We start from the raw sequence: 121,896 nt of genomic DNA, 5'->3' as shown, positions 1-121,896 counted from the left end.
GGTTGGCATCTAAGTGTGATCTTTGTTCCCTGAATCCTCCCTTAGAGCCAAAGACAGGTACCTCTGCCGGGCAGGATTCCCGGGCCCTCACACAGGGTTTTATGGTGTCAATGAAAAAAATGCGAATGGCAATCAAGAAGAACTTGAGCTATGAGACAGAGAAGAGAAGGTTAGAACTGGGGGGAGAACGGTGTTGAAAATGGTACTGGGGTCAAGATGAAAAGCGCTCTGGAGTTTGGTTGCACGAGAAGCTAATGTCCTTAGCGCTCCTGGACGGTACAACTTAAACCATGTAAACTTTATTTATTTATTTATTTATTTTTCCGGTACGCGGGACTCTCACTCTTGTGGCCTCTCCTGTTGCGGAGCACAGGCTCCGGACGCGCAGGCTCAGCGGCCATGGCTCACGGGCCCAGCCGCTCCGCGGCACGTGGGATCTTCCCGGACCGGGGCACGAACCCGTGTCCCCTGCATCGGCAGGCGGACTCTCAACCACTGCGCCACCAGGGAAGCCCAAACCATGTAAATTTTATACGGTATAGCACAGGGAACTCTTCTCAATACTCTGTAATGACCTATAGGGGAAAATAAAAACAAGTGGATAAATGTATATGTATAACTGATTCACTTTCCTGTACAGCAGAAGCTAACACAACATTGTAAATCAACTACAACAAAAATTTTTTTAAAACATGTAAATTTTATACTATGTGACTTTTACCACTACCGAAAAAGAAGTTACTGGGCAACAACACATCATCCATGAGAACTTTTAGGGGGTCTACCCTATCAGACCCCGAGCCGCTAACCTCCCCTTCCTACCAGGAAGTGCAGAAGCTCAATGACGGAATTTGGGTTTAGGACCTGTCTTATCAATGGTATGTTGGTGTCCGAGGGATTGTCGATGTGGTGTTGGGGATGGAATTAGCATAAAGCTATGGGAAATTGGAGGGTTTTGGTGGAGGGGAGGTTGGAGTGGGGTAGGCCGGGAGGAGAGGGTGTAAAGCTGGCCTGTGGGATGTCCTTCTCTGCCTCTGCTTTTTCCCGAGGGTCTCAGGGGCGCACTGGGAGGGAAACTCATTCTACTCTATCAACGGCACGTTGCAAGGCTCACCCACTACCGCTCTTTCCCGTTTCCTGACGTCTGAGACAGTAGGTGGTGCTGTTTAGCAAACTTGGGAGCAGGGAAGAAGAACCCTGAATTTTAAACTTGAGAAGTTGGGCAGCTCTAGCCTGGTAACTCTCTCCTTCCATCTGCCAGTACAGAGGAGGGTGGGGGAGATGGGAATCTTCTTCCTCTTTGACCTCTAAAGAACTCCTCACCCGGCCCCAGGGAGAAGGAGGCCCGAGATCTGCTCTCAGGTGTACTTCCCACGTGTGTAGGCATCGCAGATGTCTTTGGAATGCGGTTCAGGTGAAGTCCTGGATGGTGGCCATCTGCAGCTTGTCTGGGAGGGGCAAGGAAATTTAGAGGTGTTCTCACACCCCCCTCCACCAGCCAGGCTGACTCACCCTCTACCCAGCTTAGGGGTGACCTCGATGGTCCTGCCTGCTCCCCCTGGTCCTAGGAGCCCCCCTTTTCGTAGGAAGTTCAAACTGCTCTGAGGATTCTGCAACGCTGAAGTAAAACAGAGCAAACGCTTGAAAGCCATCTCCTTAAATGTATTTTTAAATGTCGGGCTTTGGTCCAGCGAGTGCAGGTTCCAGAAAGCATGCACAGGGACTGGTCGGTGAATTGCAGTGCTTTCCACGTGGGTTAGGGCATCGGATTAGGTAAGAGGTCTCCTTCTGTCCTGGGAATCCGGATTTGATTGTTTCACTGGGCTTTGTCCCCAACAATGACAGGATTCTGGGGAATGAAAACAACACTGGTTTGACAGCTTCAGCAAGTTTTAAAAAGCCCAACAGGACAGAGCCCAGTGTGCCTTTGGGGCTCCATGGGCTGCCGCTCACTCTTAGCACACTTTCATGCCCTCACCCTTGTTTTTCCTCTGCCTCGCCTTTCCCCTGCTATTCTAATTTATGCTCTTTAACTCCATTATGTGGTTTTGTAAGCAGCCTTAAATCCTTTTGGAAACAGGGCAGGGTACAAATAAATAGAAAAACACGGCTCTAAAAGGTTAGATGTTCTGATATTGGCTGAACCTTGAGCTAATATAAGAAAATGACTCCAGGGCTTCCCTGGTGGCGCAGTGGTTAAGAATCCGCCTACCAATGCAAGGGACACGGGTTCAAGCCCTGGTCCGGGAAGATCCCACATGCCGTGGAGCGACTAAGCCCGTGCGCCACAACTACTGAGACTGCGCTCTAGAGCCCGCGAGCCACAACTACTGAAGCCCGCGCACCTAGAGCCCGTGTTCCACAACAAGAGAAGCCACCGCAGTGAGAAGCCCACACATCACAACGAAGAGTAGCCCCTGCTCGCTGCAACTAGAGAAAGCCTGCGTGCAGCAACGAAGACCCAAGGCAGCCAAAAATAAATACATAAATAAATTTAAAAAAAGATTCTTATAAAAAGAAAATGACTCCATCCCTTAATCACCATAACATCCAGAATCTTCTACGACTGACAGCAGAGAGAGGATCTCCTTATGAAAAAAGGCAATAGAAATGCACAGCCTTGACTATGACCCCTGGCGTTCCTGAGGCCTCTCCCTGGCATCTTTCTAGGGCTGCTGCTGTTACCGTCAAGCGTTAGGGTAGGGTGGAGCCTGGGGATGCTGCGTCCTGTAACCATTTTGCTGCTGTGGACTCATGACCTTTCCCTTAGAGCTCCCTGCAGAGCTTCTAAAGCTCTAAACCCAGAAGGTCGGAACATTTGAAATGACTTCTGAAAAGACTATGGGATAAGCAAAACGGAAGCAGAAAATTACAGGAAACTAGTGACGGCTACGAATTTTTATTTCATTTTCCATTAGTGGGGTCCCTCTTCCCTACTCTCTAGTCTGCCTCAGGACAGTGCTACCATCTTAGGATATATGCACACACCTCTTCTGAGTCTAAAGCTAAGAGAGCAAGGTCTAGACAGAAAGAGGGAATTTCCTTGTCCCAATGCTCTCCTGGTTCTATTTTCTATCTGAGCATCTGCTTCCCTTGACACTTGGAATGACCCCCTTTCGGGGCTGTTCCTGTCAAAGCGAGGCACCGCACGATGGCCTCAACTTTCATACAAGGGCGATCAGGACAGCAGTTGTTTTCTTATACTAGTGACAAACCTAAGCAATTCTCAAACTGCAGGGCCTACCATCTCCTTCCTCAACAGGTGGTCCTTACCTTCCTAGGATCACTTTCAAACCGACTGATGTTTTGTAACCTCCAGCACCAACCCTGGCTTTCAGTTTTAACCCACACTTTTCCCTCCAGTCTTAAAAGATGAATGTAGCCATACCAGATACTTAGATGTAGTTCCCTGCTTTCTCTGAGGTGTTTCGCCCAAAGGCCTGTGGTCAGGGGCCTCTCAGTGTTGAAAAGTCATTTTTACCATCCAACTGGATTTCAAAGAATTTTAGAGATGTAAGATCACAGAGATCCTTTAACACCATCCTTGCAGAGTACTGAGGCTGGAATTAATTAGATGACTTGCTGAAGGTCCCAGAGCTAAAGTGTCTACACTAAGATTGATGCCTGTTGATTCCCAGACCACCCCTTTTCTCACCTCACCACCCATATTGACCTCTTTCACGTCTAACAGAACTGTAACTGTACCTGGAATTTTCTTTACAGAAGTAGATGATGTATATATACGTACAGACACATGATACATATATACACATACAAGATAATAGAATTAGGAATTAAAGTAATAGAGGAATGATTCTTTGTGTTATGTATACAATTTTAGCTGTTCGTCATGGGTGTCTTAAGGTACGTATGGAAGCAAATCTGACCGCTAGTAGATGGAATGAATGAATGTGTCTTAAGGGAGAAGAAATGTAAGTCCATCCATCCATTGAATGCAGAATTAGGGGAAACAGTGAAATTTAGATGTGGTCCTACCCTTTATTTATCTATTTCTTTTTCCGGCTGCACCGTGCAGCTTGTGGAATCTTACTTCCCCAACCAGGGATTGAACCCAGGCCACGGCAGTGAAAGCACCGAATCCTAACCGGATACTATGGAATTCCTGGTCCTACCCTTTAGAAGTTCATGAAGGATAGACATGGTTAAATAATTCTAATATAAAGCAGACTTTGATCAACATTGTTACAATTTAAAAAGGAGTTCAGGATCACTATGTGTGAAAAAATAATAGTAACACAAATAAGGAAAGTTATCAGTAAATACAAGCAAATTACATGTATACAGGTATATAGTGGGTATGTATATACATGTGTGTAGATATGTAGCAGCTGCCCATTCACATACATGCCATTTTTTCCACTGTATTCCAAGTATCCAGTAGACAAGGATGATGTTATTTGGGATGAATTCTTGTACTACGTCCAGCTTTTTTTCCAGCAATATATATATTTTAAAGTATACACTACAAATAAATGGAGTTTATTCCAGTGGTGTGAGGCTTGTTCGATATTTGAAAATCCATGAAGACAATCCATCATATTAACAGAGTAAAAATAATCACATTGTATTCATTATAGCAATTGGTATATATTTTGGGTAGAATTTCAAGGAAGTATAGAGCGTTCATGACAGTGTTTAGAGGTAGCTAAGTGTTCTCAGATTTATAAAGGGCCTGGGGACGGGGAATTAAATATATGGTGCTGTCATGAAAATGCAGCCTCAGGGTAAAGATGAAGCCAACTTTCATCCTTTCTGTGAAAGAGCAGGGCTTTTAAGAACTTTAAAGCCATTTTTTTCCACAATAGCCTCATAGGGAACCCTTGGCTTGATTCTACGTCTGATGAAGGAAATACATTTCCAGTCCAGACCTCTCCTCTGAGCTCCAGACCCATATATCCACCAGTCTGTTTACCATCCTCTTGGGTGTCTCAAATGTACCGAGAGCTCAACATGTCCAAAATGGAACCCAGTCCTTCTTCCAGTGTTCCCTAGCTCAGTTAATGGCATCATTGTTCGCACAGTTATGCAAGCCAGGAACCTAGAGCCAGGTTATAATCTCCCTGAGGGCGGGCACCTGGCCTGTCTTGTTTTCTGCTGTATCTTCGAGCCCTAGAACAGTGCACGGCACAGAGTAGGTATTTAATTACCGTCTGCAGTCTCTAGACTGCATTCACTTCCCTCCTTCTCCACCATTACTACTCAGTCCACCTGCCATAACTTCTCACTGGCACTAATGAAATAGCCTTCTAACTAGCCTCCCTTGACCCATGCTCAGCCCTACCTTTATCTTCCACTCTAGCCAGTGATCTTTTCAAAACACAAATCTGACCCTAAGAAAAGTGTTCTTGCCATGGCCTCTGAGGCTGTGTATGGTGTGTATCCTAGCACTCTTCCGGCCTCCTCTCACACCATGATTGGCCTTGCTCTTTAGAGCCAGTCAAGTTAGCCTTTTTTACAATGCCTCCCATCACTTGCTCTCTCCTGCCACAGGGCCTTTGCACGTATTGCTTTCTCTGCTCGGACCATTCTTCACCCACTTAACTTCTACTCATCCTCCAGATGTTACTCTCAGAGAAATTTAGAGTATTAGGTCCTGTAGGTCCTGAGGAGACTGACTGTATTTGATGGAGAAGTGATAGTCAAAACCACTTGAAAAATGCTGACAAGAGGTATCTCCACAGCACCGATGGTGGTTTCATTTTTACATTTGTTTGTAAATTATTTTCTACACAAAGTTTTTCACAACTTGTAAGAAGTTTTTGTTTGTCTTCCTATATGAGAAGAAAGATCTAGTCAAGGACCATTGACACATATAACCATTTCTCCCTTTCTTTATGAATTTTTGGAAAGTATCATCAAATATGTTTACCTGTATTCATTTATTTTCTCTTGGATGTAAATTCTCAGAAGAATATCTTACTCTGTTTTTGGATTAACCGTTATAAAGATCATTCCCAGTACAATATGAATGTTTAATTATGCTTAATAAAAATATCTCATGATGATAGACCTCGAGGTCCTCCTTACCTTATAAATGCTCTATAGGATGGTTTAAGTGCAGTTCAGCCTGCTCATTGTTTGGAAGATTCAATATTGTAAAGATGTCAAATTTCCCCAAAATTAATCTACAAACTCAATGCAATCTCAATCAAAATTTGAGGTTGTTTGTTTTTTTAAGAAATGAACCATGGGGGCTCCCCTGGTGGCACAGTGGTTGGGAGTCCGCCTGCCGATGCAGGGGACACGGGTTCATGCCCCGGTCCGGGAAGATCCCACATGCCGTGGAGTGGCTGGGCCCTTGAGCCATGGCCGCCGAGCCTGCGTGTCCGGAGCCTGTGCTCCGCAATGGTAGGGGCCACAGCAGTGAGAGGCCCGCGTACCGCAAAAAAAAAAAAAAAAAAAAAGAAATGAACCATGGATTCTAAAATGTTGTGAAAATGCAAAGGCTCAAGAATAACCAAGAAATCTAACCAAAGGGAGGACAAAGCTGAAGGCTTTACATTACTAGATACCTAGATGTATTATAAAGCTATGATAATTAAGATGGTGTGGCATTAATTCAAGAATAGACTAATAATGCCCTCTAAGTCCATCCATGTTGCTGCAAATAGCATTATGCTAAGTGAAATAAGAGACAAATACTGTATGATATCACTTATATGTGGAATCAAAAAAATACAACAAACTAGTGAATAAAACAAAAATAAGCAGACTTACAGATATAGAGCAAAGTAGTTACCAGTGGGGAGAGGGAATCAGGGAGGGGCAACGTAAGGGTAGGGGATTTAAAAAAGGGTTATTATGAGATTGTATGAAAGCACGTGTGTGAAACTTTTGAAAATTGTAAAGCACTGTAGAATTTAAAGAATCTTTCATTCAATAAAAAAGTAAAATAAATAAATAAAAATATTAAAAAAAAAAGAATAGACTAATAAACCAATGGAACAGAACAGAGTTCAGAAGCAAATCTACACATCACAGGGACACTGTAGAGCCGGTGGGGGAAAGCTGAGTTTTTTAATAAATGGCACTGGATCTATGGGATATACTTATGGAAAAATAAAAGAATCTTGACCTCTATCTGCTACTATATGGTAGGGAAATTTTTCTGCTTCGGGGAAAACTGCATTTTCTGTAGCATCTCCTCTGATTTTGAGTTTATGGCAGCTATTTTATAACTCTGCAACTTGTAGGGAGTTCCTTGGAGGCCCAGTTTTTAGGACTCAGTATTTTCACTGCTGTGGCCCAGGTTCAATCCCGCATGCCATGCTGCGGAGCCAAAGAACCCCCCCCCCAAAAAAAACCACAAAAAACCTCTTAACTTGTAGATAACTGATAACAGTGCCAAGCTCATAAAAATAAATTCTGTCTGGTGGAGGAACACACCCCCAACCATGGAAAAACCAGTTTTGCCTCAGTTTGCACATTTATTTCAATATTCCTTTTTTTAAAAAATTTATTTATTTAGTTGCACCGGGTCTTAGTTGCAGCAGGCAGACTCCTTAGTTGTGGCACCTGAACTCTTAGTTGTGGCATCCGAACTCTTAGTTGTGGCATGCACATGAGATCTAGTTCCCTGACCAGGGCTGGAGCCTGGGCCCCCAGCATTAGGAGCAGGTAGTCTTCTCCACTGCACCACCAGGGAAGTCCCTATTTCAATATTCCTGATCTATACATGTGTCTATTCTTCGGATTCACCTTGGAACAGGCTGAAACACCTTGCCACCTTTCCTTCTTAATAAGTTAAATAAAAATTTAACATGTGTTGATTTTTATATCTGTATGAGTCATGGTTTTTTCATATTTTGGAGAATTATCTTTTCACAATAAAGTTAATCCCAGATGGATTGCTAACCTAAATGTGAAAGTAAAGCAGTACAGCTGCTAGAGGATTATAAAGGAGACTATATTTATGACTTTGAGGCAGGAATGTTTTCTTAAACAGGACACAAAAGCACTAACCATAAAAAATTGATAACTCAGATTTCATTAAATGTAAGAATTTCTTTTCACCCCAAAACACCACTAAGAGAGTGAAGAGGCAAGCCACAGAGTGGGAGAGGATATTTGCCTGAGTTTTTTTGGACAAAGGTATAATATATGCAATATATTATATGTATGCTATGAATCAATAAGACAGACAACAGAAAATAAAAACGGACAAAAGAAATGAATAGGCATATCACAAAAGACCACATCCAAATGGTCAATGAACAAGCACACAAGCCCCTTAGTTATCAGGGAAATACAAATGAAAACCACTTCACAGCCACCAGAAGAACAAAATAGGAAAGACTGACAATACCACGGTTGACAAAGATGTGGAGAAACAGGATCTCTCAGACATTGTGGATGGAAGTATAAATTGGTATCACTACTTCAGAAAATGACCTGGTGCTCTCTCAGTGCTAAACATATAATCACCCTGTGACCCAGCAATTCCATTCTTAGGTGTGTGTGTATGTTTATGCACATGTGCCCAAAGACATATGAGAATGTACAGCAAATTTATTCCTAATAGGCCTGTTCCCAGTGGCTGCCGTACTTGGTGGTTTAAAGCAACAGGAATTTATTCTCTCGTTGTCAGTTCTGGAGGCCAGGAGTTCAATTGTAGAATGAAAAATAGGTTGTGGTAGAGTCACACTGTGGAATACTACAAAACAATAAAGATGAATACATTACTGCTGCACGAACACCACTGGTGAATTTCCTAAACATAATACTGAGTGAAAGAAGCCAGACCCTGGGGAATTTCCTGGCGGTCCAGTGGTTAGGACTCTGCACTTCCTTTGCAGGGGACACAGGTTTGATCCCTGATCAGGGAACTAAGATCCTGCATGCTGCGCAGCGCAGCTGAGAAAAAAAAAAAAAAAAAAAGTAAAGATGCCAGACCCCAAACAAATACTTAATATATGATTCATTTACATAATGTTCAAAAATAGCAAGACTAATCTTTGGGGATAAAAGTCAAGGTAGTGGTTACCTTTCGAAAGGAGGGGAGCCTAGTGACTGGCGGTGAACCAAGGGGAAATTTCCGCAGGTGCTGGTCCTGTTCTATTTCTTGATCTGGGTGGTGAAAGTTCCCCAGGCTGGAAACTTTTGTGCACTTTTCTGCATATAATGTTTACAGTACATTTTCCTTTCCTTGATTATGGCCATGCTGTAATGCTATAATAAAGTTTGTTTTAAAAAATCTGTTCCTGGGCTTCCCTGGTGGTGCAATGGTTAAGAATCCGCCTGCCAATGCAGGGGACACGGGTTCGAGCCCTGGTCCGGGAAGATCCCACATGCTGCAGAGCAACTAAGCCCGTGCGCCACAACTACTGAGCCTGCGCTCTAGAGCTCGTGAGCCACAACTACTGAAGGCCGCATGCGTAGAGCTCGTGCTCTGCAACAAGAGAAGCCACTGCAATGAGAAGCCTGCGCACCACAACGAAGAGTAGCCCCTGCTCACCGCAACTAGAGAAAGCCCGCAAGCAGCGACAAAGACCTAACACAGCCAAAAAAAAAAAAAAAAAATCTGTTCCTATGTTATATAAACACTTTTCTTCCTTTTTTTTGTTTTGGCTGTGACGCTCGGCATGTGGGATCTTAGTTCCCCAACCAGGGATCAAACCCATTCTCCCTGCAGTGGAAGGGCTTTATTCTGGTGCTCTCCCTTGGACCTTGCCAAGCATCAAGCGCTGGGCTTGGCTTGAAGCTTCCAGGTCTACATCACGATTCCTTAGGGTGGCAAAAGTCCACATAGCCATCAGCCCTGTGCCATGTGTCGTGGCTTCAAAAGGGAAGCGGAGCAAAAGGTTGATGGGGTTGTTTACATCCTCCTCTTGGCTGGCTCTGCTGTGGTGGGGTCCCCAGTGGTCCAGGGGGGGGCGGCGGTTGAGAAAGTGGAGGCTCATGGCTTTTCTGAGAGATGCCAGGAAGAGAACAACATCTTGAGGGGCAGCTTCCAATGCAAGAATTCAAGGAGGAGTAAACACTCAAAACTTCTACTTTGCCCCTATGTGCCATGAAGTTGATTCTGGAAAGGTGGAAAATGGCTCTTATGATGAACATGTATTTTTTTATACTCAGAAAGTATAAACCTTATAATTTATTTAATTAATTTATTTATTTATTTTTGGCTGCGTTGGGTCTTTGTTGCTGCGCGCGGGCTTTTCTCTCTAGTTGCGGTGAGCGGGAGCTACTCTTCGTTGTGATGTGTGGGCTTCTCGTTGCGGTGGCTTCTCTTGTTGCGGAGCACGGGCTCTAGGGACCCGGGCTTCAGAGTTGTGACACACGGGCTCAGTAGTTGTGGGTCGCGGGCTCTAGAGTGCAGCAGGCTCAGTAGTTGTGGCAGACGGGCTTAGTTGCTCTGCGGCATGTGGGATCTTCCCGGACTAGGGCTCGAACCCATGTCTCCTGAATTGGCAGGCAGATTCTTAACCAATCCACCACCAGGGAAGTCCTAAACCTTATATTTTAAAAAGACAGTAATACAGGGCACTGCTGGAGGTGGCGGTAGCAGGGATTAAATGGACTAATGTTGAAGGTCCAAGAGTCCTTTATGTTTCTTCTACCTAACTTGAGCTGCCTTCCATTGGCAAGGAATTGGGAGATGGTTAAGGCAAAGGTGAGGACCACATTTTTCCTGCCTTCGAGCTGCTGGCAAGTGAGTAAAGCCAGTGCTGACTCCGAGTACAAGAAATAAGCTAGGGGGACTTCCCTGGCGGTCCAGTGCTTAAGACTCTGCGCTTCCACTACAGGGGGCACGGGTTCGATCCCTGGTGGAGGAACTAAGATCCTGCATGTGACCTGGCCACCCCCCTCCGTGTCTGCCCCCCGAAAAAAAAAAGCTAGGAAAAGGCAGCAGTTCTGAATGGGAGCGGCGGGAGGGAAAGCTTTGGGCAGAAAGTGGGAAGGTGAGGGCTGCACATTCCCTAGAGCTTTTCAGCTGTGGGATTCAGGAGCCTTCTCTGAAGGGACCTGACAAGTTGGAAAGGCAATACCTTTGCGTAATCCGTGAGGCAAGCTTCATTAAACAAAGTAGTACTGTCACCAAGATTGTAGGGAGATGGCTGAGCCATCCTCTTGTTGAGACCCTCCTCTGTCCGCTGGGCCATGCTTTCAACCTCTTCACTGCCACAGCCCCTGGGGCACAGGAAAGAGCCTGGTGCTCACTGACTCCATGAAGAAGCAGGAAGTCCTTGCTCCTTGGAGGGAATCTTGGTCAACCGAGTGGGCCAGAGGAGGCAGAGGCAGCTGGACCGGAGCAGCCAGAGGGCTGTTCAGGCAGAGCCCCAGTGAATGAGTCATGTGTGAAGAAGGCTGTCCCTACCCCCCAGAGACTGGGGCGAAGGAGAACAGGCTGACAGGCAGCCCTACCACGCCCTTTCTCTTCCTCCCTCGGGGGAGCATGTGGGCCCCTTCAGAGTCGCCAGGATGACCTCTGAGGTCGTGTGCCTGCAGCTGGGGGATGTCGAGGGGCCGTAGGGAGGTCGGCCGCTGGCGGGGCATTGACGCCTCCCCCTCCACAGGCCCTGTCTCCTGTCTAGTCTGGCTCTGCACCATGTCTTAGAGGGGAAACCTTCCCGGATGAGCCTAAGAGCATATCTGTGCTAGAGACCCCACAGCGAGGCCCAGCGCCGCCTGGCGAGAGGCCCGGGCCCAGGTGCTCTCCGCCCTGCTGCTTTGGGAGGAGGACAGGCGGCTGACCCTTCCAGTCGAACCTGTCAGGTGCCTTGTCTGCTGAAACTCCTTCCTCTGCCAGTCAGAGCCCCAGGCGGGGCGGGGTAAGAGGGGAGAGCTGTCATCCCTCCGCACCCTGGCCATGGGAGGTGTTTACAAACACTCCCGGAATTCAGGGAGCCGGCCAGGGGTCAGCGGGCCCAGTGCCAGCCTTGCCCTCGTCATTGGGCCTGCTCCACCCGTCCACCCCCTGCCCCACGTGGCCTGAGGGTCTGTCTACAAAGCTGGAAGAAGACAGCCTCTTGGACTCTGAGCGGTCAGTAGGTAGGCCTTCAGGGACAGTGTGCTCCAGCTGGGGAGGGGGAAAAGCCACCCCGAGGCGTGTGGAGGGCGATCAGCCAGCTCCCAAGCACGCCCTGTGCTGGACCTCCTGGCATCTCTCCATCGGCAAGTTTCTCATTCCCGCCTCCGGTGAGCCCCACTCCTCTGAGTTAACCCCTGCCCGTGTCCAGTGTCTAGAGAGAAGGATATGGACCGGGATTTCTCTGAGGTGGCGAGGCTGCCCTGTCCTCCCCCAACCTCTCACTTCCTCTTTAACCACAGAGCCTATCTGTGTCTGACAGAGACCCAAACACATGAGGTCACCAGGGGATCCTATTTTCTCCTCCCCTCTCGCACCCCGCCTGTCCTCATATCCTTCCCATGAGTGGAGGGGATGCTCCGTGTCATACTCAGCCTGTGGGGCTGTCCTTCTGGGTTTCACTCCTGGCTCTGTCTCCCCCGGGGAACCGTGTGTGTGTGGGAGAGGAGGTGAGGCTGGAGATGAAAAACTTTACTCCTAGGATCAGTTTGGATGGCAGATCTCTGACTTTGTCTGGCTGGGAGGCAGTGGAGCAGTGGACAGGCAGGGCAGCCAAGAGGGGAGTATGGTACAGCCTTATTTATTGTAGCATCAACTTAGAATAGTCACCAAGGATGGGTCAGGGGTGGGGCAGAATGGGGCTGGAGGCAGACAGTCTCCAGGTGAAAACAAAGGCCGGTGTCTGGCTGTGACCTACCGCGCTATTGGCTGCTGGGCTGCTTCTGGTCATACCTTGCCTTACGACCTGATCACACCACTGTTCAAAGTCCTCTGGAGGCGGGCTCACCTGGTCCAGAACTCTGTATACACACCATGGCCTGGTGTCCATGGTCTGCGTGATCTGGCCCGGCCTACCTGGGCTGCCTTATCTCCACCACCTACCCCCAACGCCCTCCTGAAGTATCCCACAGTCTAGCCCCACTGGGGTACTCTGACCTCCACACTCCTGCTTTAGCTGTTCTGTTCTCTCCTGAAAGGCTCTTCCTCCATGCTCCCTTCTCTGCCTTTCAAATCTGGCATATCCTTTAGGGCCCAGCTCAATGCCATGTCCTTCATAAAAATCCACCTGCTTAAGATGTTAACTATTTTATAGAGAATGGATAAACAACAAGGTCCTACTGTGTAGCACAGGGAACTATACTCAGTATCCTATGGTAAACCACAATGGAAAAGAATATAAAAAAAGAATGTATATATATATATGTATAACTGAGTCACTTTGCTGTACTGCAGAAATTAACATTGTAAAACAACTATTCTTCAATTTTTAAAAAATTAAAAAAAATCCACTAGCTTAGAGAAATTGCTCTATCCTCAAAACACCCAAAGCATTTTATTGGTACAGGACTTCCTTTACAGCATTTGTCAGGGCGTGCCTTGGGACTGGGTCTCATTCAAAGGGTTTTGTGCCCTCCGTCTGTAGCACCTAGCACATGCTGGGCACCAGGTCAGTTCTCAATATATCTTTATAGTAGCGAATGGAGCCATAAGGTTGAATGAGGTTAACAGATCGTCAAGCAGGGAAATGGCACCAAATCAACAGAGTTCTGCTAGGCTTTCCTGCCGCTTACAGGTCTGGTACCTCCTTTCCTTTCCCCTTCCGATCACTGTTAAACATTTCAAGGCCTAGTAAATAGGCCTTTTCCACACTGCAGCCACCCTCAGTTGCAAACCTGAGGCATAATGTCTGTCTTGTAATTTCTTACGTGGTAAAAGGAAACACTATGTACTCATGGTTGGCTGGGATAACCTGCCAACTCTTCAGTTCCGTAGCACTTCCTGAGTACCCACTGGCTGCCCAGGTTTCTGCTGGGGGTTCTGGAGGAGACAAGTCACCACCCGGTCCTGCCCTGAAGAGGGCTATCAGAAGCCAGACCCTGGAGAAATCTGAGTGAAGCCTTGCGGTGGATAGGACATGGGTTGGCAGAGAGGTGGGCAGGACCGCCATGGGCCAGCCAAGTGAGTACATGCCTGAGGTGGGAAGATTATCTGGGCTACAGTTTGTTCAGGAGATAGAGGAGAGTGAATCAGGGTGGGGTCCAGATAGGAATGCCTTGAGCCATCCAAGACTGGGGTTCTGAGGATCTGGAAGAAGCAAAGGATGCAGCAAAAACACTAGATGGGAGTCAGGACACCTGGGTTCTAGTCCTGGCTCTGTTGCAGGATCTTGAACGAGTCACTTCTCTGCTTCTCTGGGCCTTTCCTTAATTCTAAAACCTAAAAACCTTCAAAGTGACCTTTGCAATCTGATGGTCAATAGATATTTCTTTGAAGTAGCATATTGGGAATGAAGGGAATCAGCCACTCTAATGGAAACTGGGAACGAGAAAGTGCCTGACTGGGAGCTCAGAGATAAAGAGCGAGGAGAGACTGCAGAGGGTCCAGCCAGGGAGAAAAGGGGAACTGCGGGGAAGGGCCCCGTTGGGCAATCCCATTTTCAGTTCCTCCTTTCGTCCCCTTCCCCGACTTAGCCTCTTGGCCTCACCTTATTTGGTCAGGGCGGGGCAAAACAGAACACTCCCACGCCGTCTCAGGCGCCCCCTGCCTTTCCCTTCCCCTTTTCGGGCCCTCAAAAGATCCTCCTCGCTCTTCCCTCACCTGGCACCTTCCCCGAACCCACTTTCCTCCATAGCAACGCCCCCCGCGGCCAAAGTAGGAAAAGCAACGAATTTGGGAACGCATTCATAATTACCCTTGTAGCTACCGTTTATTGGGAACTCACCCTGTGCCAGGTAACATTTTTTTATAGCAATTCTACGAGGTGATTGTTATCTCATTTTACAGATAAAGAAACTGAGACCCAAAGATATTAAGTAATCTGTGCAAGGTCACACACCTGCCGGTTGGCAAGGCCAGATTGGAAATGAGGTGTGGCTCCCCAGTAGCTGCTCTGGCCACTTCCGGTTGGGCCGGGAGACCTTTGGCAGTCGGAGACCCCTGCCCTCACCTAGCACCTCTCAGACCCGAATTCTTCAAGCCCCGCCCCCGTCCGCGCCGAGCCCGCCCAGTCCTCGGCGCCCTGGAGCCTCGCCCGGCCTGCGAGGAGGAGGCGGGCCCAGCACCCGCAGGTGGGGCGGGTGGCGGGGCGGGGCCGGGAGGGGCAAGGCACGGAGGGGGCGTGGCCGGAAGCCTTAAAGAGGCCGGCGCGGCGGGGCGGGCCGTAGGGGCTGCGGGTCGCGGCGATCTTCTCAGTTTCGGTTGGACCGCAGCGCAGCCACCATGTCCCTGGCGGCCTCGGCGGGCAGGGGCCCGGGGGCCGTGTGGTCCCCAACGCACGTGCAGGTGACGGTGCTCCAGGCTCGGGGCCTGCGGGCCAAGGGCCCCGGGGGCACGAGCGACGCGTACGCAGTGATCCAGGTGGGCAAGGAGAAGTACGCCACCTCCGTGTCGGAGCGCAGCCTGGGCGCGCCCGTGTGGCGGGAGGAGGCCACCTTTGAGCTACCGCCGCTGCTGTCGGCTGAGGCAGCGCCCGCCGCCGCCGCCACCCTGCAGCTCACCGTGCTGCACCGCGCGCTGCTCGGCCTCGACAAGTTCCTGGGCCGCGCCGAGGTGGACCTGCGGGAGCTGCACCGGGACCACGGCCACAGGAAGACCCAGTGAGTGCGGGCCGGGGGCGAGGACGCGTGGTCTGGGCGCCGAGACCCTTTTGAGTGTGTCCCCACCAAGGGGACGAACGGAGCGAGGCCTTTCTAGAGGGATCCCCTCGGCCCGTACTAGTATTCTCACCTAGCTTCACCTTCTTGGGCTCTCCCAAGTGTGTGGCTTCGGGTACCTGGAGCGTTTTTGAATCTGCAGGACGGCGCTCGGCGTCTGGAACTTAGTAATCACTTAATGAATTTTTGATGAATCGAAACTACCTGTGGGCTGACGAATTACTCTTATTTAGTTGAGTAGCGTGTATATTTGATGTACGCATTAGCCTCCGTGGAAAGCCTCCTGGGTATTTGATTGTACTGGACACTGAGCTGAGAATGGCTGGGCCAGGGCGCAGGGAGGACCCACTGGAGCAGTGAAAGCCACTGACACTAGGGCCCTAGAGGCTCGCCCAGGGGCTGAGCTGGGGCGTTACAGTGCGGTGGGGACTGGGGAACGGGGAATGCGGGCTGCCTGGGGAGGGCTATCCCCCAACCCGACCTCACAGCCGCCGAAGGGGTTGGTCAAGAGAATTTGCCCCGCCCTCCTCTCCGCCCCTCCCTCAAGAATGCTAGAACAGTTTGGTCTTCACTTTCAGACCGAAAAATACTAACTGTGTTTGCCCCGGGCCCCGAAGGAGTAAGGATTTCCCATTGATGGCTGGAGCCAGGCCCTGCCCTTGGCCGAGCTGAACTGAAAAGTAAGCATTGTTTCTGTCCGGAGTTTGTCAAGTTCTCTGGTCCTACTGGGTAGTGGGGAGGGGATGGCTGCTCACCTGTAGCCACCGCAACCCCCCCCCCGCCCCCAAGACTTCTCTTTTAGGGTATGAGAGTCCCGCAGGGAAAGCAGGGCGAAACCCTGTGCACTCCAAAGTGTTACCGATTTATTTGTTCTCTTTCGCAGGTGTTTGGAAGGGAACATTTGATTATGCTCATCTAGTGTACCAACAACTAGCCTCGCTTAGCTTAATTGGTTACTTTGCTGGACCTTAAATATGCAAGGCAGTCATGCTATCACCTAACTCCTGTGGTTTACGAAGCACTCTGCTTCATATTGTGTGTTTTAGATATAAACGGTATTTCAGCTTTCCCTTGTGAAGGAGACAGGAAGAGCCAGAGGATTTGAAGTTACCAGACTCCCCTTTCTGTAGGGTGCTTGCAACTGTAATACCTGCTCCTCTTATCTGGCCAAAGATGAACAGGCATTTCTGAACTCAAATCAGATAAAAAGAGAGAGCCTTGAGGTGAGGATGGATGGGGTATCTTTGTGGCATCAACTTACAAGCCATAAGGTGAGCAGCAGCGTCTTTGCTGAGCTGGGGCTGAAGCAATGCTAATTTTCCATTTGACTAAATGACATTTGGGGCCTGGGGTTGGCTTCCTTTCCAGCTTCAACTAGGCACCATTGGCCGTCCTTTGTCTTGTCCCATCACGAGATGTGTGGATATTATCGTCTGTCTCTGCCATCTGTTTCTTCTGTGAACCTTTTATTCCCTTGAAAGATAGATAGCATCTTCCTGCCAGAGATGGGGATTCCAGATTCCTGGGTCTGGTGCCCACTCTCACCCTCATTGCTGGGCTCTAGGCTGCTCGGTCTCTAAACATCCAAGTTGCCCTATGTATAAATGGAGCTTGTGGCCAGACTTAATTGATGTTTATAAGATGTTTCCAGGTTGCTGGATTAATGGAGCCCCGTGTATAGATTCAAAAGGTTCTGTTACTGCTTTGGGAGGAATGAAAACCTCCTCAAGTTCCCTGTTTCAGGAAGGGTACAGTCTCCGCATCTCCATTTTTCTCATCCTCTCTGATGTAATTCTAAACTTAGATGATTACTCCTGTCTCTATCATATGAGCTTGTGACCACTTAGAGTATCAGCTTATAGGAAAATGGTACTTAGTTGATAGATTTTTTTTTTTTTTAGTTGATAGATTTTTAATAACTGCAAAGGAAGCCTTCTTTGTTCTGCTAGCAGTAGGTGAAATTGCAAGCTTTCCACCTGTCACTTGCTGGGACTTTCCAAGGTGCTGGGGAAACCCAGTTAAACTAAGCCTGTCTGATGTCCTGGTACATCACTTGGGTGCCCAAGGTAGCTGTGATTTGGAGCATGAGATATACACTGAGAGGTGGGAATTCAACGGAAAGAAACTGGTTGGGCTAGGAAGATCATTTGAACTAGCTATTAATGGTTTGACTCCACCTTAGACATTAAAACCAAAACCAAAACAAAAGCTCAAATCTTGGTCTGCAGTTTTGTATGTGTGTGTTAATGTGTGCATGTGTGTTCATCTCTACAGAGAACAGTTGCTCCTCTAGAGTATGATTTTTTTCCCCCATGGGTCCAGAAGCTAAAACTCAAGGCATTAAGAGCTAACTGTGCTGATATTTTCATTTGTTCTCTTAATAAGCCCCCATGTATCATATATCTGGAGTCAAGAGAATATGCTTTTTGTAATGACTCAGATTTTGCAGACCTCAAATTTAGTGTGATGATACATATCTTTAAAGCACTAAACAGAGGCTGACATATAGATAGGATCCGTTTAACAGGGAAGAGTGTTTGGCCCCTTTAGTTAAGAAAAAATGGAAATGAATTGATTTTGCACTTATACAACTGTCCCTCATATCCGAGGGTGATTGGTTCCAGGACCTCCACCCCCCCCCACCCCCGGGATAACAAAATCTGCGAATGCTGAAGTCCCTTATATAAAACGGCTTAATATTTGCATATAACCTCTGCACATCCTCCTGTATACTTTAAATAATCTCTAGCTTAGTTATAATACCTAATGCGATATAAATGCCATGTAAATAGTTGTAAATACAATGTAAATGCTATATAAATAGTTGCCAGTGCATGAATCCAAGTTTTGCTTTTGGGAACTTTCTGGAATGTTTTTTTTTCGAATATTTTTGATCTGAGGTTGGTTGAATCCAACATGTGGAACCTGTGGATACAGAGGGCCGACTCGTGCATACTTATCTGGGGTCTCAGCTGGGCCCCGGTTAAATGGGAATCAGTTAAGTCCCGTGATCATAAAACAGACGTGAATCTGAGAGGAGGCAGAATCAGGTGACTAGCATGTGGATTTCTCTGCTGTCCGGTCTCATGTAGTTTGGGGTCCTAGACTGAAAACAAAACAAAACAAAACAAAACAAAACAAAACTTTTTTTTTTTTTTTTTTGCGGTACGCGGGCCTCTCACTGTTGTGGCCTCTCCCGTTGCGGAGCACAGGCTCCGGACGCGCAGGCTCAGCGGCCATGGCTCACGGGCCCAGCTGCTCCGTGGCATGTGGGACCTTCCCGGACCGGGGCACGAACCCGTGTCCCCTGCATCGGCAGGCGGACTCTCAACCACTGCGCCACCAGGGAAGCCCCAAAACATCTTTTTAGGATACTAAGAGCAATAAAAGTGGGGGAAATAATCTCTTAAAGACAGATTAAAATAAATATTCAGGCTGGTGCCTGGAAGGCCATTGTGTAAGTAAACAGGATGAAACTTGATACTGTGATAGCCTTCCAGATATGAAGAGAGACTGATGGAGGGTCATTTTCTCATATTTCTTGAAGATTCAAGAGGAAATTTGGTTGCATGTGAAAAGATCTGGATACTGATAAAGGTTAGACATTTTGAAGAACTGTAAGTATAGTAAGAAAGAGTGACAAGCTGTCAAAGGAAATTCAGGTGATTAAGGAGGGCTAGACAGTTGTTTTTCTGGGAGAGGTGGAGGCATAGAGGTGACAGATGAGCACAGAGGTCTCGAATTCACAAATCTGAGCCATCAGTGTTTGCACTTATACCTCTGGGTTTCCTAAGCACATTTCGGCTTTTTGTAACAGACTAGAAAATTCGAGCAATGCTGTTACTGCTTAAGTTTTTCTTTTCTTGGGATTCCCCCTAAAGATGACATTGGGCGTTACTGGAAACCCTCCCACCCAGTGTAGGAACCTGATAGCTCACGTCCAGGACGGGGATCTGTGGGTTCTGGGATAAATAACCCCAACCTGTTCACAGCAGGGGAACGGAGTGACTAAGAAGGGGGAGGGTGGCTCAAGGTCACAGTTCCATCGATGTGAAAGATGTTCCCTCCTGTTTTTCGTGATATGATTTGATGACGATTTCATTTAGAAGACAGTTAGCATGGGGAAAGTTCTAACTGCCTTTTTCCCCCTTGTTTTTAACGTTCATCCATACTTTTAGTAATTATTTTTTGATGCCTACTATGTGTGAGGCACTTGGTATACATTGTAAACAGTGATGAACAAAACACACATGATCCCCGCTTTCAGAGAGCTGAGAGCCTTGTGGGGGAGATAGCCAGTAAACAAATGAACACATAAATGAACAATCCTGTATTGGGGTGAGTGCAGTGGAGGAAGAGAACAGGGTGTCATAAGAGAAAAGAACAGGAGATTGCAGGTAGCCTCTCTGAGGCAGAGACCTGAAGGATAAAGAGGAATTTTCCCAGGGAAAGGTAGAGGAAGGGGGAGCAGCCTGTGCAAAGGCCCTGAGGCAGGAATGCCTGGGAAGCTGGAGAGGTTGCATCCATTGAGGCTGAAGAGGAAGGCAGGGCTTCGTTGAAGAGCAGTGGAAGCCACTGAGTGTTGAAAGCAGAGGGGTGATGTGATGCAGTTCGTGAAAGATCACTGTGGCTGTTGGGTGGAGAGCAGATTTGGAGCAGGCCTAGCCTGGAATCAGACAGGTGAAGTGGGAGGCTCTGGCAGGAATCTAGGCAACCAATTATGGTGCTTGGACTTGGGTGACAGGCATGGTCACGGACAGAGGTAGGTGGATTTCAGAAGTATTCCGGAGGTTCAGTTGGCCTGACTGGTGATGGATTGGGTATGGGTGGGTGAGTGAGAGGAAGTGATAAGAATGAACAAACAGAATAAGGAGAACCTGCTGTTGAAAATGAACCAGGAAACGGTGGCAGATTTCTTTCCCTGGCAGTCACCATGACACAAGAGTGAGGTCACCATTACAAAGACAACACCAGCAGTGATACCTGTGTGCTGAGTGAATGAGCAGGAAACACCATTGAAACCAGGGTGTGTATATGTATGTCTTCAAGTGTTTACAGTTTCAACACAGGCCAAGCCTTTGTTTTGTAATAACCCGATGTGACCTCTCTGGTTGCCCCAACACGCTGGTAGAGTCACTTCTGCGAGGACTACAGGACTAAGAAAAGGAAAAATAATAAATAACACGAGGGAAAATAAACCTGCAAATGAAAACTACGCCTCTGGAGGCAAGTCAGTCAACCATGTAAAGGTTTCTCACATCAGGGAAGGTGAGCGCACAAAAGAGCCTTGTTTTGCTTAACTTCCTTTCGGTTACAAAGACTTCTGTTGTATTTCCACAACTACCATCAGAGGAAGGCTTTTCTAAATAGTATCTCTGTCATTTTAATTGTAGTTATTAACTAAAAAATGTTATGATTACATTAACAGTACACGTGCTTATTAAACGGTCATCAACTCCAACATGCACTTGCTGACATCAGTCTCCCTCTCCCTGGACGATAATCTTAGGTATCCATTTGGCCGCTCCAATTTTAATTGCCATACGTCCGAGAAAGCTGTGCTTCTCACCCTATACTTTTGGAGGGACGCTCACTCTGGCCTAGCTCCAGAGGATTAAGATGCCCTTGCCCAAACGTGGGAGCAATAGAAGGGCATTTAAGACCTTCTCTTCATCTCAGAGCCATGCCCTGGCTGGCCTTTGGTCCTGGGCCTGGTGCGGATCTCTAAGCCTCAGGGTCTTTGGGGTTTTTTTTTTTTGTTTCTTTGGGTGTTTTTGGCCGCGCTGTGCAGGATCTTAGTTCCTTGACCAGGGATCAAACCCTCACCCCCCTGCATTGGAGGCATGCACTCTTAACCACACGACCATCAGGGAAGTCCCCCTCCGGCCCTTTGAATTCCAACACAATTAACACCCAGACACGTGTATGGCCTTTGAAGAAAGCCAACATCCACTGTGTGGAAAAAGCTTGGTGAGCGGGTTGTGCTCCCCTTAAGGGGTCCTGGGCCAGATCTCATGCCGCAGCTGGCTCAGCAGGAGACCAGGCCAGTTCCTCTGCTTTCCCCTTGGCCGGGGACCACTTCCATCTCGTTGTTTGCTGTGTGACCCAGCCTAGTTGCGCAGATGTCTCTGAGTGCGGTCCCTGTAGACACAGGGCAGGCGGTCGTTTGCCCGTGTGGACGTGGAGAAGTGTTTAATCTTACATTTAGCCCAGTGGATTAAAGACTAGGGGTGGCCTCGGTATGAGGTCAAAGCCCCGCTTCTCTCCGTTTCCCAGTGTGCTGTCTGGCTTGCTCGTCAGCACCCCTGCTCAACACTGGAGAAGCAGGTCACCTGCAGCTTGGGGCTTACGGTGCCCTTGGTAAAGGAGCCGCTTTTAGCCACTAATGAGACGAGAAATTCCTTTCCTGCTGGGACAGGTCTGGGGATGATCTGTTAGAGAAAAATCAATGGCTTTCGTCTCCAGGGTGTCCCTGAGGGACACATTTAGGAATGTGCCTGTAGGGAGAAAAAAGGCAGCTGTAATTAAGTGTCTTTTCCTGAATGCTGGCCTCTGAGTGGAGCAGAGGGAAGGCATTTATAGGAAATCCCAGAAAAACCCTTTCTAGAGGTGTGACCGCTGCACACTTCACTTTTAAAATTCTTGTTTATTAAAAAGGACATGGCTAACTGAGGGAGAACAGCCAAGGCTTCCAGAAAGCCTGGTCTGAAAAGGCCTCTTGTGATCCTGAATAACAGCTGTCCTGTGTGAGGGGCACCAGTGGCAGGCGGGCCCCGAGTTATTTCTTCAAGAGTGTCACCACCTACAGCACCAGTCCTGTGGGGTTTCCATTTACGCTAATGGAACTTTTCATTTTTACTGATCATTTGTCATGAGAACAGGATTTTGAAATGCTTTTGGTATGGGGTTTTTTCCTTCTCCTTGGGACTTACCTGATTACCAGATAAACCAGATGCTGTGCTTCCCTGCTGGGAGCTCCCACAGAAGGGAGTGTGAGTCTGCCTGTGGGGTAGAGTGGACTGAATGTTCTTTGATGTCTGTCATGCTGAAGTTGTTTTTTTTTTGTCCTGGCCGAGAGGTGGTGAACCAAACCATCACATTTTCTTTCCTCATCCTTAAAGAGACCCCACAGAGGCTGTTCTTTGGCAGATCACGTAGACTACATCAGTGGCATTTACTTTTGGGCAAGAGGCGAGATACCTGATCTGATGTTAGAATATTAACATTTGTGGCTTTTTGAGATATGGTCAAGTAAAAACTTGGTAACTAGATGATGGCAGGAGTGGTAGACTTACATGTTTATAAATGTGTTAATTTTTCTAATTCTTAGAGAATCTTAAAACACTGGTGCTTGGTTTTTCCTTTAGTCTTTACCTACAAGGAGTTTGGTATTGCTTTCAACTTAGAAAATATGTCTTGATCCTTATACTGCAGTCAGTTATGCCATCTTGGCATATGTCTGAAATAGTTTGGGGGCCTCTGTTTCTTGTCTCTCCCACCTACTTAGAAATCCTGCAGAGTTCTGAGGATCATTAAATCTCAGGATAAGTTATAGAAATTATTCACCAATCGTGGTATTTAAAAAAATTGTATGTACTTTTTAATTTTGGAAATTGTGTCATACAAACAATTTTTAAAAATTATTTATTTTTGGCTGTGTTGGGTCTTCGTCGCTGCATGCGGGCTTTTTCTCTAGTTGCGGTGAGCGGGGGCTACTCTTCGATGTGGTGCGTGGGCCTCTCATTGCAGTGGCTTCTCTTGTTGCAGAGCACGGGCTCTAGCCGTGCAGGCTCAGTAGTTGTGGCTCACGGGCGCTAGAGTGCAGGCTCAGTAGTTGTGGCACACGGGCTTAGTTGCTCCGCGGCATGTGGAATCTTCCCGGACCAGGGCTCAAACCTGTGTCCCCTGCATTGGCAGGCGGATTCTTAACCACTGTGCCACCAGGGAAGTTCCACAAACTAATTTTATAATTGAGTCTTTTCCTGTTCCCTTCAAATGCAAATCATTGTTATCTGTGTTTGATGGCTTAAGATTGGATCCTTAGGAATACAGTCAGTCAGAACTGTTGATGTCTTAAATTCCCATTTGAGAACCATGGGTGAACGATGGTATAAATGCACTTCACAGAACATCATACAACCGTTAAAAATGGTGGGTATGGAGACTGTAAGACAATTATCTTTAAAAACACGCTGCAAATAGAATTGCACGTGTACTCTGGTTACTACCAAGTCATAATCATAGCGAACACTTACTGAGTGTAAGTGCCAGGCACTGTTCTAAGCTCTTTACGTATATTAAGCCATTTAATCTTCATTACATCCTTATGAGGTAGGTGCTTTTAACCCTGTTCCACAGACAAGTTAAGTAACTTGTCTGAAGCCTCTCAGCTAGTAATCATTGAACTATGCGGGGAAAAAGACTTCAAGAAAATACAGCAAAAGGGAATGTTTGAATTAGCATGAGAGAAAGTCAATTTTAAAAAAATATTAAAAAAATTTTTCTATAACCTGTTTTAGTTACTTTCTAAGGGAATTTCTGTAGAGCAAATAGTATAGGAAGATCAAAAGCGTTTTCAACCTGCTTTTTCTGTGATCTCTCCTTTGCCATGTCATTTACTGGCTTTTTAGGATTGAATTTGGTGACTACAGATAGCTTTTCAGTGCTGCCAGAATGGCTGTTTTAGGGATTAGGGTAAAAAAGGAGCCATTTGCAACCCTCATGATTTACCACCAGGAAGTTGATGATGGGCAGAGGGGAAGGTCCACCTTGGGGGGCAAGGCTGGCTGGTCGGTGATTCTGTATTCATAGTTAGGTAGTTAGGACTAGCTATCTTGGTCAATGACAAAACCTGTTAAACTACTTAGCTTCTGGAGGATATACATACAAACCTTTTATAGGTCATAAACATCTCTGTCCCTGTTTGCTGTGCATTGCCTCTAGGCTACCAAGAGAAAAGTCTGGACACTTTACCCATGTGGAATCAGTCCTTTTCAGAACCCCTTTTAGATGTCCTCCTCTGCTACCCTCACGTGATTTTTATTATTTATTTTTATTCCCTGGGAAAGACGGTGAATAAACTGCTTCTTAAAATTTCTCCGTCTAAGAAAGATCAAGTGCGTCCTCCATCTCAAATGTTAGACTCAGGTGCTATTCTGTTCTTCCTGCTTCTTTCCTCCCTTGAGGCCAAACTCCCCTGTGTCATGAAGTTTAGTTACCATGGGGGATGATTCATGCTATAACTCATGGTTGAGTTTTTGTGCAGGAAGGGAAGTAGGCGGTCCACCATTGACCCTGGAGTCCACATCAGACCCATAGACAAGGACCCCTTGAAATTAACGCTCACCCATTAAAATGAAGTGACTTGTGGAGCTGGTGGTCTTCCTTTGCCTTGCCTTTCCTGGAGCCTCCTGTGTCTAATGGGAGGGTGCAGTCTTAATTCATTTTGCCGAGTCCCTAAGTAGGTGGCTCTTATAGCCCCTTGGGATTTCAGTTAGCTGAGGACCTCCTTTGTGTGTGAGTCCTTGTTTTAGCAGGAATTTCTTTTCACGTCTAATTATTTTCTCACACTTCATAGTCAGAAAGAAAAGGCAGCAGTTGTTTCAGTGTAACAAACGCCTTGTGATGTTTGGTGAGCCAGCTCTCTACTGGTGGCTAAGCTTTTCAGCGAGGAATCTGGCCTCTTCGTTTTGTATTTCCAGCGCCTGCTGTGCAAAAACATGAACCGAACCGAATCTTTGAAGCCATCGTTTCTCTGTGTCTTGAATCTTTGAAGCCATCATTTTTTCTGTCTGTATCTACCCCTCTGGAATGTTTTAAAGGAAAAACATGTTTGCTTCAGCTGCAGACAGGTTATTTTTGAGGCGTACCAGTCAGTCCTTTACAAGTGTAATCCCGCATGTCTGCAGGGATGCACTGTGAGACCTTTCATTTCCCAAGAGCAGGAACCACACCGCCCCCGCTCTCCCACATTCCGATAGAAGGCCCCCTGGGACCAGCTTTCCTTGTATTGAGAAACCTATGTTCTGAGGCAAACCAGCCCTGAGAATTGGACATGGTTGGGTGGTTTTAGCTGTTCTCAAAATGAGTGTTTAAAAAGCCCAGGAGGACTTCCCTGGTGGCGCAGTGGTTAAGAATCTGCCTGCTGATGCAGGGGACACAGGTTTGAGCCCCGGTCTGGGAAGATCTCACATGCCACGGAGCAATTAAGCCTGTGCGCCTCAATTACTGAGCCCACATGCCATAACTACTGAAGCCTGTGCGCCTAGAGCCCGTGCTCCGCAACAAGAGAAGCCACCGCAATAAGAAGCCTGTGCACCGCAACGAAGAGAAGCCCCCGCTCGCCGCAACTAGAGAAAGCCCGTGCACAGCAACGAAGACCCAACACAGCCAGAAATAAATAAATAAATAAAATAAATGTATTAAAAAGAAATAAATAAAAAGCCCAGGAGATTTGACAATGCGGGTCCAGACACTAGGTCCCCAGCCCGGCGACTCGGGAAGCAGACCCTGTGTCCTGCATACTGTATATTTTCCTTCCTGTACCCAGTTCATGCTTTTTTACTTTTATTCATTCTTTCCCTTGCTGCTCTTAATAAGGCATCTTTCTGAAAGTGTAGAAGACTTAAATGAATTTTTCTATATTTTTAGCTGTTGCCTTGTCTTGTGTTTGACCAAGAAAACCCCAAACCAAAAAACTCCCAAACAGTAGGGCAGCCTGTCTGGATAATATGATTTTTGCTTGTATGTTCATTTCCAAGATCCTCACTTGACTGAGGGGCATGGAGATTAAAGTTTTCATTCTGTACCATTTTGTATGATTTGAATTGTTATCCTATGCGTGTTTTTACTTTAAAATACAGTTTATATACATTTCTTGTCACTTTCTGTGTTTTCAGAGATCCTTTTAATTTTGGAAGAACTAACTTTTAATTATAAGTAAAAATGACTATTTGCTTATAGAAGGGATCCTTTTATTTTTCATTTTTTTGATAGGTTGCAGGATTTTTTAGAATATGGGCCTAAAAATAAACTTTCTGCACTGGGATTATGGCTTTCTCTCTGTACCCTGCCCTTTGTACTGGGAAAACCCAGCCCTGATTTCTGAGATAATTCAAGCTTTCTGGGCCTTCGTGAATGGTTGTGCTGGGACACAGCCACCCTGCTGTCGCATGCTGTGTGGCCCTGCTGGGACCTGATTATATACGAACTACTTCTGTGAGGTGCTGGAATTAAGTGCACTGAAAATCAAACGGACAGAAACACTGATAAATTGAACCAATGCTTAAATGTTGGAACCCACAAATATGTCCTGCTTTGGAATTTCTTAGGGTGAGACATTTATGGATCGTTGCTTTCATGAACTATCAGATTATACTTGTGTCAAAGATCCCTTGCTTAGGGATTCCCTGTTGGCGCAGTGGTTGAGAGTCCACCTGCTGATGCAGGGGACACGGGTTCATGCCCCGGTCCAGGAAGATCCCACATGCCGCGGAGCGGCTGGGCCCGTGAGCCATGGCCGCTGAGCCTGCGCGTCCGGAGCCTGTGCTCCGCAACGGGAGAGGCCACAACGGTGAGAGGCCCGCGTACCGAAAAAAAAAAAAAGATCCCTTGCTTAAGCTGTGTGAATTTAATGATCAGGATAATATTGCTAGAAGAATTCCTGTCTCCCTTTCCAGCTTTAATAGATCCAGCAGACTCACAGGGGTTACTTACCTGCCTACGATTCAGTCTGCTTTTCATGTCCTTAAATAGCCCTGTGGCTGTTCTTGGCTACCTGGTGTTTGGTTTTAGGCTTGCGTGTGAAAATAAGTGACAGGAACAGTTGAAGTGCCTGTTCATACCTCCTAGTGGTGTTAGAAGTTTCCAAAACAAATCCCACTCTAGTGCCCATGGACTGAACCTGAGCATCAGGTGATAATAGGCCCTCAGGGAGGATCCTAGAGTTGGTTGCAGCTTTGCTCAAAATAAACAGACTTCGGCACTGATACTTTGGGGAAGGCGGCCCCGTTCAGGGAGCTGGCAAGTGGTATTCTTTGGAGGTCGGGAGCCCTTGCGTCCCCTGGGAGGGTGAATAGAGAGGTGGAAGAGCTGGGAGAAGGCCCTGGGTGGAGAGATGAGGCTCTCTGCTTGTGTCTGGTGTGGTCATCTGTGCCTCCACACTCAGCTCTCAGCAACTTCCCCAGGTGCCTACCCTTGGTATTTACAAAAGCTAACCACCCCTCATCACCAAGGCTACCATTTAGCACATGACTGTCAGAAGAGAAAGATACTAATAATCCTCTCAACATCTAAATGACAGATATGCAAACTGTTCCCAGCCTGCCATGGAAAATGTGTTGGGAAGACACTCAGCTGGCAGGGTGAGGCTGTCTGTAAAGACCTTGCGTCTTCCTCCTGCTCCAGCTGTGGACTGTAGTTTTAAAAATCATAAAAGATTTCTCCTAAAGGTCCAAAATCGTAGCTCATGTCATTTTCCCAGATCTTGGCTGTATTTTGTTAATCCAGTGTAAGTCCTTCTCGATGACGTTGTATCTGAACTTTACGTGCAGCCCTATGATTTATGGTTGATGCCAGCTATGGGAGCTTTCCCCTTTCTCTTCTTTCATCTCAGGACATTTAAATTGGAAGCTTAAGCCTTCCTCAAAAAGAATTTAAATTTCAGCCCTCTTTTCTATGTGTTGTAAAAGACGGCTCAGCAAAGATGAGTTCAGAGGGAGTGCCAACCTGGAATCTTGGTGTAAGGGAAAGCTTTGGGGAAATTGTAGAGCTGGTTCAGAGTCCTGACTGTGCGTTTTAGCAGTTGCAAGGCCTTGTACCAGTTACCTAACTTGTGAGCCTCAATTTCCTTATCTGTAAAGTGGGTATGCTGTCCACTTCATGTCATTCTTGTGAGACCTAGAGGAGGACGTTTCTAAGTGTGTTTCTGCATCCCTCTGCCCCTTTAAGTGTAGAATGAGCTAAAGTAGCGGGGGGCACGATCTGCCCTGGGAGCAGGACAGGCTGAAGGTGAAAGAGGAAATTGTGTTTATTTGGGCAAAACCATCATTTCCTTAAAGTCCACAGCCCTCAGCTCTTAAATAGGTCACCGAAAAGAACATCAGAGTGTGGTTCTCGGCATGTGAGGGTGACCCCGGGGGCAGCTGTGGGTCAGCCCTGTATTTGGAGTTGTTTGTTCTGCGGAGCCCGCACCACTCACCGGGCTCACATTCTTGCGGTTCACCCGATGGAAAATGCCGAGGGGAGGTTTACTTTCTCTGAAGTTCGTCTTTCAACGGAGTTGGGCTGATATAATATCATTTGCCATATCGTGAAGTAGTTTGCAAATGACCAAGTGAAATTCTTGAATCATGCTTGAAATATTCCCTTTTCTGATTATTAAGCTGGGGATGAATGCCTCCTCTCAGTTTCTCTTTCTTTCTCATCGTGGTAAAATACATATAAGAACGGTGACCATTTTAACCATTTTTAAGCGCACAGTTCTGTGGCATTAAGTGCTTTCACATTTTTATGCAACCATCATCACCGCCCAACTCCAAAACTTTTATTCTCCCAACTGACACTCCCAGGTCCCCCCCCACCCCCCAGCCCCTGGCGACCACCATTCTCCTTTCTGTCTCTGAACTTGGCTGTTCTAAGGGCCTCACGTCAGTGGAATCATACAATATTTGTCACTTTGTGACTGCCTTATTTCGCTCTTTTTTTTTTTTCTTTAACAAATCTCTTTTACTCTGTCTTATAGTTTCCATTACTCCCTGCCAGGGACTATTCTACAAACCCTTGCTTTTCTCTTGAAAATTTGCACTCTACCTACGTAACTGTTTGTATATGATCTTTGCATTTTTACCCCGTTGAAGGAAAAAACCAGTCACAGGAAGTGATTTGATGGAATGTTTATTTTATTCTTAGAAATAGCTCTTTACCGAATCAAGATTTTAGGTGACCTTACACTAAGTACAGGATCAGATCCTATCTTTGCCTAGAGGGTGTCTCCTCAGAAATAAAACTTCAAGTTCTGCCCTCCCCCACTGCACCCCTCACTCCCCAAAGAAGAGAACACAGGGTTTGTGTACAAGGCTGGTAATAGCAGAGAGGAGAGGCCAGGTAACGCGGACTGTGAACATCGTTTGAGGTGCTTCCATTCAAAGGTAACCTCTCAGCCTTTCTCCTCGTAGGTGGTGTACCTTGAAATCCAAACCGGGGAAGAAGAATAAAGAACGAGGAGAAATTGAGGTTGACATCCAGTTTATGAGAAACAACATGACCGCTAGCATGTTTGACCTTTCCGTGAAAGACAAGTCTCGGAATCCCTTCGGGAAACTGAAGGACAAGATCAAGGGGAAGAATAAGGACAGCGCGTCAGATACCGTGTCAGCCATCATCCCCAGCGTGACGCCCTCGGCTGACAGCGATGATGAGTCTCCTTCGAAAGACAAGAAGAAGAAGTCAAAGCTGAGGACCTTGTTTTCCAGGTCCAACCTGCAGAGAGCACCGCTTTCCCAGTCCACGTCCGTCCTGCCGACTGCAAAGTCAGGCAAAGTGCTGCTTCGTCCTGGAGACTTTCAGTCCCAGTGGGAGGATGAGGACAATGGCGAGGACAAGTCCTCCTCTGCCTCGGACGGTGAGTTTCCTTCTCCTCCTCCTTACTTGGCCCTTCTCCCCCAGCTGAGCCTACTTTGCTTTGGGAGAGAAGAAACAAACAAATCTTAGGAGAAAGATTTTAATTCAGCTCCTCAGTTCTTGCAGTGATGGTGATGCTGGCGGAGGGGATGGCGGGGGTGGTGGTGATGCTGCTTTTACTGGTGGTGCTGGCGCTGTAGCTGCTCATGGTGGTCACGGTAGTGGTGGTGATGATGAGGGGTAACCTTGGTTAGGAAGCCTTCTCTATTTCTAAGCCCTCTGGTTTCTAGGAATGTGCGAATGCCTTTTCCATAACACCTGACTCTGTAACTGATGTGCATTAGTACAAGCTTTTGGGGCTAACAGAATGAATGCATGCACAGTTTATTTTTTATTTTTATTTTTGTGGTATGTGGGCCTCTCACTGCTGTGGCCTCTCCCGTTGCGGAGCACAGGCTCCGGACGCGCAGCCTCAGCGGCCATGGCTCACGGGCCCAGCCGCTCCGCGGCATGTGGGATCTTCCCGGACCGGGGCACGAACCCGTGTCCCCTGCTTCGGCAGGCGGACTCTCAACCACCGCGCCACCAGGGAAGCCCCGAGTTTCTTTTTTTAATTAAGGATAAAACCATGGAAACTTACAGCAATTCTGATATTTCATTAATTCGTTGGGTACTTATACTGAGCTCTCATGGAATACATTCCTAATGAAAGCCAAGGAATCCAGTTCCATTAACTCTGAATTAACTGGATATTTTGAAATTCAGTCTCAGTGACCAGATCCCTATTATTGGCCAGATTCTGCACCTCTACCAAGAGCACTGCCCTTTTCCTTGCTTCCATGCATGGCTTCTCAACCTCAGCACCATTGACAGTTTGGGAGGATAATGGTTTGTTGTGGGAGCCTCCCTGTACTTGTAGGAGCTTTAGCAGCATCCTGGCCTCCACCTGCTAGATGCGGGTAGCACACCCCACCCAGCTGTGACAACCAAAAATGCACTCAGATGCGTGAGGACAAAAGCCATGCCCCGCCCCCCCCTCGTGTTGCGAACCATTCCCTTAGCTTCTCACTCCCTTGGTTCTTGGTTCTTCTCCCACAGTCTTGTCTCACAAGGGAACGGCAAGTGTGGATCCTAAGCAGCTGAACCAGATCCACTTCAACCCCCCCAAGAAGGAAGGACTCTCCTTCCTGGGAGGCCTTCGGTCTAAGAATGACATCCTTTCCCGCTCGAATGTTTGTATCAACGGGAACCACGTCTATGTGGAGCAGCCCGAAGCCAAGAGCGAGACCAAGGGCAGCTCCCCGGCCTCCTCGCCATCCCCCCAGGGCCTCAGGAAGAAGCATTTGTTCTCATCTACAGAAAACCTGGCCTCTCGACCTTTGAAGGAGCCTGGGGACGGAGGTGCAGTGCCTTCCGAGTCTTCCACAAAGGACTCTCTCAAGTCCATGTCCCTGCCATCCTACCAGCTGCTGGTCAGCGGGGACCTTCGGGAGAACGCGGCTCTGGCGACCTTGGAGGCTGCAAAGGAAACCAAAGAGAGCAAGAAACAGGAGAACAAGAAGTCCTCCCTGCTCTCCCTGGTGACCGGGAAGAAGGACACGGCCAAGGGCAGTGAAGGCGAAAGCCCGCCGGCCGCCCCCGGGAAGGAGAGGGAAGGCACGCCCGTGGCGGTCAGAGCCAGTGAGGACCAGCCGGGGCCTGTCGACGACCCTGTGAAGAGATCGGACGAGGAGACTGCGGCCATTGTCTCCGGACGGGGCAGAGCCCCGAACCCCTTTGAAGACGTGCAGATCCCAGAACCAGAAGCTGACCCAGAGCCCAAGGCTGCACCAGCGCCACCTGTTCCCTCACCCAGGGCTCCCCAGACCAGAGCCGTGAAACCCCGGTGAGTCTCGGCCCCTCCCCGGGGTCCAGCGGCCATGCCTATGTTAGAGCAGACCTTGCTTGTTGGTCCGTAGTGGTCCCTGCAGAAATTGTTTTTAGCCAGTCCCTACCACTGGCCTGGCCCACCTGCAGAGACTGCAGTGATGTGCCCCAGCCCGGGGCCACTGCCAGCAGGCGTGGTCTGCCCCTTGCCCGACATTTTCCCGGCAGGCATCTTTGCCGCAAGCATTTTCTCTGCACACATTTTTGCTTCTGGCGAAAGTACCTAGAACTGGTCTGTCCATCTCAGTGAGATAAGCAGAGCACAGCGGAATGCCCTGGTTTTGTATCAGATTCCGAGTGTCGTGGTCTGGGAGCAATACCAGGTTTCGGTGGTGGTACGTGCAGACCGGGGTTTAGTAGGTTCTTCCTGTGAGTTCCCTTTGAGGCAGGTGTAATCTCTCCTCCTTGCACTTTGGTGTGGGTTTGCTGGCACAAGAGACCCTTGGTCCACTGTCAAGTGTGACTGGGAGGGTTCTCTGTGTGTTTCCTCTGCACGTTGTCTCACTAGCCGGGTGTCCTGCTTCTCAGCATGACTCACATTCACAGTGACGATATTCCTGTGCGCTGGGGGTGGGAGAGACTTTTTTTTGAGATTCTGCCTATTTTGATTTCACAGGCACACACACACACACACACACACACACACAGTATTCCTCTTCAAAATCTGCCTCTTGCTTTGTGGTGCACCTTTTATGGCTTTGCACTTTTTAGGTGCTTTTTCTTTATCACCAAAAGAGACTGCAGACTGTTGCTCTACCTGAATCTTTCTGTTTCTATTGCAACAGTCCTTTCTGTGGCAGATGTACTTGGTGATAAAATTGTGCCTTTTGTGGATTAAGTATTGGTGTTCCTTCTTTAACTTCTCAAGGTACTGCCCCCAATATAAAAAAGAGTTCTCGCCTTTGGAAAGACTGTATTTTTACATGTCTTTTGCCTCTCATGCTGCATCTGCAACTGACCTGCAGATTTTATTTTGTCCTTTTTGCAGACTGGAAGTGTCTCCAGAGGCTCAGCCCGCACCCAGGCTCCCTCCTTCCACTCGCTCTCCTCTCGGGTTCTCTGCTCTCCCTTCCAGTTCTGGTCAGACATCCGTCGCTTCTAAACTGGGGCATGATTCAGAGCCACAGCCCTTTGAATCTCCTCCTGGCTCCTCTTTCTCCTCTCCTGTAGCGGCCCCCATTTCCACATCCACTCCCATTGAACACTGGCCTCCCGCAGATGTGGGTGAGGCCGGTCCTGAAGAACCGCCTTCGCTCCTTGAACCAGAGCTAGAAAAGGAGAGTTTGACACAAGTTCCAAGTACTGTTCCTTGTGCTGTGGGCTCGCTTTCCAAACAGACACCCATTCCAGTGGGGAAAGGGATGGAAGACTCTCCAGTGGGGAAGACCAGCGCTGATGACCCAGGACAGTCTCTCCGGACGCAGCCTGAAGTGGGGCGAGAAGAAGAAGAGCTTCTGGGGTCTCCCCCCAGAAAGCAACAAGGTGCCATCCCTTCATCTGTCGAGGCCCGAGAAGTAACATCCGCCACTGCGCTCAGAGGAGGCGGGATGGGCAGCCCTGCCGGGAAGCCCCTGAGGCGGGGAGCCTCAGGCTCTGCGGGTCAATCTAGGTCTCCCGTGGGGGATGCAGATGGGGGTGGCGGGATGAGTCCTGCAGTTAAGGAAGCGGTGCCCCCCGTTCCCGTGGGCGAGTCGGTGCCTCCACTTGACTCTGCGGTGCAGAGACACGAAGAGATGGGTCCAGATGCCTGTGAGGGCAGAAAGGAAATCGAGGGGCAGGTGTTGTTTTCCGAGCAGCTCTCTAGGGAAGAGGCGGGGGAGGAGGCCCCTGTGCTGGTCCGCGGGGACAGAGGTGACCCCCAGGAGGTGACACCACAAGGGGCTGCCCCTGGAAATGCGTGGGACATGGGACACTCCCAGGAGGGCGCGGCTGTGGCTGGACCCTGGCCCGCTGCCCTGGCAGCTCGCCCTCCCAGCCCGTCCTCCAAGGGGAGCTCCTTGGGGGGCCCCGCGCATGCCGCCAGCTCGGGGAGAGATGGTCCCCGTCTCAGGAGTCAGGGAGATGACACCCGGATGGCGCAGAACCAGAGCAAAGCCAGTGACCACGAGGGTCTGCTGTCTGACCCCCTGCATGGCCTTCAGTCCTCCTGCGAGGCAAAGCCCCCAGCCCTGGCCCATCTGGACTTGACCCTGCCTTCCATCCCCGAAGTCGCTTCGGAAGACGAGAGGGGAGATCAGCTTGAAGATGACAGAGGGGTGGCCCCGGTGGCAGCTCTGGGAGGAGGGGCTTCTTCCCCGAGCACGTGGCCTGCCCGTGCTGAGCGGGAGAGGGCGCCCAGCAGGGAGGCCGGCGGGTCAGCAGGGGGCCTGCGCGAGCCCAGGCCGGCAGCACCCAGAGCACCCGCGCCCGCTTCTGCAGAGCAGATCACAGCTTTGGCGGTTCAGGAACCACAGTCGCCGGGCCCCGGTGACAGCGGGGAGGCAGAACCAGTGGGAGATGGGAGGCCGGGCCAGCCTCCAGCCACAGCCCTGGGTTCCCTTGTGTCCGGCCCCCCCTTTTCTGAGCCCTTTCCTGCCACACGCTCTTTTCCTACCTGTGCACACTCTGACACCCACCACACCAGTACAGCAGAATCTCAAAAAAAAGCAGCAGTCGAGGGCTCCGCGGGTAAAGTGGAAAATTCTGGCAAGAGGAAGCCGCTTCTTCAGGCCTGGGTCTCACCCTCAGACACACAGCCAGTCTCGGCTCAGCCAAGCGCTGGAAGCAGGTCGGCCAAGCACAGGTGAGAGCCGGGGGACGACTGTCCTCGTGAGTGTAAGCCGTGCCCCCTTTGCTTCTTGTCTCCAGACGCCAGGGCTTGCTCACCGCACAGCTGTTCTGACGGTGCGTCCACCTGTGTTGCCGGAAGGGCTGTGTCCTGGGCCGGGAGCAGCGTTTGTAGCTGCGTTTATAGCAAGAACAGAGTAGCAGCTGTCCTCAGAGATAGATTCGGAATTGTTCTGCATGGTCTGAGTTGGAGCTCTCCTTGCAGAGAAACCCCGGGAACCGTATCTTATTTCCTAGTCTCGGAAACCAGCTGAGATTGACCAGGAGAACCCAGCAGTGCAGACAGCTTACTTTAAGCAGCGCCCAATGGGAAGCTGGCCTGTTTGTTCTGAGCTCTTTCCTCCCTCTCGAGGCGCGCGCAGAGGGCTCTGCGGGGACTCCCACAGTGGAGTCCTAGGCTGCAGCTGCCTCTGAGAATAGGAAACCGTCTTTAACGTTCTCCTGACGTTGATAACGAGGCCAAGGGTCCTGTGAGAAGCTCAGGACACGTGGCCAGAAGTGGTGCCTTGTTGGCTTGCGCGTGGCTGCCTCGCGCTGACTGCTTTCCTTTCTGAAGGAACGTTGGCACGTGTGGGACTGCAGGTGTGAGCGCGCGTGTCCCCCCCATTCCCCCGTCACCTCTCTCGTTGGCGGCCACGTCTGAGAGAGGCAGTCCCTCAGTTCCTCCGGTTCTGCCGTGACGTACACGTCTAAGGAAACAGCTAAGTGTCCTTTCCCCCTTCTCTTTAGACTTCATCCCGTGAAGCCGATGAACACGGCAGCCACCAAGGTCGCTCTCTCCAGCTCAGGAACTGCCACCATCATCAGTGAGAACTTGGTCAACGAAGCCATGATGAAGGTATGTCTTCTCCAGAAGGAGGCAGGTTAGTTAGGGATCTAGAAAACCCGCTGTGAGAGTCACCATGACATACATCTCCCGGGGCAGCAGGTAACGCCAGGGGTGACTTAACCACACGTCTCGGTCTCTGGATGATCTTTGGAAGCCCCTACACTTTCCATGGGATACTTACTTTTCCCCTCATAGTTCTTTGGCTGTCGTTGAATTTTGTTGTGTGTCAAGCAACATGATTGACACCAGTACTCTTTTTTAATGAGAAGAAACTGTCACCCACCTTCCAGCCCATGCAGATCAGACATTCTCATTTTCCCCACATGTCCTTATCTTTTGGCAAGAATATACAATTCTCGCAGTCGTCATCATTGCACAGATAGACTTTTTTGTAACTTTATTCTGAAGTAATTTCAAACTTTACAAAAGCTGCAAGAATAGCACAAAGAGCTCCTGTCTACCTCCATCCCAATTCACCAACTGTTGACATTTCATCAGATTTGCTTTATCATCCTCACCCTCTCCTACTCCGTTCTCTCTTTGTAGCTGTGTATATATTTTTTTCTGAATTATTTGAGAGTAAGATGCACACATCATGCTCCTTTTACCCCTAAATGCTTAAGTGTGTAATTCCTAAGAGTGAAGGCGTTTATCAAAATGAAGAAATTTAACATGGATGCCTCTCTGCTTTCTCATCTGCGGTCCGTATTTCACCTTCACCAGTTTTCCCAGTAGTGCCCTTTCTTGTCTGTCTGTTCTCCGGTCCAGGGTCACTCAGTTATCTCGTCTCGGGAGTCTCCCTTATTCTGGGATAGTTCCTTGGCCTCTTTTGTCTTTCAAGACATTGACCTTTTTCAGAGTTGCAGTCAGTCGTTTGGTAGAACTTTCCTCAGTTTGGATTTGTCTGATGTCTCCCTGCGGTTTGGTCGAGGCTGGGCATTCTCGGCAGGAATTAACTAGAGAAATAACGTGCCCTTTCCAGTGCGTTGTGTAAAGAGCCCGTGACACCAGCCTGTCCTGTTAGTGGGGTGTTAACTGTGATGACTTAGGTTAGGTGGTGTCCACTAGGCTCTCCAGTGCGAAGTTGCTAGTTTTCCCCTTTACAGTTAGTAAGAAATGTGTGGGGAATTCATTTCAGACCATGTAAGCCTCCTGTTCCTATCAGCCTTCTGCTGGCAGGCCTTCTGTCCGCTAACGCATGCGGTGGTAGCAAAATGATGGTTCTCCAGCTCCATCACCTGCGTGGAAACGCTCTGAAATCCTCTTTTTCCCTTAGTATCATATCGTAAACACTTTTGCATGTTGCTACTTAATTATTCTTTGAGCCGGTTATGCCAGTCTTTACTTACTCACTCCCTGGTTAGTGGATATGTAGCTTGTTTTCTATTTTTCAATATGAACAACACTGTCGTCAATAATTTCTCGCATAGAACTTTTCCCTTCTTGTAGGTGATTTCCGTAAGCTAAATTTCCAGGAAGACTATTGCTGGATGAGAAGATCTCTGCTCTTTAAAAAGCTTGAGTGGCAAAAAAAAAAAAAAAAAAAGCTTGAGTGGCTAACACGAAAAAACCCAGCTCCTCCCCTTAAAACCAAAACCAATGCCCCCCAGATCATCTCTGCTGGAGAGTATCTTCATCCTGCCCTTTCTGATCCTAAAATCAGAGGGATTCAGATGTGTTGTGTTTCAGACACGTGGACAGGAATTTCCTAACCCACCGCTGGAGATCGCAGTTGGGAGACATAAACTTTATTTCTATTTTACTGCAAGCATCTAGAAGTTTCATTCAGTCATAGATATTTACGGTCCCAGGGACTCCAGGACATCAAATAGTTTTTGTGTTTTTAAATAAAACTTTTGCTCACGTCTTCTTCACTCCTGCAAGCGTTTTGTAAGTGCCAGGCGGTGGCTGATACCTCTGGCTCTGTTGCACCTTTGCCTCCAGGCGCTGGGCTGAAGGTACACTGAAAGCTGGAGATTTTGGGGTCGAGAGGCTGAGTAGTAATAACGAACTGCTGCTGAAAACAAGTTAGCACCTTCTGGCCATCTTGCCTTCTCTTCCCTGTCGTCCATGCTGACAGGGCATCACTGTTAAGCATCATTCTCAAAATGATCAGCTGTAGCCAGAACTGTGAACCTACGGTGTTTTAGCCCAAAGCCTAAAGGTGGACCCTAACTTCGCCAGCTCAGCCTGGCTGGCTTCTGTAGTTGTGTAGAAGGGGCAGCACTTGTCCTCTTGGAGTTAATGATATTTACCGGGAAACTGGGCAAAAGAACAGCATGAAAGGGACCATCACGAAAACTAGAGTCACTTAGCACCCCCCTCGCCCCGTCCCCTCTTCCGTTTACTGTGGCATGCAGCTTGGCTCCGAAGAGAAGCAAGACCCCTGGTTCCCATTCTGCTTCCTCTGCAAAGCTCATTTAACCAGGGCCTTGTCTCCGGGCCCTGACTGAGAGTAACTTGCCTTAGAACAAAGGCAACGGCTGCTTATTCTACTCATGATTTGTAAGTTCCGCTGCTGCCCCCCTGCCTGGATGCAACAAAGCTGTTGGTCCTGGACCATACCTGGTAACTACTCTGAGTAAACATGGAAAGGTTCCTGGAGACGGCTATTGGCCGACCGTAGAATAGACGCTTTGTACTAAGGCATAAACAGTGCTTATAAAAATAACTACTCTTTGGAATGTTGCAAAGTGAGAGAGAGGTTCGGAAAAGAAATTGCATCCCTAAAGTTACGAAAAGCCAGCTGAATCATTACTACAATGGCTTTTTTTGTTGTTGTTGTTATTGTTTTAGGGCCGCCATCTTTTATAGATGATTAAAACTAGGAATGTATTATTTATTCAGGTGGCTTCCACACTTCCATTTAAAAATAATTCAGCCAACTAGATCCAAAAATCATCTGTCATATTGTATGGGAACAGTTGGATACAAATTTGAATGTACGTCATTATTGGTACAGCTATGAGGGAAAAATCCAATGTAAAAATCCTGGAAGGAAATGTGTGACACTGGGCACTATTGTTTCTTGAATTAATGGATATTTTCTTTGCACCTCTTCCTCTCCATGGCCATTACTCACTTTCTGTAATTGCTGGATTGCTTTTTAATTTTTTTAGTCATCACATGAATAGGAACTTCTAATGATTTCAAAGTCCTGCATAGTTTCCTCTTTAGATTACAGAATCCAAATCGAAGAGCTGTTTGACAGTTTGTAGGAAGTACCTTAAGTGTGCATGCCTTTTCAGTTCTATGCATTTGTCTTAAGGAAACATTTAGGGATATGACCAAAGATTTATGGTCACACATTTAAATAAATGTTATTATATAACTGTGAAAATCAAAACCAACCTAAATATCCAGCAACAGAGAGATGGTTAAAATATAATGAAATTTAAAACATCCATTTAGGACTTCCCTGGTGGCGCAGTGGTTAAGAATCCGCCTGCCAATGCAGGGGACACGGGTTCGAGCCCTGGTCCAGGAAGATTGGTCCACAGAGCACCTAAGCCCATGCGCCACAATTACTGAGCCTGCGTGCTACAACTGCTGAGGCTGCGTGCCTAGAGCCCGTGCCCCACAGCAAGAGAAGCCACCACAATGAGAAGCCCGCGCACCACAACAAAAAGTAGCCCCCGCTCGCCGCAACTAGAGAAAGCCCGTGTGCAGCGACGAAGACCCAACACAGCCGAAAATAAAATAAATAAATGAATAAAATTAAACAAACAAAATCCATTTAAAAAGCAATTTTTCTAAAGTTTAATGATGGGAAAATGCTCACAAAATAATAATTTTCAAAAGCTATAAAACTCGATTTTGTATGATGCTAAAGTTGTAAAACATATCATAAAGAAAACCCAGGAAGGGAATTCCCTGGCGGTCCAGTGGTTAGGACTTGACAGTTTCATTGCCAGGGCCCCGGGTTCAATCCCTGGTCAGGGAACTAAGATCCCACAAGCCGTGCAGTGTGACAAATAAACAAAAACAAATAAACCAAACCAAATAAAAAACAACAACAAAAAAACCCCACAAACAAAACAAAACAAAAAAACAGGAAGAATAAGAAAGAAAGAGACCCCAATGTTAGGTGTTGGAGTAATGGGTAATAATTTTTTTCCCTCTTCTGGATTTGAGATTTTCTATGATAAGTAAATATTCCTTTTATGATTCAAAATAAAATCCTGTTATTTGGGGGGGAAATTAATTTTTTTTTTTTGTGCTACAGGGCCTGCTGCTTCTTTCTCTCTCCCAAACTCTCTTGCAGAGCATCTTATGTAATCAATATTTTTGAATAAATATAATCCTTCTGTGACAGAGGTGTAATCTAAAACCCCTTGAGGGTATATTCTTGGCTATTGTTTACAAAGACTACTTTTTTCCTTGATAGGATATGTAAACAGACACACCCTGTTTGAAAGTGTCAGGCATGTTTCTAAGCTAGTGTTGCCATCACCGTGCTGTTCTTTGTAGCCAGGACAAGAGGGACGGGATTTCTTTCGGGATTCTGGCCGGTGTGCAGGCAGCTTGCGTCACTGGACTGAACAGGGTCTTATCTTGTGTCGTGTCAGGGTTGACCCTGCTCTTGACGTAGCTGCTTCTTGAAGCAGGTGGTTCTGAGCCTTTCTCGGTTAAACTGTTAGACCCTCACGACAGTGAAACCGTGATTACCTCAGAGTTCCGACAGTGAAACCGTGATTACCTCAGAGTTCCGCCGGCAAAACTGTCTTGAGGTTGCCCCATGACCTCGTCTCTTTAAACTTATGAATCTGAGCCACAGATTTCAGGAAAAGTTAGCTTTGGGGGTTTTTCCCCTCTCACTAGAGACTTGGTACAGCGTGTTACTTTATATAATCCTTATCTTGCGTTTCCTCGTGGCTGGGGCCTGGGCAGTTTCCAGTCAGCCACCAGTCATCCCAGATTGTAAATGTAACTCCGTGGGGCTCCCACTCTGGTCAGGACGGGGCTGCTCAGCCACTGTACCCAGAGGGAGCGCCATCGATGGCTGTGATGGTGGCCCTTGGCTTTGACTCTGCATAGTTTTGGGGAATGACTTACAGTGGGGTCTCCCAGTGCACCCTCCTAATCACCAGATATCCTGAGCACAGCCGAGGCAGTAGCAGACCTTCTGGGATGAGCGGCCACGTGTTGTCTTGGGAGGACAGTGTCGCCTCCTGCACCGTCTGCCACTAGGGTTTCTTCACAGGTCACCTTAGATTGGGGCTCAGCTCCACTTGGATATCTGGTTGTGCCAGCTCCAGGGTTCACAGGCCACCAGTCATTACATCTCTAAACCCCAAGGCCAGAGTCTAGCCTGGGGGTCTGCAGCCTGTGAGCTGGGTACGGTTTGTACATTTTTAATAGGCCATAAAACAAAACACCAAACCAAACCGCAAAGACGAACATGCAGCCAAGGCCACCTGTGGCCTGCACAGTCTGAAATACTAACTTTTTGGCCCTTTCACAGAAAAGTTCATCCGTCATCAGTTTTCCACCGAAATCAAAGACGAATTCCCAGGAGACTCAGATCACAGACTCGGTCACTAAAAGCTACCTCTTTTGTGTTTCTTTAAGATGTTTGACTCCTTGACTGACTTTATCACTTTTCTCCCCTCCCCCTCCAAAGAAATACAAGCCCTCGGAACCCGCGTTTGCTTATGCACAGCTGACCCACGATGAGCTGATCCAGCTTGTCCTCAAACAGAAGGAAACGATAAGCAAGAAGGAGTGTCAGGTGCGCCAGCTGGAAGACTACATCGACAACCTGCTGGTCAGGGTCATGGAAGAGACCCCCAGCATCCTCCGGGTTCCCTCTCAGGTTGGCAAAAAAGCAGGAAAAATGTGAATCACTTGCCTCCGGCACTGAGACTTGTGTGTGAGTTTGTTTCCGCCTGCTCCCAAGGCCGAGGACTCGGTGTGCCTGAGAGCCCCAGGGTCCAGGCTCCAGACCGCTCTCTCCCTCACGCCTTATCTGGCAAGAGTCAGTCCCACCCACAGAAGCCAGGTTAATTATTACAATGAATCTTTTATTGGACATTCCCAGGGTTTTATTTTTAAATGCCACTGTGCCTTTAACCAAGTTGTAAATATTTTATGCCTGACCGGAGACATGGTCATTAGATCTGATCCTGGCCCAGAGGTTCAGATGGCGCTGGGGGTATTAATGTATTTTTAACATTGGGGTTTTCTTTCTTTAATATTGAGATTTTAAAGTACGTCTCCCGGGCTTCCCTGGTGGCGCAGGGGTTGAGAATCCTCCTGCTAATGCAGGGGTTGAGAATCCTCCTGCTAATGCGGGGGACACGGGTTCGAGCCCTGGTCTGGGAAGGTCTCACATGCCACAGAGCAACTAGGCCCGTGAGCCACAACTACTGGGCCTGCGCGTCTGGAGGCTGTGCTCGGCAATTAGAGAGGCCGCGACAGTGAGAGGCCCGCGCACCACGATGAAGAGTTGCCCCCACTTGCCACAACTAGAGAAAGCCCTTGCACAGGAACGAAGACCCAACACAGCCAAAAATAAATAAATAAAATTAAAAAAAAAAAAAAAAAGCCAATAGGACTAGGAGGGAGAAACCATACCTTGGAAAAAATCTTTAAAAAATAAAAATATATATAAAGTGCGTCTCCCCCAGCCATTAAAGCTTAGGGTGAGATGGCAAGGACCAGGCAGCTGGTGCGGTGTTGCACGTACTTTCTTGGCTCTTGAGCAGCCCAGCTGTGGCGTTGTGGCTGCAGATGCTAAGTTTCGATACTATGTAAACCTAGCCAGCTCCTCGGACTTGGTCTTTCGTTTTCGACTGGAGCAGAGGGGCTTAGGGTACACCTCCGAGTGTGCCTCTGAGATTTGGAGCAAGCTGCCTTTTTCAGACATCAGCCTCCGCTACTCTGTAGCCTTAAAGTGTGCGCTTTATCATCCAAGAGGGGCTGTCTGTGGAGGTACGGAAAGTAGACCAGGGGAATTAGAATCACTTTGCACTGGGGCAGTTGGTCAAAATCCCTCCTCTTGTGATCGCAGGGTCCCTGCTGGCTGGAGTGAGCGAGTCAGTGCCTTGATTAGGGATCGGGTGACCCAAGCACTTGCTAAAACAGTCCCACCAGGTACGGAACAACTGCAGCGGCATCCACTGGCCCTCTCCCACGTGCCGTCGCTTGGCTCCCTGGTTCCCTTGGCAGCTCTTCTTGGCATTTCCCTCCCCCACCCCTTGTTATAAAATTGTAAAGAGCAAGATGATACCTATTTTTAGATGGCTGTATTTTTAAAACTAGATTAACATACTTTTTTTTTTTTTAAACTAGGACACTTGCCCCCTTCTCAACTAATAGCACCAGTTCAGAGTCTTCAGGTAATTTCGTTGCTAGTAACCTGATACTGGAATTGGAATGTTTTCTGTATTACTCATTTTTTTCTCCCAGTTGTGACAGAATCTCATCAAATCCCAACATCTCTCCTGGGAGGAGAATGTCACAGGTCAAGTGGGTGGGCAGGGGTTGAGATGAGAGCGGTTATTAAATGGAACGCTCTTCTATGTTCATTCTTGTTATATTGAAGTTAAGAGGCAAGGTGATTGGCAGCGGAATCCCTTTTCAGGATCACATTTGCTGCCACGTTAGTTAATATCAGAGCACTTTAATCTGAAGGATGATACTGTAACTTGATTTAGCTAATTTGCTTTGAATTATCGATAGCTCTTTTATTTAATACCCTCCTACAGTACTGGGGACCACTGTAAACTTCTCAGATGACTTGCATTTTTGTAGCGCTATGAGATTTACGTGCATCCCTGTAAAGAGAACTGGATATTTGCTGGAACTCTGCAAATGCACGTGTATATATTTGTTCTGCAATGTTTTTTACTTGATGTCAATGTACTTTGATGGTGATGCCCACGTGCACTGGGTGGCGGGAGCGCTGAGTGGTTTCACCTCGGAAGAGCCGCTGCGGAGACCTGCATGCTTCCCGAGAGCTGGTTGTTGTGGAAAGATCTGCTGCTAGGACCTCGGGGATGGGAGCCGGTCTCTGTTTGAGAGGAACGTCTGGGTGGAAGAGCAAATTCCTCTGCTCTGTATGCCACTCGAGAACTCTGGAGAATGAAGGACAATCTACTTCAAGGGTGTCTGGTTTCTACCACTGCTGGGAAAAAAATTCCACAGGTAGCATTCCTGCACCTCTCAAGGTCACCGGTTAACACCTGTCCTTGAGGACTCTGCTGTGAGGGAGAGCTCAGCTAGGAAAGCTGGAGCCTGCTCTGAGCTGTTGGCAGGGGCAGGTGGACTGGAGGGCTGGAGCTCCTGCAGCCGGCGTGGGTCTGAGGGCTTATACCCAGCCGTCTGTACCAGGAGAGCCTGAATTAGCCTCTAGCTGCTGAAAGTGCTCACCAAACTGACGGGCCCTAGGAGGAGGCCGTGCTCTGCAGAAGCAGGAGCAGCTCTTTCTTGGCCTTGCCTGGCTGACCCCCCAGAAGACCAGTCAGTACTTCAGGGAAGCATCCGATGAAATACCAAACACCTTGCGATGAACTTCAGTGGGAGGTCAGCGTCCGGAAAAAAATGTCAACCCTTTGCCCGGGTGTTTCATATCATCTCAGTCCTTGGACTTTGACAGATGTCCTGCCCACCCCTTTTATTTCCTGTGTGTCGGCCTACCCGGGTAACAGAATGGAGGGGCAGGAAGGTCTGTCCTTTGCCACACGAACAGCGTTGACCCTGAGTGGAGGGTGCGTGCGTGGGTGAGTGGAATACGTGTGTGGTTTCCAGCTCTGTTAACAGTGGGGGCTCGGAAGGGCACAGAGGGAGGAGAGTCCACGACACTCAGCCACCTGCCGGATTGAAGGCCAGAGGCAACCTGATGTTAAATTAGGCACGATCTTCCCTCCCTGTGCCCCTTCTTTTTTAGAACTGCTAACTAATGGTCCCTCAAGGCTGAAGGATCTGTTGCCTTAGGTGAGTGGAGAGCTTAACCTCCAGTTAAGCTTAACCTCCACACCAGCCTCAACCCTGTGGTTTCTCAGTATCTATCATGTGAGCTGCTAACTTGACCTCTTCCTCCCTCTGACTTGAAAGTTCACCCAGCATCTCTGGATTACAGAATTCTTATTTCCTGCTTTGTTACTTCGGGAATTTTGAACTTCTTTGCTTTTATTTTTAAGAAGTAACCTAAAATTTCCTACAACACTAAATAAAATGGCACTACCTTTCAAAGATTTGTGTCTGTGGTGTCGTACGGGTGCAATAAGAATTTCTTCTGTCTTCTTGGAAAACCTTTCTTGGGGGCGTGACCGGCGTTTCTCACCCCATGAGGGTCTCTTGCCTGGGTTCCTGCTGCTGCCACGCTGTCTGATGCCCAGGGATCCCAATGCCTTTTCTCCTCCAGAGGTTGGGACATCTCTGACCCTTCCCTATGACATACCCCATATTTTGGCCTGGAAGGGACTATGGTGTTTACCAGATGAAGATCATTTGAATTTCCTGTCCCTAGTGCTACAGGCTGCCACCTTTTCCTTGGCAGTGGTCGCCTTCAGCTAATCACATGAACAAGGACACTTCCTTGATTCCCTCCCCCATGCCACCCCCTGCCTCCTCACCCCTGCCCCACTGATTTCCCAGAGAGTGACATCTTGACCTTTGGAGCATGAGTTGAATTCACACTGGGTTCAGGAATGCCCAGATCAGTACCAGATCTAGGTTCCTGGTTCCATCAACTGAGTTCATTCCTTTCTGAGTAGAGGGAATTCTGGCTGTAAAGGACTCTCCTCCTGAGCTCATTCTACCAATCTCCCACTCTTTCCTGATGAGGTGAGAGGTCGGCCTGCCTCAACCAAGGGTCCCAACCTCTCAAAAGGGAGGAGATGCTCTTTCTTAGAGATGAAAGTCACACTGTAGAGGCACAGAGGCAGGCAGCACCCGTGAAGCCCCTGCGTGGGCTGGGGGGAGCTACCTGAAGGCCTCCCTGGTTTGGGTGAGGGGCCTGGTTACCCAGCCAGATGTGGACGGCGGGGCCACCACGTACAGTGATACAAAAGCGGCTTCTCTTGACACAACAGCCTCCCAGGTTTGCTTCAAACAAATAGAAAGCCCTCCAAGGAGAGTCTCTAAGGAAGGAATGTTTACACAAATGACCCCCAACTCTCCCCCAAGATTCATTTCCCTTGCTTTTGGAGGGGGCACCCTGCCCACCTCCCCATGGAAAGTGTCATTTACAGGGTACATTTACCACCGTGACCATGGCCAAAGCGCAGGCAGCACGCGCTCCCCTAGCCCTTGGACCCCATCTCGAAGCCGATGGAGCCCGTGCCCTGGCCTTCTCTTTGGGGGTGTCATCTTTTGGCTTCTGCAGGCTTCCCCTCCTGGGGAGGCAGGTGCGATCACTTCCCATTTAAGTTCAAAGCTGGCTTAGCTGAACTCTGTGGGACCAGCGGATCCCAAAGCCACAGAATCTCCTGAGGGAGGATGTCCTCATTTAGCCTTTCGACGTTTGACTCTTACACACCTGTATCCCAAGCCCTGGAAATAGTCACCCTGGTGACACTGACAAGCCCTCAGAGCTGTGAGAAAGCTGCTTCATTCTTGCATTATCAACTGCTCACTTCAGGCTGAAACTTGGTGGCAAAAGGAAGGCCTGTTTATTGAGTTCCTGCTTATTCACTAAGCGCTGCTGCGTACTATTTCCAGTTCTCAAGGCAGATAACATCTCCATTACGCAGATGAGGAAATGGAGACTTTCAGAGGCATCAGAACTTAAGTTTGCCTGGGGTCCCACAGCAGGTAAAGAAAGGATTTGAACTCCTCACCTGTGCGACCTGGGGCTCTAGAACAAGCGTCAACAAACTATGGCTTCCCTTTTGTTCATGTAACCCTCAAGCCAAGGAATTTTTCCTGGGAGTTCCCTGGCGGTCCAGGAGTTAGGACTCTGCGCTTTCACTGCTGCGGCACCGGGTTCAATCCCTGGTCAGGGAACTAAGACCTCACAAGCCTCCCACAAGCCATGTGCGGTACGGCCAAAACAAACAAAAAAAAACCACGATGATTTTTCCTTTTTTTTTTAAAATGTGGGATGAACAAGTGGCCGGAATGATGACCACAGTCAACAACACCTCACTGAACACTGGAGATTTTTACAGTTAAAGAATCAAAATAATATTTCATGACACATGGAAATTACATGAGATTCAAATTTCATTGTCTACACAACTTGATTGGAATACAGCAGTGCTTATTTAGGTAATTGTCTACGGCTGTTTCCACGTTGCAACGGCAGACCTGAGTGCTTAAAACAAAGACCTTCTCGCCCACCAAATCTAAATATTTGCTGTCTGGCCCTTCACAGGAAAAGTTTGCCGACCCCCAGTCTAGGCCCCCAGACTAGGAGGCCCCAGTCTCGTCTAGCCTTGGGGGCGGAGGAGATAATATTCTGAGTGACCTGACATCCTGGAGGATGGGCAGGGAAAACGGAGGGCCTCAAGACGAGGCCTGATGAGCCATGGCTCCGAGGAGGGAAGGTCCCTCTGAGGCGACTGTGTCTGTGTTCTAGGCCTGTGACCTCCTTCTCCGAGTTACCATGTGCCTTCGTTCCCGGGAGATCAGGAAACCCAACACAGCGGTCCTCAGCCCAGGGGAGGGGACGTGTATTGGGGTCACACAGTAAACAACAGGAAAGGGGAAAGTGAATATGAATGAGGGCAGGGACTTGGCACAAGGGTTTAGGAAGTACTGGCCGTGCCCTGTACTGAGGCTGTGTCACCCTTGTGTGTCAGAGAAGAATCATTGTCTACTGAAGAGCTGAGGTGATGGGGACCCAGTCAGAAAGGCTCCAAGACTCATTGTGACGAGGAGAAGGGGGTCCTCTGGGCTCAGAGTGAAACTGGGTTAGAGTCATCTGAGCTGGAAGGAGCCCAGGGGGAGGCCCTGAGGGCAGCCCAACTCCCACTGGTTGCTCGCTCCAGATTAGAAATGATCCCATCTCTGAGGAATCCCGTCTGTGTTGCTTCTGACCGGCCCTCCCAGGACAGGTGTCCACCAGAGCTGGACAGCCTTTCCGGAGCGTAGCAGGCACTCCCAGGACGCGGGGATGAGAAAGCCAGGTCATTCCCAGGGAGACTTGTAACAAAGACAGGTAGATCCCTAACACATTCACACATGTCACCAAGGGACGGCTGGCCTGGGGCTTCCTTCAGGCCCTCAGTGCCCTCCTCTCTGGCCTCTTCTCTAGAAAGAACTCTGGCCTTAAGGTCAGTATTTCACATCTGGACCACGTCTGAGGCATCCTTTCCAATGGCCGTCCCTCCCCAGTAGCTTTCTGCTCTAATCCAGCCCATCCTGGGCACTCAGCATTCCAAAAGCCTACGTGCCAGGAACCATGTGGGCTCCAGCCTTACAGACAAGAAGCATGGCTCCAGCTTCACAGGCTCAGGGAGGAGTAGGGGAGAGAGGTTGGAGGAATAGCTGTTAAACAGATCATCATGGGCTTCCCTGGTGGTGCAGTGGTTAAGAATCCGCCTGCCAATGCAGGGGACACGGGTTCGAGCCCTGGTCTGGGAAGATCCCACATGCCGCGGAGCAACTAAGCCTGTGCGCCACAACTACTGAGCCTGCGCTCTAGAGCCAGCGAGCCACAACTACTGAGCCCACATGCCACAACTACTGAAGCCCGTGCGCCTAGAGCCTGTGCTCCGCAACAAGAGAAGCCACCGCAGTGAGAAGCCTGCGCACCACAACGAAGAGTAGCCCCCTCTCACCGCAAATAGAGAAAGCCCACGCGCAGCACCGAAGATCCAATGCAGCCAAAAATAAATAAATAAATATCCCTTAAAAAAAAAAAACAAAAAGAACAGATCATCACTATCACTGAATGATGGTAACTCTTGGTAGAGTCTGTAGCAGCAGGAAAGGCACCAAGGCTGATGTATCTGTCCTGATTTCCCAGAGGAAGGCAAATAAATTTCCTAAATAAACAGATTTCTTCCTGAGAACGTGAACCCCAGACTTGCATGTCTTAGTGGAGCGCGCCATCTTCTGGCCTGGGTCCTGCCCACCTCCTAGCCTGTCTGTGTCTGAGGGCGAGGCTCTCTTACACTGTCACATACCTGTGGCTGGAAGAGAATCGCCCCTCCACCCCTAGAGTTGCTGGTAGGAGAATCATAAAGCTGCTCTTCCACTTTACTGTGAGTAGTGTTGGGGAAAGCAGAATTCCAGGGGTTCTGTCATAGGTAGATGACTCTGTAGTAAAATCCCACTTTAAAAAAGTGCAGTTCAGTTCAAGATCTGCGCAAAATTGGGGATGAGAGGAGTGTGATGCTGTTCTGTATGGTAATGTAAAGAACTACTCCCAAAGAGACACATGTATATGTATAACTGAATCACTTTGCTGTACACCTGAAACTAACACAACATTGTTAATCACCTATACTCCAATATAAAATAAAAACTTAAAAAAAAAAAAAGAAACCTACTCCTGGCCTTCCCTGGTGGCGCAGTGGTTAAGAATCCACCTGACAATGCAGGGGACACGGGTTCGAGCCCTGGTCCGGGAAGATCCCACATGCCGTGGAGCAACTAAGCCCACGCGCCACAACTACTGAGCCTGCGCTCTACAGCCCACGAGCCACAACTACTGAGCCCGTGAGCCACAACTACTGAAGCCTGCGCGCCTAGAACCCGTGCTTTGCAACAAGAGAAGCCACCGCAGTGAGAAGCCCACGCACCGCAACGAAGAGTAGCCCCCGCTCGCCACAACTAGAGAAAGCCCGTGCGCAGCAACGAAGACCCAACGCAGCCAAAAAATAAATTAATTAAAAACAAAAAACACCTACTCCCAGTGCCAGTTATGTTGCTTTTAGGGACCTGTTTCCCGTCCCCAGTAAGGATGTCGACTGCACTGTCTGAAACTAACAGAGCTGTGTGTGCACACATGAGCACACAAGTGTGTCCCCAGTATTGATCTGCTGGACAACCAGAAATAAATCCTGTCATACCTTACAGTAGTGGGGAAGTCTAGGAAAGAGGGAACTTGGGGCACCAAAGCCCACTCAAGCCCTCGCATGGCGTGGGGCTAAAGTGAGTAATTCACACCTCGGGGAATGGACTGTTAGAGATTATTGCATCCTTTGGTTGGGGGAGGGGGTGGATCCCTCCAGTGGGACCAAGCCCTGTGGTAGCGGTTGAGATTTCTCTAGGAGAGCGGTTCTCTTGCTCTGAGAAAGCAGTCTCTGGGGGACCGGATGGGACCCTTAGATGTGGCTACTGAGGAGAGAGGCTTGAGGAGAGTGTGGGAAAGAAGGCGCTGACACCTTTTGAAGGTGTTTTTGTTTGATTGGTTTTTAATGCTTTCCTCTTGACTGTGAGGGGAATCTTATGAAAGTTCCCATCTCACTAATATGTTTTCATTTATATTATAATCACATTCAGTTCTTCAACCCTTCAGTATAGCCCATTAACCATCTCATGTGATGCTGATGTGGAAAATGAAAAAATGGAAGTCTAGCTGCTCTGTGTTCACTGGTCAGCTAATACCTGGAATCCTGACAGTTCACTGAGGTCCAGGGTGCCAGAAGTTCTGTTGTGCAGTAGGAAGGGAGGGGAGGCTTTGGAGTATCCGTGAGCAGAGCGGAGGGACTTGTGAGCCAGAGGGGCTGAACGGACAATTCTTGAAAGGTGCAGCATCTCTCCCCCAATTTATATTAGAGGGAAGTGGCATTTGAAGCAGAGAAGGCTGCTGCGTGTATTACAGACAAGAGGCAATCTTATTTTGGTCAGAGATGCTCTTGTTCTGCACTGTGGTCCAGAGAACTCACAGTCTCTTAAGGCACAGAGTCCTCTGTACCTGACCACTGGTTCAAAAGAACCTATAGCTCTGCCTGATCAGAGCCCTTTATTTTTGAGGCTCAGATCCTCTGTTTGAGGACTCACTGGGTACATGGTCATTATGTTGCCTCATCTCTTCATACTAATAAGTACCGTTTTTCTGTTGAAAACTTTTCAGCTCTAGGATGCATACTTTATTGGTCTTCTAAAGAAGACAGCTGTGACCTGTGTCTTAATCCTCAAGGGAGCATCCCTATCTGTTAAGGGGCTGACAAGACACCCTTTTTCCTCAATTCAGTCTGGGCAGGAGCTGTCCAGTCATTTTCTGTTCTCAGTGGGAAGCGCTCACCGTTCACCCCCAAGTCCCTGTGCACAGTTGAAATTGAGCCCACAACAGCTCCCAAGATCTGCTAATGCCAGACCTGCCTGAAATTCTCCACCACCAGACTGAGAAGCAGAAATTCCCCACCTAATTTCAGTACTGGCTATGATGACTTCCATCTGTTGTCTTGGAGTCAGAAGGGACTGGCCTTTGTTTCTTTGTCATTTAACTCAATTTTCTTATTTTTCAGACACAACTGATTCTAAAACTTTCAAGTGTTAAAACCTTTTGTTTTGTTTTGTTTTGCCACACCATGCAGCTTGTGGAATCTTACTTCCCCAACCAGGGATTGAACCCAGGCCCTCGGCAGTGAAAGCATGGAGTCCTAACCACTGGACCACCGGGGAATTCCCAAAACCTGTATTCTTGATGAGTGCAATTAGGATTTACTTATGAGAAAGCACACTCTCTTTGGTCATGTTTAATTTATATTCAAACATGACATACAAAATCTCTCATGTGTAAGCTTGCTAGAGGCACTCTTTTGCTCAAGATTCTTTTATCTATACTATCCCATGCTAGGAACTTTGGAGCTAGAATCTTGGAGCATCTTAAAGGTCAGGTTTAAAAACATCCGAATCTGCTTGAACCCTTCAGATTGCCAAGAGTCTCACCACCGCATATTCTTTCTCTCCAACTCCCTTAGACATTCCTTGCCTAGCCTCTGAAAGCATCCGAGGTTGCCACTCTGGATTTTAATTCAACTCCTTCATTCTACAGTGGAGGAAAATAGACTGCAAAGAGAGGAAACAACTTTCTTGAGGGGAAGCCACTCTGGAAAGAGCACGATTTCCTGCTCTCTTGATACACTACTCTCCTTTTTAGACACAGATTTTGTACTATGGCCAAAATCAACATCCGTCACCAAAGAGAAATGGAGAATCTGCGATTCCCCTAGCGCTTTAGAAAGAAGAGTTGTTTGCGGATGGCAACAATATCTTGTCTGTTATCCGTGTCCATGCAGGTAGAACGCTCACTCAAATGCAATCCTCAGTCGGGCCCACCTCAAAGTAACTACAGATTGCGGGGAAGTCGAAGACACAGTCCAGAACAGGAACCTCCTCTCATAGATCACGTTTCTACCCGAGCCAAAGAGGAACGGACCGGAAGTGCCGCGCAGCCGCGGAGGAAATACCTATAGTACAGCTGTTACGCTGGCCGGAAGAGAAAGGTGCAGACCTTACAAGGCTCCGCTCCTACTTCCTGTTTCCGCACAGTTGCTGCTGTCGACGTTAGGGGTGGGTGTCGGAAAGCTTCCTCGGCTTTGGACGGGTTGTGAGATGCCGAGCGGAGGCCGGTGTCCCGATTGCGGCTCCACTGAGCTCGTGGAAGACTCGCACTATTCGCAGAACCAGCTGGTGTGCTCCGACTGCGGCTGTGTGGTCACCGAGGGAGTCCTTACTACCACCTTCACTGACGAGGGCAACCTCCGAGGTACCTCTGCGGGCTTTTCCGGGGCCGTGGGTACAGCCTGGGGCTGTGGAGGGATTGACGTCAGAGTCTTCTTATCTCCTGCCCTCTCCCTGTCACGTGCACCCTTAAATATGAGAGAAAACAGCCTAAAGTGGACGAGCGAGCTGCAGAAGGTCAGGGACTGCCATTTATCTGTGTTTTTCTAGCACCATATCTGGTATATGTAGTAGGTATTAACAGATGTTGAATAAATGAAACAGAAACAAAGTTCCACTCAGTTTACCTAGTCTGGGCATGGTCGAAGAATTGTATTGATAGATCAGTTCTTTACGAATACAGAAAATACTGTTATCCCGAAGTAGTTTTGAGCACTAATTGGCAAAAGCATCTTTTTTTTTTTTTCTTTACTTTGCTTTCCAAGTCCCTACGCAATGCAGCTCTCAGAATCTGCAGGCAGGAGAATTGCCTGAACTGGATGTACAGGAGGGACAGCTGGAAATTTGGAACACTTGGAGCTGCTTTAGGGCAGTCCTAGTCCTCTTTAGTCTCTGTGTATTTGGTATTGCTTGTGGTCATGGAAAACCAGGTGGACCTTTAACTTGCACAGATGGGCACCTTCTGTGAGACGAGGAGCGGGTGCATGATGATTGGGATTCTGCTCCCCGGTTTTGTGTGGTGGGAGGGCAGGGATTTGGTGAATAGAGGCTAAACAAGCTATTTGTTCATTATCTTACAGAAGTAACATATTCCCGAAGCACAGGGGAAAACGAACAAGTTAGTCGCAGCCAGCAACGAGGTGAGTATCAACCTTTTATGACACAGTGGCTTTAAAGAAAGTTCTCCTGATGGTCTAGCCCAGTGGTCCCCAACCTTTTTGGCACCAGGGACCGGTTTCGTGGAAGACAGTTTTTCCACGGACTGGGTTGGGGGGGGATGGTTTAGGTAGTAAGGCGAGCGATTGGGAGTGGCAGATGGAGCTTCGCTGGCTCGCCTGCCGCTCACTTCCTGCTGTGCCACCCGGTTCCTAACAGGCCGAGGACCAGTAGTGGTTGGTCCGGGGGTTGGGGACCCCTGTCTAGCCCATCTGCTTGTCTTTCCTGTTTTCAGCATTATTGGATAAGGTAGAGAAGAAGAGAATGGTGATTAGAAATAAAGGATGGAGATGGTTCTAAGACAGGTGGCAGTTAGGTGGAAGGTTTAGGTTTGCTTGGGGGGTATGTCTGAGGTAGACTCAAGGAACCCACCTCAAACTTCGGCTTGGCCACAAATCAAACCAGCCTCCAGAAGATGGGGCACTGAAGTGTGACTTCCTTTCATAAATGTCTTTGTGCCTTTTGAATGACCTCACCAAGTGTCACTCTTGTCATTGTAGAAAGGTCCATTATTTGTGCCTCTGGTATCTGAGGCGAGTTGAACAGAAATTGCTAGGAGCTGCATGGTGGCTTCTTTGACCCCTCTATGTACAGTATCGTGTCATCTGCAGTGACAGTTTTACTTCTTCCTTTCCAGTTTAGATTCCTTTTATTTCTTTTTTGTCTCTGATTGCTATGGCTAGGACTTCCAAAACTATGTTGAGTAAAAATGGCGAGAGTGGGCATCCTTGTCTTGTTCCTGATCTTAGAGGAAATGCTTTCAGCTTTTCACCATTGAGTATGATGTTAGCTGTGGGTTTGTCATATATGGCCTTTATTATATTGAGGTATGTTCTCTCTATGCCCACTTTCTGGAGAGTTTTTCTCATAAATGGGTGTTGAATTTTGTCAAAAGCTTTTTCTGCATCTATTGAGATGATCATATGGCTTTTATTCCTTAATTTGTTGATGTGGTGTATCACAATATTTGATTTGTAGATATTGAAAAATCCTTGCATCCCTGGGGTAAATCCCACTTGATCGTGGTGTATGATCCTTTTAAGGTGCTGTTGGGGCCCCTCTAACTCCTGCTGTGGGTTTCTTAGGCCTCTGCCGAGTGAGAGACCTCTGTCGAGTTCTGCAGCTGCCACCAACATTTGAGGACACGGCAGTTGCCTACTACCAACAGGCATACCAGCACTCTGGCATCCGTGCTGCCAGGCTGCAGAAGAAGGAGGTGTTGGTCGGGTGCTGTGTCTTAATCACCTGCCGGCAGCGCAACTGGCCCCTGACCATGGGAACCATCTGCACCCTGCTGTATGCAGATTTGGATGTGTTTTCTGGCACCTACCTGCAGATGGTGAAGCTCCTGGGGCTGGATGTGCCATCTCTGTGCTTGGTGGACCTGGTGAAGACCTACTGTAGCAGGTACCTGCCTAGTGGGAGACACGGGGATGGGATGGGTTTAGACCTGAATCCTTTTACCTCTGGCTGGCTGTTTTTGACCAAAGCCCATCTACAAGGATGTGGGAGAAAAAAGTCTTCTCCCTTTCCTGTGCCTAGCACTCACTAATCAGGTTAATCCTGTTTTACATTTCTGGAATGTTACAGTTTTCAAATCCCTTTGCCCTTACAGCAACCTAATGATGTAGGACGGAAGGTGTTAGCCTTGGCACGGGGCTCCTGGGTTCCACCACTCATGTTGTGTGTGGCCTACTTAGCTAGATGGAACGGCCCTGCCTCGACAGGATCATGTGTGATTAGAGCTGAAAGCATATTAGTAACTGAGGGAGCTGGAGTTAGAAGCCAGTTTTTTTGTTTTTTTTAAAATGAGTAGCTGTGTTCTTTTTTTCTGACAAATATGGTAGAAAGCAAAGACTACCGGTGTGAAACAGTCTTGGGTGTGAAGCTTGGTGACGTCCAAGCTGGATGACTGTGGGCAAGTTTTGTGACTCTGAATGCACGTGACAGGCTGTGGAGTAGTAGATTAAAGGAGAACTTTCGTGAAGCCCTCAGAATGATGGCTGATGGAGTGGGGGGAGGGGCATTGTCAAGAAATGTTAGCTCCCTTCTGCATTCTCCTGCCCTTTACCTCTTCAGCAGGAGACTCACCCTGTCTTCTCTCGGTACCTGGATAAACTTGCTGCCCAGCAGGCTTGCGTGTTCCCGGGAGGATAGCATAGCTTGCCCATCTTCCGTGCTTTGAAAGAGTGGTCCCCCAGAGGTATTGAGATCAGACCCTCATTTTGGTTATTTCAGCTTCAAACTGTTTGAAGCCTCCCCGTCTGTGCCAGCCAAGTACGTGGAAGACAAGGAGAAGATGCTATCGCGAACGCTGCAGTTGGTGGAGCTGGCAGATGAGACATGGCTGGTGACCGGGCGGCATCCCTTGCCTGTCATCACCGCTGCCACTTTCCTGGCTTGGCAGTCGCTGCGGCCTTCAGATCGGCTGACGTGTTCCCTTGCCCGATTTTGTAAATTGGCGAGCGTGGACCTGCCCTACCCCGCTTCCTCCCGCCTGCAGGAGCTGCTGGCTGTGCTGCTGCGGCTGGCCGAGCAGCTGGCCTGGTTGCAGGTCCTGAAGCTTGACAAGCGGTCTGTGGTTGCGCACGTCGGCGACCTTCTCCAGCACCGCCACATGTTGGTCCGCAAGGCCTTTCGAGACGGAACAGCAGAGCCAGACGCACTGGACGCCCGGGAGAAGGAGCTGCAGGGGCCGGGCCAGGGGCAAGGATGGGGAAAAGAGGACCGGGGCGATGGCTCCGTAGATTTGCCCGCAGGGAAGCGGCCAGCGAGCCCCACCCTCCTCCTCCCACCCTGCATGTTGAAGCCCCCAAAGCGGATCTGTCCCACACCCCCTGTCTGCACGGTCACTGGAGATGAGAACATTTCTGATAGTGAGATCGAGCAGTATTTGCGTTCCCCTCAGGAAATTAGGGACTTCCAGAGAGCCCAGGCCGTTAGACAGGCTGCCACGAGTGTCCCTAACCCTCCCTGATGCACAGCCGGGGTCTGCGGGGTGGGGGGGCGCGGGCGCTTAACCCCACCTGACGGCGGCTTGCTAACAGGCCTGATGTAGCCAGAGAAATCAGTGTATACAAGTCTTTAGGTATCTCCCTTCTCATTTAAGGGACCCAAGAGGGGCTCTGCAGTTATTGGACCCCAGGTCCCAGAGTCGAAGTCAGAAGGAACACGGGGACGCCTGGGTTGGAGAGTCCCATCCCTTGGTCCCAGACAGTGGTCGCACATACTTCTGCTCTGTGGGCTGGCTTTCTCTTGGACTGTTGGGAAAGTGCCAGGTGCTCTCCTGCTCTCGCTTCAGATTGGATACACCGCAGCTGCAGGGCTGGTGGGGCCTCCCTGCTGGTGTGGAGCAGTGCGCATTCCGGATGGTATCAGCCCTCAGAGGATGGAACTGGGCAGCCCTTGGCCCTGCGTCCATTCACAGGCCTTAGTGGGTTCGTGTGTACAGTGTCAGAGATCCTCTCCCTCCTAACAAAAGGACCGGGGCTGGAGTAAGCTCATAGCTCAAAGGGCTTTGCAAAATTTTAATATATTAAAACAAGAGGCATCTGCTAGAAAACATTCTATTGTATAAAACCCGAGCTTTTAAAAACATGTTTTCTTTGGCACTTTTCATCCCCTCCCTCCCCTTTCCCCAGCGTATTGCAAAAAGCTCTCCAGTGCTAAGGCATTGGCGGGGTATGTAAACAGCAGCCAGCATAAGTGGAAGAATAATACGAAGCTTTTTTTTTTTTTGCCTTTTTTTTTTTCTGTCTAATATTGTCTGTGCAGCAAGCATAAATAACAGGATGCATCCCAAGGCGTGTGGGTTTTCTCCCTTCCCCTCTGTCTTCTCTTGCCTTGGTGATCAGGCTGGGGTGATATGGAGACGGGGCCGGGTTTCCCTGTGGCTTTTCATGAGGCCCAGGGTTCCCTCCACCCGCACTGCATCCTGTAACCAAAGGCTGGTGGTTGCTTTTTAGGTTGGGAGAAATATGCGTGCTGGTGTTTAAAAGCAGTGAAGGTGCGGACCCCAGGTGAGCTGCAGGCCTCCCCCCACCCCACTACCCTGGGGACTTGGCTTGGGCTTACGGGAGGCAGGAACCTGGTTTGATGTTTTGGAGGTTTCTCCCTAATATGCAGCTGGAGATCAGATCATTGGAACGGTTCTCCTCTATGGCCTCACGTGGCAGGGAGTGCGCTTTGTCAGTCCCTCGGTGTGGAGGGCTGAGACTGGGGATATGGGCCTGTGATTGGACAGTAAGTGCTTCTCCAGCACCACCTGCAGCCTGGCGGTGGCGCCCCTCTTCAGAGCGTTTTGTTGTTTTTGTTTTTTTATAGGATTAGGTTTAAGGCAGGACTAGCTTCAGCTCCAGATCTTAGCACTAACTCTGCTTCCCTCACATCATCTCCAGGCATCTGTCAGGCAGCTTCTTAGGTGTAGGGCCTGGGCTTTGTCCTGAAGTGCCACCTCTGAGCCCTGCCGTGTGGTGTGTGTCCCAGTCCTGTGGTAATGGCCTCCAGCCCTGATGGTGCACCTTTCCACCTGCCCCCTTCCCAGAGGGCTGGTTGATCCCTGCAGCTGCCTTTCACCCTGCCCCACCTTCTCCTTTTGCATAGTTGATCTGAAAAGCAGCACCTTGTTTCCTCCCACTGGTCCTGGTCACCTGGCTCATCTGCTAGGCTGGCTCCCTAGTTAGCCAGAACTGGGTGGGGGAGAGGCCCTAGGATCTGGGCACAGGTGGGTGACTGATTCAGAGGAGGGCAGTGAGGAGAGAACACCTTACTCAGGCCCCCATCGCCCGTGTGTTCCGGGTAAGGCTGATGGCCGCCCGTGAGTGGGGCGGGGGGTGCGGGGAGTACCTTAGGAGAAGCCCGCCTGAGCTGTGCTGTCCCTGCCGCCCTTGCTCACTCCGCAGACCCACAGGACCTTTCCCCCGAGCCTGGACGGCAGGAGCTGCCGAAACCAGCCTGCGCTGGGACGGAAACGTATCCCGTCTGCGGTTCGGGGATTGTCTGTCGCTACCCCAGAGGGATGGCCCTCTTCTCGTTGGCGGGCCTGTGCCTGTCCTTTCCCCAGCCTCCAGGACTAAAGCTGGCGAGCCCGGGCGCAGCGAGGCACCTCTATCTCAATCCTGGGGACGTACCGAACGACGTCTCTGAGGGCCCCCGAGAAGCGGGGTCTCCTGCGCGCGCGGCCCTCCCGTCCTGAAGCGGCGCCCGCCCCCAGGCTAGACGGTGGTCTCGCTCTTCCAGAGCCCCGTCTTCATGCAGCCGCCGCCGGCCGCCTCGGCGCCGCTCAAGGTGACGTCGTCGTACTTGCCGCCCTTGGGGGCGCCGTTCAGGCTGGCAGCGTTGAGCGGGTACGAGCGGCGCTGGCTCTCCTTTTCCAGCGCGCCGCCCCCGCCGCTCTTGAGGTGGTCGCGGCCAGCGCTGCGGCGCTGGCCCGGCCGGCCGGCCTCGGGGAGCGGCGCGGCGCTCGTGTCGCTGCCCTCCGACGGCGTGAGCGTGCTCTCGCCCTCGAGCCGGGGGCCGGCGCCCGGGCTGTTGCGGCTGCTGCCCGGGTAGCTGTCGGACGGGCTGTTGTGCGGGCTGCCGCTCTCGCCCGACGGCAACTCGGCCGCCCCGGCCGCGCCCCCGCGCGGCGCCCTGAGCCGGTTCCTGCCGCCGGCCTCGCCCGCGCGATGCCCCTTGGCCCGGCTCTTGTGGCCCCGGCGGCCGTGGTGCGAGTTGTTCGGGTGGCGCGGGCCGAGGCTCCCCCGGGGGCCCGGCGTCTCGGGCTCCGCCTCCCCGCGGGCCGCCACCCCCGCCTCGCACGCCTGGCTCTGCGCCAGCTGCAGGTTGGTGAGCTTGCAGGGGCCCGGGGGCGGGGCGGGGCCGCTGCTGCCGCTCGGGGACGACTTGAGGGACGCGGGCCCCTCTCCGAACGCCGGGGACCCGTCCTCGGGGGCGGCGGGCGCGGCCCGCGGGGAGGCTCGGGAGGCCGAGGCGGGGGGACAGCACGCGCGCCAGGAGGCCCTGACGTCCCTGCGCCTGGCACAGTGATGGGTGAAGACGAAGAGGCCCAGGGCGGAGGCCGCCACTCCGTACAGACAGCTGCACACCACCCGGGGCAGCCAGCGCTGGGACACACTCAGAGCCCCGCAGGCCCACATGGCCAGGTAGAGGAAATGCGTGGTCACCAGCGCCCCCAGCTGGGCTCCTGGAGAATAGAGACCGTCACCCTCCTCCGGGGGCCCAGGCGTCACCACCCCTGCGCTCCCAGCGGCCAGAAGGGAACCCGAGTCACTCAGGAGGGGGCCGCTGCTCCTGAGCCTGGTGGAACCCCTCAGCTCCTCCCCTGGCTCCAGGGAGACCCTGCTGGTGCCCCCCTTTGGGCTCTGTGCCAGAGGACCCCGTAAGCGCAGCGCCGCGCACAGGAAATAGATCCAGGTGATGAGCAGAATCAAAGCCACGGGGATGTAGAAGGCTCCTAGGCTTGGGCGCCACACTAGCCAGCAGCTGAGGGGAGACACAGGCGGCACGCGTGAGGTGGGGCGCGGAGGCTGAGTGGGCGGGAAGGGAGGGTATGGTGAGTGGAGAGGCGGAAGCGGCTCAGTCAGCATGCAGGGCTTGGGGCTGGGTGACGGGCTGGGCGCGTGTTTGGTGCCGCCGCTTTGGAGTAGGAGGCATGGGGCAGGGCGAGGCATCCGGGGCAGGGCGGGGAGGTTTGGGGCAGGCGGGCCGTGCACTCACTAGGGGCTGTGGTCCCGGTAGTTGTGGATGTTGACAGCGGCTGTGATGCCACAGATAATGAGTGGGATCCCTCCCGCGATCAAATAGAACCTGGAGAGGAATGGGTTTGGGGGTCAGAGAGTTGGGGAACAAGGAGGGGGCCAGGTGCTCAGAACCTTCACCTTGGGGTCTCTGTCCTATCCTCTTTCCCCTAGAAATTACGTCAGAGTTTGTTTGCCAGGGATGCAATGCCTCTCCAGGGCAGGTCAGTAGGTTCCTAAGGGATTTGGCCAAGACTGTTCTAAGGGACAGTGGCCAGAATTGCTTTCTGTCACCCTAAACAGTGCAGAAGCCAGGGGTGCCACTTGGGTTCCCAGGATCCCTGCCCAATGCCCTTTGAGGTCGCTCCCTTCCTGGCCTTGTCATGCCTGAAAACCCCAAGGATGCACCCCCTCCATGGCACTGGGCAACCTAGTGCCACCCAGGACCTTGCCTCTTCTGCCTTTTATTTTTTTTTGGCTGAGGGATCTTAGTTCCCTGACCAGGGATTGAACCCTGGGCCCACTGCAGTGGAAGCACTGAGTCCTCACCACTGGGCCCCCGGGGAACTCCCCACCTCTTCTGTCTTGGGAGTGTGATCTCCCAGGACCTTGGACCCCTGGGACAGCATCCACCCTGGGAGAACAGCTTTTGGTGTCCTCCCCCGACACCTGAGCCCTTCCCCCCTGCAGAGCTGACATACCGGAGCATGGGTCGGGGGGCAGGCAGGGCAGCATCCCCTTCTTGTGGAGGTGGTGCCCTCCAGGTAAGCTCCTTGTGGAGGACACGGGCCTTCACCCCCATCCAGAGCAGTGTGGACAGTGAAGAGTAGTGCAGGGTGATGCCCACCTATAGGGTCAAGGCACTGAGGCTGGGGGACTGGCCGTCCCAGAGCCTCAGCCCCGCAGTGCTCTCCCGTGCCTCCCTTGTGCCCAGCCTCCAGCTCCACCCAGAACCTCCCCAGGGTTCTGTCCCTGCCAGTACCCTCTCTACTTCCAGCCCAGGGTTCTCCCCCGTGCCAGGGACTCTCCATGACCCTGTCATTGCTGCCTGTCTCGTCCCCGACCTCTCTTCCATCGCAGGATCCCACTCTCCACTTTGTCCTGTCTCCTAGTTGCTCTGCTTCTTACCTCCCCTACTCTCATGCCCACCTCGCCCACGAGGCTGGACACGAAGAGCGGAGCCCCCTTCCTCCCGTGCGCCTCCCTCCTGTACCCCAGGCTGCCGTCTCCGATCCTGGAGACCCCCCACCCCAGCCCTTCTCCTGCTTACCGCCTGGCAGACCATCTGGTAGTTGGTGAGTGTGATGCCTCCCGCAAAGACGGCGGAGGTCATGGCCATGTGGAAGCACAGGTTCAGCAGCATGTGCCAGCCCTTTCGGGACACATGGATGGAGCTGCCACAGAAACAGTCTTTAACAAATGGGCCACCCAACCCAAGTCAGGCCTATGGGGGTCTCAAGGTCACTGGGAGAGTCAACGAGGAGAAGGCAGACATCTGTATGCACGCGTGGGCGTGAATGGGATGGACACCTTAACCCCCAAACGCATTTTCCAGCTGCAGAACCTTTGAAGGAAAGGCTAGGCAAGAGCCTGGGAAAGGAACACCCACTGTCGCCTTGCCAGTACTTAGTAACACCCAGCATGCCCTCCCTTCCCGCAGGAGCTCTCACCTGTGGTGGAGGATGTAGGTGATGATGGTGGAGAAGAGGCAGAGCAGCAGCAAGGCCGTGCAGGGGTACACGACAGGGTGCAGGCCTGCCCCTGAGCCCTCCACCTCCCTGGGGAAGGCGCGCAGCTCCTGGAAAGAGCAGAGAAGAAGAAGTGAGTAAGGGGAAGCCGGGAGCTGAGAGGCCGCCCTGTGGAGTCCTGGCCGGTCCCCCAGGCCAATTTTCCTCTTCCCAAGCCCAGTCAGCTTTGGGCCCCAGCTTTGGCCTTTGGTCTATCTGGGTAGCAAAGATGTAGGCACCGTGACACCCTCTCTTAGAAAGTCGGTCTAGGTGGCGTTAATGATCTGCCTTTCTGGGAACTTTTCAGGTTCCCAGCCCGAGAATCAGAGAGGAGGGAAGAGGGGCAGGTTCTGTCTATCATACAGCTGCACGCCTGCTCAGGATCTGGAAAAGCAGTCTGTGAAGTGTGGTGCGGGCACGGGCACTGGGCAGGGGTGAGTGAGGAGGGTGACTGGGAAGGAGAAGCGTTCCCAGATTTTTTTTCACTTTAACGATCTGGGTGTCAGAAAGTGCAGGATGTGGAGACCAGGCTGGGTGGTCTCTGATCCATCTCTCTCAGTATGGGCGTAGAGGCAGGACCTCTCTTTTTTTTTTTTGCTCTGGGGCTGCTATTATGGGGATGACCTGATAGAGGGCCTGAGGACCTGCCTGTCTTCTGAAAGATGAAGAGGTATGGGGGAGACCAGAGGGCCATTTATTTCCCTGCGAGTCCTGACCGTCACGAGGCCCGATAAGGCCTCTGTTTTTTCAGGATTTCTGTGGCCCCAGGCGCTCAGAGTGCCCCTGGTCCCCCCCACCGGCGCCCCTTCTGCGTTCCCCTGCCCTCCACCCCCGTGCCCGCTACCCTCACCATGAGCACGGCCACGTTGCCCAGGTGCTGGCACTGCAGGGAGCTGACGTGGGGCTGGCTGGAGCGGAGCTGGCAGCCCTCAGAGCTCCAGCCCCCGGGCCCCCCCGGCCCCTCCTGGCTCCACCAAGCGGCCACGGGCTCGGCCCCCTCAGCCCAATGCCGCAGCGAAACGGCCACCGGCTCAGTCAGGTTTCCCACGCTGCAGCCACCTACAGGGGAGGGGGACCACTCAGGCTCGGTCAGGGCGTGCGCTGGGCTTGGGGAATAGAGTTAGATGCCAAGTGCGGGCCTGCCCCCCAGGGCCTCAGCCTAACTGGGAGACACAAGGATGAATCAAAGACACCTGGAGGTGGTGGCCCACCTAAGTGCCAAATGAGTCGTGGCGACATGCCCAGGAAGGGAGGACTCTGGGGTCCGGGACGAGAAGGTGGAAGGTGACGCGGAGGGAGTGGAAGCCCGGATGAAGGGAGGATTCAGGAGGGCACCCTGAGAGGGAAGTTGGCACCAGGTGACGAAGGGGGACGGAAGGAGGCCCAGGTGGGTGGAGGGTTCATGTTATAGACCTTTGGAAATCTGACGAATCTGGGCTGTGAAACCCAGGGTCTCTTGAGCCTTTTCTCCACCAGTCCATTCCTTCATGGGACATCCCTGCCCCACACCGCCCGAGGAAATGGTGCAGGGCCACCGCCCCCGGCCACCTCCAGCAGGGCGCGGGGGGCGCAGGGGAGGGCTCCCGGGCGGCATGGTAGGGCGGGCGGGGTGCAGGCCCTTACTGGTTCCCGCAGAGATGACGGGGGTGGCCACGCCGCGCCTCTTGCCAAGCCCAGCAGCTCCAGGGCGGGAGGTGTTGCCGTGGCTGCGGAAGAGACGGCCGTTTCGGAAGACAAGCAGCTGCAGGGTGCAGTCTGGGGGGGCCGGGGGGGCCAGGGCAGCCGGGAGGGACGAGAATAGACTGGGCGGCAGCTGGATGGAGGCCAGGGCCACGCTGTTCTGGGGGGAAACAGGAGTTCCTCAGAGACACCCGGGGTCCCTGGGGCTCCGCTGTCCTCCAGCCCCTCCTCCTCCATCCCCTCACCCCCTGTCTGAGTCCTGCATCCCCTCACACCATCCACCTGACCAGGCGCCTGCACCCCGTACCTGCCCTCTCAGCATCCTCCCTCCCCCGGCGCCCACCTTGATGTGGAAGGACGACAGAGAAACGTTGGGCCTCCCCGTGGTACAGCGGAAGCGGAGCTGCTGGTCGGCCAGGGGCTCCGGCTCCAGGGAGGGGTTCTGGCCGGGACCCAAGGGACGGGTGCCCGGCGCACCGGCCTCCCTCCTCTGGAAGGCCGTGCAGGTCAGGCCCACGTAGCTGTGCGGCTTGATGAGGTAGGCCTCCAAGGCCACGTTCCTCGAGTTCTAGGGACAGGGACCTTGTCACCCCTCTCCTGGCCTTCTCCTGCTGGAGACGGCAGACCTGCTCAGGCCAACCCGCCGTCCTTGCTCATCACTCAGGGCCTGGCAGCCTCGTGTCTGCCGTGGAGTCCCCCGAACCCCTGCTCTTCGGCCCCTCGTCCTGCTCACTCACACCCCGTCCTGGAGCTGGCCCAGCTCTTGCCATGTCCCAGTCCTGCTGCCCCAGCTATGCCGGGGAGCAGGGTCCTCGCCCACCTCGGATCTCCCCCCGCACCCAGCACAGTCTCACGCAGAGGAGATGCTGTGCGCTGCTTGTTAGCTGGTTCGCCACCCACTGCTGGAAACTCCCCCTCTTCTCAGGGAACAGAAGTCTCCGTCACCCCTTCCCCACCCCACCCCCCACGTGCTTCCATCCGGCTAGCCCTTCAACTCGGTCCACGCACGAAGCCCTGTGTAACTTCTCCGATGTCGCCGGCCTCCCTCTCCTCTGCCCTGTTCCCGACAAGTTGGAATTTGATGCCACACAAACGGAACCCTAGTCACGTTCGGTGTTCTCGCTAACTGGGCGCACGGCTGGTGCACACTCGGAGGACTTGCTCCTGGCTGACAAGGGCTGGCCCCCGTCACCTCTGAGTCCCTCCCTGTCCCTCCCTGGGCAGGGCACCCTCCCAGCCGGCCCACCGTACCACAGAGATGTGCTGGGCGTGGGCGCTCAGGGCGGCCCCCCCAATGCGCTCCAGGGCGCCCACGATGCCGCTGCAGGCCTTGTCCTCGCGCTGGGCCAGCCACAGCAGGTGCTCGTCCACCAGCATCAGGTTGCTGGCCATATCCACCATCACCTCCACCAGCTGGAGGCGGGGGCGGAGTCACTGAGGGCAGGAGGGGCGCTGGGGACCCACAGGCTGGGGCGAGACCGGCTTCAGCAGGTGGGGGGCAGGTGATTTCCAGGGGCCCCAGGGGCCCGATCGAATCTCACCTCTTTGATCTGGTCGACGTAACCCAGAAACTTCTGGATCATCTGAGCCACGTAGACAACGTCCATCATGTCGGAGAAGCTGGCGGCCTCGGCCGTGTATACTCGAAGCTGGTGGGCCAGGGTCAGTGCGTTGGAGGCATTGATGGGCATCTGGGGGTGTGGGGAGGAAAGGGCACCGTCTAATCTGGCTCCTTCTCCCCCAAAACAGCGCGGGGGCCCCCTCCCCTGTGCTGATGCTCAGAGCAACGGGGCTTAGGGAACAGGGTCTAGCCCACAGCTGGGTCTGATCCAGACAGGAGGCGAAGGTAAGGAGTGAGCCCTTCCCAACTCGGGGCCGTCCACTGGTTATGCCGCTGCTTGAGGACAATGGGCTGACCTCACGCTGTCCCTGCTTTCTGCTTAAGGCTGTCCTTGCTGTACTGGGGACCTTGGGGGTGGCCCACATGTCCCAAGTGTGGCCCTGGGGTTCTGAGTCCCCTGGGAAAGGGAAAGCTAGAGGAGAAGAGCATGAGACGCGGTGACCACGGCCCCTCACCATGCATCCCAAGAGGCAGCACAGCCCATAAGGCCAGAAGGCTTCTCCCCTACCCCTTTCCCGCACCCCTCCCCTCTCCTGGCCTCACCAGCACGAAGGTGTAGAGCACCCGGGTGATGTCGTTGGTGTACAGACAGTGGGAGTAGTCCCCCGGCTCCCAGCGGCCAGCTCGGTCACACCGGCGGGAGGCTCGGGTGCCAGGGGCACCCCCGCTCAGGGGCACCGAGGTGAAGGGGTACTGCAGGCAGGACTGGTAGGCTGTGATGCCAGCCAGAGTTCGAGGCCACCTGGGGGCAGAGGCGGGAAGTTGCCGATGACCTAGGCTTCTCAGGCCAAGAGTCCTTCCCCTGCCCTGAGAACTGTGAGGCCAGACTCCTTGGGAGCTGCAGGACGGGCCCAGAAGAGGGTGTGTGTTTGGACGGGACTTCAAGGGCTTCCCAAGCTCCACCTCCTTTCTAAAGCTGTGTTTGTTGGGACAGTGCTGTCACTGGTGCTGCGAGGCTGGACTTGAAGTCCTGAGTTCAAGTCACTTATGCTTTCTGGGCCTTAGTCTTCTCGGCTGTACGATGGGGAGAATAATTTCTCCCCTGCCTAAGTGAGAGGCCACTGGGATATGAAAGGGTGGCATCCGTAGTGGGAGAGCTTTGTCAGCTACGCATGTAAGGAAGAAAAAGGAAAAAAAACCCTTTTTGTTCTGCACAGCACATTCGGAGGGTGATTTTATACAAAAGGATACAGTCTCTGTAAATATGCCAGCGGGACCTGGAGCTGAATGACAAAAGGCAGTGTCTTCTCCAGCTTGGAGTGGGTGGGGGACCGGTCACCGGTGGTCCCAGGGGCAGGAGCGGGGTGTGGGCCGGGGCCTGGGTCTCGAACCTGAAGTCCCCGCGGTTGTTGGCGACTCGCTCTGCGGGGCAGTAGGAGGCCGAGGTCTCCAGCACCACGATCTCCACCTTCTTGCTGGCGTTTCCCTGGACCGTAGACACGGAGCACTCCCATTCGCCTGAGGCCCACACGCCGATGTGAGACAGGGTCAGCTCACTGTGGGCGGGCGGGCAGGCGAGGGCTGGCTGGAGGCGCTCCCAGCGGCCAGCCACCCTCCCCAAGCGCCCGGGGGCCACCCTGGGGCACGCAGGGCATCAGCTTCAGGCTCATTTCTTTAACTGAGCCAGGGAAACACGTACACACTTCTTTAACTCTGATTGGCCTTCGGTTAGTGTCTTTCTTTTATTTGGCTGTGCCGTGCGGCTTGCAGGATCTTAGTTCCTCGACCAGCATGAACCCCGGCCCTGGTAGTGAAAGCGCTGAGTCCTAACCCCCGGACCGCCAGGGAATTCCCCAATTTCCCCATCTTTTATCACAGAGATAATATTACCTCTCTTGCAAATCTACTGGAGAGATCAAGTCCAATAATACAGGTGAGAGCCGCTATATCATTGTAAAAGCACTGAAGAAACGTCAGAAATAATCGTTTTCTTCTATCAGGCGTTCAATCTGTCCCTCATCCAGACCATTTCTGACTTAGTCCTGGATGTGCGTCAACACACCCACACGTATCCCCAGATCAGGCCATCTCCTTTGCGGGGTGCATGAGGGTACTGTGGCCACCCCCGCCCGCGCCACGGGCCCAGAAGGGGCCGCAGGGCCTGTACCTGGTGATGAAGGTGCAGTCGTGGATGAGGCTGTCGCCCAGGAGGATGCCTGCCTGCTCGTCGCCCTCCACGGGGGCCCGGTTGTGGTACCAGCGGACGTGGGTGTCATTGCCCAGGTAGCTGGCCGAGCACTGGAAGGGCAGCCGGTCGCCCTGGAAGACCACTTGGCGGAGGGATGGGATGAGGTGATGTGTGTGCAGCTCCAGGGCCCCCTCTGTGGGAGGGGACACTGGCAGTGAGGCTGAGTGACGGGTGAGGGTCCAGTGGGGGCAGAGCCAGGCCCCTCTGTCTGGTCTGGAGCCCGCCCCAGCTCGGAAGGAGAAGGGGGGCTGGAGAGTCTCTGGAGATAAGAGCGCAGGAGAGGAGCAGGCGGGTTTCGAACAAATAAAGATGCTTCTTTCCACTGCACACTTGTCACCCCAAGAGGTGGGACCAGATGGAAAACATAAACAAAGCAGCGGCCCCAAAGGAAGTTTACAAAAGCAGATGGAGGACCAGCCCCCAGTGGGATCTGAGGGAGAGGACGCCCTGGAGACCAAGCCCAGTGCACAGGGAGCCTTGAGCCAGCAGGGGCCCCTCAGGAGGGAGCCTGAGAGTGCGGGTTTGCTCACCGCAGCGCAGCTGGGCCTCCTGGAGGCCGCCCAGGGTCTGGGCGTGCAGGGTGCTGGGGTAGGCACAGAGCGTGCGCTCCGACAGCTGCACGGAGCGATTCCGGGCCCAGGACAGCAGCCAGCGCAGGCGGCAGTCACACGTCAGGAACTCGGTGCCCAAGTCCCTGCAGGGGGGTGGAGGGGCCACAGGGTAGAGCAGAGGGAACGTGGGCTCCCCGGGGTGGGGATGGAGCCCCAGGGAGAGACTGAGGCTGGAGAGGGCCGGGAGGGCAAAATTGTGCACGTGTGCCCTGCTGCCACCATGGCAGCCATGGCAAGCACGGGGAGGCGCGTATGGTGGAGCTTCAGCCATCGTCTGTCCCACCTCCTCAGAAGGCTGGCCACGTGGGCACAGTGCTTATGCGTCTCCCTCCTGGGAAGTGGAAGGAAGCAGGGCCTGACTGCTGGGGCTGGGGAAGGATACTCACACAACCTTAAGGGCTGGCAGCTCATCAAAGACCCCCGGTGGCACACTGGAGAAGATGTTTCCAGATATGTTTCTGCAGGGAACAGGGAGAGGGGATCTTAGGCTCCCCCTGGGCCACAGGGGGTGGGTGGTGAGTGACGAGAATGTGGGGACCCGTGAGGCTTTGGGGAGCCTTCCCTCTGCCCCCCTCCCCGCCCCTCACTCACAGCCGGAGAAGCCTGGGGAGGCCTTGGAAGGTCTCAGAGGTGAGACAGCCAATCCGGTTGTTGGAGAGATCTCTGGAGAGACACACACGACCTCAGCAAGTCGGCCACGTGGTAGCGCACGGATGCGCTTGTGAGGGACACACGCGTGTGGGCGGGGCTTGTGGGCGGGAGCGGAGAAAGACACGGTGCTGGGGCATGAAATGTCTGCCCCCAGCCTGTTGCGTGCGGGGAGGAGAGGCAGTGAGGGAGGGTGAGTGGGAGGGTGGCAGCACCCACGGGACCGCCTCCAGGGACGAGGGGGCTGGGGCGTGGGGTCAGGACAGGCCACTCACAGGCGCTTCAGCTCCCCCAGACCCAGGAAGGCGCCCGCCTGCACTGTGCTGATGACGTTGTTCCTCAGGTCCCTGTGGGAAGCAAGCGCGGGCTTCACACCTCGCCCGCTCCGGGGCCACGCGGCTCCCCGGGGCGGGCGGCCTCACCGCCGCCAGTGCCGGGCTCTCGGTTTCCCTCTAAGTCCCTGCTCGCCTCAGCGCGGCTGGGAGGCCGGATGAAGGACCTGGCCTCTCAGACGGGTCCCCCTCCGCCTCCCTGGGTCAGGGAGGATGCAGACACCGAGAGATCCGGGGGGAGGGCCTTGGATGAGGAGGCCGGCGCGGCGGAAACGGGAGAGGAGGTGGCCCTGAACCGGGAGTCAGGAGGCCTCGGCTCCCGGTTCCCACGAGCTGCCCTGAGTTTCTCAGTCTCTCAGGGCTGCTGTAGAATCGTTTGAAAATGGGTGTAACGGCCCTTTGTCAACTGCTACACAAAGGTAAGGTCATCTTGAGCCTGGCCGCGGGGAGGTACTTTAGAGCCATCGGGCGGACGCTCCACCTGGCAGGTGAGGAAAGGTCCCGGGCTGGCTGGTGACCCTGTGGATGCTGCCCCGGGGGGGTTGTCCATCACCTGGCCCCGCCCCTCAGCCCTCAGATGAGGAAGCTGAGGCCGAGGGGGTCACCTGCCGCCCTCCCCCCAGGCCTCCTCGAGCCCCTAGTGCAGAGAGAGGGTGGCAGGGGAAGTGCCACCTCGGGTCACAGACTGGGCAGAAGATGGCAGTTGGCCCCCAGGCACCACAGGGCCAAGGGTCACCCACCAGGAGGGACGAACTGCAGGGAAGTTTTCAGAGTAGCTTCTGTCCCAGGCTCTGGTGGCTCAAACTCCATCACACGGTCAGAGTGCCACCCTCCCTCCACTTTGTCACATCCTCCCGGGGCAGCAGCGGCGGGCCGAAGGGACAGTCCCGGCCCACTGGGGACCGGCCGGTGCCCACATGGCCCCAGCCCCCCACCAGACCCGGCAGCCCTCTGGGACCACTGAGGCCCAAGGCGATGGCTGGCCCCCTGGCCTGCCCCAGCACCCTGTCCTCTCAGGCACAGCCATGGGGAGAGGCGCCAGGCTGACCCAACACTTGCCCACCTACCCAAGGCCTACCTGGGTCTTTCCCGAGCCAAACCAGAACAGGCTCGCGGCCCACAGAGACCTTACCAGGAGGCCTCACTGCCCACCTGGGGGCGGGGAGGGCTGCAGCCTCCTGGCTAGCTCCCTACGTTCCAACATCCTCTCGGGCACACCCAAGCACCCAGGAGATCATGAGGCAGAGGGCAAGGGTGGGGGGTTCCTGGAATAATCAACTTAGGTTGGCCTGTGGGGTCAGCCTGCTCTCCAAGGCCCTGCCACCCCCTACCCCCCACCCCCCGGCCCAGACCCGCCTTCTTGGCTCTGCAGGCCAGAGTCTCAGGGGCAGCTCCGGATTATGGGCAGCAGGGGGTTAACTGAGCCAGCTCCCTTCTGGGGGGAGAGGAAATGGGTGTCCAGGATGGGGAGGTGCCATCCCAGCAGGGGGCCTGTTTTCACACAGACAGTCCCCGCTGGGGACAAAAACACCCAGAGAGAGACAGAGACAGAGAGACAGAGACAGAGAGACAGAGAGAAATGCAACAAATCCCCTGCCCAGCCCTGCCCCTGGCCAGGGCTCCTCACACCTCAGCACCCTCTCATACCAAGGACTTGGGCTGCATAACCCTGCGCCCCGCTGAGAAAGAAGAGGAAGCCCCCGGAAGGGCCACTTGGTGCAGGCAGGGAATGTGCGAGAAGGCAGCCCCTAGAAGGCTCCTGCAGAGAGGAGGCTGGAGATGGCGGGGAGAGCGCCCGCCTGCCCAGGGTTGCCCCCCCACCCCACAGCCCGGTCCTCCGATGCTGCGGCAGCCCGTGCCCCTGGCCCCTCTTGGGTTCTGGCCATTCTCAGGGCTCCGCCTCCCACCCGTGTGGGGGACGAGCAGAGGGAAACACATTCCTCATTGTGTCACTTCCCTTCATGGGCTGCCAAGGGGCCCAGGCTGCAGCCCCCCGCCCCTTCCCTCTCCGCTCACTATGTTTATTCTCATTTCCTCCCTGGCCCCCCTCGAGAACCCCCCGCCCGGCTGCCCCACTGATGCTCTACAGATGGGAGCACGGCAGCCCGCTCGGGCCCAGCCCCTTCCTGCCCTGGGTTTCCTGCAGCCCGGGCCAGCCAGGGCCTTCTGTAAGGGGAGCTTCCAGCAAGTGTCGGCGGTCCTGACCTCTTGTCTCACACCCGCAGAGAGGCTTCCGGGGTGACCAAGGCAGCCCTCAGAAGGAGTGCCCTCAGAGATGGCCTGCTGGCCTGGAACCAACCAGTCTTGGGTCCTCTCCGGAGGGGCACAGGCCAGGGGCGGCTCCTGGCTGAGCTGGTAGCCCGATGGGGGCTGGCCCCTGGGCAGCTGAGGCCTCCTGGTCCCTAAGGTGGGGGACGCAGCTCTGGGGCTGTACCCTCCCTAGTGGTAGGAGGAAATGCTACCATAGAACTTGGATATTTTTGTGGACCCGCGAGGCCCCTATAGGTTGGTGGTTCTGCACCTTTCTTGCTTAGCACATCCTTTTGAATATCTGATGAGGGCTATGGAGTCCTGCCCTAGAAGAATGCACTACCCCCAATATTGTGCATCTGATTCCAGGGGCTCGTGGAACCCAGGTTACAAACTCCTGCTCTGGACTTGCTCATTGGATTCCTTCATTCCTTAGGTGAGGTCGCAAGGACACACAGATGCTTCTATGATGTGGAATCTCCTGCCCTCTGTCTGCTTCCACAGACCTCTGGTCTTGGAACCTGGAGAAAATGCAGCTTATGGGTGGAGCCTCCCTCCCTACACCCCCTTGCCTAATCCAGACCAGGCTCCTGGATCAAGATAGACCCCTCTCCCTGTACCTATGTCCACATGGAGGGGAAGGACACCCTACGGCAGAAGTTGGGGGGCGGGGGATACCTGGGAGCAAATCTTGCCCTATGTCCTTCTTGGGCAAAAAGCAGCTCAGGAAGCTGAATGTGTAAGACTGAGTGTATAAGCACAAGCAATAAAAGAGCAGATTGAAGACTTCCCTGGCGGCGCAGTGGTTAAGAATCTGCCTGCCAATGCAGGGGACGCAGGTTCGATCCCTGGTCCGGGAAGATCCCACATGCTGCAGAGCAACTAAGCCCACAAACCACAACTACTGAGCCCGCATGCCGCAACTACTGAAGCCCGCGTGCCTAGAGCCCGTGCTCCGCAACAAGAGAAGCCACCGCAATGAGAAGCCTGCACACCGCAACGAAGAGTAGCCCCTGCTCGCCGCAACTAGAAAAAGCCCGGGTGCAGCAACGAAGACACAACGCAGCCAAAAAAAAGAGCAGATTGATACGTTACACTTGAAAATGTTAAAGTTTTGCTCTTGAAAGGATACCACCAAGAAAGTTGAAAGACAACCCCTGGGATGAGAGAAAATATTTGCAAATCATATACCTGATAAGGGACTTCTATCCAGAATACATAAAGAACTCTTACAACTCAATAATAAAAAGACAAATAGCCCAGCTGAAAAAAAATGGGCAAGGGATTTGAATAGACGTTTTCTTCAAAGAGGATATACATATGACCAATTAATGCATGAAGAGGTGCTCAACACCATTAGGGAAATGCAAATCAAACCCACAATGAGAGACCACTTCACGTCCACTAAGATGGCTATGATTTAAAAAACAGAGATTGGAATCCTTATATATTATAGATGGGTGTGTAAAATAGTGCAGCCACTTTGGAAAACAGCTTGGCAGTTAAAGTTACCATATGACCCAGCAATTCCACTCCTTGGTACAAATCCAAGAGAAGTGAACATACATGAACACAAGAACACATATAGGAATACTCATAGCAGCATTATTCATAAGCCCCAAAGTGGAACACCCCAAATGTCCATCAACTAATGAATGAGTGAACAAAATATGGTATCTTCATACAATGGAACATTATTTGGCCATAAAAAAGAATGACTTGCCGATACATGCTATAATATGGATGAGCTTTGAAAACACTACGCTTGCTGAAAGAATCCAGTTACAAAAGATTACATACTGTGTGCTTCCTATTTATATGAAATGTCCAGAATAGGCAAGTCTATAGAGACATAAAGTAGATGAGTGGTTTGCTTAGGGCTGGGAAATGGGCGGGGGGCGGGGGGGGAGGGGAGGAACGGGGAGTGATGGCTAATGATTCAGGATTTCTTTGGGGGATGATGAAAATGTTCTAAAATTAGATGATGATTGCACAACTGTAAATACACTCAAGACCACGGGATCCTACGTTTTAAACGGGTGAACTTACGGTATGTAAATTATGTCTCATTAAAGCTGTTAAGAGTGAGTGTGTGAGTCTGTATGACAGCGTGTGTGTATGTGAGCGTGTGTGTGTGTGTGTACCCACGCTTGGACAGGGTGGGGTGGCACGAAGTTGGCTCCCTCTGACCCCCAAAGACCTCCCTGCTTGTGGGTTTGAAAACCGAATTATAGGTTTGGAGGCCGCACAGCAGCTCCCCTGGGCCCTCTAGGACTTTCAGGGTTCCTTAGAAAGTGGGGGGGGCTGGCTGAGGAGTGGGCAGAACCCCCCGCCGCAGGTCCAGGGGTTGCCTGGGGGGAGGGGAAACGGAGAGGCTGTGGCGACCAGGAGGAGACCCCAGGCGGTCCTAGGCTCCCTCGCAGCGCCACGCCCCGGGCCCCTCTTGTCTCTGATCTCATCCAGTAGGTATTTATGGAGCACATACCCGGTGCCAGGCATTGGGCCTACAACAGCGAGCCGTAGAGCTGTCCCCGGACCCACCGGCCTCCCTTCCCGCGCCCTCTGCCTCGGCGCGGCATTCCTCTCCAGCGCCGAGGGGCGGGGGAGTGGGGGGCAGAACCCGGCCGTCTTACCCTCGGCCCCGCCCCCAGATTAATGAAAACCACCTGGCGGGTGAGCCGCACGCACCGCCCCCGCCCCCAGGCCCCCGCATCGTTCCCGTGAGCATCTGCGTCTAATGAGTGCCGCAGCACCGCGGCATACCAGCCCCCAGGGCTCATTAATCTCATTAGGCAATGACAAATCATCCTGGGGCTGCCCAGGCTCCCGCCCCGGGCCCTCTCCTCCAGGCGTGCACAGGCCTCTGGAGGCGTGTGTCCACACAGATCCACACGCAGGCCTGCACGCCCAGTCCCGGGCTCCCTTGACCTCTCCTGGGGGCTGTCTGCCCTGTGGCCGGCTCGGTCCACGGTCTGGGGGCTTCTCACTGTGACTGGGTCACCCTGGAGTCCAGGAAAGTCTTCAGGTGGCCAGCCCTCTGCTGAATGCGCGGGGAGGATCCGGGCAGAGATGCAAGGGACCCGAGGAATGATCCATCCGCGAGTCCTTTCCGCCCGTAGACTTCATCTACACGACCGCCTGCCTAGGGCTGGGGGCTCTGGACGAATCTAAGCGGTCTGGGGCGGCCGGTGTGACATCTTGCCACTTGCAACTCTTCCGACGAGAAGGGGACGGCCATTTACTGAGAGGCCGAGGTGGCCCCTGCTCTCTTCCTGGGTGAACTCATCTACCTCCGTGGCCACCTGTCAGGGAGCCGTGCCTTGCCCCTTGGTCCAGGTGAGAGCCTGAACAGGCACCCAGAAGGTATATGGAGGTGGAATTCAATCCCAGTCTCTTTTCACTCCAGGCTGAAGTCCTGTGCCCTTTCATCGCCTGCCCCTTCACTCCCAAAGCCTTTCCTCTGGCTAGTCTGCTGAGGGAGGCGGGACACAAAGGAGGGCTCAGAGACAGGGCCTCACGCACCTCTGGGTCCTTCTGCACAGTCCTGGGCTGGCCTTGAACTCTGCTGGACTGTTTGAGATTCCCCAGTTCAGCCTGCCTGCCTAAGGTGTGTCTCCCCCATCCCACCTCACCCCTCAGTTCTCTGGAGCGCGGGTCCTCCCGTGGGATCATCTCAGGCACATTCCCTCTCAGGGCCCTCTCTGTGTCCCCTTCCTGGCCTCGGGGCCCTGCACTGCACAACAGGGGAGCCCCCCACTTACACCCCACCTGTTTGCAGAGGCCAGAGGGGCGCTCAGCAGGGCGGGCAATGCCGGCACTTTCTGGAGCAGCCCACATCTACTCAGTTATCAGACAGGCCGCTAACTCCCATGGGACTTGCTGCATGGACTGTGGGATGTGAAGCTGCCACAGGCTCAGCTGCCCCAGCCTGGACGGCTGAGTCCAAGAGGACAGAGAGATCAGTGTTTCCTGGCACCAACTGCACGCCAAGCCACGGCGTCTTGTTTGCAATGAATAGGCCCACAGTGCAGGGGTCATCTGGTCCACTGGTTCCCAACCCCAATGAGCCTGAGAATTGCCCGCATACCTTGTAAACAATTCCCAGGCCCCTGCTGACCTGATGAATTAGCATCTTCAGGACCGGGGCCCAGGACCTCTCCCTACCTCTGGGGTAGTGGGTAGTGACTGTGATGATTAGTTTTATGTGTCAGAGTATAGCCCTCGGTGACTTAATCAATCACTAATCTAGGTGCTGCTGTGGAGGTATCTTGTAGATGTGGTTACCGTCTACAGTCAGTTGACTTTAAATAAAGGAGACAACCTCTGCTGACATGGGTGGGCCTCACCCAATCAGTTGAAGGCCCGGAGAGCAAAACCCGAGGTTTCCCAGAGAAGTTCTGCCTTAAGACTGCAGCATCAGTTCCTGCCTGACTCTCCAGCCTGCTGGCTGGTCCTACAGATTTTGGATTTGCCAGTCCCCACAATCACATGAGCCATTTCCTTAAAATACATTTCGTTATAAAGAAATAATTTCTTGGAACTCCCTGGTGGTCCAGTGGTTAGGATTCAGCACTTTCACTGCCATGGCCCGGGTTTGATCCCTGGCCGGGGAACTAAGATCCCGCAAGCCGCGTGATGAGGCCAAAAATAATAATAATAAAGAAAGAATTTCTTTGTATATTTATATAAGGACACAGCCACATACATCTCCTATTGGTTCTGTCTCTCTGGAGAAGCTTGACTGATACACTGGTGACCAGCCAGGCTGGAGACCCTGGGCTCCTCCAGCCCCTGCACTGCCTCTCCATCCCAGGGAAGCGAGGCCAGGATGCTGAACCCAGCACCCCTCTGCCCAGAAGCCTCCCCTCCTCTGAAAGCCCGGCCGTGTCACTGGGCTTTTTGATCTTTTCCTTCTCCTGCAGCTCTGTGGGTATTACACACACCCAAGGATCATAGAGTTTTAAATCCAGAGTGCACTTTACAAACTGCCCTGTCCCCCCACTATTTTTTGGTCTTAGTTCCCCGGCCAGGGGTCGAACCCGTGCCCCCTGCAAGGGAAGCGTGGAGTCCTAAACATTGGACCGCCAGGGACTCCCCCCCCCACTTTTAACAGATGAGGAAACTGAGGCCCCAAAGTGAGGCATCCCTCTGACCCCACCTCCCACCACTCCCCAGTCACGCTGCCCTTCTTCTGCACCTCAAGCTCACCAGACAGGCTGGACCCCAGGGCCTCCCCCGCTGCTACTGCCTCTGCCTCTAGACAACTACCTGCCCGCCAGGTCCCTCCCTCCATCACCTCCAGCGAGGACTTAACCTCATTACATAAAATAGCGGCCCCCATTCCAGTGCTTTCTGCCCCCCTTCCCCTGCTGCTTTGTTTTCCTCTGCAGTGTTTATGGGCTCCTGACCTACTATACATTTCTTTGCTACGTTCTGGGTCCCATCAGCGGCAGGTAAGTTCCCCAGGGCGGGCACCTGGCCTACCGCGTTCACTCTGGATGCCCAGCACGCAGCCTGGCGCACGGAGGGGGCTCAAGAAACATCTCGAGAGTGAACGACTAGATGATTCCTAACGGGGCAGGGGCTCCAACTCAGGACCTAGAATTCTCACTCTAGTGCCCTTTCTCCTCCCTCAGCATAGGTCGTTGTTCCCGTCTCCTCTCCCACTTTGCTCTGCTTGCCTCCTGTGGTTTGAGTGCACCTGCAGGGTGCTGATCTGGCTCCCGGTGCCGTGGGGAGGGGTCCAGTTGGGTAGGCTTGCGTGGGGGGAAGGAGAAGCCCATCGTCTCATCTTCACCAGAAAATCTACCCTCATGAGATTGAAGGACCACCCAGCAGACCCAGCGAGGGGTCAGACCCAGCAGATTTTTGGCGGATGAGGCGAGAGGGTAAAGATGGGAAGATGTCCCAGAGGCCTCAGGAGGCTCTGGGCAGCTCTCGCTTGCGCTAAGGAGAACAGAGACGGACGCTGGGCGGTGACTGGCCCTGGTTTGGCCGGGCCAAAGGACTGCGGGCAGCTGCGGTTAGTTTTTCTCCAAAAGATCCCAGGAGGGAGCGTCTGCTTTCTGGCAATTCAGTCTAAGACCAAGCCTGGGCTGAGACAGCTCCTGAGTGCTTAGCTGCTCGAGGAGGAGAATGTTGGTACCTAATGAGTCTTCTAAATAGCAGCTCGGGGGCAGCCCTTCCTCCCTTTTGGAGCAGGGTCAGCGGGACCTGGTCACGGCTGTCTGCGCGCACCGTGGCTAACATCCCGGGAGCCCTCCCACCCCCAACATGCCCTGATCCCACAGAACGTGCTCCACCTTTCCACGCCAAACGTGGCTGTGTCCCTTTCCACCCGCCCCCAACCCAGCCAGGCCACCAAGCTTTCCCCACAGGCGGCTTGGGGGAGAGCCTTGCCCTTCCCTTGTGAAGTGGGTGTAATAGAGACAACCTCGTAAGTTGTTGTCCTGGTTAAAGATCTACACTCCATCATGTCGGTACTGCATCTCTATTACCCTTGAACTTTCTAGCCTTTGCTGATCCCTCCTTTGGCCTTTACAGAAACCCCGACCTACTTCATTCCTATATATATGGCAAGGTCTCTGGTCTCACTAGACGGTGATCCCTTTGGCTGTTTGAGAGCAGGCGTCTGCCTTATTCGTTCGTATCCCCCATCGCTCTGATCCAAGCCTTTCAGGCAGAACGGTACTAGAGGGGGCAGGACCCTGTTGGAGGCCTTGGGAATGCCCAGCAGGTGGGAGCAGAGCTAGGAGACAGGGGCTTGGATGTGAGGGAGATGGCAAGGATCCGGCTCCAGGAGGGACCGGAGGCCCAGGGGTCCCGTGGAGGAGACAGGACCCAAAGCTGTGGTACAGGCTGTAGATCGAGAGTTGCCAGCTGAACGGGGACTCGAGAGAGGGGTTGACTCAACCCCCTCCTTTGGCACGGACTTGCCCGTGACCGAGGCAGGTCCCCGATTCTGGGAAGGAGCTTCTCTCGGGCTAGCGGGGCCCTTGCCATCCGTCCACAGGGCGGCCGAGGATGCTGTTGCTGGTGCAGCTGTAATCCAGGGCAGTGGGGGTGGAGGCGGGGGAGAAGTGGATGTGACCCACTGTCCCCACCCTCAGCCCAGGGCTCTGGCCCCTTGGAGCTTTGTTTGTCGACTGTGTTTAGGGAAGGAGGAAAGAGGCCTCAGTCACACTAAATGCTCCCTCTGCCCTTTATGCTGGGCCCCCAGCTGGGACGGGGAGGCAGCTTCTGGACAGTTAAGGGGCTCAGCCCTCATAGCTAATTGCTCATTAAAGAGTGTTAATGAGCTTCCCACAGCCCCATCCCTGCCTGGACCAGCGCCGTGTCCCCACTTCTCTGTGCTGTGGCTGGTTAGGGAACTGGTCTCTCTCTCCCGGACCAGTCCCTCCGCCCTCCACTTGGTGGTCGAGTCCGACTGTGGGCCCTGCTGGGCCAGCAGGTCCCGGGCCCCTCAGCAGCCGGGATTCCTCACCCTCCCTGGCCCGACCTCTTGCCCAAACACTTACAGTTTCTCCAGCAGCGGCAGTCCCAGGAAGGAGCCGTTCCGGAGCCCCGTGATCTTGTTGTTGCTCAAGAGCCTGGAGGACAGGGGAGAACACAGAGGGGAGAGTGTTGCCTTCTGTGTAAGCGGCGCCCCCTGAAGCTGGGCAAGGAGCCGCCCCACCCTGGGCTCCGGGAGACCACGGGGAGGGGCCAGCGAATGGTTCGGGCAGACTGGTCAGCCCACTGAATACCAGGTCGGACGTTTCACCTGCCCTGGGTCTCCCCACAGCCTGGATCTGACCTAGGCTCTGTACGCAGGTGAGCTGAGCAGGTGTGAAGTTGTGATGACCCGTTTGAACCTTGGAACCACAGGGCCGAGCCCACGGCACCCCCTTTCTGCCCGCCACAGCTCTGTCTCGCTCAAGCCATTGGCCCAGTTATCTGAGGACAGTGCTGGGGAGAATGGTCTGGCAGGTAGAAGAGGAAGTCAGGCAGGTGCGAGGACCTGCCCTTCCTCGGGGTCTCCATCACTCCGGGAGCTAAGGACCACCAGAAGGGGAGCCCTCCCTCCCTTCAAAGGCCCCCAACTCAGAGGGACGGAGTGCCCACGCGTCCCCAAGCCTGTCTATAGCCTTGACAGGAAACTGATGGATTCCTTGGCCATGGGGGAGCCCAGGCCTCGGCCTCTGCCTCTGCCCACTCGGAGTCTTGTTTATTTACTCGTTTGTATTTGTGGAAGCAGAAAGGGGCCCCAAGCTCCTGACCCAACCCACTCTGCCCACCCACTCAGCCTTTCTCTGTCAGGCTCCCTGCTGGGAGGAGAGAGTTCCAGGCCAGCCAGAGGGCTCATCCCTTGAGTTAATTGCTTATTAAAAAGCTTTAATGAGCCTCTCAGCTCCAGCTCTCGCCTGCCCTGCGCTGAGGCAAAGGTTTTCCCATCTTTGCTCTGAATGGTGGAGAACGGACCTGGGAAGGCCAGAGGTGCAGGCCTTGGGCCTCCCCTCCAGTGAGCAGCCTCTGGGCTGGATAGTAAGGGAGAGGGCAGGGGGCAGGGGCAGGGCCCGGGAGGGGCTGTCAGAGCTCTGCCCCAAAGCTTAATGGAAGTGGGTGGGTGCACATACCAGACTGGCAGTGAGAGGACCCCAGGCGTCCATGCTACACCACGTTCAAGGGCACATGGAAAACAGACCATGGCCGGGACGGAGTCAAGGGTGGAAGGGGGCTTTGTGGGTCAATGGGAAGACGTGGACCCCTCATCTCCTTCCTCCCTTCTCCCCTCTCCAGAGAGGCCCCTCCTCCCCTTCGGGTCCCCCTCTCACTGTCCTTCCAATGGTGACATTTCCCAGCAAGGTCTCAAGGGTGACTGTGTGGAGGGTTTCGAGGGAGTGCTGGGTTTCCAAAGTGCTACACACACACACACGCACACACACGTGCACACACGCGCACGCACACACACGCACATGCACACACACACACATTGTCTTGATATTTCAAAAAGCACATCACAGTAGTCATCATATGAATAATTAGAACTTTCTCAAACCCCTTTATTCTAATTTTATGGGTTAGGATAGTTTTATTTCACGTTACCTGTGGTGGCCAATTATAAATAATCTTGTCAGTTCTTAGGGCCTCGAATGGTCTCATTCAGGTCCTGGTGGGGCTGCGGTGGCCCCCTGGGTGGGGACAGGCTCTTGATGGTGTGAGTTTTAAATCGAAGCCCATCCCACCTCATCTGTTGCTGATTCCCTCATACACCCTCAGAGCCTGAGGTTCAGGGGTTGCATTAAATGTTGGAGAAGGCGAGAGGACCCCTCAGTATCCTTAGTAATGTTGGGAGGGGCCTGAAATGTCAGGAAGAGGGGTGAGAAAGGGCATCTGTTTTAGCCTCCCCAAACCCCAAGGGTCTCTCGCAGGGACTGCCCCTCCCTGGGTCTTGGGGAGGGAGAAGGAAAGGGATGTTGATGGGGGCAGGCACAGCGGAGAGGTAGGGGGTATGGAAGGTTAGAGGAACAGGGGGAGCCAGGTTATCACAGCCCCGTGCACGAAGGGGGAAGCCTGAGAACATTCCCAAACTTGAGTGGAGTATGGACCTGTTAAAGGGAGGGGAAATGTATCTTATTTCCTGCAAATATGTCTGAGGATCCCAGTTTGAGAAACACTGACTTTAGAAATGAAAATCTTACACTATGAAAATACCTTCTAGTAAAACATTATCTCAAAATTATAGGCAAAGGGGCTTCCCTGGTGGTGCAGTGCTTAAGAATCCGCCTGCCAATACAGGGGACATGGGTTTAAGCCCTGGTCTGGGAAGATCTCACATGCCGCGGAGCAACTAAGCCCGTGCGCCACAACTACTGAGCCTGCGCTCCAGAACCCGCGAGCCACAACTACTGAGCCCGTGCGCCACAACTACTGAAGCCCACGCGCCTAGAGCCCGTGCTCCGCAACAAGAGAAGCCACCGCAATGAGAAGCCCGTGCACTGCAACGAAGAGTATCTCCCGTTCACCACAACTAGAGAAAGCCCGTGCGCAGCAACGAAGACCCAACGCAGCCAAAAATAAATAAATAAAATGAAATTAAAAAAAAGAATTATGGGCAAAAAATGTTTTGCTCAAAGATCATTGAATTGAAAACAGCAAATTAAACAAATTCTCCAACTCCCAAATCCCCAACATTAAAACCCGGGATCCTAATTGGAGAACCCTATCCAGACAAGTCTAGTGGTTGTGTTGGGGGTATAGGTACCCCAGATTCTCCAGACTCTTTGTCCTTTAACCCTTGAACACCTTTCACATACCCCAGATTTAACCCAGAACTGGCCAACAGAAGTACAATGCCAGCTGCCTACGTAATTTAGAATGTTCTAGCAGCCACATTGTTTAAAAGTTAAAAATTAAATTAATCTTAATAATATACTTTATTTACCCCAATGCACCCAAAATGTTATCATTTCAACACATAATAAATATATTATTATATATTATAAATATGCATATATTATAAATGATATAAATAACAAAAATTATTAATGAGATATTTTCCCTCTTTTGGTACTAAGTCCCGGAATCTGGTGTGGATTCTCCTCTTCCAGCACAACTTATTTGACTCAGACCAGCGACATCGCAAGAACTCAGGGCCACATGGGGCTGGGGGCTTTAAGTCTTATCCCTGATTTAGTCTCCTTGTAGCCAGCACCTTCCCAGGAAGAAGTCTGGGCTGCTGGGGGGATACTCAGGTGGCCCGGGGTGGGGTGTGTGTGTGTGTGTGTGTGTGTGTGTGTGTGGCCTGGGAACAGAGCAAAGGATGGGGACCAGCCCCCAAGGCAGGTGAGGACAAGCCTCTGGTCCAGAGCAGCTCATCTCCTGGCTGCCACCCCCCAAGGCCCGCCTTCTCTGAGGCAGCCTCTGTTGGGCTGGGGAGGAGAGGGTACAGTAGGGTGACGCTGGGGTCAGCTGCTGCCCATGCTGCAGGCTTGGCCAGCCCAGTGTAAACTCCATCCTGGAGAGTCTTGAAATGAGATTTTTTTCTCACTGCGAGAACACATTCCTGATCGCCCACCCTCTAAGCCACTCACTAAAGCGGGGGCACCAGGCAAACAGTGCTGCTTCCTTCTCCTCCAATGGGCCCCTTCTTGCCATGTCTCCAGCTCTTGGACAGACTTCAGCAGGTATTGGTATGGTTTAGTCCCCAGATACCCAGAAATGGATCTTTTGGTCTTAACAATCTAGATCGGGCTGAGGGAATTTTACTTCAGACCTAGATTAGGCGGAGAATGGCCTCAATTATGCTGGTAGGTTCAGTCCTCTGGAGGTGAAGACAGGGATTTGGGAGAGTGTTTGGGGCAGGTAGGAAGTTGGCAGTTACGGGGCTGCTAATGGGGTAGCTGAAACACACACACACACACACACACACACAAACACACACACACATATACACACACACTCATCCAACAGGAAGAAAAATGTTCCCGCCATGCTAGGCTCTCATGGGAGGAAAACAGGCAGGGCAGCCCCATGCTTCTGTCCAGAGTCACAGACACAACGCCAGTCTCTGCCCCCTCCTAATCGCCTCCCAACCCCGCCCAGAGAGCCTCAGCCCCACCGGCCTCCCCCCAGCACCAGCACAGGGCGTCTGCCAGGTGGGTTTGCTTCCCAGCCATGCCTCCCATCCCTCAGACCCCAGGCCCGCCCAAACCAGCATCCTCAGATTCTCCCTCCCTCCCGCGTCTACCACCCAACATCACATTTTCACAGGAAGGGGGGGCCAGTCCCTGGGGGCCCCTGTTCTCTACCCCAGAATCTGAAATCTGGCCAAGGAGAGGGGGCACACTGAGTCCATTCCAGAACTCTCTCCCGGCTCGGGTCCTATTTTAGGGAAGAGCAGCAAGCAGTTACCACTAATGAGGCTGGAGGCCACGGGAGCGAGTGGCTGGCGTCTGCAGAGGCCCTGTGGCCTCTGGGCAGCCACAAACGCTCGCCAGATCCCAGTCCGACATCAAAGATGACCCTATAGGGGTCACGTGGGCACCGCCCCATTGGGCACGGGGCCAGCACCTGCCCGAACAAAAGGGTTCTCACATGTGCGGGGAGAGTCATGCATGTCAGCCCCTCACCGACCCCCCAGCCCACCCCAGCACAGAGATGCAAGGACCACAGGCCTGGACACTATGGCCCCGTGCTCTCCAGGAATTCTGAGCCCGGAATTTAGGCCGCTGCCAAGGCCCTCTGGGCTGTGAGGGACCCGTCTCCAGCACCTGCTGCTGGCACCTCGGCAGTGTCTTCGGGAGACCATCAGTGAGGGGAGGAGGGTGGTCTGCTTGCTAACACCAAAATGGCCTCAGGCCCATTACCAGCTGCACCATCAAGGTGAAACTGTACTCCCAGCCCCGCCCGCAGGCACAGTACCCAGGGCCTTGGAGCATTCCAAGGGCCCACAAGGGCATCTGAAACCTAAAAAAAAAAAAAAAAAAAATCACCACTGAAATATAAATGCTACAAACATAAATTAATGAAGACTTAGCTATAGAACTACCAAATGTCATGTTATGCCAATTAGCATTAACTGTTCTGCTTCATAAAGCTTGTGGATGCCGTTTAGCCTGACTGATAGGACAGTGGGGCCTCCAAACAGAAGACTACCTCTGGTCCACAGGCCCTGCTTTGACACACACCTCAGGCTAAAGGTTGCCCTTCATGTGTACCGAGCCTGACTGCAGGGGACATAGATGCTGGAGAGGACACACAGCACCTCCACACCTCCTGCCATCCCTCCCTTGGCTGGAAGCCTGTCTGTCAGCCTCCCTCTGGTTAGGAGGGCACCCATGTGGGACATCTTTTCCCCAGACTTTAGAGAGCCATATCCTGAGACAGCCTCTGACCTCAGCCTTGAAGATGGGCTGTCCAGGCAGGGCCTGAGGTCAAGGCCAAGAGGGAAAACTATTTTGCAACGGCTCCTACACATGGGCCTTCCTTCGGTCCTTTTCTCTACCCTCTCTGCAAGGTCACAGCATCCTGATGGTCACTAGGCAGAAACCAAGAAATTGGGGCGGGGATGGGAAGGAGTAACCTACTGGTGTTCATGGTGGGTGGTCGGTGTGGCTTGGTGGGGATTTGGGGGCCCCCAGCACTGGAATTGATTCTGCTTTAATCGTTCACCCTGGGCATCCATTCATTTGGTCTTCAATCCTACATGAACACCTACTGTGTGCTCGGCCTTACGGAACACATCAGTACTACAAACACAAATGAGACCTGGTGTTTACCATCTCCCACTCGTGGAAGGTGAAGGGAGATGTGTCACACTGGGTGGACTGTTTGCGTGCGTGTGTCCCCGGGGCTTGAGGAACCTGGGAAATTACTTGCAATCCACCTTAAGCACTTCGTGCGCTCACAGCCTAAAATCTCACCACGGGGGAGCCAAGCTTTCAGGTGAAGAAAGCAGGTTTCTTTAAACACACACATAAACCCGAAAGGATCTGTCTGTCATCAGTCATTTACACCTAAGTATAAATTAGTCCTTTAATCCTTCCAGCCCAGACGTTTTCCTTGGGAGCTTGGAGGCTCCTGTCCTGCTTGGCGAGCCTGTATCCAGTCTCCATGGTGAGACTGCAAGCCCCCTGAGGTCCAAGGCCAGCTCTCTCACCTCACAACAGGCACTGGCGGAATGGGCAGGTGGCTGTCTGAAGGGGCAGAGCTCCAGGGAAGGTGGGGTTGGTCCAGGACCCACGCTTTTCCCAAGTCGGGAGGCATTTTTTCCTGCCTCCACTTCCCACCAAATCCTCTGTGAAGTGATTTTGTACTTAGTGGTCCCCTAAGTACACACGTATCGTCGCGGGTGGCGCCCCTTTCCCCGGCTCACTATCCACGTGGGGGAAGCGGATTGGTTATGTCCCTGCCCTGTCCCCAGGGAGGACGGCTCTGATTGGTCAGTGTGGGACCGGGCTGACCCGGAGCAGGAGCCCTCGGGTCTGGCTAGGAGCTGTGTGACCTTGAGCAAGTCAGCCCCTCTCTGGGGGTTTTCTTCTCTGTAAAAGAAGGGTCTGGACCGAAGATTCCCACTCCGTACGTTTGATGGCTTTTCCCATCCTGGATGCCGAGTCTCCTGAAGTCTAGAGTTTCTGCTCCAACACACAGTTCCCAGCATGCAAAGCGCCCTGGGGGAGGGGGGGCCGGGAGAGGACACAGGGAGGAGGGAGCTTCGACCTCCCCTTTGCTTTCCAGCTGGGAGACGTCTGGCCCCTCAAGCTCAGGCTGGAACTCCCTCCTGGGCCGCTCTCTGAGGCCGGTTCCCTGCTACTCCGTGACAGATTGGTCCCCTGCCCCTCACCTGGTCCCATCCATTTTACACACCCTTTGCTCCCCCAGCCCGGCTCCCCAAGCCCACCTCTCCCCACTCCCAGGGCTGGGAAAGCTAGGTCCTGGGAGGCTGCCTCGTTAGCTACACTCCACAGTGTCTCAGCTCTCCCACCCCCATCACCCAGTTCTAAAAGCAAAGGAATGTTCTGGAGTTTGGGAAGGATGGGGGCCCCCCGGAGGAGGGAGGAAGGGGAGGAGGCAGCTTTGTCCTGTCAGTGTCTGAGCTCTAAATAGAACGGAGCGGCTGGGCTGGGGGAATGAAAATAAACAGCCCCTCTGAACAGCCCCTTCCTAGCAGTTAACCGGATTTTCCTTCTGGTTCCTCAGCCCAGGGCCATTTCCCTCCTCTCCCCTCCCCTCTTCTCTGTCTGGTCCCACGGGGGTGAAGGCTCTACCTCAGGGTGATGGGGGAGTGAGGGGTCCTGGTCCAGGGTGCGTGGCACGGGGGAACTCACCTCCCCTCTCTGGGCTTTGGCAAGGAAAGCTCACTGAATGGAAGGGCAGAGATCAACTCAGAGGTGGCTGGAACTCTTTCTCCTTCAGGAAAGAGTTCTTATCCCAATGACTCCCATGTGACATAAACTTAGGAACCCTCGCTCCCTTTAAAAACATGACCCCAAATTTAAGGGTCAATTTACGGTGAGGTTCAAATTACACCGGTTTGCCCGTGCCTTTGGGGGAAATTCGCAGACTCACCAGGACTAGGGATTGCATCCCTCCCAACCCTAACCCAGAGGGGTGATCACAGTAGGCGGCAGGAAGGGACTTCCTTAGGGGTTAGGAGTGGCTGGGTTCTTGCATGGGTTCTGAAAAATTCAGGCCAAATAACCCATTCTGGGTCCTGGTCCCACTGGGGGCCTGAATTATAGGTCCAGTCTCTCTGGTGCAAGAAGGACTCAACCAGTGAAGCACGGAGGGCTCTGCTCTCCGCCTGGTGCTCTCCTGAACTGGGACCCTGGGCCCCGACGTCCTGCACAAGGGGCAGCCCTCAGGGCAGGGTTCCTAACACCTCCAGGAAGGGGCTGATGAATCCTGGGACCTGGGCTGGTGGCCTCCAACTCCTCCAGTAGGTAGTCGGGGAGATTCCTTCTGAGTCCCTCCCTTCAGACCAGCGGGGGGCCGGGAGCCCACATGGGGGCGCTGCAGCTGAGACCCTCCCCTCCGCCCCTCCCCCGGCACCGTGGGGAGGGTAAGGGAGAGTGTGTTGGAGTCTCCAGCCTCTTCCCTCCTTTCCTTCTTTCTCCTCGCTCCCTCCCCCTCCCCCTCCGCTCAGGCACAAAAGCTCTCTGTACACTGCCACTTCCTCTGGCTGCTGTCTCTGAGCCCAGACCTTATGAGAACCATATGGGGGAAAGAGGGTGGAAGGGAAGGGGGTGGGGAGGCCGCGCGGCCCGCCCCTCCAGCCACCATCTCCCTCCGCTCACGCTCTGTGCAGGCGGTTGGCACACTTTGCCCCAAACTCCCCCTAAGTGGACCCCGGGGGCTGGGATGTGGGGCACTGAGGGGTGGGCCCAGTCCAGAGCTGGAGGTCCAGAGGGACGTCTGTGCTCAAGAACTGCTGGGCCAAGCACGGGGGATGGGGCTGTGAAGGGGCCTCCCCTCCCTCCCCTCCCCTCCCCCTCCCCCAGGGCTCCCAAAGACCACCAAACTCCGAGCAAAGGGCCCCGGCCTCCACTAGGCACATCTGTGTGGAAACTGCCCCTTCTCCCCTATGCGGGCAGCCTACGTGGTAGGCAGCTCCCCCAGATGGGAGGCTGAGGGGATGAGGGTTTGCGGGCCCTGGGAGAATCTGGACCGAGGGACCGTCCCTTGCCTGCCCCTCTCTCCACCCAGCCTTGGAATGTTCCCAGGTCAAAAGGGCCTGGGTCCTGCTGGGAAGGAACCGGGTTTTTTTAAAGCAGGCTTTGTGTCCATTGGGTCCCAAGTCCAGCTAGGTGAACAGTGAGTCTCTCACCTGAGAGGAAAACTAAGCGAATCCAACCAGCTAATCCTGACGCTGGCGTCAGCTAAGCTGTGTGACTCTTGGCAAGACGTGGCCCTCTCCCCATCTGGCCTCAGTTTGCTCAGCTGTCAGGCGCTGATTTAGGGGCATCTCTAAGGCCCCTTTCAGCCCAGGGGCCCAGGAATTTATGACACTGCCTGGTATCCTCCGAGAGCCTGCTCAGATGTCCTGGGAGGTCCTCATAGGAGGTTTCCTTCTAGAGTTATCCATTATCAGCCCTTTCCTGGAATTCCTTAGTATCCCCCTCACTTGAACTCCCAGAGCCCAGAACCAGAGGGCAGGCCCATCAGCTGCTGCCAGGGCGGGCAGGGGGGTGGGGGCTGGGGTGGGGCCGTTGACAGTGGTCTGCGTCTCCCTCCTCCAGCCGGGTTCTCCCTGTGCTAAGCCACCTCCACCCCGCTGCCCATGAGACCCTGTCCTTCAAGGAAGGCCCATAAAGGCTCCTGCTCTGGACAGGACATGCCCACAGCTGCCCTGTGCACTAGGCCTTGAGAATGGGGGCTGGGGTGGGGCAGGCGGATCAGGAAGGAAGTCAAGAGTTCAGCTTTCCTGGAAAACCGCGAACGAAAATCCATTAGAGGAAAGAAAGAGAGAAAAAAAAAAGCCAAGCGTGGGGAAAGGGGGCCTGCAGTCTACAAAACCAGAGGGCAGAAGCCGAGATAACCGAGTGGAGGTGGAAGGGTTTTCCGTGAGGTGCACAGGGCTGTCCACAGGATTGCCCTCAACGGCTTGGAGGCTTTCTGAGCAGAGACGGAGGCTCTCTGCAGACAGGCACCTTATCTAGCACTTTCCCTGCCTGAACAGTCAGCCGGGCTTTCCAAAGCAGAGGCCTGACTCTCCCCCTACTCCCCCAGGACCCACGTGGGCAGGGTGGTGTGTGGAGGGGACTGGGAGATGGTGGTCCATTCTGGAGGAAAACAGGGGAGGCGGAGGGAGGGGAAAGCAATAACGCAAAGACTATTGGCTCAAGTCCTGTTGTTTGCACCAGGTGATGGGCAGAAAGGGGAAAGGGGACATTTGGAAAAAGAATAAATAAATAAACGAGGAAGGAGGAGGAGTTTGGGAGAGTGTGAAGGTTTTTGTGCTCATAGCCTCTCTTTGCTGCCAGGCTGGAGTGGCAGAAGCCCCTTCCCAGCCCGTCTTTTCCTTCTTCCCTCGAGATGCTTGCTGGGTAGGGGTGGGTTTGCTGGGGGAACTGAGCCCCCAGAAGGGAATCCCTGCCAAACTTCTGCTGAAGAAGAACTTGCGCTCTTTTTCCTTCAGAAGCCAGCTTGGGGGAGGGGTTGTAGTCAGGATGGGGATTAGGTGGAGCCTGTGGGGGGTGCCTAAGGCATATGTCTGTGGCTGCTTTTAGTCACACCCCCGGCTGATGGGCCAGCGGGCTCTCGGGGGTTGCTCCGGCCTGACCTGCCCTGTCTGTTGTTCCTGCGGAGATGTCCAGCCATGCTGCGGGGCGGGGGGGGGGGGCTGTTCTTTTGGAAGGTATCTTAAGCCAGGTAGGTCAGTGGCCTGGGACAAAAGAAGGGCCCTTCCTCTGGGGATGGTTTGGGATGGGAAGGTGAGCTAGCAGTCCTGCTGGCTGCCACCCTGTCCTGATATATTCTCGCCAAGAGTTGGCCCCGCTCTCTCCCCGGAGTGGCGTCGATGGGAATTAGCCGTGGCTGGAAAGCATTAGTTACCAAATCATTCTAAAATGTACTGCAAAACCACCTTTAATGTTTTCCCTTCTTTCTGCCGTCAGTATGTTAGGATTCCCTAACCCCAGCACAGAAGTGTGAGCTCTGCTGCAGGGTCCACGGCACACACGCTCCTCTCAGAACTGAATGACTGTGGCCCAGCGGGGACTCACACAGACACCAGCCCAGCCATCCCACACAGCAGGCATTTTTCTCCTCCAGAACTGAGTGGGCTGGGGAATGCCCAGGCCTGTCTGGACGCTTCAACCCCAGTGGACACTCAGAGGGACCTGAAGCAGCTGGCACAGCTGCCTTCCCAGGCCATGGCTGTATCCCTGAGCTGCTGGGACGTGGGAGAGAGCAGAGACAACGCTTCCACCCCCCTAATGCACACATGCACACACCCACCCCAGCTGGGGAAAATGCAGGCCAGGCGGACAACGTCAGAGGCTGACCAGTCGTGTCCTGTCAGGAAGCGGGCAGCCTCTGAACTCACCCAACCAGAGGCGTTACTGTATTGTTCTGGACACAATCGGATAGACTGTGAGCCAGCTCCAACTCTGGGCAAGGGGCCGTGGGGAAACGTTCGCCGCTGGGGTCAGGAGGACAGGGAAGGGGAAGCGGCTTGGAGGCTGGATCCAGGACAGGAAAGGAAGGGACTGTCGCCAGGGCCCGACCCTGCAGTCCACGGCGTGCGTGGAGCTCCAAGCACGTGGTCTGCGCAGGAAATCTCTGCGGTGGGGAGGGGTCGCTAATTCTCCTACAGTTGCGGGGACTTCGGACCCCCATCGAGGAGGCTTGGGGTCGGGTTGCGGGCGCAACGGGCCGCGCTGGTTGCCAGCGAAGTGAGGGCTTAATAAGGCCCGGGCGTGAGGAAGGAAAGGGTATGACGGAAGGAGGCTGGGAGGCAGCCTCCTTCCCCTCAGCCAGGTTTCTTTCTCCGCACTCTTTTCGCGAAGAAGTCAATCGAGAAACAGCCAAAGTTCGTCTTTATATCCGAGGAGGGGAGGAAGAGGGAGGGATGCAGGATCCAGAGCAGAGCTCAATTCACAGATGCGCACAGCGGGGAGAGGGGTCCTAGTGGGAATCGGGACGCCGGGGTCTCATTCACACCAGAAGTGCCTGCACCCCAAGGACAGACTTTTTCGAGCCCACCCTCCCGCCAGCGCTAGAGAGACGGGCTGCAAGCGGGGCTGGCAGGCTCCCGTCCCCGATGGGGCGCCCCCAACTGGAGGAGCCAGGCCGGCGGGATGAAGCCGGGAGACTCCTCCAGTGCGGCCAGGGACGCGTCCGCGGTGGTAACGACCACAGCCATCTACTGGGCCGCAGGCGTCGGTCTTCCCTGAGCCTTCCCCCCATCCCAACCCCGCAGGTCCGCAACACCAGCCCTGGCTAGAAACTCAAGGGGCGCGGGCGTCCCGCCAGCGCGCATTCCCTGTCACCTGTGCAGGTGAGTGGGCGCCCGCGGTGCCTCACTTTGGGGCGCCCCCGCCCCCCAATGCTCCTTCCTCCCTCCACACCCCTGGAGCCCTAATCTTTCCCTTACTTCTCTTCAAGCCTCCCTTTTCGGCTTCTGGACTCGGGCCTGTCCTAGAGTCTGAAGTGGCACATCGACTCTGTCCCCCATTTCCCAGCCCTCCCGTCTGGTCTCCTTTCGTCCCCTCGTCGGGGCTCGAGCCGGGCCGGCCAAGTAGGATACTTACAGGGTAACGGTGCTGTTAGGCAGAAGGCCGGGCTCGGGAGGCTCCGGGAGGTCCCCGCCGCCGCACACCACCCTCCTGCGCGCCGGGCTGGGGGCGCCGCCGCTTAGCCCCTTGGGCCGCTCCCCTGAGCACTTGCAGCTGCGGATAGGGACCGGGCAGCCGGGCGCGCCGCGGATCTCGGGCGCCAAAAGCAGCAGCCACTGCAGCAGCGGCAGCAGCAGGCGCGCGGGCGTCCACCGCATCCTGTGTCCCGCGGCGCCCATCAGCCCATCGCCCCGCGGGGACCGACAGCGCTGGGGCCCGTCTGCGCGCCGGCCGGAGGGATCCGGGCGTGCGAGAGGCGTGCTCAGCGGGGGCCCGGGGCGCTCGAGGGCGGAGCGGGGGGCCCTGGGCGGAGGCAAGCCCCGGGGTCCCCGCCGCCGCGCCCCGGGGGCATGTCCGGAGAGCGCCCCGGCGGGGAGGACGCGGGCGCGGCTGTCAGCGCAGCGCGGGCGGGCCCCGGCGGCGCGGCCCGACTGTCTGCGTGGTGCTCCCGGGCCGGTTGAGGCCGGGCCGCTCCTCGTCGTCTGCTCGCTCTGCGCGGGGCTGTGACCTAGCGGATCGAGCCGGGCTCCTGCCGCCGCCGCCGCTCCGTGCCATGGATGGAGGCAACTCTGCTCGGCGCCGCTCCCGCCGCCGCCAGCCCCCGCCCGCCCTCCCGAGAGGGCGCCCTCCCCTCTCCAGCTCGTCCGTCCGCGAGGCCCTAGCGCCTCCCGATGCGCAGCCAGGCCGCTGCCCTCCTCGGAGTAAGAGCGGGCCAGCCGGCTGGAGGCCCCGCGTGTCCCCTGCACCCGCCCTGAGCCTAGACTTCTCCCTCGCGCCTCTCTCCCCCCACCCAGGAATCTTCCTCTCCATAACCCACCTCAGACCTCAAGGCCAACCGCCATCACTTTCCACAAAACCCTCCCTCACTCGTGCCGTCCAGCCTGCACCTCCCGATGCTTCTGGGGCTTTCATTGACCCGCGGGCTTGGCCAGAGATGCCCATGTTTTGTATTGAACTTCGTTCACCGCTCTGAGGCTGCTGAGACTCGGCTTCCCTTGACCCCCTGACCTGATGGGCCAGTCTGGAAGCCGGGGCTCACTCTCACAGCCCTGCTCCAGCCACTGCAGGAGACAAGGCGGAGGCTAAGGAGGCTCAGACCCTCTGGGTGACCTCGCCCAGCGGGGGGAGCATGTCATTCGGCCAAGGAGGGGTCAAAGGCCGAGGCAGGCCTTCCAGATCTGGCTGCCTACCTTTTCCACATCCGTGTGTGTTTGTGTGTGTGTGTGTGTGTGTGTGTGTGTGTGTGTTTGATGGTAGGTGGGAATGGGGGGAACACAGCGGGAAAAGCAGGGATTCCCGCTGGGTGTGGAAGGAGCACAGCGCTGAGTCAGGAGGGCCCGTTCTCGGCAGCGCTGACAAAGGACACAGCCCCTAACATCCTGGGGTATCTAATCTCGGGGGTCAAAATGAGGCCGTGCCTGCCTGCAAGTTGTGGCCTGAGAATGAGTGAGTGATGGGGGGCACTTGGATGGGGATGAAAACTGCCTTGGGTCTTAGATGGGCTGCAGTGCAAGTTGGGAACCGGGCTGGGGACAGAGGGAACAGTGAAGTGTGGCCCAGTGTATCTGCTTCCCCAGTTTGCCCATGAAGGCGGCCTTCTCTGCCGCTTAATGCCACAGCACGTTTGCTGTGGAGACGCAGGCTGCTCGGGTTGAGGAATCCCTGGGCAGGGCTCTTGTTCCCCATCCTTCACTGGGCCACCAAAGTCGTCCCTCCGGTGACTGCCACCTTCTTTCTGTGCCTTTGGCCCTGCTGGGGTGTGTGGCACCTTTTCCAGCACGGTGGCCTTTCAGCCAGGTCCCCACCCCCCTTTTCTGGGAATGCTTCTTTCCCTTGCGTGGGTGGCAGACACTGAGCCCAGACGCTGGCTTCTCCTGGCTCCACAAGTCTCTCCCAGTTGCAGGCTCTGGTTCCTTCAATTTTCAAAGATAAATAAATAGTGATTGCAAATGGAAGAAGGGGACCGGCCTCCCCCAGCAGCAGCCCTCCCCAGGGCGGGCACAGGGGCTGGGCCTGCATTCCTAGGAAGGGTCCTCACAGAGCTGCGGCCCACAGGCCAGTCTGCCACCCAACCATCCTGTTCACAGGCCAGGGAAGTTCTCAAAGACAAGAGAAGAGGAGGCCTCTGGCCTGGGTCACACAGCTTCCCCGTCATTTCTTTTTTGCTAAACGAAGACACTCTAAGTACGGAAAGGAATTCCACTGAAACACCGGCTCTCTGAGGCTGAATCAAGGCCAAATGACATTTAATGAGGTGATGCTTCCCCACAGGTGGGAATGAGGTGCGTGGTGGAGACACGTACAAAACACTGTCCTGTCCTGCTGGTCGTCACTTTTGGTCTCTATACCCATCCAGGAAGGTGAGTGGAGCAGGGGTTACTTCTGCATTTTACAAACATGGATGAGGAAACCAAATCGCTGAGAGATAAAAAGACAGGGCTGGGAACTTTTCCTCCGACTCCTTTTAAAATGCTCTTTTGTCTGAGCCACTCAAAACTTTTCGCATAAAAATCCTTCCTGGTTATCTGTTCTCAGAGGTGCAGGGTGGAATGAATAAGTGGCTACACGTTTTGAAGTTTGTTTGCAATAGAAGGATGACTCAGGCTTAATTCCCACCCTCATGACCCTGGCCCTGATCGCCTGTGATAAACTCTTCGTTGAATTATGGATAAGGTACCACGATATAGGGATGGGCTGAATTAATCCTGCCTGAAGCAAGGGAGGGGGGCTTCCCAAAAGCTTTAGTCCAATCTCTCACAGAAGTGTAACCGACCTGACTCTACTAGACCATAATTGTCCCCTTAAGGGCCTGGGGGGACTCACATCCATTATGCTGTCTCTAAAGAAGTTGGCCTTTGCTGGGTGTTAGCTGCCAACGTCTGTCTCGCCTCCAACTTCAAAGCTGATCCATTCCCCTTTGTCAAGGAGTGGCTGCGGCCTCTTACCCCACGATTGACCAGACCCTCCACTGGGGACAGCTGAGAGTGGAAAATGGGGCCACGGTTGGTGTCCCCTCCCTCTGATCCCAGAGCAGAGCAGAGTTAGCACAGGACAGCCTGCTCGACAGGACAGCTAGCATCTCCTGAGCGCTTGTTGCCTGCTGGGCACTTGTGACTATGTTTTACAAGAACTAGCTCATTTTGTCCTCACAACAGGGTGAGGATGGCTGTTTTAACAGACAAGAGGGGAAGAGGCACCTTAAGAGTAATTTGCCCAAGGATATACAGCTCAGAAGTGATGGAACCAGGATTTGAACCAGGAACTCTGGATTCCAGAGTCCGGTTTTATCTGCTGTGCTCTATAATTTCTAGGGGAGGAAGGGACTCTCAATAATCAGCCCAAGAAATTCCCTCACTTCCCCTTAAGGTTTTCTCATTTTGATTCCCTGGCCCTCTCTGAGCTGAACCTTTACAGACGTCCACCCCCAAACCATAGCTGGTGGTAGAAACAGGACCCCCAGCCCTAATTCTTCTAGCAGAGTCAAGGAAGGCAAAAGCTTTCCAAGGAGCTCCATTCCTCGGCTATAGAAGAAAATAGTCTCTCTCGAGAGACTATGAGAGACTATAAACACTTATAGAATCAGAGCCGGCAGTAGCTAACACCGCCCAGCTCCAGGCCCTGGTCTCTTCTCCTGGCTCTCAGGGTGCCCCCCATCCCGGGGATGTTCACATTTAATTATCAGGTTTCCAGGCTCCCTCTGTGCCTTCTCATCTTCCAGAGGCAGGATCCTAACACAGACCCAGGGTAACAGTGGATGAGCTCATGGCCCATAATTGGATCAATCATGCAAACGTGACAGCCCTCCAGAGCTCTTTTACATTAGAAGGACACGGAGGCACAGAACCTGTGAACCCCACCCCTTTCTCCCACCTCCCCCCACCCCCATGGCTCTCCCGGGCGGTCCTCTGAGCTCTCTGTCCTCTCCTCCCTGTGGGTACTATGCTAAGCTGCCTGTCCTGTTGGAACAGTCACACTGGGCGTTCAGGGCAGAGAAATGCTCATGCCTCAACCGGAAGGAATGAATAGGAATTGTGGGAAGCTACCGAGAAAATATTTGGGCCTGCAAGGGCTTCCCTTTGGAGATCAGACTCCACCCCATACAGGGTACCTGTGTATACTTTAGACGCTCTCATAGGAGGGCGTCATAATCTCTGTCTCCATGAAAATATGACTTCCCCTTTAAGTGACATCTGCTCACATTCGCCCAGATGATGGATAACCTCCTGCACTAGGAATGCCGTGCCTAAGAGCATGAGACTCTGAAGTTTCAAATCCTGGGCTCTCCCTTTTATGGATCACGTAACTCTGGGCAACTCACTTAATTTACCCAGGTCTCAGTTTTCTCATCTGTGAAATGGGGATAAAAAAAGAATATTTACTTCAGAGGACTGTGATGATGATGTCAGTTATATGTCAACGGTGCCTGTGTGGTATACTATAAAAATATATTTGGTCTTTGTTCCTGACCCCCAGCTCCTAAAACCCTTTGCAATTCCTGAATGACAGGAGTATCTTCTGTTCTTCATCTGGAGCCTCTCTGGGACACACCGGAGTTTCTGCTCATGAGGGTGGTACTCTTAGCCTCAGGATGGGGGCTGGTCACCAGAAAGACCTAGTGATTCCAGGGTTGGCAGTCTCAGCCCCACCCACTGGCCTCTGGGAACAGGATGGGGGAACTGGAGATTCAACTTTATAAAAACTCTTGAACACTGAGACTCAGAGAGCTTCTGGGGTGCTGAACAGTCACGGTGCTGGAACGGTGGCACGCCCAGGATGGGCACGGACGCTCCACGCCCCTTCTCCCCATAGCCTGTCCTATGCATCACTTCCATTTGGCTGTTCCTTAGTTGTATCATTTATAATGAACCAGCAAATGTGAATAAAGTGTTTTCCTGAGTTCTGTGAACCGTTCTAGCAAATTATCGAACTTGAAGAGGGGGTCATGGAAATCTCATTTAAAGCCAGGACAGTGACCCCGGGCTCGTAAATGGCATCTGAAGTGGAGGCAGCCTTGTGGGGCTGAGCCCTTAGCTTGCGTGGTCTGTGCCGAGCAGTCGGTGTCAAAATCAAATTAAATTATAGGACACCCAGTAGGTGCTGGAGAATTGGAGAGTTGATTGGAGTCAGAAAACACTCCAGCCTGACACAGTCACATACTCAGTAAACGTTAGTAGGGCCTGCTGCTGTTTGTTATTGATACCTGCTTAGTTTTGTCCTGTGTTATAGTTCACTGTTTACATGAGTCTTCCACTAGGATGGAAGATCCCAGAAGAGGCTATTATTTTCCTTATTTCTATGATTCCCAGCCAGTTTTAGTGCCCAACAAATAGAAGAGACATTTAATTAATTTGTTCAGCAAAGTGTTCCTGAGATCTTACTTATTTAAACAACATTTATTGGGCATCTACTATGTGCCCGATACCGTTTCGGGCACTGAAGATACAGCAGTCAGTGCATAGAAGGTAAAGTTTGTGGTCTCATGGAGCTAACGTTATAGCAGAGGGAACCAGATAATATGTAAATAAATCAATAAATATGTATAATCTAGTGGGTGGGGATAAGACCAATGAAGCAAAATTAAACAGGGTAAGGGAACAAAGAATGATGGGAGGATGGAAGCAACCTAAGTGTCCATCAACAGATGAATGGATAAAGAAGCTGTTGTGTACACACACAGACACACACAGACACACACACACACACACACACACACACAATGGAATACTACTCAGCCATAAAAAAGAATAAAGTTTTGCCATTTGCAACAGCATAGATGGGCTTGGAGGGTAGTACACTAAGTGAAATAAGTCAGAGAAAGACAAATACTGTGTGATATCACTTATATGTGGAACCCACAAAATTAAACAAACTAGTGAATATAACAAAAAAGACGCAGACTCACAGATATAAAGAACAAACTAGTGGTTACCAGTGGGGAGAGGGAATGGGGGAGGGACAATACAGGGGTAGGGGAGTAAGAGGTACAATTATGTATAAAATAACCTACAAGGATATATTGTACAACATAGGGAATATAGCCACTATTTTATAATAACTCTAAATGGAGTATAATCTTTAAAAATTGTGACTCACTATATTGTACACCTGTAACTTATATAATATTGTACATCAATTATACTTCAATAAAAAACAAAAGAATGATGGGAAGACCTCTCTGAGCATGGGCTCTTGGAGAAGAATTCTGAAGGAATGAGGGAACAGGCCCATGGATTTTGGGGGAGAGAGCACTCCATGCCGAGGCCATGGCAAGTGGCAGCACCGTGGGAGAGCGCCATCTGTGGTCAGTCAAGGAAGAGTTAGGGACCACGTGGCTGCAGCACAGGGAGCGAGAGGGAGAGAAAGAGGGCGGTGTCCTCACAGTACCCCTGACCTCGTGTCCAGATCATGTTGGGTATTGAAGACCACAGGAAGGATGTGGATTTTATTCTGAATGAGAAGAGAAGCCTAGAGGGTTTGAAAAGAGAAGTGGTCCGATCTGAATTGGACTTCTACATCTCCTCTCTGCCTCCTGGGCGGATGATTCTGGCGGGAGGAGCACGGCGATTGGGAGACCATGTCCGAGGCCAGTGCGACAGTGCAGTGGACGAGGAGGTGAAAGAGGAGGGCGGGGAGGCTGGGTCCTGGATGTGGGTGGAAAGCGAGTCCAGCGGGATCCCTGACACAGAGAGCGGGGTGAGAAAAATTTGTCCAGAATGACCCCTAGGTGTCTGGCTTAGGCTGTGGGAATGGAATCCCCACTTAGGAAGCTGGAGGAGACTCAGGAAGGATCAGATCTGGGGAACGAATCAAGAGTTTGGCCCATCACTGTGCTCGGTGCTGGGGGTCCAGCTTGCTGCGTCATGGAGTTGACAGTCCAGCAGGAGAGGCCGGGATGGAACAAAGTAGGACACAGATGAGTCTATAATGACACACCGTGATGAGAGCCGTGAAGGGAAGGGGGCCGTTAGGGGGAATAATGGGGGTGGAAGGCCCTTAGGGTCCACTGGCGATCAGGACAGGCCTCTGAGGAGGTAATGGCTAAGCTGCCCAGAGGATAATCAGGCCTCGGCCAGGCCAGGAGGGAGGCTGGGAGACGACAGGCCTCTGTCACTGGAGGGAGTCGGGGGGAGGCTGGGAGGGGTGAGGGCGCGCCTTCTGCCGCTGCCTCTCCCTGGCCAGCCCCTGAAGCCCCGCGGTGAGCTGCCTGGCTGCTCAGAGCTCAGGACGGTTGCGTCTCTCTTGCTCAGGGTCTCCCAGGTGGATCAGGACCTAGGAGGCCTCTCATCAGGGCACGGAGGGAGGGGCTTTTCTGCTGGGCTGGGGCGGCCGTGCGCATCATGGCCTGGCTTCCCATCTGGTTCTGGGGCTCCTTGGGGTCTGTGATCTGTTCTCCCAGGACCTCCCCCCGCGACCCAGGGGCTGCTCCATCCTTTTTTCTTTTTTTGTCCCTGCCATCAGGAAACTTATATTCTTTTAAAAACAGAAGTTACACATATGCATGGCTTAAAGAAATAACAAGTATTATAAGGTTTTCTATGAAAACAGAAGGCAGCCCACTACCTTTTCCCCCATTTCCGCTTTCTCAGAGGCATCTATTTTCAACTCTTTTAGCTGACTGTATTTTAGGTTTATCTCCATTATCTCTAAGTAATCTTATTTTTTTTGCTTTGAATTTTATTTAATTTATTTTTTTATATAGCAGGTTCTTACTAGTTATCTATTATATACATATAAGTGTATACATGTCAATCCCAATCTCCCAATTCATCCCAGCACCACCAACCCCCTCTCCACTTTCCCCCCTTGGTGTCCATGTGTTTGTTCTCTACATCTGTGTCTCTATTTCTGCCCTGCAAACCGATTCATCTGTACCATTTTTCTAGGCACCACATATATGCGTTAATATACGATGTTTCTTTTTCTGTTTCTGACTTAGTTCAGTCTGTATGACAGTCTCTAGATCCATCCACGTCTCTACAAATGCCCCAATTTCATTCCTTTTTATGGCTAAGTAATATTCCTTTGTATATATGTGCCACATCTTCTTTATCCGTTCACCTGTCAATGGACACTTAGGTTGCTTCCATGTCCTGGCTATTGTAAATAGAGCGTCAATGAATATTGTAGTACGTGATTCTATTTGAGTTATGGTTTTCTCAGGGTATGTGCCCAGTAGTGGGATTGCTGGGTCTTATGGTAATTCTATTTTTAGTTTTTTAAGGAACCTCCATACTGTTCTCCATAGTGGCTGTATCAATTCACATTCCCACCAACAGTGCAAGAGGGTTCCCTTTTCTCCACACCCTCTCCAGCATTTGTTGTTTATAGATTTTCTGATGATGTCCATTCTAACTGGTGTGAGGTGATATCTCATTGTAGTTTTGATTTGCATTTCTCTAATAATTAGTGATGTTGAGCAGCTTTTCATGTGCTTCTTGGCCATCTGTATGTCTTCTTTGGAGAAATGCCTATTTAGGTCTTCTGCCCATTTTTGGATTGGGTTGTTTTTTTAAATATTGAGCTGCATGAGCTGTTTATATATTTTGGAGATTAATCTTTTGTCTGTTGATTCGTTTGCAAATATTTTCTCCCATTCTGAGGGTTGTCTTTTCGTCTTGTTTGTAGTTTCCTTTGCTTTGCAAAAACTTCTAAGTTTCATTAGGTCCCATTTTTAAATTTTTGTTTTTATTTCCATTACTCTAGGAGGTGGATCAAAAAAGATCTTGCTGTGATTTATGTCAAAGAGTGTTCTTCCTATATTTTCCTCTAAGAGTTTTATAGTGTCCAATCTTACATTTAGGTCTCTAATCCATTTTGAGTTTATTTTTGTGTATGGTGTTAGGGAATTTTTTTTTGGGGGGGGGAATTTATTTTAAATTTAATTTTATTAACGTTTTTATACAGCATGTTCTTATTAGTCATCAATTTTATACACATCAGTGTATACATGTCAATCCCAATCGCCCAATTTAGGGAGTGTTCTAATTTCATTCTTTTACATGTAGCTGTCCAGTTTTCCCAGCACCACTTATTGAAGAGGCTGTCTTTTCTCCATTGTACATCCTTGCCTCCTTTGTCATAGTTTAGTTGGCCATAGGTGAATGGGTTTATCTCTGGGGTTTCTATCCTGCTCCACTGATCTATATTTCTGTTTTTGTGCCAGTATCATATTGTCTTGATTACTGTAGCTTTGTGGTATAGTCTGAAGTTAGTGGGTCTGATTCTTCCAGCTCCGTTTTTTTCCCTCAAGACTGCTTTGGCTATTCGGGGTCTTTTGTGTCTCCATACAAATTTTAAGATTTTTTGTTCTAGTTCTGTAAAAGATGCCACTGGTAATTTGATAGGGATTGCACTGAATCTGTAGATTGCTTTGGGTAGTATAGTTATTTTCACAATATTGATTCTTCCAATCAAAGAACATGGTATATCTCTCCATCTGTTTGTGTCATCTTTGATTTCTTTCATCAGTGTCTTATAGTTTTCTGAGTACAGGTCTTTTGTCTCCCTAGGTAGGTTTATTCCTAGGTATTTTATTCTTTTTGTTGCAATGGTGAATGGGATTGTTTCCTTAATTTCTCTTTCTGATTTTTGGTGTTAGTTTATAGGAATGCAAGAGATTTTTGTTCATTAATTTTGTATCCTGCAACATTACCAAATTCATTGATTAGCTCTAGTAGTTTTCTGGTGGCATCTTTAGGATTCTCTATGTATAGTATAATGTTATCTGCAAACAGTGACAGTTTTACTTCTTCTTTTCCAATTTGTATTTCTTTTATTTCTTTTTCTTCTCTGATTGCCGTGGCTAGGACTTCCAAAACTATGTTGAATAAGAGTGGCAAGAGTGGACACCCTTGTCTTGTTCCTGATCTTAGAGGAAATGCTTTCAGTTTTTCACCATTGAGAATGATGTTTGCTGTGGGTTTGTCATATGTGGCCTTTATTATGTTGAGGTAGGTTCCCTTTATGCCCACTTTCTATAGAGTTTTTATCATAAATGGGTGTTGAATTTTGTCAAAAGCTTTTTCTGTATCTATTGAGATGATCATATGGTTTTTATTCTTCAATTTGTTAATATGGTGTATCACATTGATTGATTTGTGTATATTGAAGAATACTTGCATCCCTGGGATAAATCTCACTTGATCACGGTGTATGATCCTTTTAATGTGTTGTTGGATTCTGTTTTTTAGTATTTTGTTGAGGATTTTTGCATCTATATTCATCAGTGATATTGGTCTGTCATCTTATTTTGTAGTATCTTTCTCTGGTTTTGGTATCAGGGTGATGGTGGTCTCATAGAATGAGTTTGGGAGTGTTCCTTCCTCTGCAATTTTTTGGAAGAGTTTGGGAAGGATGGGTGTTAGCTCTTCTCTAAATGTTTGATAGAATTCACCTGTGAAGCCATCTGGTCCTGGACTTTTGTTTGTTGGAAGATTTTTTTTAAAATTAATTATTTATTTATTTTTGGGTGCGTTGGGTCTTCGCTGCTGCTTGCGAGCAGCAGGGTCTGATGTGGTGGGCAGGGTCTACTCTTCATTGCAGTGCACGGGCTTCTCATTGCGGTGGCTTCCCTTGTTTTGGAGCACGGGCTCTAGGCATGCAGGCTTCAGTAGTTGCAGCACACGGGCTCAGTAGTTGTGGCTCAAGGGCTCTAGAGCACAGGCTCGGTAGTTGTGGCACACAGGCTTAGTTGCTCTGCGGCATGTGGGATCTTCCAGGACCAGGGCTTGAACCTGTGTCCCCTGCATTGGCAGGCGGATATTTAACCACTGCGCCACCAGGAAGCCCTGGAAGATTTTTAATTAGTTTCAATTTCATTACTTGTGATTGGTCAGTTCATATTTTCTGTTTCTTCCTGGTTCAGTCTTGGAAGGTTATGCCTTTTTTAGCATTTGTCCATTTCTTCCAGGTTGTCCATTTTATTGGCATAGAGTTGCTTGTAGTAGTCTCTTAGGATGCTTTGTATTTTTGCGGTGTCTGTTGTAACTTCTCCTTTCTCATTTCTAATTTTATTGATTTGAGTCCTCTCCCTCTTTTTCTTGATGAGCCTGGCTAAAGTTTTATCAATTTTGTTTATCTTCTCAGAGAAGCAGCTTTTAGTTTTATTGATCTTTGCTATTGTTTTCTTTGTTTCTATTTCATTTATTTTTGCTCTGATCTTTATGATTTCTTTCCTTCTACTAACTTTGGGTTTTGTTTCTTCTTCTTTCTCTAGTTCCTTTAGGTGTAAGGTTAGATTGTTTACTTGAGATTTTTCTTGTTTCTTGAGGTAGGCTTGTATTGATATAAACTTCCCTCTTAGAACTGCTTCTGCTGCATCCCATAGGTTTTGGATCGTCGTGTTTTTGTTATCTATTTGTCTCTAGGTATTTTTTGATTTCCTCTTTGATTTCTTCAGTTATCTCTTGGTTATTTAGTAATGTATCGTCTAGCCTCCATGTGTTTGTATTTTTTACATTTTTTTCCTTGTAATTGATTTCTTATCTCATAGCGTCATGGTTGGAAAAGATGCTTGATATGATTTCAATTTTCTTAAATTTACTGAGGCTTGATTTGTGACCCAAGATGTGATCTATCCTGGAGAATGTTCCATGTGCACTTGAGAAGAAAGTGTAATCTGTTGTTTTTGGATGGAATGTCCTATAAATATCAATTAAATCTATCTGGTCTATTGTGTCATTTAAAGCTTGTGTTTCCTATTAATTTTCTGTTTGGATGATCTGTTCATTGGTGTAAGTGAGGTGTTAAAGTCCTCCACTATTATTGTGTTACTGTGGATTTCCTCTTTTATAGCTGTTAGCAGTTGCCTTATGTACTCGGGTGCTCCTATGTTGGGTGCATATGTATTTATAATTGTTTTATCTTCTTCTTGGATTGATCCCTTGATCATTATGTAGTGTCCTTCCTTGTCTCTTGTAGCATTCTTTAGTTTAAAGTCTATTTTACCTGATATGAGTATTGCTACTCCAGCTTTCTTTTGATTTCCATTTGCATGGGATATCTTTTTCCATCCCCTCATTTTCAGTCTGCATGTGTCCGTAGGTCTGAAGTGGGTCTCTTGTAGACAGCATATATATGGGTCTTGTTTTTGTATCCATTCAGCAAGCCTGTGTCTTTTGGTTGGAGCATTTAATCCATTCATGTTTAAGGTAATTATCGATATGTATGTTCCTATTACCATTTTCTTAATTGTTATGGGTTTGTTTTTGTATGTTCTTTTCTTCTCTTGTGTTTCCCACTTAGAGAAGTTCCTTTAGCATTTGTTGTAGAGCTGGTTTGGTGGTGCTGAATTCTCTTAGCTTTTGCTTGTCTGTAAAGCTTTTGATTTGTCCGTCAAATCTGAATGAGATCCTTGTCGGGTAATCTTGGTTGTAGGTTCTTCCCTTTCATCACTTTAAGTATATCATGCCACTCCCTTCTGGCTTGTAGAGTTTCTGCTGAGAAATCAGCTGTTAACCTTATGGGAGTTCTCTTTTATGTTATTTGTTGTTTTTCTCTTGTGGCTTTCAATAATTTTTCTTTGTCTTTAATTGTTGTCAGTTTGATTACTATGTGTCTCAGTGTGTTTCTCCTTGGGTTTATCCTGCCTGGGGCTCTGCACTTCCTGGATTTGGGTGGCTATTTCCTTTCCCATGTTAGGGAAGTTTTCAACTATAATCTCTTCAAATATTTTCTCGGGTCCTTTCTCTCTCTCTTCTCCTTCTGGGACCCCTATAATGCAAATGTTGTTGCGTTTAATGTTGTCCCAGAGGTCTCTTAGGCTGTCTTCATTTCTTTTCATTCTTTTTTTCTTTATTCTGTTCTGCAGCAGTAAATTCCACCATTCTGTCTTCCAGGTCACTTATCCGTTCTTCTGCCTCAGTTATTCTGCTATTGGTTCCTTCTAGTGTATTTTTCATTTCAGTTACTGTATTGCTCACCTGTTTGTTTGTTCTTTAATTCTTCTAGGTGTTTGTTCTTTAATTCTTCTAGGTGTTTGTTCTTTAATTCTTCTAGGTGTTTGTTAAACATTTCTTGCATCTTCTCAATCTTTGCCTCCATTCTTTTTCTGAGGTCCTGGATCATCTTCACCATCATTATTCTGAATTCTTTTTCTGGAAAGTTTCCTATCTCCACTTCATTTAGTTGTTTTTCTGGGGTTTTATCTTGTTCCTTCATCTGGTACATAGTCCTCTGCCTTTTCATTTTGTCTCTCTTTCTGTGAATGTGGTTGTCCTTTCATGGGCTGCAGAATTGTCTTGCTTCTGCTTTGCTCCATCCATAGCCTTTTGTTTCCAGAGGCAGCCGAGAGGATGGGGCCCAGTTTCAGGCCAGCTCCCCTCTCCCTGAGCCCCACTGGGGTCAGAGTATTCAGGCCCTGGAGGGAGGAGAAGCAGCTCTGGCCAAAAGAAGAGTTTGTGTGTGTGTGTGTGTGTGTGTGTGTGTGTGTGGCGGGAGGGCTCGCTGGTCTTCTTCCTTTCTGTGCTGTAACAGGGGTGCTCACTGGAGCAGCCTGGCTGGGCCCCAGCTCTCTGGACGCCCCTCTCACTGCACCTGCCGCACCTGCCCCCGTTTGCTGTGGTGGATGAGTTGCATGGATGTCAGTCTCTGGTCTCCCTGTCTCAGTACCGAGGCTCACACATCTGTGCCCATCACACCCCAGGGAGGCCTGAAGCGGCGCTGAAGAAAATAGAAGAGGAGCCAAAAGCTGCTGGAGGAGGTCGCGGGCATTATTCTGGGTGGCTGGAGAGGTGGAGGACGACCCAGACTAGCCTGGAGTGTTTGGGGTCACCCTGGGGCACTAGGCCAGGTGGAGGCTCTCCCTCTGCAAAGCATGAGGCAGGGAGCCTGAGGTCAAGGCAAACCTCAAGCATTTGTCTAGAGCTGAGCCTGCTTCCAGCCCTCACCACTATTTACAAAAATTATTTTTATCAAAGGGATACACGCATATGGTGAAAAAATGAAATAGCACGGAAGAGCTTGTAATGAAAAGCAAGGGCCTCTTTCCAGTCCTGCTGCCAGAGGCAGCTGTTACCCAGTCCTGCTTCTAGTTCTCTGCTCTTTGTAGGAGCAGCTGGGGCAGGAGGCCTCAGACCTGGGAGAGCATCCTTGCGTGACCGTGGGTTTGCAAATCCAGCTTTCAGGAGCTTCCCCACCCAGTGTCTGTCCTTAGATTCCCACGTCTGATGCTCTGGGCCACTGTTGCCCTCTCCCAAAACTACTGCTCCCTTCCCATGGGTCACTCCCCACCGCTTGCAGCACGTGGGAAGCCCCTCCAGTCACAGGGGAGCCTCAGAGAAACGTTACTCACACACAGCCTGGCAGAGTGGATTTCCAGTTTGCTGGAAAAGTCAGTCTTTGCGTGGAACCCCAATTTCCTGCGGCAGCTGTCCTCTTGGCGCCTGGCTGGCCCGTGGTGGGGCAGGGGCTGGGGGTTCTGGAGCTGGCCCTTTGCCGTTTGTCTTGTCACCTCCCTCTGCTTCTTTCCCCCTCTCTGTGCTTTTCTTTCTCCTTTCCTCTGCTGTCCTCTTGTACATCAAATCTCTCGTTCTCTCTGGAAGGCCAAGGTCAGGCTTCTTTGCGGGAGGTGGGCTTTATTCCCTAAGACCTGTCAGGCTGCCTTGGGGCCCTGCAAGGCCCATGGGAGGGGTGGAGGGGAGAAAAGCAGTAGCAGGACCCTCGCTCTGGGCCTCCTGTCCAGGGGCTGCACTCAGAGAGCAAGGGTGTGTGGCTAGAGCCTTGACGCCCAGAGTGTGTGAGCCAGTGTCTAGTTTTGGTTTCACTCTGGGCTGATTTTGCTGTTTTTGTGCCCCAGTCTCCAGCTGGGCCTTTCCTTTCAAGCTAGGGGGACTAGAAGGGAGGCTTGGGTTTCCGTGCTCGGCCAGCCTGTGAAGGGGAAGCTGCCCTTTCCACTGCCCCCATCCAGCCTCCTATGTCAGCAGGACTTGGTGAGAGACCCACGAGGGAAGCTTGCCGGGCACTCCGAGCTTTAATTGCCTGTCGGAGGGACCCCTTCCTCCTCGGCCTCAGAGGCTCATGTTTCATTTCTGAAGGAAGGAGGCAGTTTTCCCGACGGTCCTTATCTGCTCCGTCCATCAGCGCTCTGCCCCGATGCTGCTCCGTGGAGATTGCAACAGACTGCAAAGCCCAGCCGGCTGGGTCCAGTGCTGGTCCCTGATGCTTCCTGAGCGCCTACGATGTGCCAGGTTCGGTCACAAGGACACTGTGAGGCCCTATTTACAGATGAGGGAACCAAGGCACCAAGGGGGTTAGTTTTGGCCCACGGGAATTTGGCTGGCGAGGACCAGATTTGGGATTCAGACACAGACAGACGGGTGTCAGTCTTGGAGCAAGCCTCGTGGCCATGCGTGTGCGTGCGTGTGCGTGCGCGTGCGTGTGCGTGCTTGCGCGCAGGCGCGCGTGTGTGTGCGCCCACAGCTCCCCGGCCCCAGCGTGGTTCCTCTGCACGTCTTCCCGCAGCTCCTCTCCCTGGGAGTATGTTCCCAAACTCACTGCATAAAATCCTTTTGATGCCCGGGTTCCTTGCAGCGGACACAGTGAGAGCCCTGTTCCCGCTTCCCCACCCCTGCCAGAGGGAGGCTCTGGGCCTCAGTTCAGAGCGCCAAACGGCATAGTGGCTGCCAAAGCGGGCCTGGACCTCACAGGTGAGCGGAGCACGCCGGGGACGGCGCCCACCTCGGCTGGGCCACGTGCTCAGTGATGGAGACAGGCCCTCGACCCGTCACACAGGCACACACAGATGCTGTGAGGTCCGGGGAGGGGAAGAACGTGGCTCTCCTGTGGACCTTCTGGTCGCAAATCTGAAACGGGAAGCGGGCCATACCCGGGCAGAAGCCTCTTCCCGCCAGAGGGGCTGCCCTCTACCATCCGCGCGGGCCCCAAAGTCCTGGCACCCGCAGCAGCAGGCTCCTGCCCGTGGATGGCTATAGCAGTAAAGCAAAGACACTCAAGAGTCCTCAGTCTCAGGGTCCTTCCCATCACCAGTGGTTTGTGGGGGAAAGGTGGGCAGGGGGGATCCGAGGGAGAGATAGATGTAAGATGCAGGGAGGAAAAAAGGGAGAGAGTGAACTGGCTGGGCTCACCCAGAGGCCCCCCAATGGAGGAACACCCTCTCTTTCTGCGAGGGAGGAGGTGCCCCCTTTGGAAGCCAGCGGGAGGCAGGAAGCCAGCGCCGGAGGGTAGATCAATGTGGCTGGAGCTCCAGACACCAAACGGCTGCTGTCTGGGCACAAAGGTGTCTGTGGAGAGCCCTGGGGGATCGGCAGCAGCCCCGAGGGCCTGTGGCCCAGCTGGCCAGCCCCTCCCCAGAGCCTGCCAGCCCAGCTGAGGAGTGCCGTTGGCAGGGCCCCCTCTGCAGATCTGGCTGTATCTTCCCCACACATTGAAACCATCAGGCCTGGCCCTCCGAGCAGCCTGCCTAGCCCCGTCAGCTAGAGACACTGAGCTTTCATCCAAACCAGACCTTCCCTCCTCCAGGTCCCCACTTGGGGGAAGGGGGGCAGAGAGCACAGCCCTGGAGCCAATTTCAGAACTTTTTAAACCTTTGTCCCCTATTTTGCTCTCTCTTCTGAAATGTCCACGAGGCCACCTTCCACTCTGGGTCCCCCTCGCTCCACCCTCGTCCTCCAAAGGGCATTTTTGTTGCTACTGCAGAAATAGGGAGTTTGGGGGACCCCGAAGTATGGAGCTGCTTCATCAAAGCAGCAAGGGCTCTTCTGTACCTCCAGTTCTGGAGAAGCCAAATCAAAGGCAAAGCCTGAATGCCTCTTGCTCGCGGCCAATAAAAACCTTGCTTCAGTGCCGGCTTCCTCTGCTGAAATCAGATATCCCAGCAATAAACAAGTCCGAAAGGCAGGGGAAAGCTCTTATTTTTTTCTTCTTATTAGTTTTTCTTCCTTATAAAAAAAAAAAAAAGCCCTCTCCTATAACAGGATGCCTGCCCCAGAAACTTGAGTGCAGAGCTGTGCTCTCTCCCGCTCTGCACCCCGACTCCAGAATCCTAACCCCCAGGCTCCTGCAGGCAAGGGCGGGGCTTTGAACACTTGAAGGCTTTGCTCAAAGGCAGGTCAAAGGGGGTTGGGGGGACAGGCCTTGCAGCCTGGGTAGCTGGCTGCCAGCTTATAGGGAGAGCTGGGTTCTCGGCCTTTGGCTGCTGGTGGCAGTCAGAAACGAGAAGTGGAGTTAGGACAAATTGGGCCCACTTTTTCCTAAGGTAATCCTTCTGAAGTCCCCTCAATGCAACGCAGGCTGTGCAAAGCCCAGCACCGTGGGGTTTTGTGTTGAGTGCACAGTTGAGAAATCCAGGCAAGGGGGGTCGTGTGGCATCAGAGGGGCTGGGAGGGCAGAGGACTTGGGGTTTTGCTTCCCCACCAGCTCTCTCCTGGGCACTCCCTCCCATGCCTGTCTGTCCCAGGGCGAGTGGTCCTCCGCATATGGCCTGCTGAGGAGCGCCCTCTCCTAAGACCTGACATCTCTCCCCCTATCCCCACCCCCAAATAGGTTTTTAAGTGACTTTGCTGTCAGAGATGCTATTCTGTTTGTTTTTCCTTCTGACACTATCTCTCTGGAGAGTTTCTGGTCAAGAGAATTATGTCGAGGCTGCAGATTGCAAGAGAATTGCGCCTAATGGGGAACAGACAGACAAGACACCTTTCATGTCCAGCCAAGTTTTTTCTTCCCCCCTCCTCTTTCTCTCTCTCTCTCCCAACTTCTCATCTTCCCTTTTTGGCTTCAAAGTTGGCCCTAGTTTGAGTTAGTTTCTTCGGTACAGCTGGTGAATAAGGTCACACATTGATTTTATTTTGGAGATTGGCAGCTGGGTCAAGCTTAGCTCTGAAGCTGGGGAGCGGCGTGCCTCTGCTGGTGCAGGGGTAGGGGAGCCCCAGCAGGAGCGCAGTAAGCCAGCTCACGGAAAGAACCTTCGAGAAGGCCGTCGGCACTCCAAGGACGCCTTCTGCTCCTTTGTGGTCTCAAATCAGGAGCCGGAGCTTGTGTTCATTTTAAATACGAGTGTTGCTGAAAACACCCCTCACCTCTGTCCCCACTGCGTGCCATGTCAGCTCACTGTGCTGCAGCTGATAGAAAAATAGAGTGTTAGTTCTGAGGTCCCCTGGGACCTTGAGGTGCTTCTAGGAGAACTCTACCTGGTGAATAGCTGCTCAGCCACACGCAGCCCGAGTATCTACAAACTGGGTGCAAGTTGGGTGCTGCTGGGTGTGGTGGGAGCAACGCGGGTGGGAAAGAAGGACCTTCTCTTTACCTCAAACAAGCTTCTTGAGGGGGGAGCAGATTAGTAAAACATCTCGTGGACGGCTGGATTCTTTCGCTCTTAGTCACGAGGCTGATGTAATAGCATTCAACTGATTTCATGGTAAAGACAGCCGCAGTTCCCGGAGCAAATCAGTTCAATTGCACCACTGCACATCCATCCTCATAGAAGCCCTCCAGGGACTGGGGGCGAGGCCCTCCTCCTCCAGTGCTTTGGTGGGAAGCCCAGGGCCATTTCTTGTCTGAAGAACTAGGATGTCTTGGATTTTCAGAATGTCCCATTTGACCTCCTTCCTCCCGGCCCAGCCTTGGGGAACAGAATTCACTGCCCATCTAGCTCTGGGGGCAGGAGGACACAGTCCGCCACACCCTGAGCCCTGCAGCCTGTGGCACAGTTTGAATCTGTTTGGGGGGAAATAGGGTAAAAGAAGGGGAAGGCTGATTTCACTCAGGCTGCGTTTAATTCTCTCCTTCCTTCTCATCCCCTCTACTTGTGGTTTCAAAGTTTGTTCTGCATCAAGATGTGTCAGTTCTCAACAATGACTGCAGGCTGGAAAACATACATTTCTATCATGGTAAGAAGGTTCTTTTTTTTTCTTTTTTAAGAAGGTTCTCTTAAATGAAGCTTACAGGGAGTTCCCTGGCGATCCAGTGGTGGCCCGGGTTCGATCCCTGGTCAGGGAACTAAGATCCCGCAAGCTGTGTGGCACTGCCGAAAAAAAAAAGCAAAAAAAAACTAAAACCAAAACCAAAACCAAAAACCAAAAAAACCCTAAACTAAATGAAGCTTATAAATCTAAGAATATGCCGCTTACTAACTATTAAAGCCTGAGACAACAGAAGAGACCAATGTGGTGTGGTGTGGTGACCAAGCTCTGGAACAGGAATCAAAGGTCTTGAGTTTATTTCTTGTCCTGTCCCCAACCCACTCTGACCTCAGGCAAGGAGCACACTGAACCTTCTCTGGGCCTCTGAGCCGTCTGCGAAGGGACACCGCCCAACAGCCTAAATCACCCTACCCGCTGCCGTGAGGGCAAAACGAGCGGATGTAGGGGATGGTGCTTTATGTGCCATGAATGATTAAAAAAGGGGGGAGAGGAGTAGAGTTTGACTATTAAGAGGTTGCTTTGTTAAGAGGTGCAATGAATCTGGGAGGAACTTCCAGAGGACAGAGCCTTGATGGATTACTGGGAGCCTCTGAGTGGCACCAAGCAGAGCAGGGCCCAGGAGGTTGACAGTATCGTCACAGAGACAGGCTGCCTGGGAGGGTCCGACCCAGGACAGCGTGCTGTTGTCACTCCGGAAACCTGCTGTGGATACTGTCACGGCTTTGATGCAAATCTGTGAGTACTCATGCCCGGCCCGTGTAACACAACTTTGCTGTTTTCTCTCCACAAAAGGTCCTGGCCTGTGGTGGGCACACCGGACAGACATACTTTGGTTTCCTTTCCTGATCTGGGTTTGAGTCCGTCTCTCCGGGCTCCCCTGCTTCGTTGTTCTTGATTTCCAGGCACAAGCCAGAGGGCTCTCTTGCTCAGACCCGTTTCTCACCCAAAGGTTCCACAGTCACCCTCAGGACCCTCAGCCGAGTTCGAAAAGAAATGCTGTATCTGGAAGAACCTTGTGACTCTGCAAGAGTCAGCCATATCACTTGGGAGAATCGTGTCCTCCCTGCCTTCTGTTTCTGCCTTAAAAGAAGGGGTGACGGGCGGCAGCGTCTGACTGGAGAACCGGGAGGGCAGCCTGGAGGAGGTGGCGGATGCTGTGAGCAGTGGGCGGGGCGCACTCTTGGGCTCCCGGGCCCCCTACCCTGTACCCACTCCCAGGCAAATTTGAAAAAAAAAATAAGGGGTGAGACGTCGGATGACAGCCTCTTCTAGAGTAGTCTGGGGACAGTGGCGCGCCAAAGCTTGCCCCTCAGGTTAGCCAATGTCGCCACCTAGAGGCAGTTTTAAGATTTTCTTACAGCAAGAGGCAACCTCTTTATTCTTGCAGTTCCTGAAATGCCAACATTTCACTTTCTTGCTCTTAGAAGTTCAGAATCCCTCTTTCATCCGCAGTCTGGCTTTGGCTGTATCTGTGACCCACAGGAAGCCCTTCTCCAAAGCCCCCTATCGGGTCCAATGCCCCCCTCCTGTTATACTCACTTGCTATACCAGATGTAGAAAATAAATCTTTTAATCGCTTTGTAACTGGCATAGATGGCATAATTCAAACTCACATTTTTATTTAATAGACTGAAATATCACACTATAGCTTTGATTGAAACAGTACAGGAATCATAATGGTTTAAGTTTTACAAAATTTCATTTCGGCAGGAGCTTAATGGAAGTTGTTTCATAAAATTAAAGGCTGGGGCTTGAATAAGTAAGAAAAACCCACCTAGAAAACAAACAACGACCCAGACTACAGTTGTCTGTTGTGACTATCCGAGAATTGTGCTTTCTGGGTTTTGAAGAGCTAGCTACTCCATTAACGTCAAGACTTGCAAAATTCTGCCTTATAAACATGGTTGGGAGGGGAGGCTATAAATGTGCCTAAAAAGTGCTCCCAGGAACAGGAACCTCAAAGCCAGGCTTTGTTGAAACTGTGAGCCTGAACTGGCTTTGAGGGAATCTTTCATATCTGGGGAGCTATGAGATAAGAAATCGTCATAACGGGGACTATGGTGGCGGAAAAATCGTATCATTTGATGGTCATCACCGTAGGGCCCAGGGCAAAAGCTCAAAGTCCTGTCTCTGGAGGAGGACGTTAGAAAGGCCCAAGGACCGCTTATGTTAGTTGCCCTGTAATTTTCAGGGTCAGCACCACACGGTGGCTGAGGACACAGCTTTCATCAGCCACAATGTGGGTCTGGAGGACTAACTCAAGGCAGGTCCTGAAGTTACCAGGACTGCCATTCCAGAGTGGAGACCAACGTTTACTGGCTGGCGTGGAGACTGGGGGCAGAAACCACGCTGCTCCAGAGCAGCAGAAATGGCTACTCAGTGGGGTTTGTACGAAGTCGGTAACAGGGAACTTTCTATTGAAGTGGACGACAAGTGAGAATCCCTCTGACTTTGGTGATTATAGGCATCGACAGTCAGCAAGTTTTAACCTGGGAAAGGCATTCATGGGTTGGTTGGTGCTCCTGGGCAATGTTCAAGCCTGAACTCAACTCCTGACTAGTGCCCAGGTACCTGTTCTGCAGAAAAGTCTGGATTCCTCCAATCCAATCCAAAGTCACTGCTTGAAGTGAGCTTCCTGCGTCAGACACTAAGTCAGATGGTTTCCATCGACGCACATGATGGTCGGTGTGCTCTTTCCAGGTCCCGAGGAGGGTGTGGTCGTGCTGTGACGTGCGGCACGTGGAAGCGAAAGCCCAGAGTAGTGCGTAGTTAGTCTTCCTAGACCCGGCCCTTGGGCTGGGCCGCTGCTCAATGTGCCCGGGCCACCTCCGCCGCCGGGGCCTTCAGCTCTGCTGCAGCCTTGTCTGGGGCAGCTTTCTTGGAGTAATCTCGCTCTCCAAAAATGGTGCTTCCTATTCGGACATTCGTAGATCCCACTTCAATCTGTGGGAAAGGAGTACCGAGGGCTGAGTTTAAAGTAATGAAACGCAGCAGACGCTGAAGCTGCGCCTCATCTGAGGGGCTTCTCGGAAGGACAACGATGACGCAGCTGCAGAGGACTATGGGGCAGTGGTTCACCAGGAGAGGGTGTTTAAGAAATAAGTAAGGGGACTTCCCTGGTGGTCCAGCGGTTAGGACTCCGTGCTTCCACTGCAGGGGCCGGGTTCGATTCCTGCTCAGGGGACTAAGATGTTGCAAGCTACGTGGCGCAGCTTAGACCCTCCTGAGCACAGGATCTAATTCCATTTTACTTATAAACACAAAGTATTTTTGCATTGCTTTAGTATATTCTATTTTCCACATGAGCTCCTACTGTGTGCCTGGAGGAAAGTTTATAGTGTGATTTTTGGAACACTTTATCAAGTTATTCACTGCCCCAGAAGGTCACGTATGTGAGCTGTTAATACAGCACACCTATCAGAACGTACTTAGAGCTGCTGCCATCATGGTGAATCTACACGTACGATGAGGCATCAGACTACTTCGTCATGACTTACTGTCATGTAACCACGCCCAAGCATGAACACAGTGAAATGCCTTTTTAAGAAGCTGTAGTTTAATTTCTTCTTATTTTCCTTTAGATTCCACTTAGGGAATTAATTTAAAAAATTATGTGTGGGGCTATAATTTCTATACACTTCATTTCAAAAAAGAAGCGGCTGGGGATGCTAGTATAGGTGAGAGCCAGCACTCCTGGGCACCTAACGCTACAACGAGGTTTTTCTGTAGCAAAAACACATTCTTGCTGGGGGCCTTTGGACCCGAACTTGAGGCACTGAGGGCACCGGGGAGGACACTCACCGCATGCTGGAAGTCCATGGACATGCCCATGCTCAGCTCCACCTGGTCGGCAGGAATGCTCAGCTTCCTGCACAGCTCCTCCCGGAGGGACAGTAACACCTGACAGAGAGACGAGTGTGACATCCATTTATCCCTGCCTTCTCCGAGGATGCCTGAAAGCGGCTGAATCTCAACATCTCTGACAGAGATTCTTTATTCCTCATGGTTTCAAGGCCTGTTAAAATTGCTGGAAGTGGACTTCCCTGGTGGCGCAGAGGTTAAGCAACCGCCTGCCAATGCAGGGGACACGGGTTCGATCCCTGCTCCGGGATCCCATGTGCCGCGGAGCAACTAAGCCTGCGCGCCACAACTACTGAAGCCCGTGCACCTAGAGCCCGTGCTCCGCAACAAGAGAAGCCACGGCAATGAGAAGCCCGCGCACTGCAACGAAGAGTAGCCCCCGCTCGCCACAACTAGGGAAAGCCCGCACGCAGCAATGAAGGCCCAATGCAGCCAAAAATAAATAAATAAAATAAAATATTTTAAAAAGATAGAAAAAAAATGTTTAAAAAAAATTGCCAGAAGTTACTGAAAGGTTTTTGTTTTTTTTTTTTTTTTTTAGCAAATTCTCCTCCTTTTCAAGAAAGCTGTCAGTCGTTGGGGAGGAAGTCAGTCAGAGCTCATTTTCTCTAAAGACCATGTCAGGCAGGTTCACACTGAGCCGAGAAGGGTCTTTGGAGGTTTGGAGACCTGTTCTGTGTCCCGTATGAGGAGAGTTCCAGAAGACGGTAATAATATAACATGACAGGCAACGTCCGGGATGTCTGTGGAGTTGATGGCAGCAGCCAGCCCTGCTCCAGCACCTCACCAGATGCTTGCTTGGCACGTGAGCAGCGCCCCACCCCGGGCCCCGAGTACCTGGAAGTCTGGGTTTGGTCCTCGACTAAGATCGTGCCCTAAGCTCCCGATGGTCATCAGCCCCACGAACTCCAGGCTGGGGCACTTGGCGCTTATGTGTTCCACCACGGCCACCATCTCTGCAGGGGGCAGGCCGTGTTTGCCTTCACAAAAAGAAACAGAAGACACATAGAACATACCAAGATGTTCCAGGAAGCCAGAGGAGAGCCCCCTTCTCATCCCTTCCTTATGATGGAGGAGGTGGCTCTCAGACAAGAGGACTTCTTGGAAGAACTTGTCCTCAAGACCAAAGGAGTGACTTTACATTGAGGTCTCCGTGTGTGTTACTCCCCTTCTGACCTGGTTCTGAGTTTCTCAAGGGAAGAGCTCTAAACTGGATTCTCTTTATTCTATCTCAGCATCTGAGAACAGCTAGAGTAGAAGAAAAGAAAGAACACTGCTTTTCTTGAGACACCAAGAAGATTCACATCGCCAAAATACCAGATTAACCCGAGAATTATTTTTCCAAATCTGGTATTTCTACCGTTTTATTAATTTATTAGAATTGTAAAAAAAATAAAAAATGAAGTATATATTACATAGTTTTGACTATAACTTGCAAAATTTAACTGAACTTGCTAATTAACAACCAGAGGAGGAAGCCGCAGCAAACGATTATCTGTTGTACAGTTATGAGGATGGACACTGTCCTTCTCTAACTTAACAAATGGAGACGCTAACAATCCACCAATCTTTAATTAGGGCAAATGACAGCCACTGATCAAGAAATGATGCAACAGACTTGATCTGGAGTCAATTTCAGATTTACCTATATTGATAATGTATTGTAGAATCTAGGTACATGTACATATAACGATAAGTGTTAAAATTTACTGAACGCTTCTGTGCCAGGCACATGTGCCAAGTCCTTAGAGCTTTTCATTAAACGCAGTAACTGGATGAAGTAAGTACTCTTACTTTCTCCATTCTAAAGAAGGGGAGACTGAGGCACCGGGAAACCAAGTACCTTTCCCAAGGTCACACAACCAGGAAATGTGGAACTGGGATGTGGATCCAGGTAGCCTGACTCTAGGCCCCATGCTTGTTCCTTCAGCCTAAGCTTTGTAGGCAAATGACTGGTCTGTAAACACTTATTCTTAACAAAGAGCTAACAGGTAAGACGCTCAGGGCTCTATAGCAACAGCTTTACCTCCATTTCCACGTTCAAGCCTCACAACACCCTTGGGAGTACTGCCCTGCTTGCACTGCCAGATAAGGCAGGCAGTGAAGTGCAGAGAGGTTAGGTACATTACTCAAGGTTACAACGCTGCAAGTGGTGGAGCTCAGATTCCAGGTCTGTCTGATTTCAGAGCCCAGGTTCTGTTTACTATTTTACATTGTTAACCCAAGCCCCATAAACATATTCACTGATTGGTACTCACAGTGATATTTCTTCGATTTTCTCCTAATGTAACATTAAATAGTTTTGTTAGGTCCTGAGAAGTATTATACATGTAAAACTGCAATCTCTTTCAGGAGGGATGGTGACCTCTGAGAATTTTCAGGATCAAAGTCACAATGCCCTTCTCGATTCCCCTTGCCCACCTCCTCAAAAATTAGGAAATAACGAACCATGATGTATTAAAGAATTACACGTGGACAGGTTTGGATGTCACTGTGCCGAGACCCTACATACAACAGTTTCTTTAAAGGCCTGTGACTTCTTTCTGTAACCTTAGGTATCAGATGCTTAGGCCTGCCATTCTTCCTGAGGTACAACCATCCTAAGGGGAGAAAAGTCTGCAGTCCAGGTCTGGTCACTTACTCTCCTCTCCGCTGGTGTTAATCTGGACCATAACCTTTAACCTTTCGGGAGAACCTTTTTTCTGCCACGCACTGTTCACTTTGTCTGCCAGCTTCACAGAATCCACTGTTTCCAGCATGAAGAGATTGGGGACAGCTGTAACGAGAAAGAGGCCAGGTCATTCTTCACTCACCTGACCGCAGCAAGCAGCACACCACAAAGCTTTTCTTGGTAGACAGGAAAATAATTTCCCAGGAAAAGGACAGTTAAGTCTCAGTTCTGCTAAGACTTACGTGACAGTTTACTAGATATTAAGTTCGAATGTCAGCCCATTGCTGTCTAATCGGAAAATACGAATAAGGAAAGGGAGGTGATGACGTGCTACAATCAGGCGGCACACGTATCCATCCATAAGCTTCAAGAAGCTAATAGTTTATAAATTAGGAGTTTGGGAGTAACATATACACACTACTATATATAAAACAGATAATCAACAAGGACCTACTGTATAGCACAGGGAACTCTACTCAACATTTTGCAATAACCTATATGGGAAAAGAATCTGAAAAAGAATCTATCTATCTATCTATCTATCTATCTTAATCACTTTGCTTTACATCTGAAACTAACACAACATTGAAAATCAACTATACTTAGGGACTTCCCTGGTGGTCCAGTGGTTAAGAATCCACCTTCCAATGCAGGGGACATGAGTTCGATCCCTGGTTAGGGAACTAAGATACCACATGCCGTGGGGCAACTAAGCCCACACGCCGCAACTACTGAGCCCGTGCGCCACAACCAGAGAGCTCGTGTGCTGCAACTACAGAGCCCACGTGCTCTGGAGCCTGCACGTCACAACTACAGAGCCCACGTGCCACAACTAGAGAGCCTGCATGCCACAACTAGAGAGAAGCCCACACACTGCAACTAAGACCTGACGCAGCCAAAAATAAATAAATAAATATTAAAAAAAAGAAAATAAACTATACTTCAATAAAAAAAATAAGAATTAAAAAAACAATAAACAGTGAAAAAAAAAGAAGCTGGTAATTGTAGAGATTCTGAATGGCAGGCTTGATCTGATTAAATCTCAGTTCAAACTGAGAGAAACAGGCCAAGATGACAATAAGGAAAGGTTAAAGAGTGAAAGCTAAAGTGCTCCCTGGGCCTGATATCTCCATGTCTTTAAACTTCCTGGGATGGGGCTGCTCTTATTCAACAAGGACATCAGAATGACCACTGACAGCTAAGGGAGATACTTAGCTGTCATCAAAACCAACTTCTTTCCCAAAGATGCATTTAGTCTTGCCTCAGATAAAAAACAACAAGACAGAAGCAACATCAGCAGCTTACGTTTATTAAACACTGAAATCCTCCAGGTAATATGCTAATCACCTTATTTGCATTCTTCTTTTAAAAATTGAAGTATAGTTGATTTACAATATTGTGTTAGTTTCAGGTATAGAGCAAAGTGATTCAGTTACATATATTCTGATTTTTTTCCCATAAAAGTTATTACAAGATACTGAATATAGTTCCCTGTGCTACGCAGTAGGACCTTGTTGTTTATCTATTTTATACACAGTGGTGTGTACCTGTTAATCCCACACTCCTGATTTATCCCTCCCCCCACCCCTTTCCCCTTTGGTAACCATAAGTTTGTTTCCTGTCTGTGAGTCTGATGCTGTTTTGTAAATAAGTTCATTTTGTACCTTTTTTTTTTTAGATTCCACATATAAGTGATAGTATAGATCTGTCTTTCTCAGCCTTACTTCACTTAGTATGATAATCTCTAGGTCCATCTATGTTGCTGCAAATGGCAGAATTTCATTCATTTTTATGGCTGAGTAATATTCCATTGTGCATATGTACCACATCTTTATCCATTCATCTGTTGATGGACACTCAGGATGCTTCCATGTCTTGGCTATTGTAAACAGTGCTGCTATGAATACTGGGGTGCTTGTATCTTTTCGAATTAGTTTTCATCTTTTCTGGATATATGTGCAGGAGTGGGATTGCTGGATCATGTGTCAGTTCTATTTTTAGTTTAAGGAACCTCCATCCTGTTCTCCCTATTAGCTATATCCATATTAGCTATATCAATTTACATTCCCAGAAAAGGAGGTTTCCCTTTTCTCCACACCCTCTCCAGCATTTATTATTTGTATAATTTTTGATGATGGCCATTCTGAATATGTTTAAGACCATGATTGTTGTGATGGTTTCATAAGTGCAAACATATGTCAAAACTTATCAAATTAAATACGTGCAATTTATTGTATGTCAATTATACTTCAATAAGGCTGTTTTAAAAAATAAATACAGGTTACTTTAATTTTGACACCTTGAGAGAAATAAGTATTCAGTTATTCGGGAAGATCTCCACCTGTCATTTTCATGCAGTTAAGTCTTTCTATGGTTAATTCTTAATTTTACTTTATTTACTGTATGCTACTCTATATTGTATTTTATTATTATATACTTTACTTGTAGTATTGTACATTATTGCATTTTATTTACTGTAGCCTTTCATTTAAAGCGAAAAGGACACAAGTGTCTCCTTTGCCAGCTGAAAAATTTTATGGGCTTTAATTCCTTATAATTTATTTCAAAGACCACAAAAAAATACCTAATGTGAGGTAGGGTAGGTTTCCAAGTATATATTACCCAGTCAATTGTGAGTTCGTTCTTTTCTTACATGATGTTTTCCCTTATATTAAGAACGAAGATTTCCTAATGCCATCTGCGGCAACATGGATGCAACTAGAGATGATCATACTGAGTGAAGTAAGTCAGACAGACAAATACCACATGATATCACTTATGTGTGGAATCTAAAATATGGCACAAATGAACCTATCTATAAAACAGAAACAGACTCACAGACACAGAGAACAGACTTGTGGTTGCCAAGGGGGGCGGGGGAGGGAGAGGGACAGACTGGGAGTTTGGGGTTAGTAGATGCAAACTATTATATGTAGAATGGATAAGCAGCAAGGTCCTACTGTACAGCACAGGGAACTATATTCAACATCCTGTAATAAACCGTAATGGAAAAGAATATAAAGAGAATGCATATGTGTGTATAACTGAGTCACTGTGCTGCACAGCAGAGATGGGCACAACACTGTAAATCAGCCATACTTCAACTGAAAAAAAAAAATTGAAAAAAGAACTAAGATTTCTTTCCCAAAAGAAACTCCAAAGCACAAATGGTGAATCAGGAATACTCTAAAATCTTCTCTCTCCCACAGAAGGTACTGTAAGTGATACAATGATGAAAAAATTGTGTCTTCATATTTAGAGATTTATCTTACCCATCAACTTATTGACATTTTGTTTCTGTAGATGGCCAATGAAGTGCCATTTGATCTCAGGACACGAAGACAGAATCTGAAGAGAAAGAGGTGACCGTGTTTGACTTAGACTGTGCGGAGGCCTTGCCCGCCCACATACCTTGCACGCTGCCTTCTGACCTTTCCCCTCTATGCAATAAACCACTACTGTCATCTTCCGTCAGGCTCCTAAGGATACTTAGAGAAAACCTGAAGGCTTCTGTTCTATTTCTCTTCCTTGTTCCCATCAACTCGCTCCTTCTTTCAGATATTGCCCATTAAGAATGAACTCATTAAAGCTTTCAAATCTCAAAAGGATCCAAGATTACAGCAAGCTCCTAAAAATCACCATTTTCAAAAAGCCACAAAGGAGAAAACTATGATCTTAAGAAAGAAAGAAAATCTAGATGAGAAATGTTTAGGGCTCAAGGTGAACGCAGACATTTCTACCGCCAGCCCGACCTCCAGCTCTAAAACTCAACCACCGACGTGGGTCTAATTTTCAACTGAACAGCCAAGACTGAGATACAAACTAAAGAATTCAGATTCCACTTACTTTAGGATTTGACGCTTTTTCAAGCAGTTCCTGAACCTAAAGGGTAAAACCAGAACAAGTCAGAAGCCTGGCATACGTGACTCTTCCGAGGGCAGTGTGGAAAAGGGTTCTTACATAGTTCTCCCCGAAAGTGCGCTGCCCGTGACTGTAGGCCTCGATCACCATGTCTGCAGGTTTGGTTTTGCTGACCGCTACTAGCCGGGGCTGGATGGCTGGGAGTTCCTGCCAAGAGGAAAAGACCCAGATGAATCAAAGGTTGGGAATATTATCCCAATAAGCCCTGTAGGACATCCTGTAGAAGAGACTGGCAGAGATCTTTAAGTTGGCATTCTGGAAGATCCATTTTTCCAACGCTGCAGGGAGATCAGTGTCAAATGATGTTGATCAAATGTCTTTTGTATGCGTGGCATCTAACTCTAATACGCTAGCTACCTTAACATCTAGCAGAAGACCTTTCTCTCTCAGGAGAGCTGGGCAGGTAAGTAAGAGCAGGATTTCCGTAGAGCCTGGTCTTTGACCGACAGTATCAGCATCACCTGGGTCCTGCTCCAGACCCACTGGATCTGAATCTCAGTCTGGAGTCTGCGAATCTCCTTTAAATCAAGCTCTCCGGATGAGTCTCTTGCATGCCAAGGTTGGAGGTTTAAGAATCACTTTGTCAAGAGAAGGCATTGCTCTCGCTTCTGAAACCCCGAGGTCAACAGTCTTGGAAACTCATCTGGGTCCTGGGGTAATTATCAGTATTGCCCACAGGCACTCTCAAAAGCAGCCTGCTTAGGGCAACTCTGTAACGTCTTGTACAATCGAATCAAGAACCAGCGGCAGAACTAAGGCAAGGACACAGAAGGCTCTGGACTCAGGATTAGACCTATCTGACCCCCCTGTCATGGCCATTACATAAAGAGCGGCTTCCCTGGACTCTGCTATAACCAAATCCACACAGGGAAGAGATTCACCTATCCCCATATGGCTTTCATGTACCCCATCACCCTCTGGAATTTTTACAGAATCACAGAGTTCTCAAAGGGCCTGAAAAGTTACAATGATTAGCAAAGAGTTTCCCCTTCCTTCTGAGGGCTGCACTGCCAACCTTTTGAGACCATGTCATAACTCCTAGGATTATGTGGATGAATTGACAGTTTCTAGAGAAAAAAGTGGAATAGGCAGCCCATCTGCCTGAAAGTTATGCTGGGAGCACCCCCTAGCATGATTATTTATTAGGGGAATCTCTAGCTTTTTCTTGGAGAATCACAAAAAACTAATGCCGGAAGGGGGCTTAGAGCTTTCCATTGCCTGTACATATGAGGAAACTGACAGCCCGAGCAGTTAAGTGACTTGTTCAACGTAACGTCTAAGTAACAGCCAAGTAAAGGCTACACTAATACAGGTCTTCTGTCTCCAGGCCAGCATTCTCAGCTCTAACACCATAAATGCTTGATCAGAGAAAACTTTGACCTCTCTATTCAAGCCTGTCTTACTCCACACAATTCAGCTTGAACTTGCACTGAGGGGGGAAGATACTGACCTTTGGTTTAGTGAACTTCCAACAGGAGAGGAAATATATATAGGGAAAAAAAAAAAATCTCCCCGTAAACTGCTTCGGATTGGAGGTCAATTCCCTCCTGCCCCAAACGCGCAAGTGCAGCTCTGGTGCCTCCCTCCCAAGTCGG

General features: G+C 51.3%; 4 protein-coding genes across 5 annotated transcripts in view; 2 read left to right on the top strand and 2 right to left on the bottom strand.

Moving 5' to 3' along the window:
• Positions 1–15,192: 15,192 nt before the first annotated feature.
• Positions 15,193–45,097, top strand: RAB11FIP1 (RAB11 family interacting protein 1). 2 transcript variants are annotated; one of them, XM_022571201.3, is made up of 6 exons: positions 15,193–15,645; positions 29,877–30,322; positions 31,420–32,206; positions 33,236–35,029; positions 35,803–35,911; positions 41,526–45,097. In XM_022571201.3, the coding sequence occupies exons 1-6, from the start codon at positions 15,269–15,271 to the stop codon at positions 41,742–41,744; spliced, it is 3,732 nt and encodes a 1,243-aa protein (XP_022426909.2). In that variant the 5' UTR covers positions 15,193–15,268; the 3' UTR covers positions 41,745–45,097. The 2 variants fall into 2 exon arrangements, with proteins under 2 accessions (XP_022426909.2, XP_022426912.1); XM_022571204.3 differs by lacking the exon at positions 33,236–35,029 and having other exon boundaries at positions 15,201–15,645.
• Positions 45,098–52,226: 7,129 nt separating this feature from the next.
• On the top strand, positions 52,227–56,957 carry BRF2 (BRF2 general transcription factor IIIB subunit). Its single transcript, XM_022571200.2, has 4 exons — positions 52,227–52,511; positions 53,227–53,286; positions 54,448–54,769; positions 55,601–56,957. The coding sequence occupies exons 1-4, from the start codon at positions 52,358–52,360 to the stop codon at positions 56,337–56,339; spliced, it is 1,275 nt and encodes a 424-aa protein (XP_022426908.2). The 5' UTR covers positions 52,227–52,357; the 3' UTR covers positions 56,340–56,957.
• A 113-nt stretch (positions 56,958–57,070) lies between these two features.
• ADGRA2 (adhesion G protein-coupled receptor A2) lies at positions 57,071–91,769 on the bottom strand. The gene is made up of 19 exons (XM_022571199.2): positions 90,890–91,769; positions 78,674–78,745; positions 68,850–68,921; positions 68,518–68,589; positions 68,313–68,384; positions 67,846–68,009; positions 67,235–67,448; positions 66,459–66,623; positions 65,671–65,869; positions 65,048–65,197; positions 64,758–64,919; positions 63,850–64,074; positions 63,450–63,666; positions 62,677–62,885; positions 61,770–61,897; positions 61,370–61,493; positions 60,801–60,946; positions 60,080–60,169; positions 57,071–59,845 (listed from the first exon to the last, which is right to left on the bottom strand). Exons 1-19 carry the CDS (start codon positions 91,150–91,152, stop codon positions 58,576–58,578), a joined length of 4,014 nt encoding a protein of 1,337 aa, XP_022426907.2. The 5' UTR covers positions 91,153–91,769; the 3' UTR covers positions 57,071–58,575.
• A 19,631-nt stretch (positions 91,770–111,400) lies between these two features.
• The window catches only part of PLPBP (pyridoxal phosphate binding protein), an 11,159-nt gene continuing 663 nt past the window's right edge, over positions 111,401–121,896 (bottom strand). Inside the window, exons 2-8 of the mRNA XM_022571196.3 lie at positions 120,341–120,448; positions 120,227–120,262; positions 119,653–119,728; positions 116,351–116,485; positions 114,547–114,689; positions 113,650–113,748; positions 111,401–112,791 (exon numbers count right to left, since the gene is read on the bottom strand). Coding sequence (XP_022426904.2) covers positions 112,657–112,791; positions 113,650–113,748; positions 114,547–114,689; positions 116,351–116,485; positions 119,653–119,728; positions 120,227–120,262; positions 120,341–120,448 — 732 coding nt within the window. The 3' untranslated portion in view covers positions 111,401–112,656. The remainder of the gene's footprint in view (positions 112,792–113,649; positions 113,749–114,546; positions 114,690–116,350; positions 116,486–119,652; positions 119,729–120,226; positions 120,263–120,340; positions 120,449–121,896) is intronic.

This window comes from Delphinapterus leucas, chromosome 21 (assembly GCF_059928025.1).
Source record: "Delphinapterus leucas isolate spDelLeu-1000000601 "Yukka" chromosome 21, BTC_Dleu_Yukka2, whole genome shotgun sequence".
Taxonomy (NCBI): Eukaryota; Metazoa; Chordata; class Mammalia; order Artiodactyla; family Monodontidae; genus Delphinapterus; species Delphinapterus leucas.
This window is presented reverse-complemented; position numbering and strand designations above follow the sequence as displayed.

Coding starts and splice junctions, on each gene's coding strand:
- RAB11FIP1 (XM_022571201.3), top strand. CDS start 15,269: ATGTCCCTGGCGGCCTCGGCGGGCAGGGGCCCGGGGGCCGTGTGGTCC. Junction 32,207..33,235: donor ACCAGAGCCGTGAAACCCCG/GTGAGTCTCGGC, acceptor TCCTTTTTGCAG/ACTGGAAGTGTCTCCAGAGG. Junction 35,912..41,525: donor TCAACGAAGCCATGATGAAG/GTATGTCTTCTC, acceptor CCCCCTCCAAAG/AAATACAAGCCCTCGGAACC.
- BRF2 (XM_022571200.2), top strand. CDS start 52,358: ATGCCGAGCGGAGGCCGGTGTCCCGATTGCGGCTCCACTGAGCTCGTG. Junction 52,512..53,226: donor TGACGAGGGCAACCTCCGAG/GTACCTCTGCGG, acceptor ATTATCTTACAG/AAGTAACATATTCCCGAAGC. Junction 54,770..55,600: donor GTGAAGACCTACTGTAGCAG/GTACCTGCCTAG, acceptor TGGTTATTTCAG/CTTCAAACTGTTTGAAGCCT.
- ADGRA2 (XM_022571199.2), bottom strand. CDS start 91,152: ATGGGCGCCGCGGGACACAGGATGCGGTGGACGCCCGCGCGCCTGCTG. Junction 68,385..68,517: donor CTCCCCAGGCTTCTCCGGCT/GTGAGTGAGGGG, acceptor TGTTCCCTGCAG/AAACATATCTGGAAACATCT. Junction 60,170..60,800: donor GCCCCCCGACCCATGCTCCG/GTATGTCAGCTC, acceptor ATTCCTCTCCAG/GTTCTATTTGATCGCGGGAG.